This window comes from Crinia signifera, chromosome 2 (genome assembly GCF_055691185.1).
Source record: "Crinia signifera chromosome 2, ASM5569118v1, whole genome shotgun sequence".
In the NCBI taxonomy this organism is placed as follows: domain Eukaryota; kingdom Metazoa; phylum Chordata; class Amphibia; order Anura; family Myobatrachidae; genus Crinia; species Crinia signifera.
The window spans coordinates 24,733,913-24,878,091 of NC_139218.1; the positions used below are offsets into that span (position 1 = coordinate 24,733,913).

At 45.3% G+C, this 144,179-nt stretch overlaps 2 protein-coding genes across 12 annotated transcripts; one reads left to right on the forward strand and one right to left on the reverse strand.

Annotated features, from left to right (window-relative positions):
* Positions 1-569: 569 nt before the first annotated feature.
* SON (SON DNA and RNA binding protein) lies at positions 570-83,844 on the reverse strand. 8 transcript variants are annotated; one of them, XM_083171786.1, is made up of 12 exons: positions 83,656-83,844; positions 68,415-68,581; positions 52,151-66,055; positions 49,718-49,884; positions 46,959-47,102; positions 41,448-41,624; positions 24,999-25,109; positions 16,378-16,494; positions 14,077-14,224; positions 12,659-12,724; positions 11,348-11,463; positions 570-1,638 (listed from the first exon to the last, which is right to left on the reverse strand). In XM_083171786.1, exons 1-12 carry the CDS (start codon positions 83,736-83,738, stop codon positions 1,474-1,476), a joined length of 15,366 nt encoding a protein of 5,121 aa, XP_083027912.1. In that variant the 5' UTR covers positions 83,739-83,844; the 3' UTR covers positions 570-1,473. The 8 variants fall into 8 exon arrangements, 4 of the variants coding, with proteins under 4 accessions (XP_083027912.1, XP_083027914.1, XP_083027913.1 ...); XR_014470261.1 differs by lacking the exons at positions 570-1,638; positions 11,348-11,463; positions 12,659-12,724 and adding an exon at positions 15,175-15,286 and having other exon boundaries at positions 14,085-14,224; XR_014470260.1 differs by lacking the exons at positions 570-1,638; positions 11,348-11,463; positions 12,659-12,724 and adding an exon at positions 15,171-15,286 and having other exon boundaries at positions 14,085-14,224.
* A 27,891-nt stretch (positions 83,845-111,735) lies between these two features.
* On the forward strand, positions 111,736-138,710 carry PATL2 (PAT1 homolog 2). Of its 4 annotated transcripts, none has more exons than XM_083171791.1 (20): positions 111,736-111,754; positions 116,376-116,441; positions 119,065-119,167; positions 124,383-124,681; positions 124,794-124,865; positions 125,131-125,202; positions 127,381-127,548; positions 128,263-128,349; positions 128,450-128,613; positions 130,003-130,074; positions 130,478-130,616; positions 131,054-131,174; positions 132,796-132,893; positions 133,828-133,881; positions 134,406-134,554; positions 135,581-135,740; positions 136,080-136,220; positions 136,618-136,715; positions 138,079-138,228; positions 138,316-138,710. In XM_083171791.1, exons 2-20 carry the CDS (start codon positions 116,418-116,420, stop codon positions 138,353-138,355), a joined length of 2,211 nt encoding a protein of 736 aa, XP_083027917.1. In that variant the 5' UTR covers positions 111,736-111,754; positions 116,376-116,417; the 3' UTR covers positions 138,356-138,710. The 4 variants fall into 4 exon arrangements, with proteins under 4 accessions (XP_083027917.1, XP_083027916.1, XP_083027919.1 ...); XM_083171790.1 differs by having other exon boundaries at positions 111,750-111,801; XM_083171794.1 differs by lacking the exon at positions 111,736-111,754 and adding an exon at positions 111,817-111,906.
* Positions 138,711-144,179: the final 5,469 nt, after the last annotated feature.

A 144,179-nucleotide genomic window follows, 5' to 3' on the forward strand; every position in this document is an offset into this window, starting at 1 on the left:
GGGCATTGGGTGCGGCCGGGACTACCGGGGGCATTGGGTGCGACTGGGACTACTGCACACCCCAAAATATTCCTCTATCTACAGAGACTGGCTACTCAACTCCGCCATAACTACTACATATCCGCAACGCCAGATAGATGTATAGGTGAGCACACCAGTACTTCCAGTATGAGTCCCATACCATTTCAGTTGCCTCCACACGAAAGCTCTGAATAGCATTACAGATCCCCCCCTATATCCCTATAGATCGTAAGCTTGCAGCAGGGCCCTCCTACCTCCAAGTCTGTCTGTTGTTTCCCAGGTTGTTTTATCACTGTCTACTATTGTAAAGCGCAACGGAATCTGCTGCGCTATATAACACTGCAACGGAATCTGCTGCGCTATATAGTAAACTGTAAATAAATAAAATTTAGCATTGCTAACCCACAGCACTGAGGTCATGGGGCCGAGTCCTTGCCTAACCTACAAATTGTAACTGTAAGGAATACTGCAAAAGTAGAATTGCAGAACACCTGAATATGGCGTTCCACATTATATCGCCAGGATTAATCACACAGAAGACATTATTATAGGTTCCAGCTCTTTATTAAGATTTATTTACACGTAAGCGACATCAGGCCTGTTACAGACCACAGTTCTGGCCAAGATAGTTGAGCTCCATTGTTGAAGCTACAAAACACTTAGATTTAAAAAAAACAATCACAAATAAAAACAGCGGCACAAACATATTTGGAAAAAGGAAGGACTCGGTCATGTTTCGGATTCAGTGATATTTGATGGCGTCTTGTTCTCTGGGCTGAGATGGGAGAAATCAAGGGGAACCACCTAAACATGTACGGCAACAAAGGACATATTGATCCTCAAATTCTGCTCTCTATAGGAGACAACTTTGTGACAATGGGGTAAGCCGGCATCTCCATCATTTATCAGCCTTGGGTTTAAGGCTTACAATCAATGTTTTAAAGATATGCCTGTTTTTGGCACATGGCATAGTGGTTTAGACCTTTAACCCAAGCTACTAACCTATCTAGGCTGAAGTAGGATAGTCCACATTGCTAAGTGGAAAAGGTCCTATCGCAGAGAGAGGGAGAGGAACCCATGTGTGTCCCCCCTCCCAAAGACTGCTCCTCGGAAATGGCATACCGTGACACCAAAAACAGTGCTTTGTGGCTGGACTTTGTCTTGGTACAACATGGCTTACAAACGACTGTACAAAAGTATGAGAACCGTCACACCTTCTATAAACCACAACATTAATTTTCTAAACAAGCTTTCATCCACAAAAAGCAGCAGACTCCTTCAGCCCCGAATTACTGAGCACATTAGTCATGCAGTTTAATAAAAAAAAAGTCTTAGGGATTTGCTTAGATTTACAGGTAGACACATTTGGGCTCTTGCTTATGACCACAGTAATGTTCATATTCTTTTGTATTTCTGGAATATCTGGATAATGACAACAAGCTGTATGGGCGCCTACAATGTAGTAGAGGAGGCGCTGCAGAAGTTGGATGTTGAGGTCATGTTCTCCTTCGGTAACGCGCCCAAGGCCTGGAGGGCTGCAGCAGCCGCTGTAGCTTTTGCCAGTTTCTTGGAAACGCTCGGCTGGTTTGGCTGGCACAAAACTCCATTGACTGTTACCTGCCAGGGTAAAAGGAAATAAACAGACTTAATGTGCAGCAATTTAAGTTAATTTAAGAGTAGGCAAATAATACAGATAGGCTTAATAAGCTTATTATAGGGGCTTCTCAAGTTGCCGGAGGTTCGGGATTTTGTCAGATTGGTTTGGTCACCTGCTTTACACAAAATAGGAAGACTCAAAATTCCAAACCTCAAGAAACTCTGATGCTGTTTCATTTATCCAAAAAAGGGATTTTTGTAAGAACTTACCGTTCGAATCCCTTTCTCTGATATGGTCCTGGTGACACAGCTCAACACTGGGATGTAGGAGGGTCCGAAGGAGCCAGGCACCTATCCTAAAGTTTTAGAGGGTAGGCTCCTCCCCTACTGCATCCCTGGACTCTTCAGTTCATCTTTCAAAGCCACTGGAATACATTAACTCAGTACAAACGCCTGCACATATTATATGCACATTTTATAACAGAAAACTGTTAACTTTTAACCATTTTAACATGAACATCATGAAACTTCTGGCATACTTACTGAGCGTAAGGGAGGGATCGCTGTGTCACCAGGACCATATCAGAGAAAGGGATTCGAACGGTAAGTTCTTACAAAAATCCCTTTTTCTCTTTCAATGGTCCTGGTGACACAGCTCAACACTGGGACGTTCCAGAGCCGGTCCTTTGGGAGGGTACGCTCAGGTCTGCAGCTCTCAGCACTGCTCGCCCGAATGATGCGTCCTCCGACGCGAACTCATGGAATCTATAGAATTTGGCAAATGTGTGAACAGATGACCAAGTGGCAGCTCTGCAAACCTGCTCAGCTGTGGCCCCATGTCGAACCGCCCAAGAGGTGGCAACTGACCTGGTGGTATGCGCATTTATTTTGGCCGGTACTGGTCCACCCACTTTGGTGTATGCAAAGGCTATCACAGACCGCAACCACCTAGCAATAGTCTGCTTAGATGCAGGCCAACCAATCTTGTGTACGTCATACAATACCAACAATGTGTCAGTCTTCCTGACACTCTTCACTCTGTCCACATATATGCGTAAGGCACGCACAACATCCAAAGTTCTCAACTTGTCCCTTTTCTTAGAACCCTCTGGGGGTTGAAACACAGGTAGAACTATCTCCTGATTTAAATGGAAGGTAGACACCACCTTCGGTAAAAACTGAGGCACTGTTCTTAAAACAGCCCTGTCATCATGAAAAATTAAGAAAGGAGATTTACATGACAAAGCTCCCAATTCTGAAACTCTTTTAGCAGATGCTACTGCTAACAAAAACACTAGCTTCCACGTAAGAAACTTAAAGTCAGCCGACCTTAAGGGTTCAAAAGGTGCCTTTTGAAGGCATTCCAAAACCAGTGATAGATCCCAAGGTGCTACTGGTTGCTTGTATGGAGGTTTCAACCTGGATACTCCTTGTAAAAAGGTTTGAATTTCCGGCAAAATGGCTATCTTTTTCTGGAAATAGATGGACAAGGCCGAAACCTGCACCTTCAATGACTGAAGGCTTAGGCCCGATGAAAAACCATCTTGTAAGAATTCCATCATTCTTGATAGCTTAAAATGAGATGTATGAGCCTTTCTTCTCTCACACCATCGAATGTAAGTCTTCCAGACTCTATAATAATTTGCCGAAGACACAGCTTTTCTGGCTTTTATCATAGTCTGTACTACTGCCTCAGAAAACCCTTTTCTTTTCAAAATGGTGGTTTCAATAGCCAGGCCGTCAAAATCAATCGATCTGAATCCAGGTGATTGAAAGGGCCTTGTCTTAGAAGGTCTGGTCTCAGAGGTAGACGCCATGAGTCCACAGACAACCTCTGAAGCCTCGAGTACCAGGATCTCCTTGGCCAATCTGGAGCCACTAAGATCACTGGAACCTTCTGCCCCTGTATTTTCTTCAGAAGTCTCGGTAACATTGGTACTGGTGGGAATGCATAAAGGAGATCTCCCTGCCAGTGAATAGTCATGGCATCCACTGCCTCCGCTAGTGGATCCCTTGTTCTGGCATAGAACCTGGGCACTTGACGGTTGATCCTGGATGCCATCAGGTCCACATCCGGAGTTCCCCACATCGAAGTGATTTGATGAAACACCTGAGGATGTAAGCTCCATTCCCCTTCCTTGAGCTCCTCCCTGCTCAGGAAGTCGGCTTCTATATTCTCTATTCCTGGGATGAATATAGCCGATACAGCTGGAACATTCTGTTCCGCCCATAGGAAGATTCTGGATACCTCCCACATGGCCAATCTGCTGCGTGTACCTCCCTGGTGATTCAGATACGCCACAGCTGTGGCATTGTCGGTCTGAATCCTCAAAGGGAGGTTCTGTAACCTGTCTCCCGCCAAGGAAATGACTTTCCAGACAGCTCTCAGCTCCAAGATGTTGATTGGTAACGCTGATTCCTCTGCCGTCCACAGGCCCTGAAGCCTGAGATCCAGGACTATTGCCCCCCAGCCCCTGAGACTGGCGTCGGTAGTTACTATCAACCAGTCCCAGGTCTGTAATGACCGACCCCACTGAAGGGAATCTACTTCTGTCCACCATTTCAAAGATTCTCGGGTGTCCGAAGACAGCACTATCATCTCGGATTTCATGGTCAAAGTGTTTCCTGACCAAGCTGACAAGATGTTCCATTGGAACCTCCGAGAGTGGAACCTGGCAAATTGAAGCGTCTCGAATGACGCCACCATCTTCCCCAGGAGCTTGAGGCACCTCCATACTGAAATGCTCTGAGCCCTGAGAATCTCCTGGACTAGGGTGACCAGATCCCTGGCCTTTACCTCCAGGAGGAATACCCGATGAAGATGGGTGTCCAGTATGACTCCCAAGAATTGGAGCCTTTGTGACGGTACCAACTGAGATTTTTGCAAATTTAAAATCCAGCCGTGAGCCTGCAAAAAACTGATGGCCTCTGCCAAGTGACTCTGCAGCATGGCTGCTGACTCTGCTTTGAACAGGAGATCGTCCAAATAGGGTATTACTGTGATTCCCCTGAGCCTCAGCACCGCCGCCATTACTGACATTATCTTTGTGAATACCCTTGGCGCGGTTGCTAGCCCAAAGGGTAACGCCCGGAATTGTAAATGCAGGTCTCCTATGGCAAACCTCAACAAGGTCTGATGTTCCGGGTGTATAGGAACGTGCAAATATGCGTCCTGGACATCCATGGACGCCAAAAATTCTCCCTGGTCCAGACTCAGGAGTACTGACCGTAGAGACTCCATTTTGAAATGGTCTACCCATAAATGAACATTTAGAGACTTCAAATTTAGTATTGGTCTGAAAGACCCGTCTGGTTTGGGCACCAGGAACAGCGTGGAGTAAAAGCCTTTCTTCCACTCTGTCTTGGGGACTAGTGTCACCACCCCTTTTTTCAAAAGGGAGTGCGCTGCTCTCACAAGAGCTGTACGCAGCCGTGCCTCCTTTGGTAAGGATGTGGGAATGAACCTCTTCGGAGGTGGCCCTCTGAAAGGGATTTTGTAACCCTGTGTTATGATGTCTAGCACCCAGGCATCCTGGTCTAGAGAAGCCCAAGCGTCCCTGAAGAGCGTGAGATGTCCGACCACTTTTGTCACTGTCGGGCAAAGCCCCTGACAGTCATGCAGAGGGTTTATCCTCTCCTTTATTGGCAGGCTTCTTGTGAAAAGAGCCAAATTTTGACTTTTGTGTCTTGCCTCTAGAGGGCTGAAACCTTCCCCTGAAAGACTGTCCTCGAAAGGACGCATCACCTCTAGGGGAGGGCCGAAAGGACGGCTTAAAAGCAGAAAATCTGGACGTCTGCTTTGCTGAGGAGGCCGGCAGGAATGTACTTTTGCCGCCTGTGGCCTGTTTTATAATCTCCTCTAATTCGGTACCAAAGAGTACCTTTCCTTTGAAGGCTAATGTTTCCAGAGCCTTCTTGGACTCATTGTCTGCTTCCCAGGCTTTTAGCCAAAGCACTCTCCTGGCATTAATGGAGACTGTGGACACTCTGGTTGCCATTTTAATAGCTTCCTCCTCTGCTTCAACTGCATATTCTGCTGCTGCCTTAATCTTTTCTGCCAGCAGTAATGCACCCGGGTCAGCCTGCAGCATGGTGCATAATTCACCAGCCCACTCTATCATGGCCTTAGAAACCCAGGCTGAAGCAATAAGGGGTCGTAAGGTAAACCCCACCCCTTCAAAGATAGCCTTGAGGTTTCCCTCCAGCTTCTTATCCACAGAATCTTTAAAAGCTGCACCGCCCTGTACTGGTAATACAGTAGCCTTGGACAAACGTGCCACTGAAGCGTCCACAACTGGGACCTTTTCCCAGAGCTCCGCATGAGACTCTGGCATGGGGTACAGACTAAGGAATCGCTTAGGCATCTGAAGCCTCTTATCAGGAGTTTTCCAAGCCCCTTCTAACAATTCCTGTAACCCCTCATCTGAAGGAAAAGTAACAGCCTCCTTCCGCTGTCGCTTAAAAACACCTTTAACAGGAGTCTTATCCTCCACAGTCAGCTTTAAAGCCTGCTTCACAGCTATAATGAGATCCTCTATACCAGCAGCAGAGTTCTCTTCCAAATCATCACCCTGATCCCAGGGGATGTCAGTATACTCTCCTTCCTCTTCATCTACCACAGTAGTTAAGGCATAAGACCTTCTAGGGGTCCCTGCCACATCATCCATTTTGTCCAGCATTTCACTGAACCTGTTAATCCCTTTTGCAGTATCCTGCATCACCTGGATAAGTGCAGGATCTGCCTGGGTAAGAGGCAAGGAGCCAGACGACTGCTGAGATGATGGCATAGGTCTCTGTGATTCTACCAGCCCATCACTCTGCCTGTCCAAAAGCTGCACCAAAGCGTTTACTGACCTGCCTAGGGCCCTGGCCCACGCAGGTTCCATATGCTCTGCCCTATGGGGATCACTCCCCATGGGTCTCACATCAGCGCAAGTAATACATAAGCCCCCCTTGGCCATCTGCTCAGGGACAAATTTTTGTGTGCAAACATTGCACGCGCTCAGTGCATTAAGGGCTCCCTCCCCCAAAACCACAGCCTGATGCTCAGACATGACACAAGTGATAAATGTATATCTATCAGTATACACAGTGCAAACAATGTACAAGCGTTTATACAGAGGCAATGCACCCAATCACTTATCTGTCTGTTGGTTTCAACTGCGGGGAAGCGATGCCCAGGAAATCCAAGTCACTCTGCCAGGATCAGTAAGCCAGCTCAGCTCCGCTGCAAGCGTTCTGAAAGGCGCCAAAGTCAGAGTGAAGGAAGAGACCACAGGTCCCTGCTGCTGCGGGGTCCGTGACCTTTTGGCGCCAACCACCCCCAGCAAGCCGCTCCTTAGGTAGGATTTCCTAGTTCCAGTGTCTCCCCCTCAAATGGGGATCACTTGGAACATGCCTGTCACAACGCTGCTGTCCTCTCATCTAGGAGCTCAGCGTGTAAGCTCCGCATAAAATGGCCGCCGCCATCACGGAGCGCCTGTCCCCCATGATCCCCACCTAAGCGTGGAGCCGGTTTCAGGGTACTCCGGAGCCCAGGCAGCCTTTTAGAAAAGGCTATAAGCGCTGCACAGGGGGACCAGACAGTGTCTCCCCTGTGCACAGTGAGCTGACAGGACGCGCTTCTGTCAGCTCCTGCTGCGCAAGCAGTGTGAGGATTCACTATGAGAATCCTCACACTGTGCCTACCTAGCTAGGGTAAAAGTTAATAAAATAATAAAAATCCCCTAACTACTCTAATTCTTCGGCTGCTCCTGCAGCCCTTTAGAATAGCACCCACTCCAGTGGGCACCTAACACGAACTGAAGAGTCCAGGGATGCAGTAGGGGAGGAGCCTACCCTCTAAAACTTTAGGATAGGTGCCTGGCTCCTTCGGACCCTCCTACATCCCAGTGTTGAGCTGTGTCACCAGGACCATTGAAAGAGAAAATGTCTTTATAGGTTTACAATACACACTGTACAATATATCGTTAAAATGTAGTATATTTTTCTTTCAGCCAATAGTGTTACACTGGGACATTGGGTATGCTCAGGTCCGCAGACAAGGCAACAAAAAGTTAAACTTCTTGAGTGCAGATCAGTTATTTCCATGGTGCCTAGGAAAGGGCTGCGGCGTACAGTATATCCAAGGCTGTCAACATAACAGCCATCTGCCGGAGACTGAGGACCAGCTAAAAGATGACTTCTCCTGCCTCACATACCAACACTGTCCTAGTGTCCAGTAACATACTCCCCCCCCCCCACCTCACGGTGTTTGGTGGCTGGGAATAGGAGTGCCGGCATAAGGTTGATACACTGTTGCTAAGGGATACTGCTCTCTAGCTTGTTTCAATTTAGCGTTAACAGTATACTGCTTTATTTTTTTCCATTACTAGTTAGTACCTCTGTTTACCTTAACAGTAGTTCTTTCTGTGGTAGGCCCACAGAAGCAGAACCTGGACCATCTATTTATCTGTAGGTGGTCTTTAGTTTCAGTTTTTTGCCTTTACTTTTCTTGCTTATCCTTTCCTGTTCCAGAATAGGCTTGTTGAGTAAATAACTAATCTGGCCTGGAGTTGGCTGGGTATGGGAGAGAAGAAGCATCTCCTGCTGCACTCAAGAACTTAAGGGCCCCCACACACAGCACAATTTTCAGGCATTTTCTGAGCGATTTTACTAAATCACTCAGAAAATGCCTGAAAATGCATGTAAATCGCTGTGTGTATAGCCCACACAGCGATTTGCATGCGCGCCCCCGCCGTTCTGAATCTGCACAAGATTCAGAACGGACCTGCCCGTCAATCAAGAGCAGTCGCTCAGAAGCTCCTGCTCATATGTGGCCTCGGATGTGAGCAGGGCCTTCTGAGCGACGCTGAACGCCGCCCTGATGTCCCCTGCTCACCGCCCCCTTGACACGCCGGACGCCGCCTCCCCCTGCTCGCCGCAGGAAGATGCTGCAAAGACCCGCCGCCCCCTGCTCCCTTCCCCCTCCCCACGGAGACGGAGCAGGGGGAAAAAGCCACTCACCCACTTGCCGGCAAATCTGCTGCCTACCCGCAGCAGCTCCCGGTCCACCTGTCCTCTGGCGGCGAAGTGATTCAAGCCGCCCGCCCGCTCACACATCCCCCTGCTGCACGTCCAGCTCCACTGCCACCAATGATAAGTTTCTTTATAGAATATAATATATATATATATAAACCACTGCCACCAATGACAAGGCATATATATATATATATATATATATATATATATATATATATATATATATATATATATATATATATATATATATATATATATATATATATATATATATATATTGGCCGCAGGAGACATACAATCTAACGGGCTGGCACTCTGGGGTCTTAACAAAACCTGCTGTATTTCAAAGCAAACGACCATAAATAAAATAAAAATACAGCAAGTTTTGTTAAGACCCCAGAGTGCCAGCCTTTCTTTTGCTATTTACACCATATTTTGGAGGGGCACCAGGGCGCTGGAGGGGGGGGGGGGCGCGCCAGTGTGCGGTCCTGGGTCTCCTGGCAGCGGGTCTGGGGACGGGCAGCGGGGGTCCGGGGAGTGGTGTGTTAACTCCGGCTCCTAGCGCTGCCGGGCAGCAGATTTTGAAAAGACTCGCCGGACGCTGATTGGCTGAATTCAGCCAATCAGCGTCCGGCAAGTCTTTTCAAAGTCATCAGCGCTTCCCGTCGCCAGGCACAGACAGATAGCGCTAGGAGACAGAGTGAGTGAAGGCTGCCGCTCCACCAGTCCCTGGACGCTGCCTTCCCCCGCTGGCTGCACACAGGTATGTTGGCAGCAGGGGTCCAGGGACTGGTGTAGCGGCAGCTTTCACTCACTCGTCACTCCGTCTCCTAGCGCTATTTGCCTGGAGGCGGGAAGCGCTGATGATTTTGAAAACACTTGCCGGACGCTGATTGGCAACCAAATCAGCGTCCGGCAAGTCGACCAAATGACTGCCGCCCCGGGCGCCGAAACACCTAGTTTCGGCCCTGTATATAGTGACACTCCCCCAGGCTTTAGTTCAACCCCTTATTTACATTTTGAATTCTTTTTTTATTCCCCTGAAGTTTCTGTGAGAGATTTGAAATCTCTCATGCTGAATCTGCCATTATGAATCTCTGGCACAAATCTGTGTGTGTGTGGCTCATTATCTGAAAAATTCCGTTTTAGGGAAATCTCTCCTGCTGAATCTCCCGTTATGAATCTCTGGCACAAATCTCTGCGTATGTAGGCCCCTTTAGACTCCAGTGTTGCACTATGGCTTCAGATAAATAGATTTCACAGGTTAAGGTGGCCATACATCAGAAAGATATTGTACCCAATCATACAATCTCAACTGATTGTAAGATGGATTGTATGCAGATTGTGTGCACATCTTATGTACATAATCATACAATCAATCAGCAGATGGATTGTATGACTGATTGTAAGATGTATTGTATGCAGATTGTGTGCACATCTTGTGTACACAATCATGCAGTAGATGGATTGTATGATTGATTGTATGATCGATTGTGTGTAGATTGTGTGTCCAAAAACCACCAAGGACTGCCGGGGATTTCAAGGGAAATTGTACACAATCATGAGCGCAATCGATCTTAAGATCGATCTTTCTGATGTATGGTCAGCTTAAGACAAAAATCCCGTTGTCTTGCGTATTGTCTAGTGAATACACACTATAACGTTAACGATACAAGCTCCCGGGGGGTCGTTAACAATATAGTCATTGTCTAAACATGGAGCTCAATGTTGACCAGGTCATCAGGTCATGTTCACTGAGGGGCTGGGTGAAGTCACTGAACGATATCTTTAACACTATCATTCATTGTGAATGTGCTATATCGCCCGGGAGCTCCACCAATATTGTTAACGATATTGTGCTGGAGCAAATCGTATAGTGTGTACCCAGCTTATTTGTCACCACATTTCTCAGTGGTTCAATCTAAGGAAGGGATTAGTCTAAAAGATGCCAACCAAACTCAACCTCCTCACACATTCTTCAAAAAAATAGTGCACAGACCATAACTACGGGGTTAATCCTATTAGCGAGATCATCACAGCACTTTAGGGGGGCCTGAATGTGCACAAAAGTGCTTGCACTCGGGTGCCGTTGCCAGTGTCTAAATTCCGAGCAGCACATTACACCCTTCACACCAAATAGTATTTATCCCTAATTATTCTGGCCACCCTAAACAAATGTATTCATAGCGTTCCCCAAGTACAAATGTGTAGGGAAGGGTTCCCATGTAGTGCAAGAGGTGTGGCTGTCATTTTATACATTGTTCACATCTTCGTGCCTGCTATACAATACAGACACCACCAATGTGATTGCCTTACAATACACACAGCATCTCTCTGTTATAGAATACACACAGCAGGTGAGTGACCACCTTAGAATGTAGAAAACAGAGTAAGCTCAAATTGAAGAGGAGCAGTGCACGTAGTTTGTGACTGCGCCAGAGGCACCTACCGTCCGCCCAGGATACCCTATGGTGGAGGTACAAGTCCGGTTATTGAGTGGGCAACAGCTCTAGCTGACCCTGAGTTGGATGGGGGGTGGGAACAAAAGATGCACAGGAGTGTGGCCAGAGGCGAGGGGGCACCTTACAAGTTCAAGTTCTGGCACCTTATACTGCAGCCTAATGGATGATCTGCAATGGTTAGTACAAAATGTTGGAGTGTGGAGTGAACGAGGCCCCTGAATGTATAACCGGTCACTGCTAGTACTTACCCGGAAAAGAAACCGTTTGCGATGCTCTGGGCCGGTGTCATCCACCAGCACAAAATCAGGCGGAGACCACTTCTTCTTATTGCAGAGCTCCATCAGAACAGAGATGGGATTTTTTCCTGAAAATACATTAAGACCTTATGACATCTGCCAGGCATTGTATTCCCCCCCCCAAACCAAGCTTACGTATCTTTCATTAATATATATATTAAATCAAACTAAGTAATTATTGCTCACGGACACTAACACACTGTATACAGAATCACTCAATGCTTGTGTAGTAATAGCCATTACATAATGATTGACAGGTGAATACCCTAATCTAACCCATGACCAGAACAACTAAACCTTAATAGGACTGGTCACTAGATGGACCAAATGGATCTCGCTTGCCGTCCAATCTAGGTTTCTATTGTGGTGTATACACGGTTCGGTTTGGTCTATTTTCCGATTTAATTTTGCCTATATAAGAAATATCGAATCGAAATCAAACTGTTTTCAGCCACAACCAATCCCGATGCCCAGCCACAAAATCGAATACTATCGAGTACAGATATGTACTTAATAGTCTAAATCGAACGTGTACATGGCGCCATGCGATTCCGATCGTATTGAATAGAAAAAGAACCGCGTGTACACTTTAGACTGACAGATAAAGTGATGTCTAACTGCGCCGTCAAATAGAAAAGCATCCGATAGGCAAGCAGGGGAAATCACCGCCAACCGGTGACCCATATAAGTGAAGCCATTTGCACAATGCTCAAGAATATAAGGAATTAATATTGAAAGTTGAGCACATCTACTAACAGACATCTGCTATCAGAATAAGCGTGCTATAAAAGATCCACACAAATGAGAGGTCCATAAATCGACCACAAATGGTCTAAATGCATTCGGTCAACAGGGTCAAAAGGTCGAAGTGGAAAAAGTAAACATAAAAATGGCGACTTTTTTTTTTTTTTTTTCTGACCTCCTCTTTCTAGGTTTCATCACGTGACCATAGTTGGTATACACACACACCACATCTCAGACAAGATGTCTCTCGCTTTGCTACTCTTGCCAGTCGGAATCCACGTGGATGGCGAATCAAGAAAAAGTTGAAAAATATGTGAAAAAGCCCAAAAAGTTCCTACGACCATATGTGTGTCTGCAGTTTCAACCTGTCGACCCTAAGCACTTTCTACCTATTACCTGTCAACCTAATGACTGTCTGTTTAGACAACAACCGTCTTTAGGAGACCAGCAGAATACAGCCTCAATGTATAAACAGGGATTCCAGGAGAGTGCAGGATAAATAACTGCGGAACAGCTCACCAGAAAGATCCTTCATCGCAGGTAATGCCAGCTTGTTGGAGGCTTTTTCCCCATCTGCTACCAAACCTAGGAGAAACGCAGACAATAACATAATGCTGTAAGATACTACTCTTCTAATGCTAAAACCGTAACAAAACAAAAGTCCAATCGGCAAATAAGTGTAGAATGATCACTCCGCCATTTAATGGAATGGAGTGGGAACCGATATTCTGTTTGTTCAGCTAAGTTACAGGTCATAATAATTTGTCACTGGTTTCTAGGTATTTGATGGGCAACATTCTCAGTGATGTCAATGGTTATTAGTAAATTTATTGGACACGTTCTCAGTGATGTCACTGGCTTCTTATACATTTACAGGACACATTCTCAGTGATGTCACTGTTTCCTAGTAAATGTATAGGCCTTATTCTCATGTCTTAACAAGTGTCATAATTCACTTTGATGTCACCGGTTCCTAGGAATTTGAATGGCTGCAATTTCAGTGATGTCACTGGTTCCAATCAATTTATTTGGCCACATGCTCAGTGATGTCATTGGTGTTTAATGAATGTATAGGTCTCATTCATGTCACTGCTTTCTAGAAAGTTTAAAGCCCTCGTTCTCGTTGATGTCACTGGTTCCTAAGAATTTGATTGGCTGCATTCTCAGTGATGCTACTAGTAATTTGATGGGTCACATTCTCAGTGATGTCACTGGTTCCTAATAATTTGATGGGCTACATGCTCATTGACGTCACTGGCACCTAGGAATATGATAGGCTTTATTCTCAGAGATATCACTGGTTAGTAGGAATTTGATGGGCCAAATTCTCAGTGATGCGACTGGTTCCTAAGAATTTGATGGGTCACATCCTCAGGGATGTCACTGGTTCCTAGAAATTGTAAAGATCTCATTCTAAGTGATGTCACTGGTTTCTAGAAAGTTTGTAGGCCTCATTCTCTTTCATGTCACTGGTTCCTAGGAATTTGTTTGGCTGCATTCTCCGTTATGTCACTGGTTACTAGTAACTTGATGATCCACATTCTTAGTGATGTCACTGGTTCCTAGTAATTTGATTTAAAGCATTCTCAGTGAGGTCATTGGACTCAGTGAACACCTAGTGGTTATACTTTTATATATCTGGTTTGTTAATTTATACGCTGTAATCTCTGCTGTTTTTCCCCATAGTCCCATGTTTGTTCTAAAATCTGTGTTCCTAGAGGCTGAAGACCAGCTTCTTATTGGCCCTCCCACTCACGCCCCACCATTTATGCAACTGTGAAGTAGTGTTCTAAAACGATAGCTGGTTCAGTATTTTGCTTCCTGCTGGTATATTCCCCCGACAGAATCTCAGCAGGGCAATAAAACATAGGTGGCAGTGACTAAACTGTACAACTGTTATACCGAACCATGTCAAAGCACCCGAGCACATTACACACCTTTGCGATCAGTCTTAAAATCAAGAAGAATGGGATTAACGTTGCCTTTGTTATTTCGTCCAAGCCCTTCTCCCTCTCTCCATCCCATCTTTCTCATCAGCAAAGCTCCTCTCCCTCCAGTTACGGGTGCAGCCCTTAGGAACTGATCCTATGAGAGAGACAAAAGAAAAATAGCCGGACAAGATGTTAACGTAAGATTTAAAATGACCCAAATCTACAATGTACGTTACTGCGATGCAGATTTTTGGACCCCCTGACTTGTATCTCTACAGAAATGTGCAAGTTACCAACAATGTAAGACTGTCAGCTCATGCAGAGAGGCCAAGGCTAAACCAAGGTACTGAGGGACTGCAATACAGACATCCTATCTTAAACAATCCTGACAATGGTAATGGGTCAGTCCTCTAAAACTTAGGCTTCCGCAGAAGAGGGAAAAGAAATGACAGAGCTTTACATACTTCTCATTATTACTGTAATCGGGATTGCTTTTGAACGGAAACCATCACACTTATTTTTACAACTCAAAGTAAATCACAGTTGTAAAAACTCTTGAAATGCTTACCTACCCCTTGCCTCTGTGGCTGCAGTGTGGCGATAGTGGAGCAGGCAGTGACCGTAGACACAAGGCGGCTACAAGGATTTGACCCTGCAACAAGTTTCCACACAGAGCGGTGAAAGTTCACGAGTGGCTCTGTGAACTATCCCCTCTCTCTTGTAACCAAGTGCTTACCCAACCAGAAAGCTGTCCTACCTCCATCCTGACACCTGAGTACTGGGTAATGGGCTAGTCTGTCATCAGCTCATCCTGGACTGCAGCAAGATACATACGTCTAAGACGGTAACGTGTGTCCCCCAAGTTAGTGAGTTATCTAGCAGCAACTATGTCACAGTAACAATGCACAATGAGGTTAATCTGCAACGGTGAAAATTAAAAGCGGTTTGTTTTTTTCCAGACATCAAAACGTGTACATGGCTGGTAAGGCAACCGGCCTCTGACCTGTCACGTCCAAACATGTTGGACCTAACAGATCATGCAGAAGAAACTGTGTCCATGCTGGATCTCCTTGCTTCGTACACCCGTTGGGTTTACTTACTTACTTATGAGTTCCATTCGCCCTTTCGCATTGCCAGGACATTTTCATAAAAGTAGGGCTGAGAGTGACATTCACCCCAGCCAAAGTCACACCAGGGTCCGATCCGGCGTTAGAACCTGCTTTGTAATGATAGAATTTTCAACATCAAGGTCTGTTTCACTGTGCCTGGCAGAGCTCAGAACATAACGCAAAACAACAACTGCAGCGCTCTGTCCTTGAGCTCGGTGTGTATATAGGGGTTACGTGATAAGAGGCAGAAATGTTTTGGTCTTAAGATCATCGCACTAAAAAAAAATCAGACGGATCTCGTGTAATAGTTACCGGCAGAAGCCAGACTGGGGGATAAATAACAGCAACGTCTGGTATGCAGAGGGGAGAGCCGAAGCGGCTGTAGCACAGGAACGATCCGCTGGTTATGCCAACAGATGACCCGATCGGTCTCGCCGAGCGGACAGGCTCTGGATGGTCCAATGACACGTGGCTTCTCCCGCAACCGGCTCCACCTAGCATGTCTTCTGCCAATCCACTAACTCCCTGGGCAGCGACTTCTCCACTTCTCTACATGCCATCAGTTGCTGTTCTGCACCCCAAGTCTAGCACAAGGCCAAGGACGAAGGATCTGCTATAAAAAGGTGGAAAGCAGGGGCCAGACACTGGTGATATCTTTGGGGGCCTGGATTTGTACAGGTAGATCTGACCAGAAATGGTCTGCCTAGCTGTGACGGCTACCACAAAGATGACTGGAGAGCAAGCTCTTAGGCCAACTTTCCTCCTGCATCTTTGGCCCGAATGGCAATCAGCTTTATTCTGAAAGCTATACTCCTAATAAGGAATTGCCTATATCGGGTGCCTAGATAAAGGCATACCATTGGGCGTTTACATACTGTGTATAGACATTTATGTCTCTTACCATGTGCGCCACATACACCACTAAAGGAACAGTGAAACAGACATGGTTTGGGAAAGGCAAGAGTTCATCAATTAACCAAAGGGAAAAAGTTAGACGTAAGGATGGATAATCTCATGTAACAAAGTACAAATACTGCTGTGGAACCTAGTGCAAGAATACTCCAATACTACATTTAGCTGTGCTGTAACTAAACATACACATGTGCTCTATACACAAGACAATGGCCGTTCCCTAAGCACTAGGGCAGTATGTACTGTATAACGCTATGATAAACACTACTGCTTGCCGCACAAGTACCTTTTTCAACCAGGCTTGGGGGCCGCTGTTGCTGATTTCATCCGCCGTCAGAACTTGCGCTCCAGTGCTCCCCGTGAACTGTCCGGGAATTGAAGTAGACCGAGCCCAGGCATCAATCTATGACAGACAAGTAGAATGGCGCTAAGTTACGAATATCCGCATCATGGTATAACAAAGATGGCCTCTCCCATCCCAAATAAGGCTAAGGTTATTACGTCATCTATAGATGCCGCAAATGAAAATAACGGTGGGAATGTTTATTACCTATATAATAGCAGATGTTTAATAGTTTACAGACAGCTGATGAACGATCTATAACAATATTTGCAAATAGCTGCGCGCTGCAACCTCATACATAGAACCTGGCTGTGAGCCCTGCAATGCATCTAGGAATATCGCGTCCAACGCAAATACAGCTCAGTGGAGAAGCTCAGGCTCCACCAGGAATCACACAACATTCCTCCGGTCTCTCATCGATGGCACACAGTTCTTCAGTAGCCCATCAGGGCATGGTTTTGGGATTTCTTTAACCATGCACAAAAGATTGTGTTTAACAAGCAGCATATAGGTGCCTGCAAAATATTATAATACGCAGCACCGGGCTCCTCTCCATGTGTCCCGTATAACACTCAGCACTAAGCTTCTCTCTCCAACACTTTGTATACAATATCACATCTCATCGCATATCAGTTTTGCAATGAGATCAGATGAGATGAGATCTAGTACAAAAAGTATTGCTTGCTATACACGCTGCGATACGTGCGTGCGTTCCGTGCTTAACAAGCACGGATCACATTGCATTGCCTGTGCATGCAATGCGATGCAATGTGATGAAAACAAAGTACAAAAAGTATGTGCAAGCACAGAACGCACAGCCCGCATCGCAGTGTGTATGGGCTGCTTATGTGCTGCACATACTTTTTGTACTAGATCCGAGATGCGATATTGTATACAATAGTGTATAAAATAATTGTACGTGTATGGGAACCTTAAGCTTCTCTCTCCGTGTCCCGTATACACTCAGTACCGGACTCCTCTCCCCGTGTCCTGTATAACACTCAGCACCAGCTCCTCGCCTCCTGTGTCCCGTATAACACTCAGCACTGGGCTTCCCTCTCCCTGTGTCCCGTATAAAACTCCACACAGGGCTCCTCTCCCCTGCATCCTGTATAACACTCAGCACTGGGCTTCTCTCTCCCCGTGTCCTGTATAACAATCAGCACTGGGCTTTTCTCTCCCCGTGTCCTGTATAACAATCAGCACTGGGCTTTTCTCTCCCCGTGTCCTGTATAACAATCAGCACCAGGCTTCTCTCTCCGTGTCCCGTATAACACTCAGCACTGGGCTTTTCTCTCCCCGTGTCCTGTATAACAATCAGCACTGGGCTTTTCTCTCCCCGTGTCCTGTATAACACTCAGCACCAGGCTTCTCTCTCCTGCATCCCGTATAACACTCAGCACTGGGCTTCTCTCTCAACGTGTCCCGTATAACACTCAGCACTGGGCTTCTCTCTCCTGCATCCCGTATAACACTCAGCACTGGGCTTCTCTCTCCTGCATCCCGTATAACACTCAGCACTGGGCTTCTCTCTCCCAGTGTCCTGTATAACCCTCAGCACCGGGCTTCTCTCTCAACGTGTCCTGTATAAAACACTCAGCACTGGGCTTCTCTCTCCCCGTGTCCTGTATTGATTGATCCTGAGGGGCAGGTTCTGGTTGATGGATCTATATTGTCTAGATCAGGGGTGGCCAAACCTGTCCTCAAGATCAACCAACGGTGCATGTTTTCCAGGCAACCTGTGGATCTATAATTGGAATGAATGCAGCATGTTTTAAAATGTGACAGTTAGTAATGACTACAGTTGTGCACCAGCTAGGTAACCTGGAAAACGTGGACGTTGGTAGATCGAGGACTGGTTTGGCCAACCCTGGTCTAGATAGTCAATAGGTCTACAACAGGCATGGCAAAACTATGACCGTCCAGCTGTTGTGAAATCCCATCATGCCTTGCCACAGTTTTGCTATTAGGGATTGCTAAAACAATGGCAAGGCATTCTGGGTTGTGTAGTTTCACAACAGCTGGAAGGTCATAGTTTTGCCATGTGTATGACATACGATCCGATGCGTGGACCCATGCGCATCGGATCGGAGGGTGGACTGCTACATATAGGATAAACCGTATGTGCCGCCGTCAGCTGTACTTCGCTAGTGCTTTTTAGCACCCACGATATATCACAGAGCAGGGAAGCACCAGGCATCTTCTGCCCCCCACCTGTAGCTCCCCAGGAGTTACATGCGATTAATCTCTCAAATTGGCAGTTTAGTATGAGTCTCTCTATGTATACCACACAGTGCACATCAGCGAATACCGCGCATGCACCAGGGGAATACACAAAATAATAGTTTCATACTACAGACAGCAAATCAACGGACTTGGTCATTTACTCCATGATGCACATTGTACATGTTGGCAGAGGGCTCACCCAGTACTCTCCTGGCAGCCAGCTAGCGCTACATACAGTACATGGTGCTTGAAATGCCCAACTGGAATGACAAACAGGAGCATTGAATCTATAGATGTGCAATGCTCAACCGGTCTACATCTCACCATCAACTTCCACTGCATGGTTTTATTCTGGTATGTGATAGAATATTAAATGCATTACCACAGAAAAAGAAACAAAATATGCAACGCTCAAATATATAAAAAAAAAAAAGAACTGTTGGATTGACTTTAAAGATTTTTATAGCATTAAAATGAAATCACAATTTAATAAGCCATGTGGCTACACATACTAATACAGTGAAGAATAAGATTAAAAAATACATGCAGGGTGTGTTCTAGCTCTGTCCTTACTGTTCGTTCCTATGCATGCCTGGAAAAATATGGACCAACTCTGAATTCAGAGTGGATATAGTTACTGTCCACCTTGTTGGATTTGTAGGGAAATGGATCCTGATGGAATAAGAAGTTTCCCTTTATGGTCCACAGTCCCTTATATGTACAACCAATATCAATGTGGAAAGCACCACTGGTGTCGGCAGGTGTAAATTGCATTTCCGGTCTGTCCAGGCTGGTTCGGGCAGGTTTAAGGAATCTGAGTATTGCTGGAGCGGTTAGTCCGCTTCTACTGGAAAGTAGGTTTCACCTAACACGTTTCGCTGTAAAGCTTTTTTAAAAGGTAGCGTACCTTTGAAAAAGCTTTACAGCGAAACGTGTTAGGTGGAACCTACTTTCCAGTAGAAGCGGACTTTCCACATTGATATTGGATGTACTAATAAGGGACTCTGGACCATAAAGGGAATTCTATAAAAATCTGTAACGTCAATCCAACAGTTCAAGGTTTTTTTATTCAGCGCTGCATATTGTTTCTTTTTCTTTTTCACACACCTGATATTTTGCAGCGGCTACTGAGCAAAGCATTTCAGCTCACTGCGCCCCTAAGGGTTCCCTTTCCTATTGTATATATAGGTAGAAGGGATACCCCAAATTTCCATCCAATATTAAATGAAACCTCAAACACAAAACTCAGGACAATGATCAAATGGTTGATATGGGACAAAAAGCTGAAATGGGAAAGCAAGCCATGTCAGTTATGCCTTATCAATGGTGAACAAAAAACTTATCAGCCCTGACAAACAGATCAGCTCTATACACTTTAAGATGAACAAAAGTCAACTGCTGTGAAATAATCTGAACGATGGTTGGGAATACCGTTCAGGTTTGCTTTTCCTGCCAACGATAAATCATTTTAGTAACAAATCTAAATGATTATACTTCAGTGTATGGACAGCTTTATCTTCAGCGGTGATTCCCAACCATGGCATCACAAAACCAGGGTTGCTCTGGCAGCACATATAAACATACATGTTATCAAGTATGTTATCAAGTATGTAATACTAGGTGATTCATCGCGCCCTACGGGCGCTCTTCACACCGTCGTAAGGGGCTGCGCCCCCTTAATTTGTGAACGTTTGTATATGAGAAATATGGTTAGAATTGTATGAAAGATGCCCTGTATTGCAACTTAGGTGTCCGCGAATCGTGGGAGGGGGGGGTCGCGGAGGGTGCCGCGAATTGCAGGAGGGGGGGGGTCGCGGGGGGTGCCGCGAATTGCAGGAGGGGGGGTTGTGGGGGGGTGGATGCTGCGAATCGCGGGAGGGGAGGGATTGCAGAGAATCGCGGGAGGGGGGTTGCGGCGAATCATGGTAGGGGGGGTCGCGGGGGGTGTGCCGTGAATCACGGGAGGGGGGGGTCACGGGGTGGGGTGCCGAGAATCGCGGGGGGTTGTGTGTGTGCCGTGAATCGCGGGAGTGTGGGTTCCGGGGGGGGTGTGACGCGAATCGCCACAAGAAAAAATCAACACAGAAAGGTCAACACATGTAAATGTTGACATAAGTGTGGCACTTCATTGGTGTCCATGTCGACACATGAGAATGAATATGAAAACATTCAAAAAATGAAAAAAAAACTTCAAAAACTCATGTCAACCTTTTTCATTGTCGACCATAGCCATGTCAGTGTTTTCCATGTGCAATTTAATTCTGGAGCTGCCACGAATCGCGCGGGGGGGGGGGGTGCCGCGAATTGCGGGAGGGGGGGGGTCGCGGGGGTGGGTGCCGCGAATCGCGGGAGGGGGGGGGTTACGGGGCGGGGGTTGCGGCGAATCATGGGAGGGGGGGTCGCGGGGGTGTGCCGTGAATCACGGGAGGGGGGGTCACGGGGTGGGGTGCCGAGAATCGCGGGGGAGGTGTGTGTGTGTGTGCCGTGAATCGTGGGAGTGGGGGTTGTGGGGGGTGTGACGCAAATCGCCACAAGAAAAAATCAACACAGAAAGGTCAACACATGTAAATGTTTACATAAGTGTGGCACTTCATTGGTGTCCATGTCGACACATGAGAATGAATATGAAAATATTCAAAAAATGAAAAAAAAAAAAACTTCAAAAACTCATGTCAACCTTTTTCATTGTCGACCATAGCCATGTCAGTGTTTTTCATGTGCAATTTAATTCTGGAGCTGCCGCGAATCACGGGGGGGGGGGGGGGTGCCGCGAATTGCGGGAGGGGGGGTCGCGGGGGTGGGTGCTGCGAATCGCGGGAGGGCGGGGTTCACAGGGGTTCTGGTGGGGGGTTGCCGCGAATTGCGGGAGGTGGGGGGTCACGGGGGGTGCCGCCAATCGCGGGAGGGGGGGTTGCGGGGGGGTGTGACGCGAATCGCCACAAGAAAAAATCAACACAGAAAGGTCAACACATGTAAATGTTGACATAAGTGTGCCACTTCATTGGTGTCCATGTCGACACATGACAATGAATATGAAAAAAAAAATTAAAAATAAATCTTCAAAAACTCATGTCAACCTTTTTCATTGTCGACCATAGCCATGTCAGTGTTTTGCATGTGCCATTTAATCCTGGGGCTGCTGCGAATTGCGGGGGGGGTTGCCGTGAATCGCGGGAGGGGGGTGGCAGGGGGGGTGCCGCCAATCGTGCAAGGGGGGTCGCGGGGGGGGGGGTCTTTTTGCCGCGAATCGCGGGAGGGAGGTCGCGGGGGGGGTGTTTTTTCCGCAAATCGGGGGGGGGGGGGGGGTGTGTGTCACAGGGGAGGGTTTGCCGCGATTCGTGGGAGGGGGGGTCGCGGGGTGGTGGTTATGCCGCGAATTGCGGGAGGGGTCGTGGGGGGGTTCTTTTTGCAGCGAATCGCGGGAGGGGGGGTCGGGGGGGGGGTGTTTTTGCTGTGAATCGCGGTAGGAGGGGGGTCACGGGGGAGCGGGTGTTTTTGCTGCGAATCGCGGGGGGGGCGCGGGGGGGGGAGGTTTTGCCGCAAATCGCGGGAGGGGGGCGTTCACCTGGTGGCTGTGGAGTAGCAGTGCTGGGCAACATGGGAAGGCAGTGGGTGTCTGGCACTGTCTGTGGGCTCACTGGGCTGGTTCTCTGTCACATACCTCCCAACATGACCCTCTCCAGGAGGGACACAATGCTCTGTTTCTAGACTTCCCCTTAATGTATGATTGCCATCACCTGTTTTAAACAGGTTAATTTCTCAGAAAGGTGTTCAGTACAGATGAAGGCAATCACACATTAAGAGGAAAGTCCAGGAACAGAGCGTTATAGACACAGACACCCACTTTGAGTGACAGATGTAGCCAAATATATAGTAGATGTGCTGGCTTGTTAATTTAGGGATTCTGTGTCGAACAGCCACCGTGCAGCACCTGGTACTCAGCATAAGGCTTCGCTTTTTCTTCTAAGCCCACCCCCAGACTCCCATTGGTGAGTCTCTCTGGAGTCTGGGGGCAGGCTTAGCAGGAGAAGTGAAGTCTATTGCTGAGTCCCAGGTGCTGCAGAGCAGCCAATACAAACAGCACTGCCAGGGGGAAGCAGCCAGCACATATAATAGTGTTCCCTCTAGGAATTTTTTGGGGCAGGGCGCCGCTGCACGGGGGCAGCGCAATGGAGGCAGACCAGGCCCGCCGACGTCATCGTTGTAAGCGGCCCCGGGCTGCCGCGTCACTAAAGGAGATGCAGGGCGCATTTTGCCCTTTAAAAATAATGCAGGACGCAGCGCCCCCTAAAACAGCCTAGTGGGAACACTATATAGTAACATAGTATTTAAGGCTGAAAAAAAGACGTTAGTCCATTGAGTTCAACCGATTTAACTTGTAACTACTGACCAAAAAAAACAACAGTATAAACAAAACAAAAGATTTTATGTAACCTGTAAATCAGACACTAGCTATGATATTGTAAGATGTACTAGGAAAGCTAAAATCGACTAAATTTTACTGGTTTTAGTAAATCTACCTCTCGGTAATATTGGGCATGCACCAATTAAAATAAAATATACTTATTACTAAGGTGATCCAATGTATAGCTATGTGTTTAGAGACAGTGAAAAGGTTGACCCATACGGCAGATGTGAATTGAAAGGTAAAGCAGTCCTTAACCCATTAAGTGCCAATGTTGCGGTGAGAGATCCTTAAAATATCTGCTAAAAATGGTAGCACCGCTCACAGTGACTGCTCTTTTAGTAGAAATAAATACAAATACAGCCGAGTCAATTCATTGAAGATTAGTTAATATTGTACCCAAAAACGGTGAGCGAGGCTGGCATTTTTAGCAGATATTTTCAGGATGGGTTACGTTAACAAGTTCAAAAGGTGGACATGCTTTTTATTCTCTCTAAACTTTGGCGTGATTTACCATCCATACGGGCTATGATCGGGAATAGTAACGTTTATGGAGCACGGTGAGCCTGCGAGGGTCTACGTTTGTCACGTGACGAAACATCTAGGAAAACTTACAGGGTGTTGCTTTTTTGTGTCCAATTTTCTACTGTATAGGTGCCCAGACACTAGTAAGATTTATCTTCAGATCTGGCTGGTTGGAACAAATACATGGTTATGGATGAGTGACAGTTTGTCAGTTTTCCAGCATTTCCAAGCAAATGGTCAGCTGTCATTTGCTCTCATCCATAACCATGTTTTTGTTCCAACCAGACAGATCTGCAGATAAATCTGCCTGTGTATGGCCACCTTATAACTTTTCACTGTGAACCATATGGGGTCAACCGAATAACATCCTATTTAATTATTGTTGTTCTTCTGTACCACACCCATAACAAGGTGGGCTGTATGTTCAGGAGAGTGACCTGGGTCTCTGAGCCACCAATGAGCAAGATATGCCTTGAGTCAGTGCATTTGCTCCTTACAAGCAGGTAGCGCTGTAAGTGAACGTGAAGGGGTACTGAGAGAACTGCGTCTGTTTCGGTGGCAGAACCCGCTGGAAGCTACAGGGGCTACGAAGGTCACTTACATGATCTTAATATGTAAACTTTGGAGCGAAAGGAGAAGGGGGAACATGAAACTTTCAACTATACCAAGGATTTTAGCAAGGTACCGGAGAGAGACATTCTTCAAGAGGAAAATAATCAGAACATGAAGGCATATGCCCTGACGCTGGAGGGAGGTTCAGGGGAAAGACCAGGAAAAAGGACTTCTCGGAAAGGGTAGTGGATAAGTGTAATAGCCTCCCATCAGAGGTGGTAGAGGCTAAAGAGGCCGACACACGGGGAGATGCTGAAGCGTATGATACTAGACTGCTCAGCACACAGCGATGTGTCAGCTCTGTGTGCTGAGTTATCTGTCAGGGACAGTGTTCTCCGGTAAGAACACTGGCCCGGTCACCGGTGATTGTAGATGATTTACCCAGCATGTTCGATAATAATTGCTGGTCTTACAAGTGAGATTGCTTACAAAATGACCTCAAATCTCCCCGTGTGTAGGCCTCATAAAACAGTAGAGCAATTTAAATAAGAATGGGATAGACAGAGAAATTCTGGAGAAAGAACAAAGGGGCACATGCATTAAGCCTGGCAAAGTGATGTAAGAGGTGATAAATTGGAAGGTGATCACACACCAGCCAATCAGCTGTGTTTGAAAAGTGACAGTTCGGAGTTGATTGGCTGGTGCATTATCACATTACACTATCACCGTCTTATCAATTAATATCATCTGCCCCTAAGGATCACATAGGACAGGGAACCTTTAGCCCTCCAGCTGTTGTTGAACTACACATCCCAGCATGCCCAGCAAAACTGTAGCAAGACATGAAGTGACTGACCTGCTCCTGTGCGCGGTTTAGCATCGACAAAGCCTCCAGATCAAATGGATTCCCTGTTAGCCTGGTCTGGGCCAGGGCGCGTTCATTCATCGCAGAAGTGATGTCCACCGGCTACAATAAAAAAAACACACAAAAGTGATTTAAAGGCAGAAAGCAGCTTTAGTGTAAGAGTAATACAGTGCACAGCAGTTCCAACATCCCCACAATTACTAGTGCATAGAAGAGTGAGGTATCTCACTGCATATGTAGGTTACAGGAAAACATACATCAAAAGTACTGAGTGGAACAGATGCCATATATGCAGCAGAAATTACATATTAGTTCTGCGCGTGTCCATACTGCCGGCTGCACGCACACGCACACACACACGCACACACACACACGCATGAGATTGGGGCAAATGTATGAAGCTTGGATAAGTGGTATCTATCCCCATAGAGAAGTTTATGTGCAAGGTGATAATGCTCCAGCCAATCAGCTCCAATATGTAAATTAGGTTAGGAGCTGATTGGCTGGAGCATTATCACCTTACACATAATGGGGCATATGTATTAAGTGGGTGATAAAGAGAGATAAACGTCCAGCCAATCACCTGCTAACTGCCATGTTACAGGCTGTGTTTGAAAAAAGTCAGAAAGGATCTGATTGGCTGGATGTTTATCTCTCTTTATCACCCTTGCATTTATCTCTTGTTGAGGCTTAATACATCTGCCCCAATATTCTTTATGGGGATAGATACCACTGCTCCAAGCTTCATACAATTACCCCTCTGATACGACTGGAGAGGCAGTATAGAGGGGAAAGGGGCAGAAAACAATAGGCAGGATACAGCGATTGCAGACCAAAAATCAGAGGCATTTACACCTCTGCAAGCAGTATCACGTGCGGGTGGACTGTCGAAAGCCCTAGCCAATACCCCTTTCACTCCGGCCACCCGGCATTTTTGAGTGTAGGGTCATTTTGACATTTGCAGCCAGACCCCATTCACACCACCCGCAAATCACTGGGTTACAGCTTTTCAACCGGGTAATTTGCTGAAAAACCCATGTTCTTCAGTGGTGTGAAAAGGTTAACACGGGTCTTAAAACCCCACACTTACCCTGGTCAAGAGCAGGGTCGGAGTGTCAGGATTTAAGACCTGTGTTGACCCTTTCCCACCACCGAAAAACCCGGGTTTTTCAGCAAATTTCCGGGTTGAAAAGCTTTAACTCAGTAATTTGCTTCTTGGTGTGAAAGGGGTATAACTGCGATTGCATTACCAATGCCAATCATCGCTCATTCCTATACTTGTCTGCCTGTTTTAGTCATTTGCATTGTACATGCTTTTATTTTTTTTTGCTGCATTATTTTTTTCCAAAGCCTAATAGCCAGTGTGTATTTCTCAATGAAGAAAAAGGTAAACACACGAGTGGAACGTGTACAGGACATATGTTAGCTGCTCACAAACACACTACCGGCACCAACGTGCATGTATCATGTCATAGTAGCTTATTTTGTATATATGTAACTATTTCTACAACGCAGAACGTGGGTAAGGGCGCGATTACGTCCAACTGCGCATCAGGCCAGATAAATACAAAACTGTGTTGACGGAAAATAATTTTAAGTCCGAGAAATATGCAATTTAAAAATCAACCCCCCACCCCCACCACCCAGGCATCTGTTAGCGGTGGATTCATAAACCAGATATTTCACCTGTACACGAGGCCACATCTACACAAAACACACACATGACAAGCTTGTACAACAGCCATACAGTGTAATAGAATAACCCACAAGCCGCAGGAGGTACGAAAAAGATTCTACTTTTTTCATATTGGTTTAAGCCAAATAGCTAAATCATTAGATATCGCGTCATTTCCCGGTGCTAAATAAAGTTTAAAATTAATAAGAAGATTTCACTACTAAATTTACTAAATGGCGGGTTTACAGAATTGGAGACATTCTCCACAGCAACTATTTAGATTGTGGCTCCTCGTACACTGTGGCTTTAGTCACACGAAGTAGCCCCTCTTGATTAGAAATGTGCGGGTTCAATTCGCAAATCCGGATCTTATCGGCTGTCAAGTTTCGAATAGCCATTTGAGAACGGAGTAAATTCGAGTAAAACCGAACCCGCACATCTCTACTCTCTGTACACTAGACAAGGGCAGATTGGCTTGCCATGTTCAGGGACACTTGGCCATGCCAATAAATTTTCCCGCTCAATGCGAGTCTTCTTCACAAAAAAAAAAAAAAAAAAAAACTTGAAGCGATAAAACAACCTTGTTAGATTACATGGATTTATTTGATTTACGATACTTGTACGTAGGTGAGTAAATGAGGCTAAGGGGAGGTATTCAATTTCAGAAGCTATTTCCAACAAGGGAAATGGCAGCCGCCACCTATTCAATGCTGCCGTTTCCGACAGCATTGAAGGTGTATTCCGACAAAACAGATCCGACAATAAAACCAGTCAGATCTGTTATGTCGGAAAAGGCCACAGAAAGTAAAAAAAAAAAAGAAGGAAGAAAATTTGACTGCCATTGTCGCCAACATGCCCACTTTCCGACACTCGGAACATTGAATTCCAACTTTCAAGGTCCGGTCGAGCGAGACAAAAGCGTCCTGGGACTCAGACTGCCAGGACTTTCCAACATTTGGAATCCTGAATTGAACCTCTCTACTTTCCAACCATCTCCTTCGAAGATATGACAATGTAAGCAGTGCTGAAGAATCTGAGTAGGAGGAGGAACAGCATTAACCCCAGTGTGTTATTTAAGGAACTGGGGAGGAGATTCCTCCATACACTTCAACAGACAGCATTAGCGTGCTTGCAGTCAAGAAGATTCCCGATTCAGAGCACACCTTAACATCACGTCATCTATACAAATGTCAACTCATGGCATCCATACACTATATAAAAGCACATAACAAGTGAAAATATTTTATTAATGTGGAAAGACGTTTATACAACATATATCCAATACTTTTAAAATATACAATATCATCAAAACAATACTGGATAAAAACATCTAAAAACATTTATGAATCTTCCAGGACAGGAGTTGGTCAACTTCAAATACGGATTGTTCAAAATGAGCAAGTTATTTCCGATTCCTTGAGCGGATTGACGTATGGGGATGCTGAAATACAAATCAGTGCTGGAATAGAAGATGCAGGATGCACTTGGCCACCCAGGGACACAAGCCGCGACCCATCCGTCAGTAACGCATCAACTGGGTTATAGGTCACATTCGTGCTCAAATGCCATCTTCAGGTTCCAGTCTTCTGGCAGAGATTCACCAAATAATCTCATGAATCCGTTCTGTTGCCACAGTATTAGGAAGGACGGATGATGCACTCTGATGTCCATCCATGCCAATGCCATAGCGCCACAGACAGCAGGAAGACATATCATCCAACCAAGGCAAGCGGCTTTTGTTGGCGCTTTGAGACCTTCGACCTTTTCTGAGATCTTCTTCAGTGGTGACCTATATGCAACGTATATATATTCTCTGCATATTATTGTTCGGATATTTGTCCCGATTCAGATCTGTGCACACACCCATGAAACGCTGGGGGTCCACCCAGCTGAGATGGGCCCCGCTCATGAGCAGACCCAAACCATCGTCAGAGGAGCAGAATTCGGACCTTTGAGAACAGGTCTTAATAGGCCCCATTGTGTATTGTGTTCTTTTCTATATATATTTTTTTTTTTTACGGATTCCCCAGCTGTATACAGTGCAGATAGCAATTGCCTGGTGTCTTGTTTAAATGCTAACTGGCAAAACAGGTATATATTCATTGAAAGATGATCTATTGCTTTGAATAAGGCATAATATGTTAAGATATTTATGCATAAAACAAAGCCACAAAAAACATTCAGAGATGGCGTATAGACTTTCTAACCACAAAGCATGGTATTTTCTGTCTTATCTGGCAACGTGATGTTATAGTAAAGTGATATTTAAAGTGTTTCTAAAGGCCTGCATGACGTACAAGGAGAGACAACTGAATATGTAAGACTAGGCTCACCTCACATGGGCAGAGAAACTGGATCGGTGCCCAATTGGTGAAGACTGAACAAGATCCAGCTGGATCAATGAGTCTGTTACTACTGTTCACAAGAGAACAGCGCACACTCACACACACACACACACACACACACACACACACCAACCAGTCCATTCCATACCGATCATAATATTTAGGTTTAGTGGCTAGGAATATATTGGAGGCAACCATTGGTTCTCTGACAGCGCTTCTAAAATTGGTTGAACATGTGCCTAATGTACAAAGTTGCATTTTGAGATTTGATGCCGTCATCAATATAATTTAATAACCTTTATCGCAACGTTTTGTCTCGTGTTCTGTGAAAGACTTTAAAGTCTTGTATTATATCTTCCGCTATATGAATTACCCATGCCAACAGAATTGCCCCTTAGGGGCATTGAAAAAAAATAAATGTAAAAATACCACCAGATAAAATTCTTTGTTGTTCAATGCCATGAAAATGTTTTTTTTTTTTTTTAAATGAGACAGTATAAAAAAAAATGACCGCTCTAACGTGTCAAATGGATGATACAACCCTGCTGCTCCACCCCAGTAAAAGCGGCAGAGGAATGAAGTGAGCTATACACATCAGTGCAGTGATAACCCGATGCCAACCCAATTCCTCAATAATCAACAATCCAAGTCTAGGGAGGTGGGGAAAACCAGCATGTTAAGATCCCAAATACACTGATCCAAATAGTTTTTTGGTCAGAATTTGCGAATCAGGGATTTTCAACATGTTAAGCCCCGCACACACGGGGGGGGAGATATATTGCTCATTTTCTCCTTTTCATCAGCGACGAGAGATGGTCGCTGATGAAAGGGAACCTCTGCCGGGGGGTGCCGCAGAGGTAATCAGCTGGTCGCAGGAGCAAGCTCCTGCGACCAGTGATCATAAGGGGGCTAAAAACGGGAGCGCGCACTCCAATTGCTGGCAATATGGTCGCCAGCGACCATATTTCCAGCTATTTCAGCCCCTATCGCCCCCATGTGTACACAGCTTAAGATCTCTTGGATTCCCAGATGCCAGCAGAATGAGGAATTGGGGCAATCCATCCTAGATGTATGGGCCCCGTTATTTGTAGATTTTATTCTTCTGACCGATTACATAGATGTGTAATTTGAATATATTTATCACATGAAGGACACAAGGTGAAGACTATAAAACTGCATTCTCATGCATTTTAGATATATGTGGAGGTGCGCTGGTCACCCAGAATATTGTGGCAATAAGTCCCTTGCTTACCTTTTGCACATAAAGTCCAATATCTTGTTATGAGCAGCATTAGTTCCTTCCCCTTCCCTGCTTCCCCTCACTCCCGATACGGACAGGGCTAAAGATAAACAGTCTGATCAGAATCCTCCAGTCTAGAACTCATATCACGGTGTTGCAAACTAATGAAAAACACATTTGCACAAGCTACACTAACAGACATGCAGAACAAGCTAGTCAGCACTCTGGTTTGCCCTAATTTCCCACTTCAAGAGATGCCTTAAATACATTGTTATAAATTGCAGGTAAGCGATGTCATCTCATAGCCAGTGGCCAAACATAAATTATCAAGCTGGATTTTGCTCTCTGGGTTTAAGACTTAAGTGATGCAGAGAGATGGGAGAATGCAATATATGCAGATATAGTTAAGGCAAACAAATAATAACAAATACCCCAGTTAGCTACGCCCTTGGTGCACCACAGAAAAGGTTTGGGTTTGCTCAGTAAAAGCTAGTGTTGTGCAAGAATAATTGTAATTAGCCACTTAAGGTATATTCCATCACAATAGCCTAAAAAAAATTTTTTTTTTAAAAGAGCAACCCCAAGCCTAAAAAATAAATAAAAAAAGAGCAGCGCCTAGCCTACAAAAAAAAGAGCCTACAAAAAAAGAGCAGCGCCAAGCCTACAAAAAAAGCGCAGCGCCAAGCCTACAAAAATAGAGCAGCGCCAAGCCTACAAAAATAGAGCAGCGCCAAGCCTACAAAAATAGAGCAGCGCCAAGCCTGCATACAATTTGATCACCTCTACTCTCTCCACTTACAACCTATCCTGTAGAAACTGATAGATTGATCACTTATCCTATACAAATGCACTTTTTATACTGTACAATTTGTAAAAATAAAAAAAATTATAAAGAAAACCATTACTGAAACAATACATGTGTATTCAATGTGCCCAAATTTAAGATTAAACCAAAAAAGTCAGCATTGAATCTCCGTTCACCAACTATAATAGTAACAAAGATAGCAAATAGGAGATTAATTAATATATGCTCCAAGCAAGATGAGCCATTTAACTGGCCATTGCAGCAAAACATGGGAGCTTTCATCTAGCTATGTTCCATATGTGCGCAAAACACACATATGTAGTCTTAAAAGGCGTGGTTTTGATTTCAAAATGGTTTAAATTACCCTGTGTTTGTGGTTACTGTAAACCATAATTCGTATATAGTGTTAGTGCACAGAAAATATTACAATATCTAGAGGCTGCATGAACAGCCTACATAAATGGGTGCAAACTACACCAATGCTCTACTAGCAAACAAATAAAAATACTCAAATACGCAATAGAACATATTATAAAACATGCAGAGAAGGTAAACTATATAAATATATATGTAAATAAAACGCTTACTTATCTTTATATTAGGATTTTATTTGTTCCCCTCCTGCCCCAGAGTGACAGCGGCATTGGATCAGCACCATTCCTCTGTTTCTACGGATCACATCTGGTCAGAACTTCTGAGAGCAACCGCGGCCTAAACTACACTAAGGAATCAAGCTCTGAAGTTTTGACCTGATTGGAGGAAAAAAATAAAATCCTGAAATAAAATAGAGCTTTGAAAAAAATATATATATATTTAACAAAGGAACATATAAATTGTGTGCAAATCAAATTATGCACTAAGCAGCACAATCGCCTAAACTGACTACTGCAAATGTGGGCCTATTCAGGAAATAAATTGTGTTTAAATCTATTTCTAGGGGGTCAATCCAATTAGGCGTGAGTTGTGTCATGCAAACCCTACTCCTGGTGAACTTACACTGCAAATTACATTTGGAAATTAACCCATTGAGTGGTGAGTTTTGCTGGGGCAGGACAAACCTACCAGGGCAGGTTTGTCCTGCCCCAGCAAAACTTGCTACAGAGCTGTGGGCCACCCCACAGTCACTCCCCCTCCCCAGCTCCCGGGCCTGCCACCGCCATAGCCTTCATTCATAATAGGTGGCAGGCTCTTGGAAGTTCGGGGCTAGCTCGGTAGGACTCGGGCACCCGAACTCAGGATTCCCGCCAAATATCCCCAGGCCTGCCGCCTGCTTATACAACTAATGGCGGTGGGGACAGGGGAGCTCCGGCCGGAGAGGTGAGGCTTAGCGATGGGAGGGGAGGTGGGGGGTACCCAGACAGGTGATGCGCCAGTGGCGCACACCTTCTTAGTGGTATGCCTGGAAATTTTTTCCGGGACAGCCACTGCGGTAGCGCACATCTCAAGGGGTTAATTGAAAAATTACCCTGATTTTTTTTTTTGGGGGGGGGGGCTATTTGCTCATTTGCAAGAGGAACAAAAAGGTGTTGAGAATCTTTCAATACAAATGTGAGGACAAAGCACAGATCCTGTGGTGCACCCATCCCAATGAACCATCATGCATTTGGATTGTATTAATTAGCATAATCACCAAGACCTTTTTCACATCTCAGTTACAACACGGTTTGCTGCCTGGTTGACTCAGGTCGACGTGTGTTCTGATAGCACCAAACCTAATAACCCAGGATGACACACCCAGCAATTCAACCCGAGTCGCCCTTTGTTAAAGGAGCGAAATGGAGTCGGTAACAACATCCTGGGTCCAACCTGGCATTGCGATGTGATAGCAGTATAAAAATCTCATCGTGGTTTAAGTGATGTGGGGCAGGTATGTGGAGGGGTAAATGATGCTGGGGCAGGTACGTGGAGGCGTGTAAATGATATGGGAGCGGTACATGTAGGGGTAAATGATATTGGAACAGTAAGTGTAGGGGTAAATGCTATGGGAGCGGTACATGTAGGGGTAAATGATATGGGAGCGGTACGTGTAGAGGGTAAATGATGTGGGAGCGGTATGTGTAGAGGGTAAATGATGTGGGAGCGGTATGTGTAAGGGGTAAATGATGTGGGAGCGGTATGTGTAGGGGTAAATGATGTGGGAGCGGTATGTGTAGGGGTAAATGATGTGGGAGCGGTATGTGTAGGGGTAAATGATATGGGAGCGGGACATGTAGGGGTAAATTATATGGGAGCGGGACATGTAGGGGTAAATTATATGGGAGCGGGACATGTAGGGGGTAAATGATGTGGGAGAGGTAGGTGGAGGTGTTGATTGGAGAGGGGGGTTTTGTACTTGTAGATGAGATGAAAGTTTATTCAAAATTTTAGAAACTGGGTTTACAGACACTGAAAAAATTACTTTACATATCTCTCTGTAAAGCAAAATGCTAAAAAGCCTTTCATTTAGATTAGAAAAATCCGCTTGCTATCATTTTTGAACTATTATTTAGAAAAAAAAAAGGCCAAAAAGCAAAAAACCTCCACTTGACATTGTTAAAAAAAAAAAAAAAAAAAACTCCAGCAATTTCCTTATGGTAACTAAAGTTTTATTGTTCCTCAGTGAGAAAAACAAAATAGCAATCTAGCAAATACAGGACTTATGGTAACTTACATTTATTTCACACACCCAAAAATGGTGAGTTTCAATATAGTGGCCGCAGCTTCGATAAGTTTTTTTTTTTTTTATTACATATTTACAATAAAGTTCCATTTTTTCAAAGTGATTTCTGTATGGTCCTCATATCTATGTCGCCAATAATTTGGGGTACAGGATGGTTCCCCAGTTTATTGTGCACTTCTTTCAGGTAGAAACCCTGACGTAACCCTGCCCCAAATTGGCATTTCTCACCGAAACGCCATGTGCATGCATTTGTGCAATATATGCAACTCATGACACAAACTTACTCCTAATTGGATTGACCCCCTAGACTGAATAACAGCTGCAGAGAGTGAGCGAGACTTGGAGCCATAACGCACACAAGCCAACTTCCATTCACCAAATCATTATCAAAAGCACAATATAAATGCTTTCCTGGTAACTCCATTAAGCCCTGCTTATCCACAAGCCGGCCCTTAAGGTCTTCAGTAAAAAACTGGATAACGACTCTTTTTACTATTAACCAACTTCGTTACAGAAAGGGATATACAGTAGAGGTGTTTCCCATAGTAACCGGATGCCAGCTATAATATCTGATACTCCCCCATAGTGTTTTATTGATCTGATAACTCTAATGGAGTTTTTTGTGATTATGATTTTTCCAGATGGCTTTATAGGTTTTAGGCATTTGTGGATGAGGAACAGCAATGATAATAAATAATAGGAGACTGAAGGTTCACTTAAACCCAATACAGGTATCCTCAGATTAACCTGACTTTCCACTACAATGGCATAATTCAGTAAAAGCACTTATTTAGGATTACCTCCCCAGTCCAGTACAGAGAGCTGAAGCCACCTCCCACATCTTAATGGGATCTGCTGAAGGTCAAACATTTGAGGCTGCAGTCTGTTGAGCTGCTCTGACATCAACGGCCCCGCCCCTCTGTATAACGCCTCCAATCCACAGGATGTATTTGCGCACAGCACATATTCAGGTATGTAGGTCACTATCATTCTGTCCAGTTAGAGGAGCACATACCTGCTAATAGGGCAAACTACTTCACAGGGGTGAGAGAGCATGATGGATTTGCTTAGTACAAACAGGTCATTTTACTTGAGGTATAGCAGTAAAGCTCAGTCACACATATTCAACCAAATGTAAAATCCTCAGAGACTGAGCAATCCCGAATGGCGCTTTCGGGTGCTCATCCCACGACCACTCCATGATACAGCTTCAATATTCTCATTAACCTGCTGTCTATACTTCAATATATATGTACCTTGCCATTCTTGTCTCAGTTCTGGTGATACCTGATGAATGTGTCTGATATACCCTATGCTTGTTTTGGGAGTTCATATTTTCAGAAATTTCAATAAAAATTACTTAAAAAAATAAATTAAAAAAAAGTACTTGTTTCCTAGCACGGCGCCCATCGCATCATATACCATACAATGGTGTGCGATGTGATGTTACGCGATGGCAGCCGATGTTATACAATTTTAAATCGTATACCATAGCATTGTATGCCATATACCAGTGGTAGCCAACCCTAGCCTACGAGAGCTACCAACAGTTCACATTTTCCAGACAACCTAGCTGCTGCACAGCTGCACTCATTAATCACTGACACATTTGAATAGATACACAGATGAAGCTAATTAGCTCACTTGTGATTCTGTGAGGAGACCTGCAAAACATGCACTGTTGGTAGCTCTCGAGGACTATGGTTGGCTACCCCAGCTATATACAATGGTATACGATTTAAAATTGTATAAGCACCCTAATGGGTGTTTTCAATGTTAAATGGGCTCCCTATAAGATTATTAATTGTATAAGCGCCATAAGGGGTGCTTACAATGTTAAAAGCACCTCCACTATCAACGCCAACCCGAAGCGTGGCGAGCGCAGTGAGCCCGCGAGGGGCAGCGGTACGAGTCCTCTCATACCCCCACCATCCACGTCGGCGTGGAGTTGACTTTAGAGCCCGAAGCGTGGCGAGCCCCGTGGAATACATGTAAAGTAAAACACGTCCGCTCGCCACGCTTCGGGCTCCGTGGCTTGCTGCACTCGCCACACTATTTAAATTCAACTCCACGCCGACGTGGATAGTGGGTGTATGAAAAGGTCGGAGGACGCGTACCGCCACCCCTTGCGGGCTCGCTACGCTTCGGGTTGGCGTTGATAGTGGTGGTGTCGGTGTGGGGGTGCATTTAACATTATAAGCACCCATTAGGGTGCTTATACAATTAAAAATCGTATATGGTGCTTAAATCTCATCGCATGCGGCTAAATGGCATGCGATGCGATACAATGCATAAGATGCCATACGACTGAAAATCGTGGGCGCCGTGCTAGGAAACAAGTACCAAAAAAAAAATTCTCAGAGACTGGCGACTGTGTTCTTAAAATGAACAAACAATAAAGTTAGGATTTTTTAAAGGGGCAGTCATTTACAAGGCAAAACTATGACTTTATAAAATGATTGCCCCTTTTAAAAAAACCATTTTGTCCGGCATCCCAAACGGCCACTGATCTCAGAGGCTATTATATTTGGCTGATTATCTTGACATTGTCAACGTTAACTTTAATTTGCTCTTGAAGAAAGATGGCCAAGAGAATTTCAGATGTGAAGAGTTAAAGGGAAGTTGATAGGACAAAGGGAAGAAGCACTACAACGGTGAGCGGTTAAGACATGGGAGGAAGCCCTATAAACTATTATCAAATTATTTTCCTAAGCATAGGTTAAACGCAAATGTCAAAAATAAAAGCTGAGCCTAACTAGTGAGTTTGACCCGTTATTGACCACATACCACACAGGACAGATGAGGAGTTTTACGTGGCATTTATCTAGTGTTCATTCTCGCGCCGTACACCTGAAAACACCTGTTCAGATCCTCTCTCTTGCTAGGGGTATCGCTTTCTGATCTGATTGTTCTAGCACACTCTGGCCTGTATCTCAGTGCTGAGATACAGACTAGAGTGTGCTAGAAGAATCAGATTAGAGAGCGAAACCCGAGGCAGGGGTTTTGCAGAGTGCTAGACTGAACACTACTTATTCCTGTATAGGTCATAAAACCAGGAGCTAAAAATAATTAGCCTGGGCCTATTATTCCGATGTTCCCTTTACCATAAACAAACCTAACGTGTGTGCAGGATACCGGCATGCATTCATCAGTCATTAGAAAAGGGAGGACACTGACCAAAACGTTTGGACCATCTCTTTATTCATATTCAAAATTACATTTCCAGGAAAAAAATTAAACATTTACAAGAACTTGTTATTTGGTATCTGACATGAAATCAGAAAAAGTCCTCATGATGGTTAAAGCGGATGTCGGCTTAGGTTGACTCTATCTCCAATATAAATGTTACACGTTGAAGGACTGTTCTGGTGAGTAGGAAAGTGGTGCTATAGAGTACAGCCAATCAAATGACTGATTACATTTTCAAAACTGCCTACAAAAATGAAAGCTAAAAGCCAATTGGTTTCTACAGGACGTATCCCACTGTGTCCTATCCCAAGAATAGCTGTTGGCGGCAAAATATTGACGCTTAAAAATCCATACAAAAAAAACCCAATTAGCCCAATTTAGATGAATAATCAACAGCTATAATGGTGACAGGCCCGTGGAGAAAGGGGAGGGGCTTATCAAACAGTTGTCCGTTATTCAAACAACTGAGTGCCGCCAAGTCAACCGAAGCGGTTTTATCCATTGCATGAGTTACATCTCCCCAACATAAGAGACAAAGTGATAGACTGAAAAGAGAATGCAAATAGCCACACAAACCTGTCATCGCAAATTAGTGCTTTTAAAAAGGTTGTATGCAGACAGAAACGACAAATTTAGGGTGATATTCACACAGTTCTTCACAAACGAAAAAAAAAAAAAATATATCATACCCCAAATAAAAATAAAACAATTTTTTTGTGGTTTAAAATAAAAAGCACACTAACAAATCAGCCCATTATTCAACTATTTTCATACATTTTAAACATAACAATAGGTATGTACAGCTGTATCTGACTTTAGATTAAGTCAATTTACAATAGAAACATATTTACAAGCAGCTTTGGCTGCGCCCCTACCAGAAGTGTCCATAGAATGCAAGGCACTGCTTACTCTGGCAGTTAGTGGATACCCAGAAACCAATGTCGTAATATCACCTTGAGTACGGCTTTTGCGTTCTTGGATGTTTAGAAACGTCACCCGCCATTTACACACTGCACAGAAATTGTGTACGTTACCGTCCCCCACCATTCTGACTTAAAAGCAAAAAAAGCCACCACAAATCTAGCTATGAGAGTCTCTTGAAAACAGGACATGAAGTCTTTAATATCACACAACGGTGCAATCAGCACATCCATGAAGCAATTGGACAAGCCACGAGAGGATCAACAATTCAACAGAGACGGGTGAGTGCGTATAATCCAAAACAGTGCCGCTTTAAAAAAAAAAAAAAATCATTGTGGAAAGTGTTCGGATGTCTGATGATTCTCAGTACCGGTGTAGGAAGTGCTATTGTGCTCAAAATGTCGCTTTTATACATTGAAAGAGCATTATCGCAAGTCTTTCCTTTTAATGGTGATCACATCTTTGCTGCGGATGTGAAAGCCTTCATAATGAGGTCATTCAGTTTCGTTCTAAAAGCTATGTGGTTGTGTTCTTAAAATGAAAGAACAATAAAGTTAGGATTGACGTGGCCTCGCCTAATTTTTGGACAGCATGCGGAGGCCTACAGTTATATGGCGCGTCCGCTATAGCTCAGGGGAGCTTCATATATTTTAAGTGCAATGTAAGTAAGCATAATCCATTGTCTTTTGGCTAGCAGGTAGGCCAAGAGTACGTGATTACTTGACACCGGCAGGTTCTTCAGCTTTTTTTCGGTGCAGGAAACAACTTTTTGACTATAAAATGCGAAACTAGGTTTGTATTGTATTTATTTTTCACTAATGAAAGGGAACCAAACAACACAGTCAAAAATGTAAAAACAAAAAGCATGTAACCTTGTTCCACATTGGTGTAACTAGTGATCACTGAGTATCACTGTACCCCTTCCAAAAAGTAGAGGGGATCAGGGTGCTTCAGCTCTCCATTTGCAAAAAAAAATAAAAAATTCCTTCATATGTTGCCAAGAATGAGCAGAGAGAATAGTCCAAACCTCATCAGCTTCCATGCCCAGTTTGCAAATATTTCCACGTTTATAATCAACTTGAAGTCAAGCCTTCGGTAAAAATCATAATATCAGATTTTTTTTTTAGAAGCATTCTATAAGGACATTCAGCACAAAAAGGATTTGTGAAGCATAAAAATGTCATCTCCAAATGTCACATGACAACTAGGCACGTTCCATTTCTTTTTAAAGGGAGTGACGATTATACATGACCATACCTTTAACCCTGTTGCAATGCCCTCCCCAAAAAAGTGCTCCAGCTCAGTTTCAACTGAGCTGTCAGCAATGAAGACTACAAACGGGTTTGTGTTGAAAGTGACGATCCATGCAAAAAGTGGACTTAAATTGTTACATAGGTGCAGAACGGAACCAAGTTAATCTTGCATACGGGTATTACATGGGTGGCCGGTACATGTAGACAAGCATTGTGTAATTTCAGTAGCCAAAACAGGTGAAGCAGAAACTTTATTCAGGTTAAAAAAAAAAAAAAGTTTGAATTATTACACTCCCACTTCTAGTGATAAACGGGTTACTGACTGTTTCATGTCTGTGGATGTTCGATAACATTACAAGATTATGTGGAGAGATGCTGAGTGGGCTCACAACTTTGCACAGAAAAGAAGAAAATATATATAGTTTTATACGTCCATTTGATGAATTGTACACTGTTTCTGCGCATCTGGGAGCTGGCCGTCTCTGCGTTTTCCTGTAGTAGTTAGGAATCAGTCTTTAGGGTTCTTTAATGACCAGTTTGCAACCAATGAGAACTCAGGATCTGGAAGCATTAGTTCCATATGAGGCCATTAAGGAAGGGCGGGTCTCAACCCATCAGTACGGTGGTTTGGCAACCGGTATCTAACTGTGGTTAATCCACCTTCCTCAAACAATTCTAGAACTGGAAAAAAAGAAAACGCCACATTGCAAGATGTATTTATAAAATGAATGAATGACACAAATCTAGAAACACAATACAACACCTGGGTATTATCTAGATATACTGTAATTAAAGGTGCAAGTTGGGCTGAATAAAGCATAATTTATACAACAACCGAAATGCCAACAGTATCAGGAGCATTCATTTGCACAGAGCGCCAGTATAAGCGAGTGGTCTTGTTTACATAACACATTATAATCACGTATTCTGCTGCAATAAAACACATTTACTCCTTCATTCACCCGGCATATCAAATACTGCTAAAGAAGGAATTATACTTTGTAGTGATTATTTTATTTAGACACATTTTGAATCAAATCTGACATTTCTCTGCTTCACGAGGCACAACCACCACCAGGTAGCTGTCACAGGGAAATACAATACGTGTACGATTATGTGTGGAGAGAAAAGGCTGGGTGTCACTCTAAAGCTAGGATGATATTCAGAATAGTATGAAATAAGACTACTAAGCAAGAGTTGCTTTCCTCTTGCCTTAAGATACACACCTGAACGGTTGCACTGACAATCCTACGCTGTATGATTTTTAGATGATTTAACGATCTTGATCAAATCTGCTTTGCGATGTTCACACTACTGAATTATGTGAGCGACTGAATGCCTTAAAGATTGTCAAAATGTAATACCGCTGACAGATCACGTGCACAACACAAAATGTGCATGACGATGGCATTTTGGATAAATATGCAGCCATCCAACTCAGATGAGCAGATTCAAATGGGTTTTAAATCGATAACTGGCCCTGGGGGCTGCGCACACAGTATGCTGTTGTCGGACCAAGCAGCAGGGAAACAGACACTGCAATAGTCCAGGCCAGCAGACTGACTAGCTTCACTGTTCTTCACAACTTGTGGTTCCGATGATGGGTTATGGGTTGTTGGGTCTATCACTGAAAACTGACTGGCCTTAGGTCGAGATGGGTTTTTCACATTTTGTTTTTTTAACCCTAATGTTGACACAGTCGGCATGGACACTGAAAAAGTGCCCTCGCCATGCTTGGAACTCGGTACACTATTATATTCTTCCTCCACGCCCTAGTGGATGGTAGGGCATGAAATACCGGCTGTCGGCTCAAAAAAACAAACAAACCAGGTTGACCTTCCCAATGCCGACATAATGCTTGTGTCGACCTTAGGCATGTCAATGTTTTTCATGTGTCAACCTAAGGCCTGTTGAATTTCAGTGACCGACTCAATATAGGTCTACCTTAATAGTGTCGACCTAAGGACCGCATACCCCAATGATTTACAAGTATTTAAAAACTAGCAGAGAACGATTTTAGTGCAATGAATTGAAGCCCCTGAGTTTGCATTAATGTCCACTTTGTGTTGTATAGGGAAACGGATCATAGACCGTGTGGCGTTCTGAATCCAATTCACACAAATTCACAAACACGACCAATTCCAGACACTGATTAACATCATTTTGCCCAACATGTAACCACACTTAGCTAGGAAGTAATGTTTCCCATAGCCTGCTGGACAGACAGCAGCACACAGAGAATGACTCATTTATTCTAGATTCACAGAGATTTTATGTAGTGAATAAACGGCACACGGGAAATAACCAAGTTCTAGTCGCCTGATCACGGAATGAAATGTGGGTCAGCTCTTACCTGTGAGGGACCTGTGTTTGGGAACACGTCGTCTTTGCTTTCCTCTGTCTTTTTATCCACGGGAACCCATTCACCGTAGACTTTATCTTCCTTTTTTCTGTGCTGAGATCCGGAGGAAACTGGGAACTCTTTAGTCAGAGTCACCTGAGTTTTCGGAGCCGGTTTTAGGCTGGGGTTCTAAAGCGAAAAAGGAGATTCAGTTTTGATACAAATCAAAGATAAAGTGGTTGCATCAAATATAAGAGTCAACGGTTTAAGACCACATGGCATTGCAGGAAGACACCCCAAAGCAATCACGGGTTCCATTTTTTTTTTTTAAAGATGGCCTTAGGGGAATCCTAATTGTTAGTAAACTGAGAAGAACTGAGTGAGTCCAAATTGTACCCCACTGCCAAATGTTTTTAGCTAATATCAGATTTTAACAAATCAGATCAAAAACCTGTTTGTAATGCTCAGGGCAAACCATAGGTTATGAAGGTAAAAATTCAATTAGCCACGGAAAATTAGCCCCAAGAGAAAATTCAATTATCCCTGATCACCGGTACTACTGAATTCAATTATCCCTGATCACCGGTACTACTGAATTCAATTATCCCTGATCACCGGTACTATTGGGACTTGTTTTTTATTTTGCGATAAGATAGACGTTCCAGGATCCCTGTGGTTTCCACAATAGCTTGTGAAAAAAAGGGGATTCAGCTGAACTGCCCAGAAAAATACTCATTCAACAAAATCTGCAAAATGATTGGATATCCCCCGGGAGGATAATTACCTGCGGAAAAATACTGCAGGTAATTGGATATCCCTTAATATCTCTCCCAAGCATCATCAAAAAACACACAGCAAATAAACCTATGTACAGACATTCCTCCTTTAACGACTGGGTTCCGTTCCTACGACTTGGTTGTTAAACGAACGTGTATAAAAAAATACATAATACAAGTACAGTATACTTCTAAATAAAGAAAAGTCATCCTCCTCCTATTCTCAGACATGTCGCGGAGACGCTGCAAAACGTGTGCAGCACGGGGGACTAAACAGTCTGGGCAGGTCGTAAGTACAAATGGGTAGGCAGGATGCAAGGGCGAGGTCATACAAGCATGCTACAAAAAGGAAAAAGGTTTCTTGGTTCTTTCTCATATACTCCTTAAGAGAAAACCTGAGGAATATATTGGGAAACATACTATGAACGCCATACAGCTCTCCTTATTTTCTACGCGTAAGTGTGAATCAAGAACTAGTTTGTAAGCGTAAAGAACCAATTTTACTTTGGGGAGAAAAAAAAAATATAAGCAGTGCTTAATAACGAGCATAGTAATTGCCTGTTGGTTTATCTGGACAAAACACAAGATCAACGTACAATTCATAGACAGAGAATTATTACAAATAGACCAGGAACCCTAACAGTAGTGGAACATTAGAGGAATCCAAATAATTTGTCAGATAATCTGATAAACATTTCAATATTATCTGTGCTTATATAATATATAGGTTTTGTTGACATAACTTGTGAGGATTGACTTCTAACATTTAAAGGACATGTATAATGTTGCTATATGCACTGCATATTAATATTGGACTTCGAACCACGTATGCTTAAGTGTATTGGACATTAAATATTTATAATACTTTTTTGCCGGAAAACCAATTAAAAACTGTTGCACACATATACAACAATGTGGACTAATAACAGTACTAATCATTCAAAATCAATTATATTTTATTGTTCTGAAAATTAGCTTTAAAGATCCCTTAATTACACAGCCTTCAGCCAAATACAGCCTTAATACAAACTGCACATGATTTAGGTTTCTTGTTACAATTACGTGGTGCGGAGAAGTCACGGTGCTATAGCTGCACGGTGTTGCTTTTATAAATTGCATTTCACTGCTAATAACCTGATTTCTTCACAGACATTTTTAATTTTATAGATATACAATTTGGAGATTTTTTAACATTTTCTTTAAAAAGCATTTCAAGTTGAGATTAATTAAATCTTCAGAATTTGAATATTGAATTATTATATTCAGTCACTGGAGCCTCAGACCCTACAGACGGGTGCCGGACGGCTCCCCGACAGTCGGGATTCCGACAGTCATTACTCCGACGTCGGAATCCAGACTGCTCCCTCGTGGGGGTCCACGACCCCCTTAGAGGGAGAATAAAAGCTCGCCACTGTGCCAGCAGTGTGGCGAGCGCAGCGAGCCTGCAAGGGGCTTCATTGCGGGCTCGCTGCGCTGTGCAGTCGGGATTCCAACGTCGGAGAAATGACTGTCGGAATCCCGACTGTCGGGCAAATATACCACACCCCTACAGACATGGTCATACACTGAGAACTCGCCCCGTGTATTGGCCATGGTATCTCATGGTATTCCATGTGCCCCAGCAGCGCACACCTAGCACGATGCGGCCAACTTCAACTTCGATCCAACATTGCCGATTGAACAATATTCTTGGATCGGTCAATCATATACACGCTACATTATCTGGGCAATCCAGCAATATAATGCAGATCAGTCAGATAATTGTAGCGGGTATGCCCATACTACTGGGGACAGTTTGCAATAATTCCGGCTTCTACAGGATGATTATACTGTTAACACAATGCATTAAAACACACAACAACGATTAAAAAGTGAAAAACACAAGTATGACCACACAGAGCATACACAAAACTTAACAAAAAAGTAATTTTGATTTGGACGCTGCACAAATGTTTCCCCAACCACATTCCTCAAGCAACACTAATGCTGCCCATACATATGTGCGATCAGATGCGATGCGACATCGCATCAAGTGGTGCCCAGTGCAGCACCCGATGTCGCATGCCATCCTGCAATAGACATCGGGTGCTGGAGGGGTGGTGTGTCTCACATTCAGGTGGCTGCTGATTGGCTAAGATAACTCTCTCATCTGCTGCAGCATCCCACCGCCTGAAAGCTCCACGCTACACAACCGCCATGCCTCCCCTGCTGCTGCAGAGTCCCTCCGGTCCCCAGCATTAAGGTATCGGCTCCCCGCCAGCGCTCCAGTACCCATCCCGGCCCCGCCGCTGATTGCATTCGAGCAATCGCATGTGGTTAAAAACCACATGCGATTGCCCATGCAATTCGATAAATATTATGTGCAGCTCATAATATCTATCAATGCGACATTCGACGGCGTGCCTGCGCATCGCGTCGAATGTCAGCTTAAAAATGCATGTAATCACTCCGATTTATTGGCTAGATGTGGCCGAAATTGAATGATTGCATTCAATATCTCATATGTATGGGCAGCATAACAGTCCAGGAGAAATATCCCTACTTGAGTACAGATGGTTAAACAAATATAACGGTTACTACTTTAATCACCTATTCTTAACTATGGCTCTTCCCAGTTTGCCTTGATGGTCGGTGCTGGGAACCCCCGAGTTATAGTTATATATTGATTTAAAGCCTTAAACCAATGGTTCCTAAACGCTTTCCTTCATCAAACCAACAGTCCCGGTTAAGTATTCCCATACTTAGGAAAAGGTGATAAAAAGGGTCATAATATTACCATTTATTTGTAGTAACTAAAACAATGCAAACAATTTAAGCTACGGGGAGAGATTAAGCAATTTGGGACTATTTACATTGGAAAAGAGACGTTTAAGGGGGGACATGCTCAACATGTACAAGTATATCAAGGGCCAATATAAGGAACTGTCACACACCCTCTTTTCTACTAGAAAGGAATCTAGGACACGAGGGCATGAGTATAGATTAGAAGAAAAAAGATTTCATTCAGCTAGTAGAAAGAATTTCTTTACGGTCAGAACAGTCAAACTCTGGAACTCTCTTCCCAGAGAGGTGGTAACGGCTGGCTCATTAAATGCATTCAAGGCAAAGTTGGACAAACATTTACTGGATAAAAACATCCATGGGTACAAATAAGAAATATAATCTGTCTGTAAAATATCAGAACCTACCGAATCAGCAATGGATATCTATACCAGGTTGAACTAGATGGACGCAAGTCTTTTTTCAGCCTTACCTACTAGGTAACTATGTAATATACACACAAAGGTGGAACAAGAGAAAGGTCAAGAGCATTGCAGGCCAAATAGTGCTGATATTTTGGCGATTTAGAGTAAGGATTTAAAGCCAAGTTAATGGGGTCATTGTAAAAAAACACTGCATGCTATAAATATTGTACTGAACCACTGCAATCTCTGCATTTACTGGAATTCGGGACTGTGTGCTGTAATCAGAAAACGAGCAAAACTTGAACGATATGACATTAGAATGCAGAAAACGGCACATGACAGGTCAGTATATCTTGCATACAGATGCAGGACAATAAAAGAAGGTAACGAGAACACGGAGGAAGACTCCAACGTATAGACCTCTTTTGGCGGTGAAGTGTAAAGCAGGGGTTTATACCAGGGAGAGTAGATCGGGTGGTACTGTACTTGTGTGTCTGCTTTCTCATAAGCTTTCATGACTAGTGTTAAGTAGATCAGGCACAACCTACTAATGCAGTGTTTTTAGGAGCCGCTCTCACCGTAAATCTGCACTGCAAATTTAACTTTCAATTCAATTCCAAACGCGCATTGCATTATCTAATAAAATCAAATTTTTTCGTGCGGCCCCCCCCAGAGCAAAAAACTCTTATTCTAAGGTAAACATGTCAGGACAATACAGACCTCTGGAGCTCCCACACAGAGATTAATCATTCACTTGAGTGAGGGGGAGGTATTCAATAGTATAAATTGTGGACAGTTAGGATGTGTCAGTTTTCAGATGAATCTCTCTAAAAAGCTCTGGGTTAAATGATATGTAAAGGTACCTGGAGAAGTTCTATTGATGGGAAAGGGATTTGAGACTTTGGTAGGAAGGTAAAGTTTTTGTTTTTCCAAACTATTTAAAATTTGCTAAAAAAAATAATAAAATGTGCTGCCTTTTGATCTTATAGCATTAAAAAAACGATGCAAAGATCAGTCATCAGATATCTTTATAAAAAGTTTCATATGGCCACTGACATTTTTCAAACCCAATCTGACTCTTGACAGTTAGGAGCATATTGACTGCTTATGCAGGTATACTGGGCCCGAAAAAAAGGTTTTATTTTAGTTTATAAAATGTAAAAATAAGCAACATATATTCTTTCTTAAACACATAAGCAAATATAATATTCATGATACATTAGACCAGTGCTTCTCAAACTCCGCCCTGGAGGCACACTCAAAACTATCTGAGCGTAAACCCTGGGTTATCGCAAAAAGAATGAGGAATAATCAAGGCACCTGAGCTCAAGCACGGTTACCCATAAAACCCGGTATGTTGGCTTTGTGAATCTGTATCACTGAAGTGTCATTGGAGTGATGTAATCAGGGGAGTGTGGCACAAGACCACGCCCCTTTGGCGGATGCTGGGGCTCTATTTGGTGCAAAGGATGTCACCAGCCCTAGTGACGTCACTGTTAGTGTCCTGGGAACCAAGTTTGAGAAGCACTGAATCGGGTAACGGATGAGTTTGATCTACTTACCATTAAGCTAAAGGAAATCGGTTTATGTTCACTGACTTTAAATGGATGATTATAAAAAGGTTGGTCTCCCTCCTCCTCATCGGAATCATGAGGCTTATTCACAATCACATCGTCTTCTTTGCTTTGAGCAATTTGCTTACATTTCTTGGGAAAAAAAAAAAAAGATGTAATGAAAATATAAATGATAATATACATGTCAACTTTGTTTTTTCTTATTTATATTTAGACGTTACTAGATCATGGTAATTACTCATTGATTGGTGTGAAAAACACAACCGCACAGAGTGTACAGCTACAAAAAATATTGCTATTAATTCTTTGCGCCGACCAAATTTCAGGATGAGCTATAGAACATAGGGTACTATATAAGGGTTGGGATCTTTGGTCTACATCAAGTTAGTCGACATGGGTTTAGGTCGACAGGCCAGTAGGTCCACAAAAGTGTTAGGTCGACAGTCAAAAGGTAGACATGGGGTTTTTCACTGTTTTTTTTACCTGAATGTCAACACACCTTCCAGTGCTTGCTTTGCTCTGGGCACACTATTTTATTCTCCCACCACACCCTAGTGGATGGCAGGGCATAAAATACCGCCTGTTGGAACACGTCGGCTCAAAAAAACCGTGAAAAACCCCATGTCGACCTTTTGACTGTCGGCCTAATGCTTGTGTCGACCGAATGACCTTTCGACCTAGACCCATGTTGACCAACTTGCTGTAGACCCAATGACCGTATCCCCTATATAAATAGTGCAGGACAAAATTAAACAATACTGGAAAATCTGCAAAAAAAAACCCCACACCAACCAATCTTTTAATTGGTGTAACACAGACCTGGAAGAGCACTTATGTTGATAGATACAATTTCTAGCCTTTATGTCGGCAAGTACGGTGAAATAACCTAACAGGGAGATACAGATTTTAATATATAGGTCCCTTCTATACACTTACCTGAGAACAATGGGGCAGATGTATCAAGACTGTTAAAGTGATAAAGTGGAAGGTAATAACACAGCAGCCAATCAACTCCTAACTGTCATTTTTCAAACATAAATTACCACCTTTAATGCATCTGCCCCATTGTCAAAAAGTTAAAACCTTACAACTCTGACACCGTTAGAACAATGAACATTCTCCGGAACAGGAAGAATTTTAACCCATGTGTTGCTTATATAGGTAACATTGAATCAAACAGAAATCGAATGCATTCGATTTCAATCTCGTATAGATCGTGCCTAGATGGACAGTCAATAGGTCAACCCAATATGGTCAATACTGCTAAAAGGTAGTCAGGTAAAGGGTGCAAGTTTACACGGATTGTGGGGACAGAAGATGAAACAAACAAAATCACACACACAAGTGCCAACCACTTCCTGCTTTTTCACCCTGTTGACCTGACTCGTCAACCTAATACATATTGACCATACGAAATTGGCCAAATTGTCTTAGTAATTACTACATAGTGACGTACCTCTGACACACATCTAATAAATAATGCTCATCGTCATGTTTAAATAGTCAAATATGGACAATAAAGAGGTGTCAACAGCCAAAAAATGGATGTTATTATGTGGGACATGTAAAGTTGGGGTGTTGTACTGATGGAAGGGATGTAGTCGCCAGGTCAATTATAAATAGGTTGACAGTCAATAGGTCGACACATACAATAGGTTGACATGGGAAAGGTGGACATGAGTTTTTCACATTTTATTCCCCAAAACAGATTTTTTTTTTTAATTTCTTTACTATAAAAGTGGATATAGAGGGAGAATATGTTAGTGTGCCGAGCGAAGGGAACCATGCGAGGGGACGCGGTGCACATATAAAGGTATCCATGTCGACAGACACTGAAGACCTGTGTAAAAGCCATGTTGACCTTTTTAATGTATCGACCTGTGGCTTACCAATATTAGCCCCCCCCCCCCACACACAAATATAATTCTAATTTGTATATACGTCCTCATAAAAACACAACATATACATTTAAATGTACCCCAAAATACACTTAAGCTGGCCATACATTAGAACGACATGCAATGGATGGAAATCGTATGTGCTTAAAACACATACGACAAACACATTACGACCGCAAGCCATCCCGACTGATCACAGGACAGCACATATAAACCCTATAGATTGTAAGCTTGCAGCAGGGCCCTCTAACCTCCAAGTCTGTCTGTCGTTACCCAGTTTGTTCTATCACGGTCTACTATTGTAAAGCGCAACGGAAAGAAAGAAACTGTAAATAAATCATACTCTAGTCCCACGCATCGAATGCTCATCGTACTCAAATACCTGACGGTGTGCACACACATCAATCGCACTATCGGTTAAAATGATGCACTTAGGTCTAGAATCGTTCTGATGTATGGCCAGCTTTACTTGCTGAAAACACACACACTGCCTTTCCTTTTCATTCATTAACACTGAGTACCAACTGTGTGATATAAGCAAAATATTCTTAAAAATGGCCAGCATCGCTCACATTTGTTTTATAAATGCAAATAAATATGTTGGTTTGATTGACCATTTTCTATTTTGACAAATTCACTTAGCACTGAAAGGGTTATTACAAGCTGTTGGGTAGGGGGGAGGGGTAAACCAGAAGTCATCGCTAGTGATGTCATGCTGCATTTCAATGCACTTGCCAAAGCAGGGTCCCCGCTGTCTGCCGGATCAGCAGGCTATGCATCTAATGTGTAGCCGGCCCTTTAAATGAGCCGTCAGTGTTAAACGATATTTGATGTTGTATGATCTCTTACCTCAGTAAGTTCTTGTATTGTAACGCCATACGTCCGGTGTGTCATTTTTTCATCGGTTGGCGCAGCTGGCGTAGTTGCAGGCTTCAAGCTAAGTGGTAACGGCACCCCAGCCTTAACACACATGGCAGCTGCGTTCGCCTTGGCTATTTCCAGAAGCTGCGCTTTGTCTGAAAAGAAAACACACAATCCCTGTTATACATCTGTCCGCTTGTGCAAGGGTACGGGTCACTGGGTCGACTTTTATTTCGGTCGACGTGCATTGGGTTGACCACTGAAGGTCGACAGAGCTTAGGTCAACACGGCTTAAGTCGACTGTCAAAAGGTTAACATGAGTTTTTGTCCCGAATGTCGACAGCCACCATCAAAGTTTACCGAATCCCCTTGGCACACTTTTTTTTCTCACACTACGCCATAGTGAATGGCAGGCTATAAAATACCACCTGCCTGCAAAAAAAAAAAAAAAAAAAAAATTGCGAAAAACTCATGTCAATCTTTTTACTGTCAACCGTCCCATTGTCGGCCGATTGCTTGTGTCGACCCAATCCATGTCAAGCTAAATAGGGTCGATCTTATAACCTAACAACTACTGTAAGATCCCTGGTAGAACAACTTCATCCAAAGATGGCATTGCCAAGTCTACACTGAGGTTTCCCAAACAACTACCAGCAGGCATAATTCATTTTCAGAAAGAGAAAAGCAAACCAACTCCAATAAGGAAAGAATAGCTGATGCATCCTGTTTCAACTGGGCAAAGGGTTGCTGGGTGCGACGTTTTACCCCTGTTCACCCCTTAGGAGGAGTCGTTACCCGGCACAGTTTCCAGACCGTCTAGCAGAGCTGACTAACTGCTGCAGAGAACTCCATGGTGATGCATTGCCATTGGCTGGCGTTTTGCCACAACTCCAACTCAAATCAATTACACCACCAGTTTAATGCTGCACATTTAAAAAAAAGACAAAAAGCTTTACTTTAATATATGATGTGCCCTGCTCTGGCAACAGCTTCATTGAATAGGTCATTCCTAAAAACTGAATCCAATCAGTTTTTTCGGCCAGCTTAAAAAAAAAAAAAAAAAAAAGACAGACTTTCCTATTCAATTGCGGACGGGTTAGACCACTTTTAAGTCATGTTATGTTTGGACGAATGCAATTTTACTTTTTTAAAAAGACGAAACTGCATCAGCAAAACAGGTCAAAAAAATTAAAAGTCAAAACCCCCTGGCAAAAAAACAGGTGCATCGGAGAGTAATTCGCTGATACAGATGTTTTTTGACCATGGTGGAATTATTTGGGACAGACAAATAAACCGCCATATTTCTAAAATAGGTTGAATGTGAATTGGACCTAAAAAATATATATATATATTTTGACTGTCGAAGAATTTGTCACCCAATTGAAAACCCCCCAAAGATGGGTAATGAACAACAAATAATTTACATTACACAACCTCTTAATGGGAGATAAACGTGTCAGTGAAGCAATATCAAAGACCGAGATACGCCACATACACCTACAACAGAATGTCCCCATCACAATTACGGACAAGGTTTTAAGGTTATCCGTGCATTAGCACAGGTGAATTAATCAGTACCTCAGTGAATTTGATTTAAAAATAAGGACTGAATTCTGGATATCCTTAAAACCTGGTTCAGTATCAAGGGGGAGCCTGGAAAACTGAGCTACTTTGAATAGACAAGGACACCATGCGCTCCTCCAGAAAGCAGGCCAGACCCTTAACTACCTTAATGGTGAGTTCTTATTATAGAGAATGAAAGCAATACACAGAGGTAAAAGGTCTATAAATTACTTTAAGATCAGACATGTTCGATTTCTGCGAATTTTCTGTGAATTTTATAAATGCAATAGCGAATCAGCCTTAAAAAAAAAAAAAAACACAAAAATCTCACCAAGCTTCCCTTCCTTTAAAAATGTACACTCACAAGCAGGGCCCTTTCTCCTCGTGCTCTTCTTAGAATATACAGTCCCAATATTTATGGACCTGGCTGTATATCTGCCACCCTGATAACTGCGCCAGCACCCTGTCCCCTGATGGAACTTCTTTTTTACCATGTACTTGTCCTAAAATGCATTGTACTGTACTGAATTGTAATTAATTATATTCTTGTTTTTCCACTAATCTATGTATTGACATGCTCTGCTAAACCCTTGTGGCCCCATATCAACGATAATAAAAGCTATACCCCTTGGTCCCTGTGCCTCCTAGTGGATGAAGAGAGAAATCTGAATTTGAAGAATTTTTGTATTCATACGATCTCATCCTTAAATATTTTTCATCTGCAAATCAAAAATGAGCCACAACACAACATTTTTCTAAGTAATAAAGGACATTGTGTAGAAAGTGGATTCATTTTTTGCCTAAAAGAGGTTTCCACTCACTGAACAAAAACACACAACCAAACATTGTTACACTCACCAAGATCCGTAAGACGTTTTGGCGACCTGCTGGAGTCCATCAATTGATCTCTAGACCTCGATCTCTTTCGACGAACAGGGGACCTGCTGAAACTCTTCCTCCTTACTGGTGACCGCGATCGGCGTCTTCTCACTGGAGATTTGCACACACTCGAATTTTTTGCAGGTGATCTCGACTTTTTCCGCCTGGGAGGTGTTCGACTTTTTCGTCTCTGCTTAACACTGTAGTGATCTTTAGAGCTCGATCTTTTACGCCTCTTTTCGATGGTTTTGTTTTTGTCTCTTGATGAAGATCGTGACTGTGTTTTCCTTTTACGTGTAACAGTGCTTGGGGAGCGACTCAGAGACCGATCAGATTTTGACTGAGCGCGTTGCTTGCTTATTGGCGATTTTGGTGTCGGCGATTTAGAGCCAGATTTCCTTTTTCTGGGAGCTGATGAAGAACGAGAGCGCTTTTTGCGAGAGGTTGACTGAGAGCCAGAACGCTTCCTGCGAGAGGCAGATGTGGAGCGAGAACGCTTTCTGCGAGGCGCTGATGGGGAGCGGGAACGCCTTCTTCGGGCAATAGTCTGTGAGGGTGAGCGTTTCCTGCGGGCCACAGGTGAAGGAGAGCGCCTCCTGCGAGCCACAGTTGGTGAAGGGGATCGCCTTCTGCGGGACACATGCGGTGAAGGAGAGCGCCTCTTGCGGGACACAGGCGGTGTAGGGGAACGCCTTCTGCGGGATACAGATGGCGAGCGAGAGCGCTTTCTGCGGGTCATAGATGGAGAGCGCCTCCTACGAGTGACAGAAGGAGAGCGAGAGCGTCTTCTGCGATAAGTTGAGGGGGAGCGAGAGTGCCTCCTTCGAGGGAGTGAACTGGACCGAGAGCGCCTCCTGTGAGCCACAGAAGGTGAGCGTGAGTGCTTACGGCCAACAGATGATGAACGAGAGCGTGAACGCCTCCTACGAGCTGCAGAGGGTGAGGGCGAGCTTCTCTTCCGGGCTACAGATCGAGATCGTGAGTCTTTCCCCTTGGCTACCGACACTGAACGAGAATGTCTCCCCCGAACCAAGGAAACGGAGCGGGAACGCCTTTTCCTGACAGCAGAATGAGACCTTTTTCTTGTGGCCGAATCAGAGCGTGACTTCTTCCTTTCAGTTGCAGAGGTAGAACGAGACCGTCTCAGTCTCACTGGTGACTTAGAACGGGACCGTCTCAGTCTCACTGGTGACTTAGAACGGGACTTAGGTCTACGAGTTCGAGACTTTGAGCGAGACCGTTTTTTTCTTGTAGCAGATTTTGATCTAGATTTTTTCCTGTCCATTGACCTTGAATGCGATCGTGCCTTTCTGCTTACAGATTCTGAATCCTTCTTTGCAGCTGTAGGCTGGGGTTGAGGAGAGTCTGTTTTTGACAAAGACTTGGAGCGTGAACGTTTGGTAGAAGGTTCTAAGGTCATTGCTCCTTGCGTCACAGGTATCTCTGTTAAATCATCCAATTCCGAAGAATTCACTAACCCCTTATTTGCAGAAGAGAGTAGTTCAGAAGTGGGAGAAGTATTTGTTCTTAGAGATGTTTGCTCTGTTTGATCCTCCATTGTAGAAACAGGGCAATCTGATTTAATGGGTAGTTCTGGAACTAGAGAGGTTTGCTCTGTTTGATCCTCCATTGTAGAAACAGGGCAATCAGATTTAATGGGTAGTTCTGGAACTAAAACGGACTCTTCAAGAGACTGTTCATTGTCTGTAAAAGGCTGATCAGATGGTAATTCAGACAAACATGGCTGCTCAGCTGCACAGACTGACTCATCAACCGCAGATACAGGACGAGGCAATTCCTGGGAACTATGAGCAACTGAAGGTATTGATGCTGTATGATCAGCTAACTTTTCTGAAGCGGTTGTGCCTTCCTCCTCTGATGGATCCTTTAGTGTAGTGCCCTCAAAAGCAAACTTTTTGCAAACCGATACTTCATTTTCAGAAGTCAAACAAAGAGGCATTGTTTCAGTTTCAGGTTTGCAACTTTCGTCTGATTGATCATTTGATTTTAAACTCAAACTAGGAAACTGTTCATTGTCAGACTGCTCTTTATTACAGTTAGATACATGATCTGTATAACTGTCCACAGAGTGTGCATTCAATGCTGGAGATTCCGTTACTGAAATCACTGTGACAGGAGGATCATTTTGATCAAGGTCATTGGTTGCTTTGTAAAGTGGCAGTTCTTCTCCTTGAGGATCTGAGCTTTGTTTCGGACTTAAGGCAGTAGGCTGGTCTGAATCGTAGGGCAAAAGCTCAGGTGGTGTATGAAAAACAGAAGAACCCTGGTCAGAAGAGTAATCAGCAATACTGAGAAAAGGGTTTGCAGGTTGCTCAGAGTCATATGGCAGGAGCTCTGGGGGAGGCTGGGAGTTGAACAGAACAGGTTCATACGAAGGTTCAGTTGTAGAAGACATTCCTGTTGGTTGCTCAGAATCATACGGCAACAAGTCTGGAGGTGTAATTTTATAATGATGGTCGATTTTAAGATGGGTATCAGGATCTTCAGACACAGATTCAACAGACATCACTGAAACCTGAGTAGAAGTGAAACACTGTGATTGATCTTGGTTAGAAAAGGGTAAATCAGTTCCATATGATGTATTTTTTACAGGAGAGAGAATACCAGTATATTTGTTAGAAATCAGTACTGGTGATAAGGAAAGATTACTGGTAACGGGGTCATCAGTTGAAAGCATGTTTTGGACATCTGGTTGGCTGGCATTGGAACATGCTATATCAGGAAGGTTTTGATTAGATTTGACAGAAGACACCAAGGGCTCACTGCGATCAGCTTGAGTGATTAGATTATCTTTAGGAGAATGTTTAGGGCTACCAAGGGATTCTTCAGAAAAATTATTTTTGCTTATTTCTAGTGGGTCATGCCGAAGTGGCTGGTCTGAGCTGTGGAAAGGTTTGTTCAACAGAAGAGGATCTTCAGCTGTGGTTATTGGTTTATCCAACAAACTATAGTCACAATTAACTATGGTTTCATCCGGCAAGGGTTGGTCAGTGATAACTGGGGATTTAACTGATTGCAACCTGTATGACTTTCTTTTAGGGAGAATCTGTTCAACACAGGACACTTGTGTCTCTTGCCCCGGGGAGACAGGATAGCCTACCGGTCTCTCAGGCACAGGTGAATTGGAACCTGGCGTAATGCTGCCCAGCAATGGTGATTTGGATCCAGGTGTTATATCACACACCAATGGTGAGTCTACAAAAGCTGCTGGTTCCTCTGGGACTGCTTCACCAGCCAAGGTGCCATCAGCTGCAATACTGATCAGCATCACTTCATGACCAGATGAGGAGTCCAGCAGTACATCGGGAGCAGATTCTGCTTCATCCTTCACCAATGGTACGTTGAGATCAGATGCTGCCATGGAGAGCATCACCAGTGGCTCATGAATGCCATCCGAGTCACCTGCCAGCAGCGGTGCATGAGGACTAGAGGGCACTTGGTAGGGACTACACAAGGGCCTGTCAGGGATCTTTATGGAGCCATGCTGTACAAATGGATGATCAAGGCAATGTTCATCAGAAGCAGACTTGTGAGAGCTAGAATACAGATCATGGCCCAAAGATTCATCGGATATAGGAGTGGATTCAATAAGTGTCGCTTGGGCACCACTAAAGCAGTGTTCATCTATATTTGGTCTGAGTGCACTGGGAAGGTATTCCTCCTGATGGGGATCGTCTAAGTCAATATGCAGTGTAATTGGCTGTGGATGGTCAGTTTTGACACAATCTTCCTTTGAGTGGGCAGGTTCAAACGTAATACAAAGTTGTTTCTGCTTGGACTGATCATGGCTGCCACACTGTTCCTTTGGCATGAGTTGGTCAGGGCTGGCACACAATTTACGAAGCGGCAGTTGATCAAGAGAGTCAGAATGCAAAAGCTTGGAATCATCAGTGGTGGAACATGATTCACCCAGCTGAGCCGTGGCAGGCCTGGGAACATCTTCAGTCAATTGTTGAGATGAATTTGCATAGTGTTCATTTGAAGGCAAATGATCATTGCTTTCAGTGCAGTCCTCCCTGCGTGAATGTTGAGGACTACCATAAGAATCCTTTGAAATGGTTGTTATTGGGCTACCACTGCATTCTTCCAAAATTGCCGGGCTGTGGATAGAACCACTTTCACAGGAAAATGTTTGAACAAGGAGCGGGAAAGATTCTTCTTGCACTGGATCAGCAGTGTTAACAGATTTATCTAAATGGGGGCAATCAGAAATCACAAGTTGTTCTGGTTTTACAGCTGGCTGTATAGAGCATTCATCTAGTTGACCAAAACTAAGTTTTAAACTGGGTTGAGCATTTTGTATCAGTTTGGATCTGACATTTGGATCAACTGAAGAGGAGTCATCAAGTCTGTCATCAGTTTTGTCTGACATATCATTACTGCAAGGTTGATTATATGACAATGGATGTTGGACAAGGTCAGCAGTTTTAAATGCCCAAGAGTGGCTGGGGCTAGAACACACTTCATCTTCAGCCTTTACAGGGGATTTAGGAATTACTTCATCATCATCACAATAGGTTTCAGTCAAGACAAGACTGAAGTAAGGCTTACATGTCTGGACGTGATCTGGACTAGCATATGGCTCAACCAGCAGGGGGTGGTCAGGGCTGGCATATGGTTCTACCAGCTGTGGGCCAACAGGACTGCAATAAGGTTCAACCAGCTGTGGGTGGTCAGGACTGTTATAAGGTTCAACCAGCTGTAGGCGGTCAGGACTGCTATATGGTTCAATCAGATGGGGGTTAACCGGGCTGGCATATGGTTCAACCAGCTGGGGTCGTTCTGGACTGGGATATGATTCAACCAATTGAGGCCGTTCTGGGCTGACATAGGGTTCAACTAGCTGAGGCTGTTCTGGGCTGGCATATGGTTCAACCAGCTGGGGTTGTTCTGGAATGACATACGATTCAACTAGTGGGGAGCGGTCAGGACTAGTGGAAGATTCAACTAGTGGGGAGCGGTCAGGACTAGTGGAAGTTTCAACTAAGTAGGTGTTGTCAGAAACGCCACACAAATCCGTTACCAACTGGCCGTCAGAATTGGAGCATTGCTCATTCAATAACAAGGGGTCAGGACTGGTATAAGGTGCAACTACTATAGGCTGGTCTGATTTAGAATCTGATTCAACTAGTAAGTTATGATCGGGACTACGGTATGGTTCAACAAGTAAGGTGCAATCAGGACTTGTGTATGGATCAACTAGTGGATGGCTGTGAAGACAATCAGGGCTGTCAGTTGCTTCAACCAGAAGAGGATGGTCAGTATTGGAAAGAGAGTCAACAAGTAGAGCACCAGCAGAGCTAACACTGGGTTCAATCAATAAACCATGTTCTTGACAAACACTGGATTCATTGGGATGGACAGAAAGTGTGTCCCCTACAGTCAATAATGGATGCTCAGAATCAAGACAGGGTTCAAATAATGCAATCTCAGATGTATTACAGGTTTCACTATCTGCAACAGGTGAAGGATCCTCGCAGGGCATTACTTGTGGGCGATTTTCAGACACTGTCGCATGGACTACTTGAACAGCCTGTTTGTCTAGCGGTGACATGCTCCCATTAAGTTCATTTGATTTGCTAAGTGCTGGAAACTGTATGGAGGATAAAGAAAGTTCGTTCGTCAGAGTGCGGTAACTACTAGGCATGGGCTCATGGGTTGATGGCTGTATATTGGTGTCAAGCAGTTCAGCCTCAATTTGATGTTCAGGAGGTTGATGTTCAGGAGAAACGATGGGCATTGACAAAGCATGCTCTTCAGGTGACAAAGACTGAACAAAGTAAATGGATGGTTTGGATGCATTATCATCAAACAATGGTTCATCAGAAGACATATAAGCTGGTGCAGGAACAAAGTCAGACATCTGGTTTTGGGCTGTAGTAGCCACATCTGGCATTGGCATGTGTGTTGTAGCAGCAACATCAGGTACCGGCATCCGTGCTGCAGCAGCCACATCAGGCAACGAAATTCCAGCAGCTACATCTGGCACAAGAGTCCCACTAGCCACTGGCACTAAAGCTTCAGCAGCTACATCAGGCATCAGATTAAGTGTTTCAGGAGCTAGCTCATGCTCGGGAGGTACCTGGGCTTCACTGGCCATGTCTGAGCCAGGAACCTGGGCTTCAGTTGCCAAGTCCGATCCTGGCACCTGCGCTTCAGTAACTAGATCAGATCCTGGTACTTGGGCTTCAAGGGCAAGGTCAGAACCTGGAACTTGGGCTTCAGATGCCAAGTCTGCCCCTTGTAACTGTGCTCCAGAAGTGAGATCAGGTACAGTCCACTGTGTTGTAGCGGCCAGGTCAGGCACAGCCCACTGTGTTCCTGGAGCTAGATTTGTCATAGCCCATTGAGGTCCAGCTGTAAGGTCAGGCACAGTCCATTGTGCTCCAGCAGTCAAGTCAGGTACAGCCCATTGTGCTCCTGTGGCAACATCAGGCATAGACCACTGTGTCCCAGCAGCAAGATCAGGTACAGACCATTGTGTTCCAACAGTCATGTCATGCATGGGCCAATGTGAGCCAGCTGCTAGATCAGACATAGGCCACTGTGTACCATTTCCCATGTCTGTTACAGACCACGGAGTTCCTGTGGCAATATCAGGCACAGGCCATTGAGATCCGCTGGTCATATCGGGAACATGCCATTGAGTTGCACTGGTTAAGTCAGGTACAGATAACTGTGTTTCAGCAACTAAATTGGACACAGACATCTGTTCTGCAGGAACAACACTGGGCAAAGAAATCGGTCCTCCAGTAGTCACAGCGGGCAAAGGTACATCTGCCAAATTGGGCACTGGAATCTGTCCTATAGTTGTCAGGGTCGTCGTAGGCACATTTGTTCTAGTAGAAAAATTGGGCAATTGTGCTCTGGGTGTGACTGTAGGCAATGGTACTTGTTCCTTAACTGACAATTTTCCACCAATCCCTTTGGACTTTGCTTGGGAAAGCTGCTTCTGGATAAGAGACTTTAATCCAATACTGTGCTTAAATGCAGATTTTGATAAGGCTAGTTTCTTTTGAGCTAGTGGAGAAGTGGCCTTTGGTTTACTGACAGGAGATTTGTCTTTCTGCTTGCCTTGTGATCGTGAGCGACGTCTGCGGACTGGTGACTTTGACAAGGATTTTCTTTTCTTTGTTGACAAAGAGCGAGAAAGCCTAGATGATGACCGAGAACGTCTAGAATTGGACAAAGAACGAGATCTGCGCCACCTTCCTCGAGATCTTGAGCGATTCCAACGAGTATGTGATCTTGAACGACTACGATTTCGTGGTGCTGGGGATCTGGAGAGAGAATGGGCCTTATTTCTTGTACGGGAACATCTTCTTGGAGATGCAGACAATGAGCGGGACCGGCTCCTTGATGAGAAAGACTTAGAGCGTGACTGCTTTCTCCATGTTGGCGAATTAGAGCGAGAAGACTTTCTATTTCTGGATGTCTTAGAATGTGAACTCTTCCTGGCTCCCGATTTAGAGCGTGACCTTCCTTTTCTGCCTGGGGATTTAGACTGCAACCGGTTTTTTCGAGTTTTAGATTTCGAGCGTGAAGACCTCTGCTTCCCAGCAGGTTTAGCGGATCGGGTGCGTTCTGATGATTTTGAGCTTGATCGCTTTCTTTTTGATGATTTGGAAGGGGAGTGTTTTTTCTTGCTTTTAGACTTGGACTGTGAGCGTTGCTTCCTTCCTCGTGACCTGGAACGAGAATGTCTCTTTTTAACAGATTTTGAATGAGAGCTTTTCTTTCTTGTCGAGGACTGTGATCGCTTTTTCCGAGGCACAGATTTAGAATGAGAGCGTCTTCTGCGGGCTGTTGACTTTGACCTTGAGCGAGATTTCCGGCCTCTGTCTCCAGATGGTGAGCGACTTTCCCGGGCCACGGACCTTGAGCGATACTGACGTTGCTTAACTCCTGATTTAGACAAAGCATTAGACAGATGGGGAAATGCAAGTTTGGTAGCAGAGCAGGACTGTGAGTCATCTGATCCCTGAATGTAATCAGTCAACAAGTTTTTCTCAGTTGGCTGTCCCATTTCACTCTCTAATTGTGAGGGCTCAGAATGTTCATCAGATGAGGGTTTTTCAAGAGAGCTGGATTCTGCTGATTTTTCATAATCATGAACAACTGGATGAGCAGAAGGTAACTCTACAGAACAACCTAAGCTAGACACTGAAGCCTCGGAAGAAGATAGAATGGTGGGACAAGTTGGCTCTGAAGAGGTGGTGCTGGTTTTAGAGGTTTCTATACCAGAGGAGATTTTACACAAATCAGGAATAGTGACACTCTTAAATGTATTGGTGAATTTGAAGGGCAATGTGGTTTCAAAAGACTTCTTCATCTCATGCAGAGTGGGCTTAAAAGACAAAACTTGATCTGTTAACGGCTTATTTGGTTTTGATCCATCTTGTGCTCCTTTAGAATGTAAAACCTGATCTTTTTCACTCTGCTCAATTGCACTGGCTTCAAAGGGTTTAACAGCACTTAGCGTGTGAGTTTTTACTTGTTTTTGCTCACGAGTCAGTATTGTTTCATTCTTAGGCAGAAGGGTCACTAAATTAAACCCAATTTCAGAAGACCTTTTCTGCTTCAACAAGTGGCTACTCACTGAAGGTTTAATTATCTTTTCATGGGCACTTTTATTAGTCTCTAAAACATCCAACTGTAAACGTTCTTGGTCAGGAATTTTATTACAGAATTTAGATTCAGAAGTTCTGGAGATTGAAGTAGGTTCAAAATCCTGGCTTACACTTGAGTCTTTCTGCTTCATAAAGTCATGAATACGACTTCCTAACTTGGCCATTCTTGTTGTGTTGGACAGCATAGGACTCAACAGTCTTAAGTTGCTACTTTGAGTTTTGCAAGGTAGTGCATCATTTGAAGCATCAACACCTTTAGGTTCCATTTCAGTCTGTTTACTGGAATGACTATGTTGAACAACCATGTCCTTGTTGACCACACTGGAATCGAGGTTATCATTTTTATGTAGAGCGCAATCCTTTATGCGTTCTGAAACAGTTTGTTCAGCAATCGTCTCGGATTCAGATATTTTCTCCATTCTCAAATGGATCTTTTCTACATTCACATCACCACGTTTAGAAATCATAGGTGAAATCATACGTGAATCTGAACATTTTTTTGTGCTCGGCAGAACTAAAGATTCTTCATCTGTTGCAATGCTGATGTTTTTGATTTCATGCCCACCAATAATGGCAGCGCTTGCACTTGGGGAACTGTCAACAGTACTATGTCCTGATCTGGTATTGCTATAAGATGCTTTGTTGCTTTTATTTCTTATGTGTTTATCATAAGTATTGTCAGACCTCTGAAGTTTACTGAGACTTTTGCCATCACTCTTTGCAGAGGATTCATTATATGTTTGTTTTTTAATGTCCGTTCCTTTATTTGAAGATAAAGCATGAGCTGCTGGGATGTCAAATATGTGTTCAGGTACCTTATCCGAAGAACCAGATTCATCGAGTTTGATAGATGAAGGAAAAGACTCGACTTCAGACTCCAGTAAATCAACATTCTGTTTGTTGGAACCAGAGTTCTCCTCATAAGAAATATATGGTGGAGTTGTATTATGAAGGGACGAAGGCTTTTCTACCACATTGCAAACTTCGTTGTGGACTCTATTGGTGGCTAGATAAATGGGACGCTTATCTTGTTCAACTGGCTGAGAGATTTTTTGCTCTGCAGCATTGAAAGGTGTGAGATTTAGCAAACCACCAGATTCTTTAGGCTGTGGACTAGAATTACTAATAAAACATTCACTGCTTTGCATGCTGTAGACCGTTTTCTGTTCCGTTTGCATTTGTTGACCAATTAAATTTTTTTCTGTTGAATTTAGAACTGAAGACTTTTTATGAGTAGAGTATAATCTCCCAGGCAGGTCAGTCCTCTTCTGTTTGCCTAGAACTTGAAGGTTAGCACTGTCTTCAGCAAGTTCCAGTTCTGGGGAAACTTCTGGAATTGTTCCCGAATTCACTGTGGAACTGGATACTTCACGTAAATCAGTATTACCAACAAGGAGATCTATAGGTTCACGTTGCAAAATCCTCTTTTGCACAGGTTTGTCTACTTCATAACTTTCGACAAGGTCATCAGATTTCATACTCTCTTGATTTATCTTATTGGACACACTTGAATTCTGTTTGCTTGGGATGAACATGCTTCGTTCAGTATTTCGGACATTCTCTATCTCTGTTCTTCTTTGAAAATCTTTTTGCAAACTACTGGATTTAGTCAATTCTCTTTCTGACCCACTGGAAGGGTCAGAAATACAGTCTTTTGAATTAGAATCCTTATTCAAGTATTGTCTCTCATGAATTGCTTGAGAGCCACCAGCACAATCCTCTTGCATTGCACCTTCAGTTATGACTGGTGACTTGAAACCAGAAACTGCAGCATCTATCTGGTTCGAAAAACAGTTCTCTGAAGGAACATCACTGTTTAACAAGATTCCTTGTTCTGTAAGCAAAGTAGTGGCAGAATGGACAGTTCTTGGACTACCAAGCAGAGACAAATTCAAGGCTTCATTTGAAAGTGCCGTGGCTATTGGAGACTTAGCTTGCCTAATACATGGTGAATCCAAACCTTTATGGGATACTACTGGAGAGAAAGATGGCTTTGTCTTTGCCTCAGAAGAGATGATAGTGGAGGAAGCATATTGCAAGGGTTCCATTTGATTGTTTGATTCAAAACTGTGGATGTCTTTCTCAGACGAAGTACTGCATTGCTCTGTGGGTACAATGGACCCTGGTCTAAATAGTCTCTGAGGTGAACTTAATAAATCATGTACCTCATCAGGTTTATGGAAATCCTGGTTTGAACATTTTTTAGACTCAAGTGCATCCTTCACAATGCAGGTTGCCTTGACACGATGACTCGCCAGTTCTATGCGTGATGAAATTAAGGGATTAGCTGGAGATATGGTTTTACTCGCTGATCTGAGGTTAAATGTGTTGTCTTCAGATGTTAAAATTGCATTACTTAAAGTAACTAAATTTTGGTTAGCTAATTCTAGCGTATCATCAATAATGTGCTTATAGTCAGTCGGATCAGTATCTTGAGCGGAAACACCATAAACTTCAGACTTCTGCGGTTTTGATCTTTTGGTATATGTGGTGCAAGAACTTTCCACATGCACTGGTTCAGTCGCTGGAACAGGAACTTTTTCTGCAAAGGGGTCACTGATGGTCTTTGACACTGGCTTTTGTACAACTTCAATTTCCCAATTTGGAATAAGATTAGACAACCTGCCTGCAGATTCGTCTTCAGATTTCATGTCACTGTAGCCAGAATCAGCAGTATTTACTACAGTATTACGTTCTATGTCAGCTACTGGATAATTAAGACTTCCTTCAGCAATGTCTGGACTGATAGCTTTCAGAGGCTTTAAAGGGGGATCCGTCAACATTTCTGACCTTGAAGCGTCTTTTTGTGTACTGAATATATTTAAGGATACTGTTGGCAGGTCTGAGCAATCAGTCTGCGTTGAAAGATGCACTGGCTCAGCGTCCAAGCTACATTGTATAGAAGGCTTTGGAAAAGTTTGCAACTCTTTAGGAGATGAAAGACTTTGCTGCTGGACTGGCGACTTGGAATCTGAGAATTTTGCCTGCTTCCCATCGTCAGGTGTCTTCAATGAAAAATCATTGACATTTGTAATCTGCATTTCTGAAGCATTTTCATTGCATGACGCCAATGGTTTTACTGGTGATATAATCGGTCCTTGATTTGTTGAGGATTTAGACTGTGATCCTGACGTTTTATTAACTATTTCCTGTTCATCCGTATTGCATTTTGAAGATGACACAGAATTAGTCTCCTTCTCAGCGGATATAGATGTGGGGAGCGGCTTTTTATTTAACGACATGGACCTTGATCTCCTGAGTTCAGTGGATGCTCTAGACCCAGATCTAGGTTTCCTTTCAACTGATCTTGATCCGGACCTTGACTGTCGTCCTTTAGAAGATCTTGAGATGTTCTTTGTGGTAGACTGTGTTTGTCCTTTTCTGGCAGTTGAGGATGACCTGGCCCGTACTCTCTTGGTTGCTGAAATGGATCTGGACTTCGGTCTCTTTGTATCAAAACCAGTCCTCAACCTGCGTCTTCTTACAGAGCCAGACCGGGACCTACGTCTGCTGCCTGCAGAGCTGGACCTGGACCTACGTCTCCTGGCCACAGACACAGACCTACGTCTTCTAGCTGCTGAACCAGATCTAGACCGACGCCTCTTGATTGCAGAGCCAGACCTGGACTTACGCCTCCTTGATGAGCCAGACCTTTGCTTTCTGACAACAGATGAGGACCTGGACCTTCGCCTCCTGACAGCTGAGGGGGACCTGGACCTTCGCCTCCTAGTAGCAGAGAGAGACCTAGACCTTCGCCTTCTGGCAGCTGAGGTGGACCTAGATCTTCGCCTTCTAGCAGTCGAACCTGACATCCGCCTTCTGGCAGTGGATCCAGACCTCCGCCTTCTGGCCACTGAGACAGATCTGGACCTCCGTTTTCTGGTTGCTGAGCAAGACCTGGACCTACGCCGTTTGGCAGCAGAGTCAGACCTTGATCTCCGCTTCCTCACAGCTGAGCCAGATCTTGAGTTTCTCCGTTTTGCAGATTTTGATCTTCTCCTCCAACTTGTTGAGTCTGACCGCAACCTAGCTTTTCTGCTGCTTGACCTTGATTTTCGTCTCCAATTTGTTGATTTGGACCTTGATCTATTCTTTTTTGCAGAGGACCTTGTCCTTGAACGGTGCCTCATTCCAACAGATCTGGATCTCGACCTATGTCTCCTTGCTGGTGATTTAGTTCTTGACCGGTGTCTTCTATCAACTGACACAGACCTTTGCCTGTTTTTTATGGACTTTGACCACCAACTCTTTATTGGGGATTTAGAATAGCGACCTGAAGTGCTGGAACGAGATCGCCTCCTCCTAACCGGAGATTTGGAGGATGACCTCTGTCTCCGAGCTAGTGAGCTGGATTGGGACCGGCGTCTTCGACCATAGGAGCTAGACCGTGACTTTTGTCTGGTAGTAGACTTGGAACTGATTTGTTGGGTCTTTGGGACTTTCACCAATGACTTCGATCTTGATCGTTGCTGCCTTGCTAAAGATTTAGATCTTGACCGTGACTTTGCTGCAGATTCTGGAAGTTTATCACTCTCCAATTTAGACCGTGAACTTGAAATTAATGAATTATCTAAAAGAGAGGGCAAATCTTCTTTTCTCTCGCTTAATGTACTACTGCTTAAATCAACCACTTTGTCTTGTAAAGTTAAACATGGCTGGGACAGAGGTATCTCAATTAGCTGAGATTTTGCAATGTCACAGTTTGTAATTTCTTTTATGCTACCTTGTTCCTTACACATTGTGGTTTCACTGTTTTGCTGATCATTGACAGCCAACTCGTCAAGTGGTTCAGTCATTTCAGCTTCACAAATGGCAGGAGAATTCATTTCGTTTGGACATTTAGGACCAAAAAATCCAGACTCTACATCAAACTGTGGCCTAGCAGGCATTTCTTCTTTTGTAGAACCAATATTTACATCTTGTACATTCACAGAAGGCTGCACATCTATATTCACAATGTCTGTCTTTGATGGCAAATCTTCTAATCTTGGAGGAGATGTAAAAGCTGGTTTCCATACAGATTTTGATTCTGAAGTCAAATTCTCTTGGTCCTCAATGCTTGAAACAGATTTTGATCTTTTTTCATTTTTCTCTTTTTTCTTTTTCTTTTTCTTCTTTTTACTTTTGTGTTTTTTGTGCTTTTTGGATTTTTTCTTTGATGTATCCTTTTTTACTTCATCAGAACTACTGACTTCTACTGCGTGTAATTCTTGTGAAGCATGTTCTTCCACAACTGTAAATAAGAAAATAAACATTTTAATAACCAATACTTAATACACTGAAACTGACAGAGCAAGTTACACACACACAAAAATTAAACCAGCATCAATAACTATTCCTCATATACTACATTATTAATACACCCTATGCAATAACCCTTTCACTTCACAGTTAAAACCCGGGTTATTGCTGTGCCAACCCGGGTTGAGATACATTGTGAAAGCACCAAACCTAATCACCCAGGTTGACCAACCCAGCAATTTGTCCTGGGTTATAAGAAGGGTTAAACCTGGGTTGCAACTCGGGTTTAGTGTGAAAGTGGCGGAGCTGGCATTGCGATGTGAAAGTAGTATAACTTACTGCCCTAGCTTCCTCTACAACCATCTTATATAGCAATAGGGAGACCTCATTGGTTTGTTTGATATGAAACATCTCTATTCACGGTCCAATAGCTCTCTCCCCTACAGGATGATACTATGTGAGTGATGAAGTGACTACCTACTGATAAACTTATCCAACCAGGCCACACTTCCAAGCGATGCTACCATTTCTATGTGCTATGTGTTATCAGAATCCTCTAGCATTCGAGAGTCATGAAAACTTAAACAATTCTAAGAAAAATAATTGTCATTTAAGGAGGGGCATTCAATTAGATCAATTTTTTGCACAGGGGAACAAAAACTATCACGGTCTACCATTGTAAAGCGCAACGGAACCTGCTGCGCTATATAAGAAACTTTAAATAAATAATAAAATAAAAACGGTACTTTTTACCTAGCACGGCGCCCGCGATGTCCATCGCGGTCATCGGGTGTAAAAAATCGCGGGCATCGCATGCACTACAGTAACGGGTGCGACGCGACCGACGCGATGCCCACGATTTCCCATAGGGATCAATGTTAAATTTTTCAATGGCCGCGATTTTTCAGTTCAATGCCTTAATGCCCGCGATTTTGCCATAGGAAACAATGTTAAATGGGCCACAGAGCCCAAATAGGCACCCTGAGCAGTGAAATGTCCCCCACAATTGTTAACGACACCCCACGATCAACGCGAACCCGAAGAGTGGCGAGCGCAGCGAGCCCGCGAGGGGCGGCGGTACGCGTCCTCCGACCTTTTCATACCCCCACTATCCACGTCGGCGTGGAGTTGAGAATAGAATAGTGTGGCGAGCGCAGCGAGTCATCGAGCCCCGCAAGGGGACGCGGATACCTTCACAGGTAAACGCGTCCCTTCGCGGGCTTCACAGGTATCCGCGTCCCCACGGGGGGCTCGCTGCGCTCGCCACGCTTTGGGCTCGCCACACTATTCTATTCTCAACTCCACGCTGACGTGGATAGTGGGGGTATGAAAAGGTCGGAGGACGCGTACCGCCGCCGCTCGCCACGCTTCGGGTTCGCGTTGATCGTGGGGTGTCGTTAACAATTGTGGGGGACATTTCACTGCTAAGGGTGCCTATTTGGGCTCTGTGGCCCATTTAACATTGTTTCCTATGGCAAAATCGCGGGCATTGAGGCATTGAACTGAAACATCGCGTCCATTGAAAAATTTAACATTGATCCCTATGGGAAATCTCGGGCATCGCGTCGGTCGCGTCGCACCCGTTACTGTAGTGCATGCGATGGCCGCGATGCCCGCGATGGGCGCAGTGCTAGGTAAAGAGTACCATAAAAACAAAATTAGACAATCAACTTTTTAGTGACTGCCAAGCCGCTACTGAAGACAATGCCTTTTCACTTTTTTGTGCGAAAAGGCATTGGCGAATATGCTTCAAATAGCTGCGAATATGGCCACAATGTCACCACCAATGTGACAAAAATATGTGGAACTATGGCTAATTCGACGATCCAGGTGCTTTTTGCCAGAGCAAAAATATTACCCTGCAATTGGAATAGGGTGAATCCCCATTTAAACTGGAAAAAAAAAAAAAAAAAGGAGAAAAGTATAGATTTTTCTCCTAGGTAACACCGGAACAACAGCGCTCGGCAACTGACAAGTGAATTTACAATTCATGCACATTTCTTTTTAGTCTTTAATATGTTGAGGTGCATACACACTGGGCATTTTGCCCAGCGTGTATGCATAGCGATGAAGTGAAAAATCGCTGGGCTGAAAAACAAAAACAAGTCACTGAGTGTATACACACACTCTGCGATTTTCTCCCAGCACAAAAATTTTCGTGGGGATGGATGGTTTTCCCCAGTAGCAGACTGTGGATAGTTCCAAAGGAGTTAACCCAAGTGAGTGAGGAAAATATTCCTCTCCAACCCCCTTTCTTTAATCATATCTGGACAAAAACAGAAAAAGTAATAAAAAAAAGGCACGTTCACACTTCAAGAAAAGCTCCTGGGAAGCTGAGTTATTGGCTTTACCTAAAGTCTGTGGTGTCACAAGTTCCAGGGTCTCAGGCTGCATTTCTTCAGCTTTCGGTGCGGTTTGGTTGCTCCCTTCACTTTGCACACAGACAGCCGATCCCTCGGGAGTATTCTCGGCCCCTTGCGCTGTTAGTTCACCGTTAGGAGAGCTTTCCGAGTTCTCACTGCACAGGAAAGGACACACAAAATAGAAAGTTACAAATGAGGGGTTAGTGCGGCATTATGGTAAGTATGAACACAACTCGGTTCCTTACAAAGACCTAATTCTTGGTAAGAGCCGACCCAAGTATTCAAACTTGTTTAAGCCGCACACCTCTAAGATGAAGAGCAGAACTGTTTAACCCTTTGAGTGACAACATTGCTGTGAGCTCCTCCAAATATATGTGGGGGGGGGAAAAAGAACAGTCGCTGTGAGTGATGCTGGCATTTTAAGCGGATATTTTTGACACCCTGAGGGTTAAGAACAGGCAACAAAAAAATGTCATAAGATCATAACACACCAATAGGGTAACCAGAATTATTAAGCTGGCCATACACTACCGCGATGTCTCGCAGCAGTGTATGGCCATCTGATCCCCCTTGAGTGGTCGGACGTTCCCAGGCGGCAGGATTGCATGCAATGTGGTCATTTAACATGTGATGTATTGCATGCGACCCCGCTCCACGCCGCCGGATCCCATACGATGTGCACGGGACCGTGCATCGGTTGGGACATCAAATACATGCGATTTGGCCTGATTTCACCCGATCCGTTGATAGCGCCTCCTAGGCATCTCTACCCCAGCCTCTGTCTTTCCTTCCCCATCTCCCACTTACACCTATTTAAAAAAAAAAAAAAAAAAAAAAAAAAAAAAAGAAGTTGCTTCTATTCTATTTGTTGGCGCTTTATGGCTAACAAGTTACCAGCCCATCAAGATGATGGATCAGACTCGTAATGTTAGCACAAGCGGCCGAACAGAGCAACCCATAAACTGATAGGCCAGGTGCCATTTAGTGACCTCCGACACACATTACACTTGAATTTCCCCCACAGAGGAGAGGAGCAGCATTGGCCTTCTATTATATTGGAATTTTTGGTTTTATATTGCCTGGGACACACCAAAACATTTCATACTACAGCTTCGATCACTATAGCTCCATAATTGACTAGGTTATTGTGTATTGTAGCTTATTTTGGGGTCCTCGATATCCTCTTAACACTCTTTTACACTTTGGGTGCAATTTTTTTTTAAAACCTCCTTCAAACAATAATGAACAAGCAAGAGTGAATAATTACATGTCTTGTACAAATATTCAGAGATAAAACAATGTCGCAAAAAAAAAAAATTATTTTGCGCCAGAAGCCACTAGGAGCCATTCAAACGTAGCATAATTCTAGTAATTATCCAGAACTATTTATTCAATATAAATAGTTTCAACACACACAAAAAACTTACTTAAAATGGAGAAAAAGTGGAAGGAGATAACGCACCAGCCAATCGGCTGTGTTTGAAATATGACAGTTGGGAGTTGATTAGCTGGTGCGTTATCTCCTTCCACTTTTTCTCCAGTTTATCTCTTCGCCAGGCTTAATACATCTGCCCCACAGTCTGTAATTGTCTGCATCAGGGACTACTCCAACTCCTAAACATGTAGTCCTTTTAAAACGCGGTCATCGTCACCTGATAAAGGCTGGACATGAATGTGTGCAGAAGAACTTGCATGTTGCTGCAGATACAAAACATTGGTTGAATTTGAACGGCCCCTTATTGCAAGAGATGGAAACTTAAGGTGCCCACACACTAGATAGATCTGCGATCTTAAGATGTGCGCATAAATTAGCCTTGAAATCTTTTCTCCATCCTAAGGCCCCCATACACTATGCGATTTTGGGACGATTTCATCCGATTTCGGCACTTTGTGCCGATAATCGGATGAAATCGGCCCAAAATCGTAGGTATGTGACATTTGATCCGATCCGATGCGCGGTCCCGTGCGCATCGGACCGGATCAGGGAGGTCGGACGGTCTGTACATACGATCACGTCCGACCTCCCTGTATGCATATGCCTGCCACCTGACAGGCATATGCATACAGACACCGGGGGAGTAGTGGGGGCGGCCAGCGGCAGCGGTGGTGGGGGCGGCCAGCGGCAGCAGTGGTGGGGGCGGGCAGCGGCGGTGGGGACGGGCGGCGTGTGCGGTGAGCGCAGTGTACTTACACATAGCAGCAGCGGCGGGGACGGGACGCGCAGTGGCGGCTATTATATTTTTAAAATACTTGTCAAATGACCGTCCGCTCTCTGATTGGCCGGAGAGCTCTCAGCCAATCAGAGAGCGGCCGGTCATTTGACAAGTATTTTAAAAATATAATAGCCGCCACTGCGCGTCCCGTCCCCGCCGCTGCTGCTATGTGTAAGTACACTGCGCTCACCGCAAACGCCGCCCGTCCCCGCCGCCGCTGCCCGCCCCCACTACCGCCTCTGGCCGCTGCCCGTCCCCACTACTGCCGCTGCCCGCCCCCACTACTGCTCACCGCCCTGCAGCTCCCCGGGTTTTTTTTTACATGGGATAAATCGCATGCGATGTATCCCATGTAAAAATGGCACATCAAGTGCCAAATTGTATGTGAGCCTCCCGGGGAGCTGCCGGGCGGCTCGCAGGTAAATTGGGTCCGACTTGTCCCTAGGACAAGTCGGCCTAATGTATGGGGGCCTTTAGACAAAAAGATTTCAGGCAAGTGCACATCTTCACCAAAGATTTCTCTTAAGATCCCATGTGCATTCCCATGGATCATTTGCTAAATCTTCCCATCTTTCGTGCAGATCAGAAAATTTAGCAAAAGATCCGCGGGAGCGATTATCGATTAAAAAAACAGCCGTTTAGGGGAAGGAAACAGTGTTAAGTAACCCAGCTGAAATGTAGGACAGGCCTGAAGGGGGTATTATATCACAACAGGGCATATTCTGACCAATTGGCGGTCTATCACTATTAATCATTTACCCCTCCATTATTACTTTTATTATTAATAAACACAACCCCCCCCCCCACCTGTCGCCCAGATTTTCAGTGAGGAAAAGCCATCCTTGCCGTCCAACCCCCTCGCTGTATTCAATGTTTTGCCGTCAGAGGGCGGCAAAGATCCCCTTACACGGCGAGGTTGGCCGCAATTGCAGTGAGTCCGCTGCATTTTATGGCGAGCCCCGCTGTTTTGATGGCCACACTTGCCGTTTCCACTTTGCTAAAAGGAACCAGCGAGGTTGGAACGGCGAGTAAAGGGGAGGGTGTTGAATACTGTGGGTGAGCTGTCGGCACTGCTCGCCGTCAGGGCATTGCATACACCGCGATAATGGTAAACAATAGGCACAACGATATTGTGCGAACCCACAACATCGTTAACTATGTACGTTCCCGCGGCTCGTTTACAATTACCTATATCAACTGAACTGCATGTTTGGCGGGGGTCCCGGTGATGTCACTGAACTCTATTGTTCAGTGTTTTAGGCGCAATTAGTTTATTTCGCAACTCGTTAGCTATATAGGCAGTAATGCATTGTGTGTACAGGGCTTGACATATGGCTCGGGAATGATACACAAATACGTACACAAGTTATAATCCAAATCTCATACAATCTGGACACATTTGCCACCAACATGCTCTTCTGCAACATCAAGCGTCATTTATGGGAGGCTGAAATCAATGGACCGGTGTGTATCCGTCTTTCACAATAATGAAGGAAGGAGGGAGTACAAATCCTCTGATAGAAAGGGGTCACTCCATACCATATGACACTCAAAATTTAGATGGAATTTTAGCATCGATCACACTAGTTAGAAAGCCTAGAAAACGGTATCTCTATCTAGATCTAGTCCTTGTGAAGTCCTGTCGGTCCGTCCCTTTGAGCGAACCTCGTGAACCATTGGATGGATTTTGATGCAGATTTTTTAGGAAAGTTTATGAAACATCAGGACAAAAGGGAGCTGAGCAGTGATAACTTTATCAAGAGTGACAATTTGTTAGTTAAGAACAATAGTGCTCTACACTGCACACAATGGCCAAGAGTGGTACTGCAGTAGCTGTGCTCTCATAGAAGGCATTAGCGGAAATTATCACCTGCACATATGTCCCCACCCCCATTATTGTACCGTGTATGAGCACCTTAAGCTTTTGCTTCGAGTAGGCTTACTAGTATTTCATATAGCTACTAGTAGAAATCTTACCACTTAGAGAATTTGACGGGCCCATAAAAACAACTTCACCACAGCGGCAGGTGGCTTTTTTTTTTTTTTATGCATGGCTTGGATCTGTAGATTACCCTGGCTGCACCAAGAATACATTGTATGCAAAATGACCATATACAATGTATTACATGAGATCTAGCCACCGGGCTCCCCGACGGAGATTTGCCAAAGTATCGAATGCGAGGCTGCATATGAGACATTAGAAAGTTACAGTCTGCAAGAGACCAAGGATTTGGGAGTTTATAGTCCAGCAGAATAATGACCCCAAGCACATGGGAAAAACCGTACTGGAGAGGCTCAGAACACAAAAACTGTCCTGATTTCTGGTCAAAACCTAGAACTAAGCAGCAGGTAACAGAACAACCATGGGTACGAGGATCGGAGAAGAGACCATGCTACACAAGGGCCAAAGCCTTCTTAGGCACCAGCAAAGAAAGATTTAGCTGAAATAAATGTCCAGCAAATGTGACTGATCCATCTCACTGGTCACCAACTTCCCCGCCCTCTCCCAATTCCTACCATAACACATGGCCAGTGACTGAGAACGTGGCACCTGTAGTCCCCTCTCTATCCTCACCACAAGCAGCAGCAGCTGTCCTTCTACCAACGTGTGTGTGTGTGTACCGTTCCCCACCCCGAATGTAAGAGCATTGATGCTGGGCCCTCATTACAGCCTGCATAGTGTTGTTTATTCCATAATAATCCCCTCAATTAGACATTGCTGCATAATATGTTTGTACGGTATAAATAATAGATTGCAATAACAATACTAACGAGAATTTGCAGAATTATTTGAAAATTGCTGTTCACCAAAAGGTCACTGTGACTCCATCAGTATTACAGAGATTGAGCTGCAGGGGACGTGTACAGAAATATCCAGCAGTGGCACCGCAATCACTATTGGGGGCTAGCCTCCCTTACGTCACTACCGAGGCATTCCCCGGCCATCAGTGTCACGGATGTGGGCATTCCCAGCGCCAGAGATGGCTCTCCATTTAATATGAATAGATGTTCTATATCAGGCATGTCCAACGTTGGCACTCCAGATGTTTTGAAACTACATATCCCAGCATTCTTTGCAATAGTTTTAGCATTCTCTAATAGCAAAACGGTGGCAAAGCATGCTGGGATGTGTAGTTTCACAACATCTGGAGGGCCAACGTTGGACATGCCTGTTCTATATGATACTAGGCACTTTTTCCATGACTTCGGTTGTATATAATCACAATTCTCTACACACACTTATGGTGTGTACACACGGTGCGAGTACCATGCGTTGCGATGTGCATACAACTTTGACTATACAGTGCAGATATGCACTATATAGTCAATGCAGCCAAGACTTAGTGCTTGCGATACGGGAGCACACATCGAGATCATAAGGGTTAAAAACCCATGCGATCCCGATGAGATTTTGACTATCTAGTCAAAATCTCATGCACATTGTACCCGTGTGTACACACCATTACAGCTGTTCTCCACTATTTATTGTTTCAAAAATGTAATTCTTCTGTCCATGACATTTAACTCCTAATCTGTGCTGACAAGGATGCCACTAATTCTGGAAGCACGCGTGTACATGCAAATAAGTCTGCTGCAGGAAGCACCGCTTCTGTTTATACAAAACATATCACTAACCCTTTATCGTTGCAGTAATTTACAGGGAACACTCATCCATACACATCAGTCTCTTTCCCAGTGGAGCTTAGTCTATGGGGGGGTATGCAATGTGCCACCGCTATTTCCGACATGGGAAATAGCGGCGGCTCCCTATTCAATGCGGTCATTAACGACAGCATTGATGCGGGATCGCGGCAGAACGGGCCCGACTTCAGAAGCCGTCGGGCCCGATCCGCCGATAACGGCCGTGGGTTGTCGTTATCTGGGAAGCAGATCGACAATCCATGGCCGTTTTCGCGGCCACGTCCCCGTTGCGCCCATTGGCAGGCGGAACATTGAATCCAGTCTGTCGTTATGTGGTCGATCTGACCGCACACGGGCCAAGATCAAGGCTGTCGGCGGGGATCCACAGCAGTGATCTCTGATTGACAATAAGAGGTTTTAGGTCCTGAGTTGGATAAACCTCTTCCAAAACAGGCTCCACCTCCTTGCCTTCCTTCTGCTCCTCCTCCTCTTTGGATTCAGAGCCCCCTGTAATGGCACCGGAGCTACTGAAAATAATTATACTGGTAAATATATATAACATGTAAAACCATGCCGGAAAATCATTGTTTACTAATTTGTTTTAGATTTGTATAAATTAACATTTGTTTGTATATATATGGTATAGGGAATGATAGAATTAGCACTTTGTGGATGTAGTTCCCAATTTACGTGACTGAAGCTATTAAACTGACTGCACCTTACCTGGCCCTTAACCCGGGAGATGCATTATAACGGAACTAATGCCCGGGACTATGTTGCAGTAAACTGCATCTTCTGGGTTACGTGCTGGGTGCAAAGCTGTCACCACAGGTGGTAAGCCTGTAATTAGCCCTGTGCTGGCAGTGAACACAGATCTGTGCTTGCTCGGTCTTGTCACAGGAGGAACTGGGCTGCTCTGAGCACTTAACCTGGGAGCTACACCAATAGGTGTGAAGGCCCCCATACACTTGTCCGAGCAAATTTTCCCATAGCTCCTCAGGAGGCTCTCATACCATATGGAACTTGATGGCAGAAGAGATCCAAAATTCTACCGGCATTAATGTAGGCACAAAAACGGTGCGACGGAAGCTTAAAAGAATGGGTTTCCATGTCTGAGCCGCTGCATTCAAGCCTCACATCACCAATTCTGTCTGGGTTTGGTGGATACCAAAAGAACATAACCTGCATGACTGCATTATTCCAACTGTGAAGTTTGGGGGTGGAGGAGGGATAATGGAATGGGGCTGTATTTCAGGGTTTGGGCTTGGCCCCTTATCTCCACTGAAGGGTAATCTTAATACTTCAGCATATCAAGACATTTTGAACAATGCTTCACTTCGAACTTTGTTCAAGGACTATAAAGACATGGTTTTAGGAGTTTGATGTGGAAGAACTTGACTGATCCCCACAGAACCCTGACCTCAACCCTACTGAGCACCGTTGGGATGAACTGGAACCATAGGCCATCTCATTCAACATCAGAACCCAACCTCATAAATCAGGGTTCGACAAATCCCGTTCCCCAGGTCGCTATGGTGACCAGATTCTGCTGCCTGGGGACCAGATTTTGTTTTGCCACAAGGGAGGAAGCAGAGATGACACCTCCTAACAGAGCAGCAGCGCTGCCCAACCCCCTTCTCCTATCACCACAGCCGCGGGCAACGCTGCCCAAACCCCCCTCTCCTAACAGCACAGCCATGGTAGCAGCGCGCACCCCCCCCTCCCAACAGGCAAGACGCGGGCAGCGCTGGGCGACCTCCCTCTCCTAAAAGCACAGTTGTGGCAGCAGTGCATCCCCCCCATCTCACCTACCTTAATCTAGTTTCTCTCGCCTAACAGTCTCTCCCTGCCTCCCCTACTAGCAGGAGATTAGGCTAGGGCAAGAGACTAGCCTTAAAAGTATCTGTGATGGGACCCAGAAAAAGCAGATAAGGACCCCAAATTTATAAAATCATGGGCCCCCGGGACACACAGTTTTTCACTGACCGCGATCACTGGACCCTCTCTCACCTCACTCCCTCTCAAACCCCATCACCTCACACCCTGCCCTCTCACCTTTCGCCCAGGCACATCGCACCGTGTATGGGCAGCCTTAAGCTTGTCTGGCTCCTACACTTTCGTCCTGGCTCATAGATTTTTAAAACATTTGTCAAGCCCTGTCATAAATGCCTCAGAATGAATGAGCACAAATGCCCACAGAAACATCTTGTGGAAAGCCTTCCAAGAAGAGTGGAAGATGTTTTAGCTGCAAACGGGGGACAAACTCCATTTGTATACAATGTAATTACAGTCCCTGTGGGCGTAATAGTCAGGTGGTCAAATACTTTTTGTCCATATCCTGAACAAGTCATAGAGAATTACAGTACCCCTACATCACACAATGTCCTGGGCGATGGAAATGTGCGATTTGCTGGTTTCCCCGACACCCTTCATCACAAACTTAAACTTTATTCTTATGTAAATTCCCCCCAAAAAATATTTACAAGTCATTATTGTTGCTTCCTCCAGAGATAGAACAATGATCCACATCATCACCTCATAAACATTATTTGGGTTCAGTACAATTTACCGACCAATTGAAATACCAACATATCACTTGGCAGATAAGGTTTTACTGACAGGGTGTAAGCACAGATTGTCAATATTCCAACAGCTACGGTAACACCGTTGTTTGAAATGCCGACATGATCATAATCACAAACATGTTAAAAATGCCGACAGTTGTAATGTTAACACGGACACCGTATTAATGTACTACACGTTATGCTTCGGGCACAGTGCCAGCTGCGCTTAGCCATGTGTGTTAATATTTTGGCTGACCGCATTGTGGTGCATCGGTGCTATGTACCTGTCGGTACTTTGTCAGTCAGAATTTGGTTGTGGGGATTCTCACAATCGGTATTTTGTCCGTCGGCGAGTTAACTACATACCCATTATTTATCTAATTGTGTACTAATTGCATGATTGCAGTCTGGTTATAAAGTTGCAATGTGTTATAACCTCATGCTGCATCAACAGGTGGCTTACAGAAAACGTGCCTTATGATCAGTTATTTATATAGCGCCCAAATAGTCCACATTGCTATACAAAGAACAGAGCGTACACTCGGTGTAATCTATCATATGCACGTGCACACTTTCGCACTAGAGTTGTTGTCGGGAGTCAATTAGCCTAAAAGTATATTTTTGGATTGCGGAAAAACTGGTATACCCCAAGAAAACCTATGCAAGAAAGGGGATATTATAAAAAAAAAAAAAAAAATGCCAGAGTGATGTTGGGTTAGGTACACACCAGGACGATCCTGCTTGTGAGCGGGTCAACACAGGAACATATATGACCCGCTCACAAGCTGACGGAGCCGCCGACCCGCACAGAAAAAGTCCCTGATGTGATCGCCACCCGCACCCACTTCAATGGTAATTTCTGAGATCGTACCTGCAGCAGGTAGAATCTCAGAAAAGACCCAACGACCAGCAGGGGCGTGCATCGGATCGGGATCGCATCAAAAAGGGCAGCAAAATGGCACAAAACACAGCCGATTTACACACAATAGATCAAGATTGTATCTAAATTGGCTCGGGCCATATCGTCCTGGTGTGTAACCCACATTAGGGCCGTGGTGGGAACTGAACTACAGGCCTCAGTGCTGTAAGTCAGTATCGCTAACCTCGTATTACTGAAATCTAATGACAACTGCCTTTGGGCAAGATGTATCCAGCCTCAAAAAGTGGTAAAGTGGAGAGTGATAACAACCAGCTCCCACCGGTCAGGTTTCAAACCCAGCCTGTAACATAGCAGGTAGGAGCCGATTGGCTGGCTGTTTATCGCTCACCGTTTTATCACTTTTTGAAGCTTGATACATCTGGCCCTTTGCGAGAAAAAGAAGGGGGCAATTTTATGTTACAACATAACAGCAACCCACATTGCAAGTTGTGCCTGATACCCCACAGAGGTGTGTGATACCATAACTAGCTAATACAGATGTAGCCATTCATCACAGTAGCTTATTGTCAGCAACTGCATTTCCTAATACCCCTTTCACACCGCACAAATAACCCGGGTCAGAACGGGGTCCAGCAGCCCTGCAATCCGACCCGGATTGCCAGGCTGCGGGGCAGTGTGAATGGATAACCCGGGTCCCATTCACACTATAGGAAAAAGGTAGCGTCCGCTCCAAGCGATGGTCCCTTCTCCACCACCGCAAACCTCCACCCCCAGGAGGGTAGAACGTGGACTAAACAATACTAAGAACACTACAGCAAGGTATTGGAAAGGGAATAAAAAAAATCCCAAAATTAGTTGTGTTTTAACGTATACAAACATTTTCTAAATACAACTTTGTGGTACACACCGTGAAGTTGTTATTTACAATTTGAAAACTTGTTGCATTTCTTTAACAAATGCACATAAAGCCCTCCCATGTAACCCAGACCCTGAGTAGACATACAAGTGGTTAGCCTTTCCCTCAGAGCTGGACGATGGGGTACTTAACCAGCAACAAGTCACATAATCCTAGTGGTAATTTTATCACCCTGCACCTTCCAAAACCCATGCAGTTCCTCTTTCCTGCCTGGGGTGTCGCTGTTTGCTGTGGTGCTACTAGTATAGTCTGGTTTGTATCTCAATATTAGTAGCACCACAGCAGACAGAGACACCACAGGCAGGAAAGAGGAATTGCACTGATTTTGAAAGGTCTAGGGTGCTAGAATGAACACTAATATATCCCACTAGTTAATCAAATATCAGACAATACTCTAATAATATCAGATGCAAAGCAAGGCAGCATCAAAGTAACGCCTAACCATGCAGTATCATTGAAATATAAAAATAAATACGGCCGAGCATTTCTGAACATCGGATAACAGGAAACTCACAAATGCAATTTACTACCATTATAATAATGAAGGCAAAGCCTCAGATTCCCGTAGGTTACAGGAGACGTGTACATGGTTATCTACTGTAGCCATCAGTTTCCATAAACCCAAACCTGTAGAAGTATAATCTAAAGCGGTCTTGGCAGACTTCTCCCCTTGGCGAAGTCCCCCACGATCCCCCCTTGAGCTGCCTGGGCCCTTCCCTGGTAGCATGAATGTGGTCCTTTTGCATGTCGATAAAGCCTTGAGATTGCTTCTGCAGCCATTGCGACTCGCAGGCCCCAGTGCGATACACACGAGACAATGCTCATTGGACCTGCTGTCAACTACATGCAACGTAAACACTTTTCATACAAGTGAATCACCCATGCATATAGACAAAACGGAATCAGTAATCACACAAAAGGGGTGTGCCCACGCTTCGATCCAGCGGCCGGCGATACCAATTCGATATTGACGGCCACCAGTTTGCCGCAATCAAACAGGAGGAAGGGGGGGGGGGGGCGGCAGGCGGGAGCTGCATTGAGCAGCATTATACTGCCTTTGATCTTCTAGATCAGTGGTTCTCAACCCCGGTCCTCAGACAGTTCATGTTTTTCAGGTCACCTGTTCATTTTTTAAATGTGACAGTTGGTGATACAGATGGCAGCTGCTGGTGACCTGGAAAACGTGCACTGTGTGAGGGTCCTGAGGACCGGGGGTTGAGAACCACTGTTCTAGATCGAAGCAGAAATTGACTTGGACGATACACAGTAGTGCATACACATTTTCCCTGGAAGTCCTGGACAATGATATACATCAAACAGTAATGTTTAGTGGCCACATCCAGCAGTACAGCCATCGTGGACAATATAGGCCAAGATTTTACTTCATGTACAGATGACAGAGGGGTTGATAAGGATTGATGAGAGCGTGAGAGCGAGAATCGTTAATGATATAGTGCTTACACACTAGCTGACCTTTAGGTGACCGTCGCAATTTATTTAGTATTTCTTTCAAAATTTATCAATAACAAAAACAAAATAATTACGGTGATTCGCTCAATAAAACGTATTCTACGAGTGCCGGAAACAAAAAATGCGTTACTTTAAGAAAGTTGGGAGCCGCTGATAAACTGCTTTATAAGTCTACATCTATTCCTCTTTACTATTTTTTAAAGAGACCGTAACTTTCTACCCTACAACAGAAATGTAAACTATGCAGAAAAGTCAGGAACCAAAAATGGGATTCGGGATAAAACTTTTCCCCTTCCTTCAAAAAGTAAAGGGTAGATGCAGGGGATTTAAACTATGAAGCACTATATGGTGTCATCTATTTACTCGCGTTGTTCCAATTATTGGGACTTATGCCGCCCATACACAATCCGATATATGGGTGCAATGAGATGGGCACTGCCCCACACCACACAAAGTATGTGCTGCCTTCACTTTTTGAACTAGATTGCATTGAATAGAGTTTAGCCATTCACATGAGTTTTGAACGCAATGCAATGTAGTTTAAAACGCACGGTGCGCATCGCTCCGTGTTTGGGCGGCGATAGAGCAGAATTATTGTGTATGTTCCTAAACTAAAGTCCGACTTCCTGGGGCATGCAGAGATCTTCCGTGACATCCCATGAATCTCCTTTGCCACCAGCACCACTCCTCATACCCATAGCCTGGGTACACAACAGAAGATATGTTGTCCAATCCCTAGGACATCTTATACCCGGGATTGCAGGCTCCTGATATCGTGGTAGTCAGATCTCATGTTCCACACATCAGATGCTATGAAATGCAGCATGCTCCTGGATGCGGCCACTAAATAAGATATTGTTACATTGGTCATTCTGTCGCCCATGATCCCGGATCATCTGATGGGTAGCCAGCCACAGACCGATGCTTTCAGGACTATAGACATATATGGTAGTCACTACAATATGTATACAACAGTAGCACCTGATGGCTGCAGGTCTGGACCAAGCACTACAAAGTTCCACAGTACAACAGATCGTATCATCCACCTTCTGCGCATACTCACCTAACAGGTGGCAGGGGAATAAAGCAAGGGATTACCCCCAAAATTACCACCCGCTATGGCTACAACTGGGGGGGGGGGTTCCATCAATTTCTTCTTAAGAAAAACAAATAAAAAGTGTGTAACAAGGTATGTGAGCACTTTCTGCATTTCCTCACAGCTGAAAATGTACTACACTACAGCCAGTACAATCGGAACTGATATTGTGACTTGGAACAATGTACGCAGAAACCCAGAAACCAGCATTGGAGTACACAAGGATAATATTAGCCAGCCAATAGCACATTTTAGGAGCAGATCATTGCAGCTAATTGGAAACCCCTCCAAAGTCCAACATAAACATCCAGTTCTACTTTACATTATTTTGGAGGGAAAAATAACTTTTCTTAGCTGCAAGGGCCCAGCAGGCAAGATACACTGCTAATGTAGACCCAGATCCAATGTACCAAATGCAGCAAAGCATCTTCCATCATCATCATCATTATTATTATAGCAGGGCTTAACAAATTTCTATAAAATCTAGGTGCCAGGATGAAAATGTAGGAGCCATATAAACCAATAATAGGGACAGAGCACCCCCTCCCTCCCCCCATTACATTTACCACTGGCCGTAATGACCATTACACCAAACATCGTTGCCATGCCATAGTCTGACAGCAGCTGGGGGTTAGTGGCAGCGGTGGTGGCCAGTTACACCCGAAGCTGCTGCTGTGTCCGGGGGAGACCGGGCTCTGACAGCGCCGGCAGCCAGGTACATGGGTGAACCAGCCAGAGCTGCTGCATGCTGGGGAGGCCGGGCTGCAGTACCGCAATGCCGGCTCTAGCTGACATATAGCTGCGGCGGACCTGCTCTGCCATGCACCCGGCCATGACCAGATTCTGCTTCCTCCCCACAAAAATCTGGTCGCAAGGAAGCAGAATCTGGTCGCCGTGGCGACGGGAGTTTGTCGAGCCCTGTATTATAGGTTGAGTACCCATTATCCAAATATCCATTATCCAAATTATTGCCTGGGGTCCGATGGTGGGCGCATGCGCAGGGTCATTTCTGCATATGCTGGGTGCATGTGGCCACAGCGAACAGGGTATTAACTGGGTGCAGGCAGCCAAGGGGGGGGGGGGGGGGGGCAGGCCATTTTCATATAGGAACGCCCAGCGGTTCATGGGGGTTCTCATGCAAATGCACGGATGGTGCAGGGGGCGGACAGCTGACATAACGGATGTCAGCTGCCCGCCCACTTCCTCCAGAGGGTCCACGCATATGTAAGGGACTTCAAAGTCACTTTTATACGCGTGCACCTTCGCCATCCCACTAGGCTGCGAAGGGCTGCTGCTGTGTAACAGCCAATCACAGGCCCTGCAAGGGAATCTCCCTTGCGAATAGGTGATGACCAGACCACCATTCGAAAGTGAACCCCCAGTGTTTCAGGTTTTAAAACCTTTTTTTTTTATGCACAAAGAAGATATATTTGTGTGCGTTTGATGTGTTTATACAACATAAATGCAAGATACCTCATTGACTTATAAAAAATATTCCAAAAATACGGAATAATCCGTTATCCAAAACGCTTCTGGTCCCGAGCATTTTGGATAAGGGATACTCAACCTGTATTATTATAGAAACGACATAGGGGTGAAGCGGAGTACACACTGGATGATGTATCGTTAATGATATGCATGATATCATTAACGATAAGTCACGAACATCGGTCAGGACGTACACAAATTATTAAGAACCCCCACCATCTGTACATGCAGCTCAATCTGACAATATTGTTCGAGCCTGCATGTACAGAGCAGGGGGTGACATCACTAAATTATATCGGCCAGTGTGTATACACTGTACGGTTGTCCCGCAGCACCGCCAATATAGTTAACTATATCAGTGGCCATGGGAATCACTAAGTGTGTACCCGGCTTAAGGGGAGGAGGGTTCGAATTTAGCATGGTGTGAAGCCCACGTTTCGGCCATCCGCCGCAGCCCTGGCATTGCATGTTCTCACCTCTATGGGTGGTGAAGGAAAACCTGCTAACAGGATGTGATGTTGTCCCCCTCTGGGCCCAGACTTACCATGGAAATGGTGGAATACAAGAACAAGGTGGCTTTAAAAAAAAAACAAATAAGAAAAACTCAGGCCAAGCTACATGTGGATTAATACTGACAGCAAAACAACCCAATTTGGGTTGGTTATTTTTCCATTATGAACACAAATAATACAGATCTCCCAGACATCACTTCTTCTCCTCCTCCTCGCACAGCATGCTGGGACTTGTAGTACCACAGGTGGTCTCCCCCCCTCTCCTAGGCCTGTGCATGTGGCCGGCAGGGAGAGATGATCTGCGGGACCGGATGACGATCCAAGAGCCAGGATCCCCCCTACCCTGGGGTCATCCATGAGCCAGCGGCCACCATAACTCCAGGCCGCAAGGTGTAGGCCTCAGCGGGCCCAGCGCAGCCCTCTGCCCCCCGCCGCCGCCGAGTATTACCTGATCATCTTCTCCTCCTCCTGGATCTCCTTGAATTTATTAACCACGAAGGAGCGGAATATCTCCTCTATGTTAGTCGCCATGGCGCCGCCGCAGGCCTGCCCCTCCTCCTTCTCCCGCTGTTGCTGCTGGAGCCTCTCTCGCCCCGGCCGCCGCTGTCCGACACACTGACGTATGGGCGTGCGCGCCGCCGCAACTCTGCGCGGCCGCGAGAGAGGGGAGAGTAGAAGACGTCGCAGCGGCCGCTGTGCGCGCGCGCGCCTTGCCCCTACTCCCTCCACCTCTCCTTCCTCCTAGTGTCACCGGCGGGGGTGGCGGCTAGTGTGTTGGGGCAAATGTGAGGTGACCCTATGCCGGTGTAGGGGGACAGCTGGAGGTTTTTCGGGGGAAACGTGAAAATGTTTTACCTCAGAGACTGGGGGACGAGGCGGCGCGGAATGCGCGCTCACGTAGCCTAGAAACGGAAGGCGAGGGCGCGCTCACTGCGGTGTTGTTGTGTGTATAGTCTCTGGAAGCTGCCTCTCACTGGGGGAACAGAGCTGTGACCCCCTTCAGTGCCCACAGGGTGTAATTGTAATGTCCTTGCCTGGGGTAAAGAGGACGGAGTAAAACTTAAGACCACCATCCACTAGTGACCTGTGGGCCTTTTTCATCCTATTCCTAGGCATCGGGCTGATAAATCAGATAAAAATGTCCCAAATGGAATGTGTTTAATGTGCCTTACACACCAGGACGACCCGCTCACGGTGCACATTGTGAGCGGGTCGTCAGTGTCTCGATCATACGGAGCGCACGACCGGCTCACGATGTGCACACTGTCAGCGGTTCCGATCCAAACGCGACCCGCACCCGTCTGTATGGTCGTTTCCAGATACTACCTGCTGCAGGTAGGATCTGAACGACCGACCCGCGGGGACGCGGATCCGATTAGAATTAGATCACAACAGGACAGAAAAGATCCCAATCACCACACAATCTTCATCCAGTCGGTCGGAATTGGATCTAGATTGATGTGATCGGGCCCTTGTCGTCCTGGTGTGTACCGAGCATAACCTCGGATTCCAATCCGATGTGCGGTCCCATGCACATTGTATTGGAGCCGGAGATTGTCACTGCTGCACCATGGATCCATCGCATCCTGGGATCGCATGCAAAAGTACCGCATGTGATTGATGATGGAACATTTTTCAACAAACAAGGTACAATAGACATATAGATTATAAATTTTGAGGCAATGTATAGGTCATAAGATTGTATAAACAGATATATAACCCTCCAACTAATCCAATATATTGTAAACATACAGTCAGATATAAACACGTTTGCCGTCCTAACCTTTGGTATGGTAAAAGAACAGATCATTCTCTAGTACAGGGCTGGGCAATTGCGGCCCTCCAGATGTTGATGAACTACACATGCCAGCATGCCTTGCATCAGTTTCAGCATGGCCACATAGCAAAACGAATGCAAAGCATCCTGGGATGTGTAGTTCATCAACATCTGGAGGGCCGCAATTGCCCAGCCCTGCTCTAGTAGCATATTTATTAGGGGGCCCTGCTGCAAGCTTACAATCTATAGGGATATAGGAGGGAAACACAAGGACAGGCACCAGTAATAGCATAGCAGACCCACCAAGTTACAAGTCCAGATGAGAAGCTATATAATACATAAGTGCCTCAGAGGGTTATGCGCATAGGCGAATCTAGAATTATGGTAATGGGTGGTCCCAAATCTAGACACAAAAGTAGGGGACCTTTGCGCGGCGCAGCCGCGCTGCAAAAAGGGGCGTGGCCCCATGGGAAGGAGGCGTGGCATCACAAAAAGGGGTGTGGTGTTACACTTTAGACCATACACAGTAATGCCCATAACACATTTTAGCAAACTCCGTAATACCCATTACACATAAAGCTACACGCCGTAATGCCACTTACACATAAGGCCACACACCATAATGCCCATTACACATTGTGCCACACATCATGATGCCCATTACATACTATATAACAAACCATTATGCCCATTACATATTTGCACATAAGTGCTGCTTACCTACGTGCTCATTGCTAGAGGGTTCTTGCTTGATGGCACCATAGTACCCATTACACATGATGCCGCACACCGTAGTACCCATTACACATGATGCCGCGCACCATAGTACCCATTACACATGATGCTGCACACATAATGTCCCTTACACATGATGCTGCACACCGTAATGCCCGTTACACATTAAGCCACACATTATGCATAATGCCCCCACATACCGCCACTTGTAGCGCCCCTTAAGCAATGCCCCCAAAAGTGCCACTTACTTTAAATTTTTATATGAGCCTTCGCTGCTGCTGCAGGGAGAGATGGAGAGCGGTGCAGCTGCTTCTATGGGGAGAGGAGCAGAGCGCAGCGCACAGCATGCTCCCACTCCCCTCCTGGGTCCCCTCTGGTGTCCGAGTGGACATTTGAAATATTGTGCGCGCTGTTGTTGTGTGTGACGTCGGGGGAGCACGCCGGGCGCCGGCACCACATGATTAAGGGGGGAGGGAGGCTGAGGTGAAAGCGGGAAGAAGAATTGGAGTGGAAGCTGCAGGGGTGACACTCATTGACAGCTGGGCAGAGAGCAGGGGGCTGCCCGGCTGTATTCAGAGTACTGCAGGTCACGGCTGTTTGAAAAAATACCCCTTTCACAACAGAAAATTCAGGGATTTACCCGGGAATATGGTCCCAGGATCATGCAGGGACATTCCCAGGCTGACACCTCATACACCAGCCTAGTCCCTGCATTTTCTGGTGTGAGGGGGAGAGACAACCACTCCCCTCTCCCTAACCCCCTTTAACCAACCAGCTATATCTTCGGAACCAACTGACCCATTTACATGAGACCAGTATCATATTGAAGAACTTTTGAGTTGGCTTCGAATAATTTTGGTCCCATGAAACTGGGCTGTTTGGTTCCAGAGAAATCTGCCCTCAAAGAACATAAACAGTCATGAAATTACATTTAAGAAATGAAAAAAAAAAAAACGGTTTAACCTCAATATCCCTGGAACCAATTAACCCATATGGATCCAGCCTGGTATCAGATTGAAGGCCCAGCGATTTGGGTTTGACTGAGATCAATCTCGAGCTTCAGTGATGCCGAAGGGGGAACTGGCAGCCGTTGAACTGGGTGGGGGTCGGAATTAGCGGGTCCCATTTTATCCTATAGGGAAACCGTTCCAGCTTTGCCTGGTCGTATCTCCGGTTCCCAGGGGGCTAGAGACATGGGGCTGGGCTCATTGGAAAGCCCCATCCCTCAGCTACAAAATGGGCTAATGGGTGGTCCTGTGCACCCCCGGACCACCCCCTAGATTCGCCTATGGTTATGCGTGTAGAATTTAAATATAATAGGCTTGCCTGAAGAGGTGAGTTTTCAGGGAACACTTGAAAGTTTGGAGGCTAGTGGAGAGTCTTATTGTGCGTGGAACGGCATTCCATAGGATGGGAGCAGCCCTATCCAACAACGAGTTAGATCCAGGCAGAAATCAACGGCAAATTATTCATTAAGGAGCCCATACACGCTCCGTTTTCGCCGGCTCCGTTCTGTACTATGCGATGCGCGCTCCCGCGCATCACATAGAACGGTACAAAAAGTATGTGCTGCACATACTTTTTGTACTAGGTACACATCGTATCGGATCCCAGTGCATGCACAATGCATGCGATCCGATACGATGTGTACTTAAAAAGTACAGAACGGAGCTTTAAAACGGAGCGTGTATGGGCTCCTTTAGCTAGAACAGGAGCGCACGCAGGGGGGGGGGGGTTCTGAGTACCCAGAAACCCCTCCAGGAGTCGAAGGGTCCTAAGCTGAAAGCTGAGGGTTCCCTCTTTCCATGGGTACAAGAATTTTAAAAATCGGCCCTTGGGAACCGGAGATATCTGACTTCAAAGCAGTGGTCCCCATCCAAGCCTGTTAAATGCTCTTCCCAGTCAGATATTTCAAGTTCTGTCTGACTTAGTTTTTCTGAGGGTATATTCCAAAAGCTGGGACTCTCCCCCTTTGATAGACACTAGCAGCTTGTCTCTACTGTTACCAGAACCAGAGATATAGGCCTTCCAGCAGCTAGTTACTGCTCCAGCTCCACAAACCTGGTTTAGATACTCGTTGGCAGATTGCTCTGCCTCCTGAACTCTGATCCCCTAGTCCCCAATAACATTTGGTAGGTGGGATTCTCTAGTTTTTAATTCCATTAAAATCTTAGAAATCTATTTCAGGGAACTGGAGATCTCTGCAGTCAAGCAAGCTGTCTTCCCACCAGAAAACTATGAATAATAAGCCCACTCCACTATACACCCCTCCTCTGCATATTAAACATCCTCTACCACCCTGGAAGTTATGTATCAGGGCCCCTTCATTCAACCCAATGCCCCTTTCTCCCAGTCCATCTCCCACCATCTGTGCAGTAAAGGGTAATTAGTGGAAATTACTGATCCAGGCCCTACATGCTGAGCGGTTGATATAATACCCCCTACCACCCGCGGGAAATCAAAGCTTCCCCCACCCGTACTGCTGGAGGATCGGTAGGGGCCCCAATATATTGCTATGCCCAGGGGTCTACACTGCTGTTGATGCCCCTGTATGTATTTATGTATGTATATATATATATATGTGCATATATGTATACATATGTATGTATATATATATATATATATATATATATATATATATAGGAGAGAAACGAGGCGGCACTCAGCAGACTTGAAATGATAAGGTCCTTTAATCCAACAGTTTCGGGGTTACCCCCCGTCGTCAGGGACAGACAGCATACAGTTCACAACATAATACAAACACTGAAACATATTTATACAAGCACAGTGCCCGCCCCTCACCCAATTACTCACCAATTGCGCCCACCTGTCGGGCTCATGGGATCAGCTGCACAAGCCGTCTGGGCCCGGAAGCCCTCCAGCTGCACGTGTCCCCCACGCCCAACAGCCAGAGAAGCAAGGTTCCGTTGCCGCTAACCAAGCGGTCAGCCGCCAGCCGGAAGTGTCAAGATAAGCGGAGGACAGCAAATGCATGCTGTCACACTTCCGCCAACCACACAATCCGCGGCCGGCCAACCACACCCGGAAGTGCGGCCAGATACCTACTTCCCCGGACGGAGCACAATACGTGACCCAATAACTGTTGGACAAAAACAGAATTACAATACATAAACAGACAATGCAATAAAATCCTCATGATAAAGGCAAAAAATGCCCAATAGAACTGGTTTGTATGTAACAATAAGTAGCTCACCAATACATGAGATTCTGGAGCGGGTGTTCCCCTCGCTGCCACGAATCACCTGCATAGCAACCACCATGGCAACAGACGCACCATAGCAAAGAACCTGTAAAATATCAGGTATAGACATAAAAATTATGCAAATGTTACAACAAACATGAGAATCATACAAAATACATAGAAAAAAAGGAAAATAACATAGAACATAGATGGACAAAGGTAAAGTTACCAAAAGGGAAAATTTAATAGAAAACTGCGAGATTGAAATTTTTCAATCAAGCAGTGCAGGATGGTGATAAAATTAATGTAACCTCCATAACTTTTTAAGTACTTTGAAGCAACCGTAGTCATATACAAAGGCCCTAACCTGGTTGGAATACAGTAAAGGAGGGCTAGACTAACGGAAAAAGTAATAAATGTGTAAATGGATGAGATAGATGCAAGTCAGAAAAATGGGATGCAGAACAGAACATAGGGAAAAATAGAGGATCCCCAGCTCATAGGTAACACTGAAGCCCCAAAGTCTCATTAAGACCGTTCGGGGCCAGGGTCCCCAGCTGATAGATCCATCTACTCTCTCTCTGTAGCAATAACTTGTTGCGGTTGCCCCCCCTAAGGGATTTGGGTACTTGGTCTATGATGATGGAGCGTATGTGACTCACAGAATGTTGAAAAGACAGGCAATGCCTAGCAAAAGGTTGGTCCGAATGACCCGACTGTATGGCTTGGTTAATTGCTGTCCTATGTAGGGCCATGCGTTCTTTAAACTGCCGTTGAGTTTTCCCCACATAGGACAGCCCACACGGGCATGTTAAAAGGTAAACCACATATGTGAACTTCATGCATCCTCACACTAAAAAGTTGGTTCCCATTAGGTATCCTCTGACCTGTAGTTCCACATATGTGGTTTACCTTTTAACATGCCCGTGTGGGCTGTCCTATGTGGGGAAAACTCAACGGCAGTTTAAAGAACGCATGGCCCTACATAGGACAGCAATTAACCAAGCCATACAGTCGGGTCATTCGGACCAACCTTTTGCTAGGCATTGCCTGTCTTTTCAACATTCTGTGAGTCACATACGCTCCATCATCATAGACCAAGTACCCAAATCCCTTAGGGGGGGCAACCGCAACAAGTTATTGCTACAGAGAGAGAGTAGATGGATCTATCAGCTGGGGACCCTGGCCCCGAACGGTCTTAATGAGACTTTGGGGCTTCAGTGTTACCTATGAGCTGGGGATCCTCTATTTTTCCCTATGTTCTGTTCTGCATCCCATTTTTCTGACTTGCATCTATCTCATCCATTTACACATTTATTACTTTTTCCGTTAGTCTAGCCCACCTTTACTGTATTCCAACCAGGTTAGGGCCTTTGTATATGACTACGGTTGCTTCAAAGTACTTAAAAAGTTATGGAGGTTACATTAATTTTATCACCATCCTGCACTGCTTGATTGAAAAATTTCAATCTCGCAGTTTTCTATTAAATTTTCCCTTTTGGTAACTTTACCTTTGTCCATCTATGTTCTATGTTATTTTCCTTTTTTTCTATGTATTTTGTATGATTCTCATGTTTGTTGTAACATTTGCATAATTTTTATGTCTATACCTGACATTTTACAGGTTCTTTGCTATGGTGCGTCTGTTGCCATGGTGGTTGCTATGCAGGTGATTCGTGGCAGCGAAGGGAACACCCGCTCCAGAATCTCATGTATTGGTGAGCTACTTATTACTACATACAAACCAGTTCTATTGGGCATTTTTTGCCTTTATCATGAGGATTTTATTGCATTGTCTGTTTATGTATTGTAATTCTGTTTTTGTCCAACAGTTATTGGGTCACGTATTGTGCTCCGTCCGGGGAAGCAGGTATCTGGCCGCACTTCCGGGTGTGGTTGGCCGGCCGCGGATTGTGTGGTTGGCGGAAGTGTGACAGCATGCATTTGCTGTCCTCCGCTTATCTTGACACTTCCGGCTGGCGGCTGACCGCTTGGTTAGCGGCAACGGAACCTTGCTTCTCTGGCTGTTGGGCGTGGGGGACACGTGCAGCTGGAGGGCTTCCGGGCCCAGACGGCTTGTGCAGCTGATCCCATGAGCCCGACAGGTGGGCGCAATTGGTGAGTAATCGGGTGAGGGGCGGGCACTGTGCTTGTATAAATATGTTTCAGTGTTTGTATTATGTTGTGAACTGTATGCTGTCTGTCCCTGACGACGGGGGGTAACCCCGAAACTGTTGGATTAAAGGACCTTATCATTTCAAGTCTGCTGAGTGCCGCCTCGTTTCTCTCCTACATCATTGGGTGGATCCTTTGGACCTCCTTAGGAAGGCACCACAGCCATTGTACCTTAATCACCATTTCCATTGGGATATATTTGAGTGCCGGGCCTCTGCAAGCTATATATATATATATATATATATATATATATATATATATATATATATATATATATTATTTTATTTATTATTATTATTTATATACATTTGTTCTATCTATAATACTTTAACTGACCCAGCATATACTGGGTCACCCAAGTGTCTATCTCCGTGCTTTGCTCTGCCCCTCTGGAAACCCCCTTCTGAAAATCCTGCGTTTGCCCCTGGAACTGGGCTATTCAACTATGCCCACTCACAGAAAGACAGTACATGTCTATTTTATAATATTCTATCAATCATTAAAAAGAAAAATAAGTAACATTTAGACAAAGGGAAGACACATGAGGGTAGGTGACAAAGGGAGAGGGGTAAAGATTAATGTAAATCTTAGTGTATCTACTTCTTGCACATTAAACCTCATAAAATAGCGATTTATATCTACTCCATGCAGGGCCGGATTATAATGGGGGCACAAGGGGTCAATGCCCCTGGTCCCCCCTCTAGCAAGGGGCCCCCTGTAGTTGGTATTTATTTATTTTTTTAGCTAAAGGTTTTGTGCATGGGAGTGGGGTAGTGCTGCAGCTTCACCTATCTGCCAATGTGACAATGATTAATGGTGCTGAGCATCGGCATCGGGAGCCAAGTGTGCAGTGCATTACTGGGAGTTGACTAAGTCCCATGACACTTGAGAGAGGCAGATTGATGGTTATTCTATGTAGCTCCATATACGCCATTTTGTATGCATCATATATGTAATGTAAGGTGTTCTCATATAACTGTGTTAATTAGTTTAGTTTAAAAAATTTTGTTTCCTTGAAGGAGACTCGTAAATCTTTTATAAGGGGTACAAAGCTTATCTGTATTTCTAGCTGTGTGGGGGAACCAAATATCAGTAGTGATGTGAACAAGCTAGTGTGTCAATTAGTAGTGATTTGTGTATAGTTATGGAATGCAATTATATGTGTGAAACCCATTCTGTAATAGATAAGAAAACGAATAAATGTAAGCATAAACTAATAAACTTCAGAACATCTCATCGATACTCCAGTGTGTGTGTGTCAATTTGATTATTCTCCTGCATGCAGTAAAGGAACACAGGTTATTGATCAAATCTCGGAGATAAAGGACAGGCAGTTGTTAGAATCCCCTCACAGAAGGTTCAGGATGGGGGAGCACCTCTAACACACTTTGCACCAGAGGGCAGAGGCTGAGACTTTGTGCTGAGCTCTGATTGGTGGAGCTCATTACATGCTTCTCAGGCCCATGGATAACTGCAGCAGCAGCCTAGTCATGGGAGGGTTTTTAATCAGAGGCAGCACTGGGACTGTGAGGTCTCCTACAGAGTAAGGTGCAGAGGGACAAACACCGGCTTTTCATGTGGTATGTATGTATGTATGTGTGTGTGTGTGTGTGTGTGTGTGTGTGTGTGTGTATATATATATATATATCCCCTGAAGTTACCCATCGGCCAAGTTTATACTGCCTTTACTCTGTGTTTTGACAGTGTAATATTCCCCCATGCAGTTTGTGGCCAGTAATGACAAGTGCAAGGCGGCCCCCTGTCTAAAGTGCATCGGGCCCCCCGAAGGCTTAATCTGGCACTGACTCCATACAATGATTATGTCATTTTGGTTACCGCATGTGATTTTTATCGCATGCGATTCTGCCACCCAGGAGCTTACCAAACTGCTCAAGCCGGATCGGCTGCTACTTTTCTCCTCAGAGAAGTCGCAACACTCACCTGTAACAAGATTCATTTTACACATACCTCCCAACTTCTGCAGATTTGAAATAGGGGCCGAAAGGGGGCATGGTATATGCAAATAAGATACCATTAGGCCATGCCCCCAATTACCCCCCTCTGCGATGCTATGCGCACGGCGTCTGTTCACTTTAGGCCCGGGGGGACTCCCAACTGCCCACCACCACCGTCGCGGAACACAGATGGTCCCACACACAAAAAAAATGGGACAGTTGGGAGGTATGTATACCTCTTCATATTTTCCCCCTCCAAAATAAATATATATAACACTAGTGTGTGTATGTGTACATACCAAAAGACTTTTGAAAATATATAGCTAATTTTGGCCCTTCTGAGCGATATCTTTTAAAATATCGCTTAGTGTGTTTGCTCAATATCGTTACCGATGCCTGCTCCCACATGTTATCATTTACACAAACACCCCCCCCCCCCCATTGCCTGAACATGGAGGTCAATTTTGGATATGTAACCAATGACATGCTTGTTCTTCAGGGTCCCGGCGACAATACTGACGATTAGGGATGGACATCGGAAGCCCACCATCAAATGATCTTTTGATGTGATAGCAACTGACCATTGGATCAAAAGAATTAGAAATTAAATGCGGTACTTGTGTATTTTCACGGATCCGAACCGATTTTTGACCTGTTCATACCCCCACTATCCACTACGCATGGAGTGGATTTTATATAGTGTGGCGAGCGCAGCGAGCCACCAAGCCCGAAGCGTGGCGAGCAGACGCGGATTACTGCGCTCTCCACACTATATAAAATGATTATGAACAGGTCAAAAATCGGTTTGGATCACATCGATATATCGGGCGCCGTGAAAATACACAAGTACCAAAATAATAACTAGATAATACTAGATTGCTATGGGTACACCCTGCACCATTTTTTTTTCAATATTTGCCTGACCATCGATGATTTTAATTCATCAATGGGTTATGACAATGTCGAATATGTTTGCCATCGATGAGTGAGAACCAGATGGTTTCCCTGCATCGATGGCACAGCAAAACCGATGTCTAGGGCAAACGATATTGAGTATACACACTGAATGTTTTTGTACTGTAGTAGTGTTTTTACCATAGCATTTCGATATTTGGCACCACTGAATGGTACACATTTGATGGTGTTGCGATGGACCCTTCCCCGGCCAGCCACCCTGCAGAATGATGTTTGAGCATGCGCATGCAAAAAATCATATGAATTTAAGGTACTTGTGTATTTTCACGGCGCCCGATATATCGGATGCAATATCGGCCGATATGTTGTCTTTAGAAGGTTTGATTAAGCTGTGTACACACGGGGGCAATATATTAGTCAGTGTCAGAGGGAATCTGCTGATCGCAGGCGATCATAAGAAGGCTAAAAACTAGAGCCGCGCCACACTCCAATCGCTGGTGGCTTAGCGAGCATATTGCCAGCGATAAATGCCCGTGTGTACGCACCTTAAGTCTCCCGCCCCAAAGTCCTGGGTTAGACTAAACTGCTAAGCAATATACATAGGTGAATGTGATGTGCAGTCAGGGGCGTAACCCCCAGAGGCAACAGAGTCGCCTGCCTCCGAGTTCCAAGCCCTGGTGCCCCACTGCGCTGCAAAATTAGACAATATCTTGCGCCTTAACCTAAGATTGTTCTAACGCCCCTTCATTATAAGAACCAGAGGCGGATCGGGACTGAAATCCAGCCCGGGAAAAATGTTGCTGGGGTTCGGCGGTGGTGTATGTAATGGGGGGGGGGGGGGGTGGCGTCAGTGTATGTAATGGGGGTGCTCGCGGTGTATGTAATGCGGGGGGGGGGGGGTGTATGTATTGAGTGCTCTCCCCTCACCTGCTGCTTTCTGACCGTGGCTCCAGATGCCGAGCGGATAGGGACGGAGCTTTTCCAGCCGGGCGGAGGGGGAACGGGAGTTGGGAGCCCGCTGCCGCAACACTTGAAGGCACGTGGGTGGTGCTGTGCACTGTCGCGCATGCACAGCAGCCCTCCCACGGCCATTTTAGATTTGGGCAGCCAGCCCAGGGGGGAGCGCGGCCGTCCCGTTTTTAATGAGTTTTGGGCCGGCCCATCTGGAAATGGCCCGGTTTCCCGGCGGGCCAATCCGCCCCTGGTAAGAACGCGCCTCTTTTTGCAATGATCTCTTTATTATGAATCTAATATATAATATATGAATCTTTATAAGGGATTGCACAAATGTATAGTTTGTAGGGGGTACTGAACACGCTAGCACCAGCCCGGTGTATGTCACAAGGAAGGAGATTAATGTGAGATTTAATAGGAATGGAGGTGAAATGATTACAGTGTGTTTGGAGATTATTTTGAGGAAATGTAATGAGAATATGGAAGGCAGGGCCAGATTAACAATTGGGTGTATGGGACTACAACCCCAGGCTTTCACATAAAAAAACAGGCCCATCATCATGACAGTGTCGTGATAATAAGGCACCTAACTGGCAACATGGTCTGCCATAACGCATAAGTATTTCAACTGTATTTCTAGTTTTCTTATGGAATTTGGCAAGTTTTATATTTTTTCTGTATTTTGTGAAACGGGTCTGACAGCGTAGGGGATGTACTACACACCTACATGGCACTGACTACAATCACATGCCACCGACCACACCCACACAGCACTGACCACACCCACACAGCACTGGTCATAGTTCCTCCCCCTTCTCAGTACAAGTGTTGATGGAGCGTATAAAAAAACTGAGCATATACAGAGAATTGAATTAATACTGTATGTCTACTTTAGGCCCTTATTCTGATCGGTGCGGTAATATCCGCGTGCGTTCGTACCGCCGATGTTTTGTGTCTGCGCATGTGCGAGCGTGGCGTACGGCCAAATCCCGCATGAAATGTGAACACTCCGAACAGGGGGTGGAGAGGGGCGTGAAGGGCTATTTGGGCTCATTACCATATGCATACGCCCCGCGTTTCATGGGCGTTCCCATGCAAACGCTGGGCGTACGTATGGTAATGCGGCCGTGACGCACGTGTAGGGGGCGGACATATGACATCGCCGGATGTCAGCTGCCCGCCCAGATCCCTGCTTTTGCACGGAAAAATGTCCGTGTGGTCTGAGGTTGCGAGAGCTGGTGGACCACTCGGTCCTGCATTCGATGGTCTGCGACCATCGAATGATGGGGGAGGTTCCCTGAGATGGAGAAGGCGTATTCCGTGAAAAATACACGTGCGGTCCGTTCGGCCAGCTTCTTACCGCGTACGGACGGAGTTGGCGATCCGTATGGAAGGCGGGGTTTCACACGCACGGTCCTGGCCGCATATTCGGATCCGCCCGCACCGATCAGACTAAGGGCCTTAATCATCTCCTAACTCTGCCCATATAAAACAAAAAGACATGTCAATAACACTTAGGTACCCACAGTAAAGCAGTGATGTTGGAGAGCTCTTGAATTGTATTCTACTAACAATAAATGTTAATTACTTATGGTACCTTGTATGTGTAAACAGAAACGGGGAATAATTAGGTGTGCAGATGGTTACACCCGGTATAAGGAAGTTGAGATAAACTGTAAACATCCTTAATACCTACACAAATATCCTTTTTTATTTATTTTTGAATCCATCTGCCACTGGTTTGAATAGTTAACCCTGAGCCGCAATGGACTACTGTTTGTGGTCGCCAACAGCATACTTCCCAAGTATGGGGGGCGCAGCATATGGGAGGCAAGCTAGTGGGTACGACAATAATGCAAAGGGGCACAGTTGGGTCATTTCTGTTAAGTCACATCATTGTAGCCCCTCAAACTCTACACAATGCCAAGATCACTGGCATTGCAAGAGGCAGAGGGCGGAGCCATATTGATGTGATACAGTGCAATACACGTCATTGGGCCCTTCCAGTGGCAGGGGTTATGTGTGTGTGTGTGTGTATGGGGTGTATATCATTATTTTCCTGTTTTTTTCTCATCTGTGTATTGTCAGGCACTGCGGAACCGTTGTGTCGCCGTAGAAATAAACGATAATAATAACTTACCTAAAGCCTTCTCTCCAGAAGCAGGCTGGTGGTAAAATATTGGTTGTAGATTTAATATTATCCCCCGCCTTTCAACACTTCAAAAAACACTTCTAAAAACCCACACTTTAGTAAATATACTCCCTACATTACTGGCTGTCACAGGGTTGTTAGACTTTACGGCATTCAGAACAAGAACTACAAGGCTGTGGTGCTACTAGCCTTTATCTCCACCAACAGGTTTTTTTGAAGAGAAAAGGTTGTGCTAAATTGGCATACAGTGGGCAAGATGTATTAGGGTGCGATGTATGTCGATTTTTAACAACTGAAAAGTGTGGGTTTTTTAGACGTGCAGATTTTTAGTAACGGGAGTGTGCGATTTTTAGTAACGGGAGTGTGTGCGGATTAATGCTGGCTGTTGGCTCCCAGTGCTGGTTAAAAAATATGGGGGACCCCAGTCTTTTTGTCCCCCGGATTTTTGGAACAAGGACCAGTCCAAGAGCCGGATGCCACAAGGGATCCCCAGGATTGTTTTGCCCCTTATTTGGGGATGTATGTAGTGGCCGCCGGACAGGCTGTGAGGATGGTGGGCTTCTGAGCAACTTGGAGATCCTCCTACATTTTCCTATGGATATTGGTGGCGTACTCACCAATAAGGCTACAGTACTTTGTCAGATTACTCCACTGGAACTCTGGACAAGACCACTAGACACTGCCGTCATGTTTCATTGGTATGGACGTGCACAATATGTGAATATTGACATTATCACCATGTCGACATTCTCAGGGCGACATTAGGAACGATGGCAAAGCAGACTAAGGGACCGATTCTGGTTCACACGTAGTGAAATGGATTTGGCCCTTGCCCCGATGGTTAGGGATGGCTCATTTCTACGCACTCGCTGGGCCGTTCGCAGCGGGGAGGTAGGGACAGGGGTGGTGGCGGCGCTTGGCCATGGGAACACCCAGTGTTTTATTAGTCTTATGACGTCAGCCGCCTACCTTGTCTTCATCCCGGCGGCCGCAAATATAAGTCAGTCTCCACTGACTTATATTTATGAATGCAAGGGAAATCGTTCGGTGGTCTCCTGCTGTGGGTAAATATGAAAGGATGTGTCTTCCTAACACATACAGCGGCGGGTATTCACCGGGACGGTCGGCAACACAGGGACTCGTAAACTGCAAGCTTAGGCAGCTTACCAGACCAATCAGAATGACCCCCTAAATCCAATAAAAGAGCATAACTAGCTATTATTTATTTCTACATTAATATTTTTCAGAAGTGAGATTAAACAGACAGTAAATGCCGGAACAATGTGTCAACTGATGTAACCGTGTAGTGATAAAACAGCAACAGATGCTGAAATCAGGTGTTATCATACATACTGTACAGAAACCACCAGTAATAATGTTTTCATTACACAATTACTGATACTAATAAACAGTTTCATTCCAATGTCAACTGTCAGTTCTGTTGGGAAAAGTCATTAATTCCAGAATACAAAAATAAATCCAATCTGGGCTCTGACAAGCTGATAAATAAACAGCCTTTAGTCCTCCATCAGGTTACATCAGGTTTTTTATCATACATTTGTATAACTTCCATCTTCCGCTGATCAGAATCTGAGAATATTATGTATGACCATGTTTTCGGCATGTTGCTGCAGCCCCTGGCACACCTTCCGGTGGGACAGGGGACAGTGGCCCTTATTCTGATCGGTGCGGCCCGATCAGAATATGCGGCCAGGACCGTGCAGGCGAATCCCCGCCTTCCATACGGATCGCCACCTCCGTCCGTACGCGGATATGTGGCGGTCCGCATGAAAGTGGACGGGGATACGCCTCCTCCATCTTGGGAACAACCCCTGCATTCGATGGTCGCCGAACATCGAATGCAGGGCCGCACGCTCCACCAGCTCCCGCCACCCTAGACCACACGGACACTTGTCCGTATGAAATCATGTATGGGGGCGGGCAGCTGACATCCGGCGATTTCAGATGCCCGCCCCCTACACATGCGTCACGGCTTCATTACCATGCATACGCCCCGCGTTTGCATGGGAACGCCCATGAAACGCGGGGCGTATGCATAGGGTAATGAGGCTAAGTAGCCCTACACGCCCCTCTCCGCCCCCTGTGCGGCGTATAAAGAATACGTGCGGCGAAACCGCTTGCACATGCGCAGACGACAAACATCGGCGGTACGACCGCATGCGGAGAAATCCGCACCGATCAGAATAAGGGCCAGTGTCCGAATAGCGGGATTGTCCTGTAGGGTTCAGAAGAGTTGGGAGGTAAGCATATCAGAAATACAGCATTGGGTAATAATAAAACACCAGCTGTTGGGGGAAGATGTATCAGTCTTTCTAAAATTAAAAAGTGTAGAGGTTGTCCATAGCAACCTCACAACTTCTAGCCATAGTTGCCTCCCCTCCTGCATTCTGCAGGAGACTCACTGACATAGCAGCAATCTCCCTTTCTCCCTCATTAGTCTAGCAATCTCCCTCATGTCACCTAGCCCACATTACACTGTTACATCACAGTTACCTCCCCTCCTGCATTCTGCAGGAGACTCCCTGACATAGCAGCAATCTCCCTCTCTCCCTCATTAGTCTAGCAATCTCCGTCATGTCACCTAGCCCACATTACACTGTTACATCATAGTTACCTCCCCTCCTGCATTCTGCAGGAGACTCCCTGACATAGCAGCAATCAGTACTTGTTTCCTAGCACGGCCACAACGATCATGATCGTGGGCATCGTGAGGAAAAATCGGGGGCATCGCGGCCATCGCATGCACTTAAAAATCGGGTGCGATGGTACCGACGCGATGCCCGCGATTTCCCCATAGGAAACAATGTTAAATGGCTCAATTTACCCAAATCATCATAGGGAACAATGGTAAATGGGCCAGAAAACCCAAAAAACACCCCTGAACAGTGAAATGTCCCCCCAAAAGTAGTTTACGCCACCCCACGATCAACGCGAACCCGAAGCGTGGCGAGCGCTGCGAGCCCGCGAGGGGCGGCGGTACGCGTCCTCCGACCTTTTCATATCCCCACTATCCACGTCGGCGTGGAGTTGAGAATAGAATAGTGTGGCGAGCACAGCGAGCCACCGAGCCCGAAGCGCGGCGAGCGCAGCGAGCCCCGCGAGGGGACGCGGATACCTGTGAAGCCCGCGAAGGGACGCGTTTACCTGTGAAGGTATCCGCGTCCCCTCGCGGGGCACGCTGCGCTCGCCACGCTTCGGGCTCGGTGGCTCGCTGCGCTCGCCACACTATTCTATTCTCAACTCCACGCCGACGTGGATAGTGGGGGTATGTAAAGGTCGGAGGACGCGTACCGCCGCCCCTCGCGGGCTCGCTACGCTCGCCACGCTTCGGGTTCGCGATGATCGTGGGGTGGCGTAAACTACTTTTGGGGGGACATTTCACTGTTCAGGGGTGTTTTTTGGGTTTTCTGGCCCATTTACCATTGTTCCCTATGATGATTTGGGTAAATTGAGCCATTTAACATTGATTCCTATGGTAAATCGGGGGCATCGCGTTTAAATTGAGGCATTTAACATTGTTCCCTATGGGGAAATCGGGGGCATCGCGTCTGGACCATTTAAGCCTTTTTTAGCCGCATACGCGATTTTGACATTTTTCAATGCATTTCAATGGGAAAATCGGGGGCATCGCGTCGGTCGCGTCGCAGACGACTAAAAATGACACTCCCTGCAGGAGACTCCCTGACATAGCAGCAATCTCCCTCTCTCCCTCATTAGTCTAGCAATCTCCCTCATGTCACCTAGCCCACATTACACTGTTACATCATAGTTACCTCTCCTCCTGCATTCTGCAGGAGACTCCCTGACCTAGCAGCAATCTCCCTTTCTCCCTCATTAGTCTAGCAATCTCCCTCATGTCACCTAGCCCACATTACACTGTTACATCATAGTTACCTCTCCTCCTGCATTCTGCAGGAGACTCCCTGACATAGCAGAAATCTCTCTCTCTCCCTCATTAGTCTAGCAATATCCCTCATGTCACCTAGCCCACATTACACTGTTACATTTTTTGGGGAAAAAGGAATGAGAGACAGGTACGTTTATATTGAATCATCAGCACCATTTACCAGCACTTTACCAAGTATAGTAGCCCTTACTAACTAACTAACTAACTAACTAACTAACTAACTTTTTTGGGGCTCATCTATATTTGGATATAAGTAATTTTAAAAGATTCCTCTCAGATGTAGCAGTACACACCCATGCTTCTAGGTGCCATGTTCACAATCTCTTTTCACAATATCTCCATATATGGAACTAGACACGCCCATTGGGTGGAGCATGACACGCCTCCTCAATGGGGCGCTTTGCAAAATTCTATTACCAACTATAATCTCCCTGAAACTACTTTTCAAAAGTAGGCAAGTATGCTGGGTGTGTTTGTAACCATCAGATCAGGGGCGGGGACGTCCATTGGTTCAGCAGTCAGGGCCCCTGAGGACTAACTCTCCACCTCCCATGGGCTGTAATCCTTTGTCTCTCCCTGTCACCCACTGCTGTATGGAATATTGAGAACTTGGGTTGGGGTGGAGAAGGGGGCCCAAACTCTATATTTGCACATCTGCCCGTCACTTACAAAAACTGCGTCATAAGCAGCACTGGGATACTCTCCAATGCTAACAGGAAGTGTCCATTTCTTACAGACGCCTCCTGCCACATTTGCATTTTAATTAGATGGAATTACACAGCTGCTTCCTTTTGGCTGTGCAATACTATACACATATGAATCGGGCCTGGAGTGCAGCACCCCTGATAGACCCATCTCAATTGCAATTTGTGCTTAAAAAGTAATTGATAATTGATGCGTCTGTGGGCACCTTTAATTAAGGCATACAATCTTATGCGATCACATACAATTGAAAAGATTTTTAATTGTATGTACAATATCGCATCTTATGGATCTCATCTTATGGATCTCATGGATCTTATGCATCCATAAGAGGCATAAGATCCATAAGATGCCATAAGATAAAAGACCTATCAACACCAACCCGAAGCGTGGCGAGCCCGCGAGGGGTGGCAGCACGCGTCCTCCGACTTTTTCATACCCCCACTATCCACGTCGGTGTGGAGTTGATCTTATATAGTGTGGCGAGCGCAGCGAGCCCCGCGAGGGGACGCGGACTACTTCACAGGTATTCCGCGTTATCTCGTGGGGCTCGCTGCACTCGCCACACTACATAAATTCAACGTGGATAGTGGGGGGATGAAAAGGTCGGAGGACGCGTACCGCTGCGCTCGCCACGCTTCGGGTTGGCGTCAATAGTGGGGTGGCGTTAACAATGGGGGGGCATTTCACCCATGATGGGGGTTAGCAATTAAAATTGGAGTTTTGGGGGCTTTTTACATTGGAATCAATTGGGTCTCAGGGACCATTTCACATTGTAAAGGTTCACATCAGCAAATACACAATAGCTCATCATCAGGTACAGCAGCTATCTAAAGAGTGCCCCCAGAAAAAGAGAGTGCTTTTCTTTCCCTCTTTCTACATATATACTAGACTCTCAGGGGAGCACCGCCACCTGAGTCAGTGTCCACTAATACTCTTAAGCTTGGACGATTATTATTGTGGTATCTATTTATGCATTATACCTAGCAGCTAGTGCACAGCTTTTCCCATTCTCCCCCCTTCCCTGTTACACAGCAGCTATCTAGTAAACCCTACAATATTTCTGTATTTCATTCACTGAAAAATAAAATGATATTGGCACTTGATATTTATTTGAATAACAAAAAAGTTCCTCAATTCACACAGCCAGAGCATGATACAAGCACGGTTCATCGCCACCTCAAGGTCACTTCTCAGGCCCACGCATTCCTTATCTACATTTCAAAATAACTTAGTTCTGCTGAAAAAAAAAATCTGTCTCCTTTCCTCATATTGCCAGTACAATGGTATGGATGGAGCTACCGCTCCAGTCCTCCACATACAAATAAGCCCATCGTCATGACAGTATTGCAATAAGAAAACGCCTAACCGATCACTTGGCTGACCATAAATAATAAGAATGCAAATTGTATTTCTACAATATATATAATGTTTAATACATTTTGGGTGAAATTTAATAGAATGAGAGATTTATTAAGAAATCTCCATATATATATTTTTTTAAAGCGGCAATCATTTACACTTCAAAATCAAACTGGTGTAGCAGTGTAAATGATTGCCGCTTTAAAAAAAAAAGTAACTGGAGATTTCTTACCAAATCTCTCACTTTCTATGTGTTTTGTAAGACAGTTAGGAAAAGATGCAAAAAAAAATTGTGGGTGCATTCAGACACCCTTTGCGGGATATCGCATTGTTAATAATAGCATATGCCCTAAGATATAATGCAAAGGACAGGTCTTCTGATAAGAGCTGTGATGTGCAGGGCTGGACTGGCCATCTGGCCACCCCCCCCCCCCCCCCAGCATGAGGCTTAATGTGGCATAATGTTTAATGGGCATTATGGTGTGCGGCAATGTGTAATGGGCATAACGGTGTGTTCCATAATGTGTAATGCCTCCTTTTTGTTATGCCACGCCTTATTTCCATGAGGCCACGCCCCCTTTTTGCTGCGAAAGGGTCCCGTCTGCTGTGGGCGGGCCTGTGTGCTCAAAATGTCAGGGCCGATTTCTGGTCCCAGTCCAGCCAGTCCAGCCCTGGTGATGTGGCTTCAGAGCTGAACTTCTGGGTCTGTGACCCATGAGTCCCTCTGTGCATGCGTGCAGTGATGGTGCTGGCTGCGGGGCATGCTGGGAGGGATCCATGACATATCTCTCAAACACTTTGGCTAAGTGAAGCCCATAGGATTCTATAGGCATGTCCAAACTGTGTCCCTCCAGCTGCTGTGAAACTACACATCCCAGCATGCCTTGCCATAGTGTTAGCATTCCCTAAGAGCAAAATTGTGGCAGGGCATGATGGGCCAACCTGTGGCTCTTGAGCCGCATGTGGCTCTTTTCTTAATGAGACATGACTCCTGCACCCGCGGCACTGCTACGTGTCTCTTCTGACTGTGCACTACTTTGCTGTGTGCACGATGTGATATCATGATGTCCCGTCGTGGGAAAAGCACACTCAGGAAGCGGGAACAGAGACCGAAGCGGGGTAAAAGGCTTGGTGTGGCTGCTGGACAGCAGAGCGGGTGCAGCCGCCGGACGGCAGAGCAGATATGCGGCTGCATAGCAGGGCGGGTGTGGGGGCTCTCTACTTACCTTTGTGAGTCTTTTTTTTTTTTCAACACTGAAATAAGTGAAAAGAAAACATCGATCTGTTCTTACAGAAACACATGTGATATAATTACTGCGGGCAGCTTCAACCACATACAAGCCAGAATTGAAAAAAAAAAAAAAAAATTGAAAACAAAGATTAATAAATGTCCCACTAATAAAACAAAATACAGCAAAGTGAAAAAGTAATAAAGATTTTTATATTGGGAAAATTACGAAAATTTAGCATTTTCAATGTGCTTGTCTCACCCCCAGCCTAACTAAAGGCCCGCATACATTATGTCACCTCCAATACCCCTAAAAGCCACCCGGCAGTTTCCCGAGAAGCTCACATGCGATTTGATAACATTTTTTACATGCAATAAATTGCATGTAAAGACTCCCAAGGACCTGCGGCAGGGGCAGGAGAACTAAATAAAAAACATTCAAAAAAAAAAAAAACATTTTAAGCTCCAGCCTGCCACTCGCTGCTCGGAGGTTGGACCTGCAGATAGGTCATAGTTGCCTCCCCTCCTGTATTCTGCAGGAGACTCCCTGACATAGCAGCAATCTCCCTCTCTCCCTCATTAGTCTAACAATCTCCCTCATGTCACCTAGCCCACATTACACTGTTACATCATAGTTACCTCCCCGCCTGCATTCTGCAGGAGACTCCCTGACATAGCAGAAATCTCCCTCTCTCCCTCATTAGTCTAGCAATCTCCCTCATGTCACCTAGCCCACATTACACTGTTACATCATAGTTACCTCCCCTCCTGCATTCTGCAGGAGACTCCCTGACATAGCAGCAATCTCCCTCTCACCCTCATTAGTCTACCAATCTCCCTCATGTCACCTAGCCCACATTACACTGTTACATCATAGTTACCTCCTCTCCTGCATTCTGCAGGAGACTCCCTGACATAGCAGCAATCTCCCTCTCTCCCTCATTAGTCTAGCAACCTCCCATACGTCACCTAGCCCACATTACACTGTTACATCATAGTTACCTCCCTTCCTGCATTCTGCAGGAGACTCCCTGAAATAACAGCAATCTCCCTCTCTCCCTCATTAGTCTAGCAACCTCCCTCATGTCACCTAGCCCACATTACACTGTTACATCATAGTTACCTCCCCTCCTGCATTCTGCAGGAGACTCCCTGAAATAGCAGCAATCTCCCTCTCTCCCTCATTAGTCTAGCAACCTCCCTCATGTCACCTAGCCCACATTACACTGTTACATCATAGTTACCTCCCCTCCTGCATTCTGCAGGAAACTCCCTGACATAGCAGCAATCTCCCTCTCTCCCTCATTAGTCCAGCAATCTCCCTCATGTCACCTAGCCCACATTACACTGTTACATCATAGTTACCTCCCCTCCTGCATTCTGCAGGAGACTCCCTGAAATAGCAGCAATCTCCCTCTCTCCCTCATTAGTCTAGCAACCTCCCTCATGTCACCTAGCCCACATTACACTGTTACATCATAGTTTCCTCCCCTCCTGCATTCTGCAAGAGACTCCCCGACACAGCAGCAATCTCCCTCTCTCCCTCATTAGTCTAGCAACCTCCCTCATGTCACCTAGCCCACATTACACTGTTACATCATAGTTACCTCCCCTCCTGCATTCTGCAGGAGACTCCCTGAAATAACAGCAATCTTTCGCTCTCCCTCATTAGTCTAGCAATCTCCCTCATGTCACCTAGCCCACATTACACTGTTACATCATAGTTACCTCCCCTCCTGCATTCTGCAGGAGACTCCCTGAAATAGCAGCAATCTCCCTCTCTCCCTCATTAGTCTAGCAACCTCCCTCATGTCACCTAGCCCACATTACACTGTTACATCATAGTTTCCTCCCCTCCTGCATTCTGCAAGAGACTCCCCGACACAGCAGCAATCTCCCTCTCTCCCTCATTAGTCTAGCAATCTCCCTCATGTCACCTAGCCCACATTACACTGTTACATCATAGTTACCTCCCCTCCTGCATTCTGCAAGAGACTCCCTGACATAGCAGCAATCTCCCTCTCTCCCTCATTAGTCTCCCCAGTATCTTCCACCAGGCAGCGCAGCACATGGAGCCGGATGTCCGCTGACTTCCACACTTGGTGCAGCGCCCAGGGGAAGGCTCCTGAACTCAGGCAGGTAACCGGGAGGGGTGGAGTTGGGGCAAGTTGCTGCTACTTGAACCCCACCCCCCTTCCTGCAGCAAATCACTTGTTTGGCCCTCATCCTCACCACTCCCAGGCTGCTTGTCACCCCTAAACTGTCAGCCTGCCCCATTCTTCTCTCCGGTGTGTGCCTGTGACCCCATGCTCCCACCTGTATGTTCCTATGTTCCAGCTAGGCCACAACCTGTTTAAAATGGGGTGTGGCCCTGTGGGAGCTAGGTCACGCCCCTTATCTGCATGTTATCGGCTCTTTGTCTTACCATAACATTATTTGTCTCATTGCTTCTGATTGGTTGGCCAACCCTGGTGTACGGACTATACACACCCTCAGGGCGCTGGCCACACCTACACAGCACTGACCAGACCTACATAGCACTGGTCACAGCCCCTAACCTTCTCAGTATAGGCCCATGAAACATTTTCAGACCCAGGAAAACAAAGGTTTGGTTCTGTATATAGTGAACACTGGCATCAGCTCCAGGTGCCGAAATCTGTACAGAGCACCCTGCTGGTCCTCTCCCCCTGCCTGGCCAGAGTGGCAGCCTCTCCTCTCCCCCAACCATCAGAGTTTCAAACTCTTATCCCCCCTGCCGCCCAGCCAGAGCAGCAGCCGCAGCAGACTCTTCTCTTCCCTGCCCGGTCAAAGTGGCAGCTTGTCCTCTCCCCTGTCGCCGAGCCAGTACAGCAGCATCAACTCTCCTCCCACCTAGCCATACCGTAGTTGCGGCTGCTTCCAAGCTGGGCTGGCTCCAGAGCAGCACATTTCAAACATGGTGCTTGCTGGCTGCCAGACAATCAGAGCTCCTGGTGCCATAATGTAAATGGCTTAGTGATGGATAGGGGTAGCATGCTATCCACTCTCATCACTTCAGACTAAAGGCATAGGGGTCTATGGAGGTCAGAGTGGTTGGGCCAGCGAGTGGTGAGGTCTACCTGGGGCATTATGTGCAAGGCACTACTGGGGGCATTATGTGCAAGGCACTACTAGGGGTATTATGAGTGAGGCACTACTGGGGGCATTATGTGGAATTGGCATGGGGTAAGGCGTCAGGGGGGGTATTATGTGCGATTGGGACTACTGAGGGCATTATGTGCAAGTGGCACTACTGGTGGCATTATGTGCGAGTGGCACTGCTGGGGGCATTATGAGCGAGTGGCACTACTAGGGGGATTATGAGCAAGTGGCTCCATGTTAGACCTCTGTGTGTATGCTATGTGTTAGTGTGTATAAATTGGTCCCCTAACCCCTTAAAAAAAAAAAATATATATATAAATATATATATATTTGAGAGGTGCCGAGGCATCACATGAGATAACTCAGTCTAGTATATGGGGGTCTTAAAGGGACATTCGTGAATTCTGTGAGTTATCAAGTAAATCTTGAGTCTATTTTTTGAAGGATTCTAGAGCCAAGGCCTGTGTGGGGCAGTTCCAAGGCCTGTGTCCTGGACACTTGCCAATGGCTAAGAGCCACCGGTGGTGGCTCATAGCCATTGGCAAGTGTCCAGGACGCCGCTTTATGCTGGCCTCTAGCAATTCTATTCCCAGTGGTTGCTAAGCAACCGGGACTATGGGTGGTCGCAGAGCTATAATTACTGTGCGCGCTGCTTACAACTATCAGTGGACGTAGATTCTTTTATACAGCACCCACAGGCCCCATGCCTCCAGAATTGATCAAAAAAATTCAGATGCATCGATCATGAAAATCGACCTTTAAAATAAAGATCAGAAATAACTGCCCTTCCCAAGTTTGGTTTCACTTCATTTTCTAAATTGTTCTGAACAAAAGCATTAATATATCTTTGTACATTTGGGATGGTGAATAGGACCTGACATTTTTTTTAGCAGCTGCAATAAAAATAAATATGCAGACATTTAATTGATCATGAAACGCATGTAATTCTGACATGCTAATACCCAATTACTGAGACAGAGCCATGCACATCAGGGCAGATATTAATCACACAGGTGGGCTGCTGGCAGTCCCCATGCACATTATGGCATTTACTATATGTAACCTACAAACAGTGCAGTCTGTGTAATCCGCATGAGTCCATATTTAGCGTTCCTCCAGGACCATACGATATAATCACACAGTCTACGTTATACTAAGGTCGTCCCTGGGAGTTAAAGTCTCTAATCATCCTGTTTACTTGTTCACTTCTATGAGCTTTCATGAGAATGTCAAGGAATAAAAGTGTCATAGAGATGAACTAAAGAGAGAGAGAGAGACAGACAGGGGCAAGAAAGAGAGATAGGGTGTCAGGGAGAGGGAGAGAGAAGTGCACCAGGGAGAGAGGGAGAGATAGGGGGGTGGGGGCGAGAAAGGTAGTGCGGGGGGGAAAAGAGAGGGAGTTAAAAATAAAGTCAGAGAGAGAGGGCCGGGCAGAGAGAGAGAGAGATTGAGAGCTCCCCTCCACATTGCCACTACAATGCCCCTTAGGGGAGCAAGAAAGAGAGAGAGAGTGAGGGTAGAGAGGTTGTCGGGGGGAGAGAGATAGGTGGATTTCATGGAAAAAAATAAGAGAAAGTGGGTGTCAGGGAGAAAGAAAAAAGATGAGGGAGAGAGAGACAGTGTCTGGAGGAGAGAGATAGTGTCGGGGAGGGAGAGAGAGGTGAGACAGTGTCAAGGGGAAACGGAGAGAGAGAGAAAGAGTGAGAAAGAGAAGAGCAGTCTCAAGCAGAGAGGAGAGAATGTCAGAGAGAGAAACAGTGTCAGTAACAGAGAGAAAGACAGTATCAGAAAGAGAGTGAGGGAGAGAGAGACTATGGTACACATTTATCACTGATCGCATTTACAATGCGATCTGGGCATAATATTACCACCCAGGATTGCATTGTAAAATGCGATCACATCACAGGGATGTATTATCCCTGACAGTGCAGGGACAGGGCTCCGAAAGGATCCCGTCCCTGCGAAGCGCTGACCCGGAAGCTGGAGGGTCTGCACATGCGCGATTATGCCCCGATCGGCAGTGCGATCCGGTAGCCATAGGCTAGAATGGGCTATAGCCATCCCAGAATGGCGATAGCCCAGGGATGCGAAGCCGGGCTGCCCAATGTTGATACATCAGGCAGCTTCGAAGCAGCATAGAAACCTAAGGGGGATGCGGCCGGCGGCGCTGCAGGGGGGATCGCAGCAGGGATCAGAGATTCCTGCTACGGTCCCCCTTTGATACATTGGAACGATTCGGGGATTTAGCCGCAAATATTACTTGATAAATGGGGCCCACAGTGTCAGGGAGAGAGTGAGTGAGATAGAGAGGAACAACAGAGAGACAGAGAGAAGGGAGGGAGGGGGAGTGAACAAGTCTCTGATGGGGGCGGGCACTTCACGGCATTAGGTCCTCACCCATGAATCACAGAAATGCACTGGTGCGCTGCCAGTAGCTGCGCAGGTAGGAGCACAATGGGCTGGTCAGGATGGCTGACATATACTATTCTTACCCCCATATCCGCCACTTAAACCTAACACCCCTGACCCACAACCTAACCCTAACCCCTTCTAAGAGCCTTAGGGCCGCATTTATCAACTAATATTTGCGGCTAAATCCCCGAAAACACGGGTTAGCCACAAATATTAAGTAACCCCGTAATGTATCAAAGGAGGACCGCAGCAGGAATCTCCGATCCCTGCTGCGATCCCCCCTGCAGCGCCGCCGGCTGCATCCCCCCATAGGGCAGCCCGGCTTCGCGTCCCAGGGCTATCGCCATTCTGAGATGGTGATAGCCCATTGTAGCCTATGGCTATGGGATCGCACTGCCGGCAGGGCTGCGGGGTCAGAGAATAACCGTGCATGCGCAGACCCCCTGGCTTCCGGGTCAGCTCTTCGCAGGGACGGGATCCTTTCGGAGCCCTGTCCCTGCAGTGTCAGGGATGATACATCCCGCCGGTGTGATCGCATTTTACAATGCAATCCTGGGCGGTAATATTCCGCCCAGATCGCATTGTAAATGCGATCATGGAAAATGGGCCCCTTAACCTAACGCTCCCTCCCTGCAGCCTAACCCTATACTCACCACTACAGCTTAATCTTAACCTCCCCCTGCAGCCTAACCCTATACTAACCCCGCCCCACTGCAGCCTAACCCTATCCCCCCTCCCCCTGCAGCCTAACCCTTTTCTCCCACCCCCCTGCAGCCTAACCCTATACTAACCCCTCCCCCCTGCAGCCTAACCTTATCATCACCCCTGCAGCCTAACCCTATCCCCCCTCCACCCTGCAGCCTAACCCTAACCTAGCATGGAGACTGTTTATGTTTATAATTTTGTTTCTTTGAGTTGATTCGTGTTTTCTATTGTTTGGAAACAATGTAAGAAAGCTTGGTTATAATTTTCTTTCAAAATTAAGTCAATACTATATCTATTGTTGTGGGGCTCCTAAAAGGTGCAGGGCCCCTCAGCCAGTGCCTACTCTGCTTATTTGGTAATCCTTGCATCTATCAATCGATCTACAGTAACTAGCTACTACAATGTGGCCGTTTCCAACCTGATCGCGCCAACTGATCACGGGGTTGCAAAAAAAAGTTTCAGCCCTTCGGTCAGTTAGTCACCACTCCGCCACAGTGCCCATGTGCATGGGGGGAAATTCCCAATCCCCCACCACCACACGTGTGCAGCGGCTGCGCAATCCAAGGCAAACTCGGCGCTGCGATGGCTGTGGGGAGATCAGGGCCACTGCTGACATCAATGACCCTCCCACCCAACGACCGGGGTGCCACCCACAAATGCCCACCTCATCTTTTTGAACTTCTATCGATGGAAAGCCATTCGCAGGGTGACCTCGGCAGGGCTGCGAATTTTCAGCCCTGTTAGAATCTGAATCAGCCCCAGCTTCCCTATAATCAGGGGCACTCATGATTTGCACAGGTTCTAACTAAAATAAGACTTGAGGTCCTAGGGGCCCATTTATCATTCTATATTTGCGGCTAAATCCCCGAAAACACATGTGTCCCCCGAATGTATCAGGAGGGACCGCAGCTGGAATCTCCCATCCCTGCTGCGATCCCCCTGCACCGCCAGCGGGGGAGGATACATTTTACAATGTGATCCTGGGCGGTAATATTCCGCCCAGATCGCATCATTGATAAATGGGCGAAAGAGAGACATATACAATAAATAGATAGATAGATAGATAGATAGATAGATAGATAGATATGAAACAGTCTCCTTCTGTGTGTGGATACACTGAGCTGCAGCGTCCTCTCGCTGTCCCTTTAAGGCTGCTGCATAAATGACCTGCCGCAGGTGAGCACAGGTGACACTGTTTAAGTGCAATACTTAGTGGGCAGGTTTGGTAAGTTTGGGTTTCTTGGCTGACTTGTTTGGGAACACTCTGGAGTGGTAGGTGATAAACAGGACAATAAGTGGACTTGTGGTGTAGCAGTGTATTTTATATATGTGGAAAAGCAGAAAGAAAATAAGGCTTCCTATAGGCTGACAGGCCAGGTTATAAGGATAACCCTACTCGTATTATTGGAGGGTTATGTGTGTTTCTATTCCTATCTGTTTCGTTTGGAGATACATTTTGTCTGTAGTGCTGCTATGCAAGGCAACCACAGTCTATCATGTTGGGGTGGTTGTCTGTCTCATACAAACACATTTGTTTTGCTTAAAGTGTAGTGTGTGGTGTGTGTGTGTGTCTCATGTGATCTGCATGAAGTCATTTGGTGGCTTGTAGTTGTGTAAGCTATTAATGCTATGTTGGGTTCAAGCTGGTACTGATCATTTGGTTGGTAGAAATTTAAGTTTGGCAGAATTAAGTGTTGCTGCCCATACACTAGGGCCCTTATTCAGATCTGATTGCAGTACAAGTTTGTTCTCAAAATGGGCAAAACCATACTGCACTGCAGGTGGGGCAGATGTAACACGTGTAGAGTTAGATATGGGAGGGGTATGTTGAAACTGAAATCTAAATTGCAGTGTAAAAATAATGCAGCCATTTACCCTGCACAGAAACTAAATGACTTGCACAAATCTAACTCTCTGCACATGTTACATAGGCCCCACCTGCAGTGCACATGGTTTTGCCCCATTTGACAACAAATTTGTACTGCGATGAGCTCTCAATAAGGGCCTAGGAGAATTTCTCCAAAGGGAGAGGTCACCTGCAATTTTCTCTTGAACCGCCCTGCAGCTTCCTGTGACTTCATACCATACCCTATTGCACACTAAATAACATTCTGAAACTACCAGGTGTAATACTGTGATGGCACATGGGGTATTTCGGGGGTGCATTTATACTTGCTCTGCTGGTGATATTTCTTATAATGGTGGTGTTAATAGACTGACATTATGGATGCAATTCTTCTCACTATTTCTATATAGGTGTCTTTCCCTACTCCTGGGGCAGCCAACTCCAGTCCTCGAGAGCTACCAACAGTTAATGTTTTCCAGATCTCCACACAGAATCCCAAGTGAAGTAATTATCTCCACCTGTGGCTCTTTTAAAATGTGATAGTGAGTAATGAGTGCACCTGTGCAGCAGCTTGGTTGTCTGGAAAATGTGAACGGTTGGTAGCTCGCGAGGACTGGAGTTGGCTACCACTGCCCTGCTCCCAGGGCACATGGAAGGCCTATAAAGATGTAGATTGTTTTGATATATTTTTGCGATTATTTGCCAAACACCTACCTCCCAGCTGTCCCACCCTCCGGCAGCAGTTTCCTGCGGTGTTTGGGGGGGGGGGTGGTTTGGAGTTGGGAGATGCCTTGTCATCTGCTTCTCTGCTCTATTCATGAGAGGGGCTTAGGTGGACACAAGAAATGGGTCGTCAGAGTCGTTAAGTTGACCCAAGCATTGGGTCAACAATGGGGAGGTTGATAGTCAATTTTTTTATTTTTTTTGTATATTGTTAAGCTGTGTACATACAGAGCAATATATTGCTAGCAATATATTGGAAGTGTGTGGTGAAGGAAAGAGGACTTTTTTTTTGTGGGGCACTCTTGAAATGTAAAGTTCTATAGATTTAAAAAAGAATAAATAAAAAGTTACGTTTTAATCTATAGAACTTTTTTTATTTATTCTTTTTTAAATCTATAGAACTTTACATTTCAAGAGTGCCCCACAAGAGTCCTCTTTCCACCTCCACACACTTTCAGTTATAATTGGACTCGAAATTGTTGCCAGAAATCGCTCCTCCGACCAGCGACCATTAGGGGACTGAAAACGGGAGCGCTCACACGGTGATTTATCACCGGTGCACACTTCAATTGCTGCCAATATGGTCGCTCAGTGACCATTATTGCCAGCGATTTATGCCCGAGTGTACACAGCTCTTATAGTATACAGGCGGTATCTCATATCCTACCATCCACTAGGGAGTGGAGGGAGAATACATACCTCTCAACATGACCCTCTCCAGGAGGGGCACAATGCTCTGCTCCTGCACTTTCCTCTTAATGTAGGATTGCCATCACCTGTGGTGAAACACCTTTCCTATCAATAACCTAGCACCCTACAGGTGATGGTAATCATACATTACCAGGGAATTCTGGGAACAGAGCATTGTCCCTCCTGGAGAGTCATGTTGGGAGGTGTGAGAAGTGTGCCGAACACAGCATGGCAAATGCAACAAGCCACATGACTTGAGTCAAAATTTGGGACAAAAAATCTCATGTCAATCTTTTGACCATAGCTATCTCTACCTATTTCATGTGTCAACCTTATGACCAGGGTTGCCGACCCTCCCGGAATTTGCGGGAGTCTCCCGAAAATCGGGTCCCTCCCGGAATCAGGGGGACCCCCACTGAGCCCCCCGATCGCGGCATTTATATGCCGCAATCCGCGGGTCTCAGGGGAGGAGGCGGAGCTAAAACGGCACAATCGTGACGTTTTAGCCCCGCCCCCTCCATGGATAACAGTTATTTCGGCTATTTGTCGTAATGAGGGCGGGGCTTAATGACGTCACAGTTGAGCCCCGCCCCCAAAACGCGTAATGCAAGATTTTTTTAAAGTCGGCAACCCTGCTTATGACCAATATTTTAAATAAATAAATTTCAATTAATTGATTCAATTGAATACAATTAGGTGATTCAATTGTTTGTGGAAGTTTACCTCCCATCTAAAGCTATTAAATTGTTTGCGGTGAGGCCGTATTCGTATTTATTCTTTTTTATTGTGTTGAACATTCATGCTGGTTGTATTTCCTGTTTATATCTATAGCAGTGGTTCCCAAACTTTTTTGCATCCCGGCACCCTAGATTATCAGAATATTTGTCACGGCACCCCTAGGTGCAAAGTTGGCTACCGAGAATTTCAGAAAACAATATTAAATTAAATATGTTGTGCTTATATGTCATCCTTAGGTCCAGTTATGTAGATTCACTTCTATTTTATCCACATTTTAAAACTGGAAGCCACAAGCACTCATTTTGTCTAATACATTGACCATAAATATTTTGAATCGGTTTTGGACCACCAAACCGAGGCACCCCTGCAAGTGCTCCGAGGCACCCCAGGGAGCCTAGGTGCACAGTTTGGGAACCCCTGATCTATAGTATTGAACTGAGAGCAGAGACAGTGGTACTCCAGGGTTGTAGAGATAATACATGTCGCCACCACCAAGATACCCCATGTCACCAGCAAAACACTACGTGACTTGGTGTCATGTACATTATATTTTGTCACTGTTCTTTGTAGAGCTATTAATAAAGTTGGCTCTCTTGTGTATATACTGTACATCGCAATGTCCTATAGACCAAGGGTCAAATCTGTTTTAGAGAAGTCTCAAATTCATATGATCACTGAACACCAGATTTCCTTTAGTCACTTCAATAAGTAGGGTCGTTTTTCATATCACACTGATCATTAAAGTGAGGGAGGCATTGAAGGAAGACCCGTTCTACACCTTCACACCACTGATCATGTCCCTTCCACATTAATAGTCACACCTAGGTCAATACAATAGGTCAATGACAATAGTGCAACTGGCCATCGATACTGTTAAAATAATCAATGATTTTTAACAATAGTCATCCATTTTGTTTGATTGGTTGGCCTGTGGGACAATGAAAACATGGGGCAGGGCTTTGTGGGTGTTGGGTGGAGCTATGCTCAGAGTCCCGGCACTTTGGGGAAAAAACACAGGAAACCATCGGTTTTGTTATGCTATCGATGGAGGGAAACCATCTGGTTCACCCCCATCGATAGCAAAGGTTTTTGACATTGGCCATAAACCATTGATTATTTAGGATAATTGATGGTCATCCCTAGTCACACACTCTGCAGCTACGCTCAATAGGACCTCTATACTTTTGTGCTCCAAGCCCTGTGGACCACAATCTGTCACTGGCCCTAATCTGGCCTCACATCACTATTTGTACAATTTTTTTTTTCTCTCTCCTGCTGTTTAACTACACATCCCAGCATTCCTTGCAACAGTTTCAGCATGGCCAAATAGCAAAACTGTAGCAGGGCATGCTGGGATATGTAGTGCAACAGCTGGTGAACCAAAGGTTCCCCATGCCTTAAATCATACTTGCCTACTTTTTAAAGTCTCCTCCGGGAGAAGCCCAGAAAAAAACTGTCAGCAGCACTTTGGGGGGCGGGGTCTGATGTAGCAAGCACCGCCCACAGTACTGCAAATCCTGCTATTTGTGGGGATAAAACTACATGATTTGCATCTTTAGCTCCGTCCGCCCCCGGAAAGTCGCAAATTGCTGTATTTTAGCGATGTGGCCGGGATGGGGGTCTGGTGGTATCCGGGAGGCTTGTCCCCTTTCCGGAGCGCCAGGAGGGGGACCTGATTTTTGGGAGCCTCCTGGCCATTCCGGGAAAGTAGGCAACCCTGCCTTAAATGGACAAAATAAGTTTGTATTATATACTTGCATGTAGTTTTACAGATATATTTTTATTAAAGATGTAATGTGCTGTGAGAATATATGAAGTTTTTGACTTCAGTATGTTTTGGTTTTCCCAGGTAAACTCCCTTACCAACTTCACTTTCTGTCACCAGCAAATCATGAATCTGAACTCGGAACAAATTGTAAGTATTGTGTAGGGTTCAAAATGCGGAAAAAAGTGGATTTTCTAAGCTACTATATGTGTGTGTGTGTGTGTGTGTGATGTATTCTCCCATGCAGGAGTGGCCCATTGGGGGGATGCAGTGTTAGGGGCCTATGCTTTAGAGTCTTGGCTTACCAATTAGTGAGTGCGTGATCTGGGCCCCTTGATAGACAGTAAATGCGTCAAGTGCACACATGATTTTGTACCATATTAATAACCAGAATGCACTGTACAAAATACACCCTAGTCCTGTGCAGTATAATGTAACATACTGTATGTATGATTTAAGTGCACAGCCTAGAACAGGCATGTCCAAACTATGGCCCTCCAGCTGTTGTGAAACTACAAGTCCCATCATGCCTTGCCACAGTTTTGCTATTAGGGAATGCTAAAACTCTGGCAAGGCATGCTGGGATATGTAGTCTCAACAGCTGAAGGGCCACAGTTTGGACATGCCTGGCCTACAACCTTCTCTTAAGGAGGGGTGAAGGCCCCATTTTTCCTGTACCCCTGTTTTGGGTCTTGCCATCTCTATGTCAAAATGATAACCAGGGGGGTAGATCACAAGCACTCACATCTATGGCCAGATATCATGTGGCTCACAGAATTGCCCCATAGTGTAAGACGTGGCTGTACATTGCTAATATGTAATTCCCTGAAGATGTCCTGATGTAGACATGCAAACCAGAATTTCTACACTTAATTTACTATATATTCTCTATCCAGCTTCAGATAAATAGTCATGTAGCAGTGGTTCCCAAATGGTGTTGTGGCACCCTGGGGTTCCTTGGGGGAGTTGCAGGGGTGCCCTGGACTGGTGGTCCATGACCAATTGAAATTATTTATGACCAAAGTAATAGGCTAATAGTGGAAAAACAGAAGTGATCCCTGTCCATTACCACATAGCCGCCCCAAGGATCAGGGCTACCAATATGTGGGTACAGCTGGCCTCTGGAAGGGCCCAGGCAGCTCATTTTGACCACCGCAACACCCTCCTCCCTCAGCTGCGCTGTACAAAGCAGGCCCCGTAGTGCAGGCTTATTCAACCCACAATGCAGGCGGCCAATTTAAATTCTGCACCGGCTTTTGAGACAATCAGTGCTCCCATACCAACGGTTAATCAGAGTGGCTGCCGGTACGTGAGCTCTGATTGGCTCACCAGCCGATGCTGCATTTTAACTGGCCACAGGAATCCTGAGTTGAAGACGCCTGCGCTCCGGGACCTCCGGGCTGAAACTCAGTGGAAGAGGAGATGGGGGAGCAGGAGCCGGGTTATGGTAAGTCAAGTGAGGAGGGGGGGCCGTACTGGAAATGAGTCCTGGGCCCCAAAATTCCTGATGGCAACCCTGCCAAGGATGACATATAATCAGAATTTACTTAATATGTGTTCTGACTTTGTAAATAAGAAACGTTTGGCCTAGGGGTGCCGTGAAAGAAATTATGATAATCTGGGGCATCCTGATTTAAAAAAAGTTTGGGAACCATCACTGATGTAGCCATTAAAGTAAGATTTCAGGGGTTGATACCTTGCTGGACTTGGTTTTGTGTTCCCAAGCTTTCTGCTTGATGGTCAATTGTCAAAGTACAGTTATGCCCTTAAAGTCTTGGAAGACCATTAAAAGCATAACAAATACTGAGATCAATGTGGTAGATATAGAGGCGAAGCAGGTAGGGAAATCGACAAGATGTATGAACATCTTATTCGCTGAGCGCAAACTCTCCCCTCCAGCATTGTCCCTGGGAGCAGACCGCACATATTTGGCTCATGCAGACATGCTGTCTCCTCCCCTCTCCCCGCTGTATTGGGCATGCACGTGATCTCGAGACACAGTTCTGGGGCATTAAAGCCATCCTGCAGCTGTTGAAGTAAAGTAGATGGTGGCAGGGGACGGAACGGTCAGCGTGGCTGACATTCATACTTTTGCCCTGCATATCTGCCTGCTATCTTTTTAGATAGCAGCGCCAATATGGACAGTGGCGCATAGCACCCCTGTCGTTTAATGAACATCAGCTCTTACATGGGGGGAGAAGCGTTATCAGTGCACATAATGTAAGTTCTGACATCTGCCCCATTATACCAATACAATTTATTTATGTGCGAAGACACATCTCCTTATGTGATGACCATGAATACTACCATTCTTCGTAAAACCACTTATGTGCTATAAGACATAATTACTCCATTACACAAACCATGGCATTGCAGGCAATTTTCAGAGTGTTGAGGCGCATACACACTGGGCGTTTTTTTTTTTTCCTAGCCCAGCAACTTTCACGGGTGGTGAACCACAAAGCGGTTCACTCAGCTGGTAAAACAGGCTGATGGATAGACACCTGACCATACAAGATTTTGAGCTTGAAGTAGCACAAAACTGGGAAACTGAGCTACTCTGCACTCCAAATCGCCCAGCATGTTTGGGCCCCAAGTCGTTTTTTTTTTTTTTTTTTTGCTCTTTTGATACATTAAGATGGTTTGCTATAATATAATTAACTTTTTTCCACTTCTTTTGATTTCTCTCTTCTATGTGAAACCTAAGTCCCCCATCTAATATTCTTTACCGATAGTATAAGATTGTAACTTAAATCTATTTCTGTCTCGACAGCTGCCAGAGGATTTTTATCTGGCAGAAGAAGGTTCCGTGTTGGACGAAATGGCAGAAGAAGATGAAGACATTGATCTATATAATGAAGTGACGTTTGGATTGGGTAGGACTCGAATGCGACCCTCGAATGATTGTGCCACCCATTTGCAAATAAGATTTAGCATAGACTGGCACAGACAGGGCGGGCGGCTCCTGTGTTGTCAGCCGTCCGCCAAGAGAGGAAATGCTGGGCTTCCCCACGCTTCTATCCGCAACCTCTCTGCGGTCTGTCTGATTTCGTAACAAATCTATACAATTATCCGTACTATGATCTGATAATCTGTATTTATATTTGGCCCAATAACTGTACTGGGTACGGTGGCAGAGCCACAATAAGTGGGGACAGTCGGGACCTCAGGCCTGGACCAAGACATGGCCTAGGTGGAATTGGGCAGTAGGTACGATTTGGGGTGGTCAGACGCACAGGACATACGTTTATACTTATATAAACAGGTTATATCGTCAATAATTATAATGGACTACCAGGGGGTGTGCTACCACAGGACAAAGATATATGGGTTCAAGCAGAAAAAGAAAAAGGTTTGTCACGATAGTGGTGCACCTCGGATAAATTGTGAGGCTTAAAACATAATTTTTATTAGATCAATTAAAAAAGAAATAGGCTGCGAAATATGACAGACAACATGTAACATATAACATGGACAGTGCTAGTGTGAATTTAAAAACTTGGGCTCATGCGGCGTCCCTTAGTACTTATAGTTGGTATAGCTTATATTAGTAAGTCTCACCCTTGGTGCTGGCTATGTCGCCTATGGTGCACCCAGGGGGACGTAATATTGCTAATTTAAGACAATTGGTCGTCTGCCTGTGTCTTATTTATATGCACATCATTTACATATATATACATAGAAGAGAATTTCCATTGTATGCGTGGTAAGGTGCTGACAGCTGGACAGTCGCTATTGATTTAACTGGAATGCACTGTTGTATACTCAAATATTAGTGATTTCCTCGATATATGAACACTGTGTAACGTAAAGATCCTACAGGTGGATCAACACAGTGACGAGGTGGGGTTATGGACAGTTTGGCGCAATCGCCTAGTGTGTACTGCCCAAATTACCCTCTAGGTCACTTCTCCTACAAGTGCATAAAGGTAACCAGTATCTTTTACCAAATATGTATTTGGACAAAGTTTCCAGCGTGCAGCGGGTATCTGTGATATTGCAGACAGTATCACATAGGGTCTGGCAGCTGTGTCCCGTCCCTGTCAGATCGTGGGGTCACAGGTAAGTATCACCCAGGACTGGCAGACGGAATGACTAACAGCTAGCTCACGGTCTCCTTGTGCTGCTGCAAGAGGCGATGTGCATAATATAAAGACAGTTTCTAAATAAGCATTAGAGTCCTTAAAAGGACTAGAAATGATGACAATCAGGCAGGAAAATAATAAAGCTAAGAGAGCGACCGCACGGCTTGTGGAGGCCGGCGTACGCTTCGCAGTTCTTCCTCAGGGCCTATCATATCACTAATATTTGAGTATACAACAGTGCATTCCAGTTAAATCAATAGCGACTGTCCAGCTGTCAGCACCTTACCACGCATACAATGGAAATTCTCTTCTATGTATATATATATATGTAAATGATGTGCATATAAATAAGACACAGGCAGACGACCAATTGTCTTAAATTAGCAATATTACGTCCCCCTGGGTGCACCATAGGCGACATAGCCAGCACCAAGGGTGAGACTTACTAATATAAGCTATACCAACTATAAGTACTAAGGGACGCCGCATGAGCCCAAGTTTTTAAATTCACACTAGCACTGTCCATGTTATATGTTACATGTTGTCTGTCATATTTCGCAGCCTATTTCTTTTTTAATTGATCTAATAAAAATTATGTTTTAAGCCTCACAATTTATCCGAGGTGCACCACTATCGTGACAAACCTTTTTCTTTTTCTCTTTCTGCTTGAACCTAGGTGGAATTGGGACAGCTGCACAACAGCAGGTAGCCATGGAGGCAAAAGGTCCCGATCCACGCTGCCACCACCCAGGTTCCCTCCTAATGCGCCAATGGTCAGCCTCCTGTGCTGCGACCTCCTCTCTAGCACAGCACTAGTATTTTTGCTAGCGCTGGTCTGTGCTGTTACTGAATAAATCACTCGAAAGATGGTACCACCGGCACTGGAGGCTCCAGACGTGTGGCTGCAGCACAGTTCAAACTTTAAATAGGGGAGTAGCCACTGACCACTAGGCAAGCATATGGAGACAGCGAACCCCATGTGCGGCCATGGAAACTGGTTCTATGGTGTGATTTGGGGAGGGGAGTGTCTATGACTAGTTACATAGAAGGGCTGTAGGTGGTTTTGATATGCAGGCTTCAGTCTCCTTTTCTCCAGGGTGGCTTCATACCCTATCCCAAGATGGCTGTAGACAGAGGAGGAGAGATAGATGCAGGGGGAGAGATGACAGGCTGCTGCCACAGCACAGCCTGTCTCCCCAGCTCAGCACATGCTGCTTAGTGCCGTGTGCTGAGCTGGGGGAGAGACTGCTGCAGTGGCAGCCTGTCCTCTCCCATTCTCCCTCATTTATTTATTTTTTGTTCTTTTTTTTCATGGGGGTGTGTCCACACACCCCTTCTGGAGGCCCTGCCCCCCACCTAGTGGCCACGGACTCTCCATTTTAACAGGGCCTGGTTGACCAGTCGGTGCCCCTGCCTATATAACTTCACGAAGATGGGAGTACTATTGGAGATGGGATGTTGCTATTGGCAACCAATCAGAATCTTCTAATCTTTAATGGAAATCCGATCTCGGTAACTAAACCCCAATATTTCCAACAGCTTAGTTTAGTGCACTAACTACTAAGGGGGTGATTCTGGTTGACTCTCAATATAGCGAGTTCTGCCCTGATGTTTTGTGGGACTGCACAAACTTTGGGGGCAGCTGGAATGGGGCTCGCCCATGGTAACACCAAGCATTTTATGGGCGTTCACATGGGTACACAGGAGTGCCGGGGCCTGCTGGGGTCAGCCGCTTGCCCCCTCTTCCTCCTGGCGCACGATAGTCAGTTTTCACTGACTTTTATTTGCGATGGCAGGATAAATCGTTCGATGGTCGGTAAACATCGAATGATTTCTCCTGCAGCGGAGGCGTGTGAGGGGATGTTTTCGCTACACATCCCCTCTCATATTAGAGGGGAATCTGCGACAGTCATTCGTACAGGCGGCGTCTCGGGTGCTCGGTAAGCTGCGATGTTTGCAGCTTACAGAGCCGTGGCCGTGAAATCAGCCCTAATCGGCTGTTTGATGTCCCTTCAGGTCTGATGCGTGGTCTCATGCACATCGGACCTGCTGCCGTCCGACCACTCTACCAGTGGCAGGGCGGGGAGAAGGGATGCATGCGATCAATCACAACGGACCTTTAGGACCAGCTGTATCAAGCTTCAAAAAGTGATTAACTGGAGAGTGATATACAAGCAGCCAATCGGCTCCTACCTGTTATTTTTCAAACCCAGTCTGTGACATGGCAGGTAGGAGCTGATTGGCTGGTTGTTTATCACTCTCTATTTTATCACTTTTGAAACTTGATACATCTGGCCCTTAGACTTTACACAGCATTATGTAAATTTGCCAAGAGAGGTAGAGAGGAAAAGAAAACTCTGGGTGGGGGCACTCTTCTATCACTGTTGCGGGTTTTGTGTTTGATGCACTTAAAATTTAAAGTTTAATAGATATGCTCTAAAATAAAGTTCCTCCAAAAGTATCCCCTAGGTATGTGGGGCGCCGCAAAATTATATGTTAATATGGGTAGGGGCAATTTTTGTGCCACCTAGGGAAAAGGAGACGGCCGGTTTTTGTTTAAGTTTCTGTAATTGATCCTCATTTATCCTATAGTTTCACCATGGTGCTGGTATAGGTTTAAAGGATTATAATCATTGGACCATTTTTATATAAAAACCGGTAGTCACCTATCGGGCAGGCTGAGCTGTAATCTGGTAAATATTCACAGGGGGCGATATAGTGCTGTAGTTGGAGTTTGCAGATTAGAGATATAAGTAGCATACATTCAAAGTAGGCAGTGTGTAGGTAAAACACTTAGGTCACAAATTGAATCAATAGGGTAATCTAGGTAGGAGCCACTGGACTAAGCCAGCGGTTACCTGATGACCTGACCCGCCTGCGATGAGGTAATGGCGTCAGGTCTGCTGCTTTCTCTTTGTAGCGATATCCCCGTCTGAGCTCCTGCCCGGCCGGTCACGTGAGTGCACCACGTGATCGGAGTCCCGTCTTGACGTACGTTTCGCGATGCGCTTGTTCACAAAAGGGGGTGAACAAGCGCATCGCGAAACGTACGTCAAGACGGGACTCCGATCACGTGGTGCACTCACGTGACCGGCCGGGCAGGAGCTCAGACGGGGATATCGCTACAAAGAGAAAGCAGCAGACCTGACGCCATTACCTCATCGCAGGCGGGTCAGGTCATCAGGTAACCGCTGGCTTAGTCCAGTGGCTCCTACCTAGATTACCCTATTGATTCAATTTGTGACCTAAGTGTTTTACCTACACACTGCCTACTTTGAATGTATGCTACTTATATCTCTAATCTGCAAACTCCAACTACAGCACTATATCGCCCCCTGTGAATATTTACCAGATTACAGCTCAGCCTGCCCGATAGGTGACTACCGGTTTTTATATAAAAATGGTCCAATGATTATAATCCTTTAAACCTATACCAGCACCATGGTGAAACTATAGGATAAATGAGGATCAATTACAGAAACTTAAACAAAAACCGGCCGTCTCCTTTTCCCTAGGTGGCACAAAAATTGCCCCTACCCATATTAACATATAATTTTGCGGCGCCCCACATACCTAGGGGATACTTTTGGAGGAACTTTATTTTAGAGCATATCTATTAAACTTTAAATTTTAAGTGTATCAAACACAAAACCCGCAACAGTGATAGAAGAGTGCCCCCACCCAGAGTTTTCTTTTCCTCTCTACCTCTCTTGGCAAATTTACATATTGCTTTCTTAACTCCGGGGTGCACCACTGACCGTCCCATAAACAGGCACCCACTGGCGCTCAGCCACTAGGCGCTCTGGGACACATCTATTCTATTATATAGGCATAAAAAGGTCAGTTCCTATCACTACTGCCTTATTCCTTTTGAAATCAATACCAATACCGGTGCGGTCATACTCCCCCTATCCCAATCCCCGTTTCCCATCTACATATGACTTTACACAGCATGTAGAAATCTAGGCTTATGAAAACTCAATTTTTATTTTTTCCCTTTTGTAAGATAATGAAGACTCTGGGGATGAAACTCCTACAGAAGAGACCACTGTGGAGATAGCCGACCAAAAGCCTAAATTGGTGAGAGCGGCAGAATCCCCAGGAAAACAGTCGAGGGTGATGGAACCTACAAAGAAGAGAACTCTGATGCAGGAAGTGACCGTTGTGGTGGAACCCCCGAGAGACCTGAGTGTCTCCATGGATCTGAAGCATCTAGAAAGAAACCTAGAAAGTACAAGAATAGATGATTCTGGATTGGGAGATCCAGCGGTGATGAAGGCGTTCCATGGGCAGCCGACCTTGGAGGTAATTTCGCAAAGGACGCAGCGCTGTCATAAGCCCGTAGTAAATTTATATAACGTGCACAGTATTAAGAGTGAAGTTACGCTTCAGTCTAAAACCTATTTCCATTTTTCAGAGTGTGGACAGTGCGGTTGTGGACAGTGGGATTGGATCGAACTGGGCGCAGTATGATGCAGACTATGATATGGTAATTGATTTTCTAACTTATTTTTAACCTCTTCATTTTTAAAAAAAAAATGGGTTTATTTAACTGAAATCTTTGATCTTAAAATGTCCCACACTTCAATGGAGGCAGACTGGAGCAATTTGCACAAGAATACAGCCTATCATCAACATTAGTTTCAGATTCCTAATGTTCAGGAACAAATTTAATGTTCAGCCCAATAAAACGGCTTCCATTGTATGCAGACCAATATTCATCATTTTTTTTTTTTTTTTTTCTCTCTTTACAGACTGGTATGGATTCAGGACTATGGGAAGGATCTCCGAAGGGAAGAGCCTCAGTTGCTGGACAGATTTTGGAGGTAAAAGTAGATGGGGAATCCCTTTAAAATAATTACTAATAGGGTGCTAAAGTGTTAAGGCCCCCCCCCCCCCCCCCCCCATACACTAGGGTGATTCACATGCAGTTTGGGCTCTCTTCATGCAATTGCTACGATCAATCGCATGACAAATCTCATGTGACAGACAGCAGGTCTGATGTGATGCGCGGTCCCCTGCACATTGCACTGGAGCATGTTAGTCTCACCGGCTGCAGAAGCAATCTGTTGTATGGCGTCCGTGCCGGTCAGGCTTGGCTGGGATCATGTGCGATGTAGATTATGCGGCAGAATCGCATGTGATCCTGTCGCCCTAGAATATTCTGGGGGGGGGGGGGGGGGGGGAAGGAGGGAGGAATCGGGTGTAACATCTCCAAGCAGAGAAGCCGCCCTAGTGTACAGTATAACCAGCTTTAGTCATCTAGGCGGAGTTGCTTGTTGGGCATATTCAGATGGCACAGCTAGCCAGACTCCTGATGGGGGATTGGTAACTGCATATGCATAAGATTTGTGCATGGACATTACCAGTGATTGGATGCTTTGTTGTGATGGCTAATCTGCTACCCAAGTGTGTACCTAGTCTCCTAAATAGGCCACCTCAAAGGCAGGTTCCACTGTTTTATCCTGAACAGGACCAATGCCAAATAGTAGACTGGATGAGTTGGTGCCTGACCTCCTGTAGTAACTAGAAGGTCACCACACACTGGCCAATGGCAAACTGTTTTACTTCTGACCAGGGAGGCACAGCAACTGCCACTAACTACCATCCAAACTTACTCACTGGTAGTTGGTGTGGCTCCCCTATTTGAATTTTGTACTGTGCTGCAGCATACCCTCCAACATGACCCATTGCATTCGGTACACTATGCTCTGCTCCTGGACTTCCCTGGTAATGTAGGATTGCCAGCACCTGTGTGGAACTAGGTAATTGACGAGAAGGATGTTTCAACACAGGTGATGGCAATCATACATTACATACCTCCCAACATGACCCTCTCCAGGAGGGACAGAATGCTGTTTCTGGACTTCCCTCTTAATGTATGATTGCTATCACCTGTGTGGAAACACCTTTCTTACCCATTTACCGGCTTGGAACAGGTGACGGCAATCATACATTAAGAGGGAAGTCCAGAAACAGCGCAAAGTGTCCCTCCTGGAGTGGGTCATGTTGGGAGGTATGCATTACCAGGTACGTCCAGGAAGAGAGCATTGTGTACCGAATGCAATGGGTCATGTTGGGAAGGTATGCTGCAGTGCAACCTCTGAAACTGCCACTGACTGTTGGCTGGTACTTTGGGCCAGGTGTATCAAGCTTCAAAAAGTTATAAACAGCCAATCAGCTCCTTCCTACCATGTTACAGGCTGGGTTTGAAAAAGACAGGTAGGAGCTGATTGGCTGCTTGTCTATCACTCTCCAATTTATCTGATACATCTGGCCCTTTGCCTCCATCCAAGACTTGGTAAATAGACCCATTAGACCAGTGGTGGCCAAACCTGTCCTCAGGATATACCAGTTCATGTGTATCAGGCAATCCTGTGGATCTATAGTAGGAATGAATGCAGCAATTTTACAATGTGACAGTTGGTAATGACTACAGCTGTGCACCTGCTAGGTGGTCTGGAAAACATGGACTGTTGGAAGATCTAAAGGACCGGCTTGGCCACCCCTGCCTTAACTGTAAGCTCCAGTAAGGCAGGGACAAACTACACATTTATGGGACCGCCCTGTGCAAACTATTGGTTCTCTATAGTCGATGATGAACATTAATTTGTCACCAGTATTTGTTTAAGTAAAACTTGTTTCATTGGGGCAGATGTATTAAGCTTGAACAAGAGATAAATCCAAGGGTGATAAGGAGAGAGAAACGTCCAGCCAATCACCTGCTAACTGCCATGTTACAGGCTGTGTTTGAAAAAAGTCAGTAAGGAGCTGATTAGTTCTCCTTATCACACTTGAATTTATCTCTTGTTAAGGCTTAATACATCTGCCCCAATATTACAACTGTCTGAGTAAGTCCACATCCTGTAATGTAGTATAACTATAGTAATGATGGAAAGATTTATATCGTGGGTTTTATGGAGATATAAAATTGAAAATTAAGTTTAATAGGCATACACCTGTAATGTCTGACAGAGTTCATGGCTTCCCCTGTTTTTGTGTAGGACAAAGCAATCATAAGAGTAATGGACAAAGCACCATATGTCCCACCCCCCAACCTGGAGTTCCTGGGCTCTCCTATGCAGCGTCCGTACATGTGTGCGCAGCGGTACAAAGGGCCGGAAATGGGTAGATTGTCCCCGAAGTCATTCCGTCCTCGCTTCTTTAGGCAGGTAATGGCGCAATGTATTGTTATAGGGAACCTTACAGCCATAATAAGAGCTGATCGGTAAAATATCTGGAAGTTCTTTTTGGAATGTCATACCCTGAACATCTGAAGGACAGAAATCCCTACAAATTCATAAGGAGGGGGGGGGGTTTGGTGGTCACGAGTAAATTGATGTGACCACACCCCTTTACTTTACTTTTATTGAACAGTTGGAGACCCAGAAACCCGGTACAAAGCCATTCTGTACAGGCCGTAAAAATTGGTACTGTCCCGGCCTTCAAAGGTACAGTTGGTGGGTATCGAATGTTGCTCCAGTTGGGGCTTAAGACTGGGTACAAGCCTGAAGGACTGGACTGGTAAGCTATACACACTTGCCATAAGGATGTTGTCTGACCAGACAATACAACAGGACAGGCATTTAAATTCTTTCGACCAGTTTTGATTTATTTTGGGCTGTTCTGCAGCTGCATAACTGGTTTGGACATATTGGTTGGCCACCTCCACCAGTTCACCAGTGATCTATTCGTCGCATAGTGTATACTCAGGCAAAAATCAGCATATGTTGGTCAATAAGCTTAAAGCTAGGCTTTTGACTAGCACAGTTATAGGTCTAATAAACATTGCTTCGTGTGTATGCAGTCCCTGTCCAGGATTTGTCCCTTAATATGTAATTAATATGAGCAGACTGTCATTGATAATAGTTCTGTCCTTGTTCCAGCAATCTCCCTTGGTAACACGTACCATGCGTCCACCATTTCCATTTACGCCTCCACCAAGAGCGCATCCCCCGTTCAGTCCTAATCAGGTGAGGGCCATTTTGTTTTGTGCGCTGTGAATGTGCCTTCTTCATAAGTCATGTAGGGTATTGGTACAATTGACTGCATATTACTTTACTCTCATTTCAGTCTCCTGGATTTATGTCCCAGACTCCGTTCAGGCCAATGTCTCCCAATATCAGCACTCCCATAAGACCAATGACACCCAAGATGGTCAGGATGCACTTTGGGCCGATGTCTCCCAATATGTCTCCTTTCTTTAGCCCAGCGGGTAACGCTCTGCAGAGGTTCAAGTAAGTTTTAGATCTTCATCACATACCTTGCTTGGTTTGACTCTAGAAAGTGATAAACATCTGCTTGTGGTGCCTTGACTAGGCCCATGTGAAGGCGGTTCCAGAGCAGCCGATGGTACATTCTATAAAAATAGCTATGGGCAACTTCTCAGCCTTTGCTCTTCAGAAGGCTTGGTGTATCTACCACCACTGTAGATCATACGCCATTCCGGTACAAAGAAAAGGCAGAACTTGGGGCAATATATGAATGTACTCGGGTGATTCTGATGCAGAGGTGACTGGGAGTTTGTAAGCATATACTTTAGGCGGGTTGAGCAGTGAGCATAGTACCAAATCCTCTATGCTTGCAGTATAAGCCATGTTGCTTCAGTCAGGAATGCAACTATGTAGTTGATTGGTTCCAGATCACTCACACTTGGGGGTAGATGAAACCATGGTGGTTTATTTAATAGAACTGGTGATAAATGGAACACTTCTGTATTCCAAACAAACACAACCATTCCCATAATGGGTGGTATTCAATGCGAGAGAGAGGAGAGAGTCTGACAGTGAGCAGTGTCGATAGCTGGCTGACCTAGTACTCAATCCCCCCTTATTCGCCGTTTCCACCTTGCATGCTCCCTAATGCGAGGTGGAAACAGGGAGTGCGGCCATCAAAATGGCGAGGCTAGTCACTATATGCAGCGGGCTCCCTGCATTTGCGCCGACCCTCGCCATTCCGGGGAATCTTCGCTGCCCCCTGATTGCGAGGATTTCCCCAGAACGTAGACTAGGGCGAGGGGGCTGGACGTACAAACCCCCCTAGCTGTCCGCTTGCCCCTGCATTGAATACCGCCCAATGAATCCCTGGCAGAATAGCCAGTCATAGCCTAGGGTGAGTGTCCTTCAGTAGTACAGTGTCCAAAATAAAGAGCTTGGCCCCTACACGGCTGCGACTATATGATTTGCGTAATCATCCATTCGCAGCCTTGGGTGCAGGGGAGAAATTATTCAATGGTGGGCAACCATAAAGGGTACTGGTGTAGTTTCATGGCGCCCGATATATCTGATGCGACACCATTGGTGTCTCAGATCTCTGAGCGCCCTATGCGGGAAGCTGATGTCAGCTGCCCCCCCCATGCACCCAGGGCAGGATGGCTAAAATGCAGTTCGACATGCCCGCTCGCGCAAAGCGTCTACACATGCAGATGCTAAAAAACGGTCCCCTATGTGAACGCACGGGGGACTGATTAAATGAGAATAACCCCCAAAGCTCTAAGTCAACAGTTTCTGTTGACATGGCGGGAGGAGCAAGTATATTGTCACATACCGCATTTCCTCACATGTACAAAGAAATCCTGCTAGTTATCTCCTACACATTTGTACCTGGATTTTGTGTTTACCTTACAGGGTCCCAGGTCATGTAACCCAGCTGCATCCGCAGCATCGCCGGATTCTGAGTCAGAGACAACGTGTACAGAAGTGAGTCTGATGGGCTGGGCTACAATGTTATGGGGAGAAAGGGGACCAGTCTTTGACGATAACAAGGGTTCTAACTCCTCGGGGAACCTACAGATGTTGGGAAGGATAAGGCTTTGTTGTATGTTTAGTGTTTTTATTTTCTTGTAACCGAGGAGGAACCAGTAATATACTATATAATGCATGTTCATGGATATAAAATTACATTTTTATGACTGGTCATCCCTAGCAACACGGGGTAATGTCTGCGTCACTAAATGCAGGTTTGGTGTCAACGTAAGATGCAGATAAGAGAACTCAATGCTAATGTACAATTAGACAAGATAGACATTTAATATAAAGACAGATTAAATATTTTGACACATCTGTCTTAAGATTTAAATGGCATCCTTTACTCCTGTGCTAGCACCAGCCGCAAGCATTGGGACAGCAGACCGGATCCGTATGCAAGCTTAATGTCTCAGAAGGAGAAGGAATGGGTGATAAGGCTGCAGATGATTCAGTTACAAAGTGAAAACCCCCATCTAGACGACTATTACTACCAGGTACCGTACAGTGGGCAGAGGCAGAACTCTGGGAGACAATGGAGTCATCTGCCACCGGGCTCCTGCTCCCAAGGGGGCACCTCTCCTCCCCTGCAAGTTTAAATCCATTCATTGAAAGCCATCAATATTGCTTCCGTGGCAGAGTTCTGAAATATGTATGTTTTTCTCTTTCTCTCTCTATATAGATGTATAATTCATAACAGACATATACATATTTTATATATTGTGTGTGTGTGTGGTTGGGGGTGGGGGGCACCAATGTACATCTTGCCTCCGGGCGACTGGGACGAACTTACGACACTGAGTGGATGTATATACTTATGAGATGGAGGACTAAACTGTACAGCGATCGTAAAGGGTTGAAAAAGAATACAAATGAGAGACTTGAGAGGTCATAAATTTTTTTTTTTTTTTTTTTAATGCCATATATTACTTAGAGCTACTATGAGAAGCTGGAAAGTCACATGGCTGAAGAGGAGCTTCTTGGGGACCGCAAGAAGAAAGAACCCACTAAGCTGGTTACCCCTTACATACAGAAGGCGGAGACCTACGAATCTGGTAATTTTTGTACTTTTTTAAATCTACTACTCTTATTGTACTTGTAAATAAGTTTATTTGAGCAAAATACAGTGTGGGTAATGCAGCACTTGTTTGGTGCACAGGTGCAATCATTACAAACGGTCACCTTGTTAAACTTATGTGCTGCATTTATTACTAACCAACACATTCTACAGGTGGTCTGAAAAACATGAACTGTGATAGATCTTGAGGACTGGTTTGGCCTGGCTGGTGGTGATCCTAAAGGTGCCCACACACTAGAAGATTTTTGGCCCGATTGGCCGATTTCTGCTAAATATATCGTCCGATGTTTACCGATAATCGGTCGAAAATCGGCCGATTTTGGTCCGATGCGCGTTCCCGTGGATCATTAACTGAATCTTCTGATCTTCCGTGCTGCACAAAAGATCAGAAGATTTAACAAAAGATCCATAGGAACGCACACAGGATCTTAAGAAAAATCTTTGGTAAAGATGTGCGCTGGCCTGAAATCTTTTGTCCAGGACGGAAAAAAGATTTCAAGGCTAATTTATGCGCACCTCTTATGCTGGGTACACACCAGGACGACTATGGCCCGATCCCCCTCAATCTAGATCCAATTCCGACCAATTGGATGTAGACTGTGTGCTGATTGGGCCCTTTTCTGTCCTGGTGTGGACCGATACCGATCCGATGCGCGGTCCCGCGGGTCGGTTGGTCGTTATTGAGATCCTACCTGCTGCAGGTAGGATCTCAATGACTACCATACAGCCGGGTGCGGGTCGCCATCGAATCGGACCCGCTCACGGTGCACATCGTGAGCGGGTCGTGCCCTCCCGTGTCACCGTGAGCGGGTCGGACGAGACACTGCCGACCCGCTCACGATGTGCATCGTGAGCGGGTCGCCCTGGTGTGTACCCTACATTACGATCGCAGATCTTTCTAGTGTGTGGGCACCTTTATACGGCCTACACACATGCCGATATTAAGGCATTTTCTAAGCGATTTTGCTTAGTTTTGCAAAGTCGCTTAGCAAATGCCCTCACATCGGTGTATGTGTGGGGGCTGTATCGGCATCCGTGCGCGTCCCCGCGCGTCTATCGGTGGCCGAGATTGATGGACAGTGTCCATCAATATCGGCATCGGCAGTGTTCTCCCACCGGAGAACACTGGCGCTGTCCGCTCGCTTAGCACACAGAGCTGACAGCTCGCTCTGTGTGTGGGCTGTCAGCTCTGTGTGCTAGGCGATAGCGGCGCAGAACAGCCCGACCTAGCATAGCTTCTGTGTGCTAGGCGATAGCGGCGCAGAACAGCCCGACCTAGCATAGCTAGGTAGCCCTGCACACATCGGCATGTGTGTAGGGCCCATAACAGAGGCACGCACCACTGCAGCTGAGTTGGGGAAATCCATTTGGGAACCCCTCTGCTAACTTGATTCAGTATCCTTCCAATAATAAACCTGCTTATTTGTTAAGAAAAAATATATACTTAATCAGGCTTAATTGACCGTTGACCTCATTTGATCTGACAAAACAATCAACCACTTAGGGGAGCGGGTTTTCCTTAAAAAAAAAAAAAGCCTGTTAAGGCTCTTTGCCAAATGATTAATCCGTGTAATGTGTATTTGTCCCCATGATGACAGTGGTTCACATTGAAGGTTCTCTTGGGCAAGTTGCCGTTTCCACCTGTTACAGCCCCAGAAGAGCCATTGATGCGATCTCCTATGTCCTGCATGACGAAGTGAGTACATGAAGTAGCAGTCTCCACACACCTGTTCAATTTGGGGGTCTGACTACAAGTATATCACTTTGTATACAGTGCTTGATGAATATTCTATATGAGTACCAGTCTTCCTTATTACTACAGTGCTGCCTTCTCTACCTCCCGACTGGAGCCTGGCATGCAACAAGCGCTGGTATTGCTGTAATTAAACCATTTTGTAACTGTGCCAACATCGTGAGATGTTGAAAATATCCGATAAAAATGCCGATGTCTTTCTCATGTTTGTTAATAAATGCAAATAATGTTGTGTAAAACATGATTATATTTCCTATATAAAATATTTCCTATATAAAATAAACATTGCATTATGATGAATACAAATGTTTGCTTGGCAAATGCACTCAAAGGGATAATTATTGGGACCAGAATGTGAGAACTCTTGGTTTTAACTTCTCGGCATAAAGAAAAGTCCATCTCCTGACACTGCTTCCTGTGGAAGTCATGTGACCGCATCTGTAAATGTGTCTGGTTCATATAAAAGCTAGTGACCAGCTCAGCAGTGGCTGGAGACTAGTGTGTAATCTAGAATTTGCAACTGGGGGTGGACCAGGGTTGCCTAGCCTCCCAAAATGGCTGAAAGGCTCCGAAAAATCGCAACCCCCGAATATCCATGGCCGCAGCAGCAAATTACCGTGGTTTGTGTTTAGCCCCGCCCCCTCAGACCCACAAATTGCGGTGTTTGATGACTTCTACATCAGGCCCTGACCCCTGAAGGGCTTCTCCCAGAGAGGAGGCTTTAAAAGTAGGCAACCGTGGGGTTGACTAGAACTCTGCAAATGTAATTTGTTTTTTGTTTTTTTGGTTCATTTTGAAGTTGCCTTTAAATCTTTATTAAACAGCCTTTAATGTCTGCATGTGCTGCACTATAATAAATCTCACTTATTCATTCCAGGATATAAAGGCTCTTGGCTACCAGAAGTTGAGGGTGCTGAAACACATTGAGAAGGTTGGAGACTGTTCCCATATTCTATGTATAGCCCTGTGTAGAGTAGTCTGATGTTGAAGCCCCTTATACCGAATGTGTGATGTACCATACTAAGGATCCCGGGGTCTCTTCCTATGTCTCGGTTAGGCTTGATTGGGCCTCTTCCACCTGCAAAGTTCCTGCCCGATCACTGTTTGGGTAATACCATTAGTTAACTAGCAAATGGCTTCCTCTCAATGGTTCATGTACTAATGAGCGACAAACCAGGTTCTGAGTGATGTCCAGGCAGGGACTTTTACGTATTTCAGATGGGGCACATAAAATGTATTTACGTGGTCTACACCATTTAATGATGCAGCGGTGTCCCCCTAATACTTGGCACAAGGACTGATACCTTTTTAATTGAAATATGTATTTGTGCAAAGCATTTTATGTTGGTGGCAGCCCTGCCAGTGGCGAGATGAGTTGGCGAAGGCTTAAGCCGTTTTACCAGTGATGAACAATGTCTTGTTGAGGCTGAGCTATGCAGGGTTCCTGTGTTTCAGCTGTTCGTAATGTTGCTGGAGGTTGAAGAGATGGAGAAGAAAATGCATCACATTCCTGAAGAGCAGCACATTCGCTTCCAGCAAAAGCAGAGCTACAAAGTGCAGAGGATCTATGAGGCCCTGAAGATTGGGGCTAGCAGATATGACGAGTAGGTTCTGGGTGGAGTTTTATCTACAGAGGACAGCAACCAATCCAATTCTAGCCATTAAGTATAATAGATAGATATAGAACAGGGGTGGCCAAACCGCTCCTCGAGATTAAACGGTCAATGTTTTCCAGGCCAACTGTGGATCTGTAGAATGTCGGCTAGGAGTGAATGCAGCATGTGTTTGAAAATGTGACCGTTGGTAATGACTGCAAATGGAAAATGTGGACTGTTAATAGAACTTAAGTAATAGTTTGGCCACTCCTGGGTTAGGATAGACTTTGTTGCTACAGGTGACTCTTCCACTGGCCCTCTCTAAAACTGCCAAAACTGACTTTTATTGACTATTTACCCAAGGTGCACACTGTAATCACAACACATGAACAAATGCCTTTATTTTTTCCAATAAAGTCCCACAGAGCGTAAGAATTTTACATAAATGAAAATAGTTCATCTTTTGACTTCCAAAAGGTACTTCCTCTTACTGTATTAAGGCACGATTTCTTATGTGGCCCGTGGGTGGTAAAGCTAGGAGTGGCCATTGATTTTTATTACAGTGGGTGAAATCTATGGTCTTCCTTCGCACAGATAGTGATCCCTTTTTTATTTCACTGATTGGCCCATTTTGGCCAATTACAGCCTGAAGGTGGGATTTCGCTGCTATCGGGAGGGGGGAGGCGCTATGCTTGGTGTCCTGGCACTCAAAGACAAAAATTTTGATGGTCGTCAATGTTTTTTCCTAGTCCTTGGTAGTCCACGTCTGGCTTTCTCCTTAAGTTCTCTCCCGCTGGTCTGTTTTTATACCCCCTCCTGACTCATATATGGACAGATGTATGGGTAAATCAACCTGCTGTGTCCGGGGTTGGTATTTCTTGGCATGGGAAGCAGAGGCTCTTCATCCAATCTGTTTCTTATCTGTTCCTTTCTGTGTTAGAACTACAAGTAATACAAGGAGTAACCCGCACACTGGATAGCGTTATGCAGATTTAGTGACTTCCTGCAATCTGAGCTGCTCCATTTGTGTTTCAGGGAATCAGAGAATGAGTTTTTGCAGCTTCTGCTAGTTGGGAAAGGCAAAAAATTAGCAGCCCGGCTCCTGCCGTTTCTGCACAGCGAGCAAGCGGTGGAAATCCTCCTGACTGTAGTGCAGCATCTGTCCTTCCTTATAAAGAACGACACCACTGAAAAGGTAATCTGGTGTGAGGCAGTATAAAGGTGGCTATACACTAGTGATTTGGGCCCTTTTCATTCGCTTCAGATGAAGTGGTAAATTGCATGTGTTACATCGCAACCTGTGCGGATCTGAGCCAGAGATGAGGGTTGTCCTAAAAATGTATCCGGTCCATCGGCCTTGGCTGGGATCGCGTACAATACGTTTTATGCAAAAGTACTGCATACAGTCTGAATGCGATCCTGCTGCCCAGGAGATCATATGATAATGAGACTGCTCCCCCTCGGAGAAGTAGCATAAATGTTTGGTGGTCTTTAGATTGCTTGACAGGTGGGACTCTCAATGGGTTTCTTGCAGTCTCTTCCAGTTCTCTATGGACCACTGACCTCCATAATTAATGCACTTCCCTTCACGGAGTTGATCAGAGTTATTCAAGAACTCACCAGGCCATTGCCAGAAAGCCCTCACTTGCCTCTGTCGATGGCGTTTCAAAATCAGGTAAGTTTGCACAAATGAGGAACCCGTTGGTCGGAACTTATAACTTTCATGTCCCTTTAGTTCCTCGTGGTGATAAATGTACTAGTCTCTACAAGCTATGGGTGTAATTCACACCCAATAGCAAAGTTGCTGTTTTTTTTTTTTTAGCAAATGGACAAAACCATGTTGCACTGCAGGTGGGCCATACACCACTGCGATTCCTTGCAGTAGTGTATGGTCAGCAGACCCCCCCCCCCCCCCCCCCCCCTGCAGTGCAACATGGTTTTGTCAATTTGCTAAAAATGCAGATTTGTGGTTGTTTAGTGTTGGTTGCAGTGTCTCGCCTATCTAATGGCGTTTGATTTGAAGCATCAGGCAAAAACCGATCCAAATGTGTGTTCTCTCCCCTCTTGTCTAGTTTGGAATCTCCATACTGTATGCTTTGCTGAGTCACGGAGAGAGCCTGCTGTCCTCTGATACTCCGATGGAACCATGCATTGGGGACTTTGAAAAATGGTAATATACTCTAGTACTCAACCAGTTTCTTGTAGGGGATAACATGGGTGTGCACAGTTCCACCTAGGCTTACTGTAAGTGATCATGGAGGTGTATCATTAAAGGAAAACAGACTGAATTGTCTAGTTTGGTGGTTCCCGACCCTGGTCCTCAAGTACTCCCAACAGCGGAGGTTTTCCAGGGCACCCGGAAGGTGCACTGATTATTCACTGACACATTTTAAAAGATCCATAGGTGGAGTTAATTATTTCACTTAATTCTGTGACTGACTAGATCTGGAAATCTGTGCTGTTGGGGGTACTTGAGGACCAGGATACGTAGACCATTGGTCTACGTATGCCATGGTTTGATGCAGTTGGGGTTTTCTATTGGTTGAACAGTCTATGCATGAAGCGAAGGGAGACATTGGCATGGAATTAGTTGGGGAGGGTGGGAGTGTGTAGTGTCTGGAGTACAAAATCAAACTCCTTATTGTGATCTAACATAATGTATGAAACTTACATTCAAAGTGAGTTCGTTTTGAGTAGGTGAAAGCTGAAGCTGGAGTCCCCTCAAATCTCCCTTCAGCTTAGTAATTACATGCATTTGCCACATGCACACTTACACGCAGGGGCGGATTAGCCATAGACCTTACAGGGAAGAGTCCTGGGAGGCAAACACACCTATGAGGCCACCTGTCCAGAGTTTTGGCCATGCCCCTTCCTCAGAGCCGAATTTCCCATAAGGCACGTGAGGCACCGGCCTAGGGGCGGCACATGTTTGGGGGCAGCACTTTGGATGCCTGTGATAGTACTGCAGCCCAAAATGTACCAATAACTGCAAAATATCCACTGTACTGTACTATATTCCATCTTAAATAGAGTGTAAATGGATAGGACATGCAGATACTGCCCCTATAAACTGTCCTAATTAGTAAACATTATTGTTGTGCCTAGGGGCGCCCTCATCCCTAAATCCGCCCCTGCCCTTCCTGTCCCTCACACAAGCAACCCTTGTCTGTACCCAACACTACTCGCCTTCATCTTGTGCTAATCAGTATGCGGGGATGTCACAATTTCAGGGGTGTCTCTGGTCTGAACTGGGGATATTTGGGAGATAATGGTAATGAGCTTTTTTGACTGCTTGATGGAGGTTTGGGTTCTGGTCAGGCTCAGTGGGGGAGGCCGGTATTTGTAATGTGGAGGTTTGTGGCTTGTCACAGTAGCTTAAATGTCTGAGGGGCCACCAGACTGCCAAGTGTATTGAAACCAACTGGTTCTGCACAGGTATAGCGATGTATTAATCCCGCCTATTTTGATGTTGGTCCCGCTTAAATTTTTGGTTTTCCCCCTACTGTAACTTGATATGTGTTCCTTACCTGCAGGACGGACACAGTCTTCCTGGTGGCAAAGGAGCTCTCTCACGTCTCCAAATCCTCCATGGTGGAACCACTTTTCCTGCCAAGCAATTTGCTTTCCTTATTCTGCCGTTACCTGGACAAGCAGACCATTCATAAACTAGAGGACAAAATGGAGTAAGAAGCCTGAAACTTTTTCCCTTTTTTCCTTCTTACTTGGATGTACAAACCAGTGTGTGTCTAACGCCTCCTCTTATCCCTTAGATGTCCCTCGGCACCCCCCTACGCCGCAGTACCTTCATGAATGCTGACTCTGATATGAAGAACAGATCAGCCGTCGCTTCACTCGCCGCCACAGATTGGTGGAGCTTCCGTTTTTGGAAATTTAAATATTTAATCCTGTTTTAAAGGAATTTTTGTTTTTGTTTAGTCAACCTTGGACAAGATTTTTCCAAATTTAAGGAGCAGTGGGTCTGAAAGGCCATGGAGTTCTCCTTTGTGTTTGGAATAATTTGATACGAGATTGCTGCTGTAAAATAAATAAAATTATATATGGGGGGTGTAAATGATGAATGTAATTTATATTTTTGTTTGTGTGAGTTTTGCACAGCATTGACTATGTCCTGTACGCCACTTGCAAAATAAACAAAGAACATATATATTTTGTGTCATGCACGCTTGGTCTTGGAACAGATAGATTGGATTGCCTGATTTAATGCAAATTGGTGCAATCTCCTCGACAACAGGAGTACGTGACGTGTACAACTAGAAATCCCAGCATGCCGTGCTATAGGTTTGCTGTTAGGGCATGCTGGAGTTGATTTTATATAGTGTGGCGAGCCACCGAGCCCGAAGCGTGGTGAGAGGACGCGGAATACATATAAAGTAATCCGCGACGCTCGCCACACTATATAAAATCAACTCCACACAGACGTGGATAGTAGGGGTATGAAGAGGTCGGAGGATGCATTCCGCCGCTCGCCACACTTCGGGGTGGAGTGGATAGTGGGGGGGGGGGGGGGCCCTAAAACATCATTGTATGGCATACAATGATATCATTGTATAGCTAATGTCATGGCATCGTACACCCTATAAAATCGCATGCGACTTTGCGGGAGGTGCGATGCGATCCACTGGGGCTAAGAGAGCAGTGAATAAATTACATAGGAAAACCTCATCGCATCGCACGGTCCTTAAAATGGCCCATGCGATGTGATTTTCCTAAATACGTATGCAAATTGGGCACCCGTCTACTACATAAGTAAAAAAGGAACATTTGGTAAGCATAGCCATGCCAACTAATAAGTAAATTTATATAGCACTCTTTCTCAAATAAGACTTGCGGCGCTTAACAAAATGTTATACAGCACAGGAACAAAATAAATGTTATACAGCACAAGAACAATGAGGAACATAAAAGCTAGGTACTGCAAAAAGTCTCATCTACAGGTGGCAGTAATCTGGGACAGTATTGAATCCTAAACTGCTTTAGGTGCTTTGGTCATGTAGGGCTTTGAAACTCCGTAAAATAAATGACTCTTAATTTTATGGGCAGCCAGTAAAGGGAGTAGAAAATGGGAGTTATGTGGCTAGATCGGGGCTGGTTGGGTATCAGCCTGGTACCTGTATTTCTTCTACGATCCCCATGGCAGCCAAGACCTTGGGATTTTATCCCTCTCCTACTAGTTAGACAGGTGGTTTTTTCCTTAGGACCTCCCTCTTCCAGTATAAATCCCAGCTCCTCCCTATCCACCTTGTCTTTTTTTCCTGTCTCCTTTTGTTTAGTTAGAGAGGCAGAGCAGGTTTGTTTTTTTCTAGGGAGCTTACCTTAAGATATAGGGAGCACTCTGGGGGACAGAGCGGCATGGGAGCGTGGACCTGGGGTCTCCTGCCCATGAGAGAATGACCTGGAAGCGTGGCCAGCATTGAGTCCTGTCCAGGGGTGTTGGAAACTCGGAGCTCCGGTGGGGGTAAGTCTCCTGGAGCTTCATACAAGCTGGCTACAGCAGCTGGCAGCGTGCCCGTGACTTCCGGGTTGCGTGGTCACGGACTACAGTTCCCAGAAGTCAGAGCGTTACAGACGCGACTTCCGGGAACAGCTTATAGAGGCAGACTGAACGGACTACATTGCCCATAAGTCTAGGCGCGTGACGCACTTCCGGTGCGGGCGCCGCGGGAAAAGTTCAGCATACAGGCTATTTAAATCCCTGTACGTCCTAGCAGCAGCATGCAAGTTGGCTGCTGGTGAGAGAGGTTGCTGCATCTAGTGTTTTACACTGCTGGATAAGGTAAAAGCTGTCTGCTTGTGCAGTTAGCGTCTGGTGTGATGTTTGTTGGACATTTTTTAATTCAATATATCCATCATAGGACTGCGTGTTTATTCTGCTAAAATGGATTCGCCTTCCCACCCAAAGTCAGATAGTGCCCCTGTGAGGTAAGCTCTGGTATTACTTGGGATGCTGCGTCAGGGGGAATTCCGGATCCAGATTATGTGTCATCTGAGGAATCTGGAGAAATTAAAGAGGAGGCTAGGAGCTTCAGTTTTGAAAAAGTAGAAAGTGTTCTGAAAGCTATCTACAAAACTATGAACTATAAAGAACCAGTTAGTACGGAAACAGGGGAGAACATTCTGTTTGAAGATAGATCCAAAAAGAACCGACATTTTCCAATTCATAAAGTCATGAAAGATCTGATTACAAAAGAGTGGTCTAACTTGGACAAGAGACAGGGTAAACTGTCTAGAATAGATAGAATGTATCCAGTCAAAGATGATGTGTTCCTAAATTGGTGTTCCCTACCCAAGGTAGACGCGGCAGTAGCAGAACTTACTTCCAGGACCACTCTCCCGCTTGAGGATGGGGCCTCATTCAAGGACCCTATGGATAGGAGAATGGAGGGAGCCTTCAGGAAGCTTCATTTCTCATCTGCGGTGTCTCTTAAAGCAGGAGTTTCAGTGGCGTCAGTCTCTAGGGCATTGAGACTATGGGGAACAAAGCTACATTCAGACATTGAGGAGAGAATCTCCAAGCAATATTTATTAAAGAAATTAGAGACCATGCAGAAGGCGACTGAATTTGTCTGTGAGGCTTCTCTGGACATTGTATCCTTTGCAGCCAGGTCTATGGCAGCAGGCGTAACAGCGAGGAGAGCGCTCTGGTTGAGATCATGGGCCGCCGATGCTAACTCAAAGAACAGATTGGTAGCACTTCCGTTCGAAGGCTCTCACTTGTTCGGAACAAAGTTGGATGCATTAATCCATAGGCTTACGGGAGGAAAATCGCTAAGACTGCCTCAGGATAAAAGGAACAAGTTCCCATATCCAGCCTCTTCTAGACAGCAGTACAGAGAGGCCAAGTCCTACAGACCGGGAAGACCATACGGACAGAGGGGCTCTTTTCCCTTATCAAGACAGTCCTTTCGGCAGTCTACAAGAAGAGGAGGTCGGCAATGACAGTCACAGAATACCAGAGGTGGAAGCACGACTGCTATTTTTTGCCAACCTCTGGAAAGATCTGATACAGGACAAATGGGTGATAAACATTGTAGAAAGAGGATATGCGATAGAGTTTCTGAGACAGCCTACAAGAGATGTCTTTTGGGAATCCAGAAGACCCAAAACAGCGCTGGAAAGGATGGAGCTAAGAAAACTGTTAAAACAGCTGAAGGAGATAAAAGCAGTAGAATCAGTTCCAGTCCGGCAGGAAAAGAAAGGTTTTTATTCAAACATATTTTTGGTGAAGAAGAGTACGGGAAGCTATCGAATTATCTTAGATCTGAAAAGGTTGAACGGCTTTATAGATGTGAGAAGATTCAGGATGGAGACTCTGAAGACTATCCTGGCGGGGATAGAAGAGGGAGACTTTATGGTCTCGCTAGATCTAAAAGACGCGTATTACCATGTACCAGTCAAGATCCAGGACAGAAGGTTTCTGAGATTTTTTGTGATGAAAGAGCATCTCCAGTTCACATGCCTGCCTTTTGGCCTAGCCACGTCTCCCCGAGTCTTTACGAAGGTTCTAGTTACGATAATTGCCGTTCTAAGAAGCAAGAAGATTCGTATTTGGCCTTATCTAGACGACTTGTTGATAGCGGCGTCCTCAAAGAAAAAAGTAATGGAAGACTTGGAGCTGGTGATAAATATGCTTCAAGACCTAGGATGGATAATAAACTTCCAAAAGAGTCAATTAATACCAACAAGATCAATCCAGTTTCTAGGGGTTCTGATAGACTCAGAAAGATTCGAGACTCGTCTGTCAAAAGAAAGATGTCAGAAGATCAGAAATTTGGCAGAAGATATTATGGGGATGGAATCCTCACAGCTGAGGTTATGCCTTCAGCTTCTGGGCATGATGATGTCTACCATCGGCACAATTCCATGGGCTCATTGGAGATTAAGGAAATTTCAGTGGGCGCTTCTTCCCTTCATAAAGCGAAAATGGCCACTCACAAAGGTCATCAGGGTAGAGAAAGCGGTAAGAGACTCTCTGTTATGGTGGACAGATCGCGAGATGGAGTACAGGGCAGTGTCTCTAAATCTTCCTCGATTCTCGGTGTTGACAACAGACGCAAGTGCCTCAGGCTGGGGGGCCCATATGGAAGATCAAACTATCCAAGGGTCATGGTCAGAGGAAGAAAGCAGAAAGTCTTCCAACTGGAGAGAGGCGGAAGCAGTTTGGAGGGCCTTAATAGGCCTAGAACGCAGAGTCAGAAGAAAGCATATCAGAGTTTTTTCAGACAATATGACAGTGGTCTCGCATGTCAATCATCAAGGCGGCACCAGGAGTCGGGCATTGATGTCGGTTATGTCGAATATCCTGATGTGGGCAGAGGAGAATGTTCTTTCCATAACGGCGGTTCACGTGCCAGGGAAAGAGAACGTGTTGGCAGACTTCCTGAGCAGGAGCGAAATCCTCCCCGGCGAATGGGAGCTGAATGGAGAGGTGTTCCAACAGATAGTCAATTCCTTCGGGGTCCCAGATGTAGACCTGATGGCTACAAATACCAACAGGAAGGTGAGGAAATACTTCTCAAGGTACTATCTACCCCAAACATCAGCAGTAGATGCTTTTTCGATTCCATGGAAATGTCGTCTGGGATACATCTTTCCTCCATTCCCGTTGATTCACAGAGTGCTAAAAAAGATAATACAGGAAGAAGTGACAGTCATCATAATACTTCCTTTCTGGCCAAGAAGATCTTGGTTCTCGACGGTTTTGAAGCTAACAATACAGGAACCATTGACTCTCCTGGTCATTCCAAACCTTCTATCTCAGGGGCCTGTAAATCATCCAAATCCAGAGATGTTATCTCTAAAGGCCTGGAAATTGAGAGGAAGCTGCTGAGAGAAGAGGGTCTTTCAGAACAAGTTATCTCCTTGTTACTGAAAGCTAGGAAAGAAGTGTCTTCGCTTGCATACTACAGAGTATGGCAGGCGTTTATTCATTGGAAGGGCTCAGAAGAAAGGGTTGAGCGATCCTCCAATCCCGAAGTACTTCAGTTTCTATTTAATGGCTATGCATCTGGTTTGGCCTTATCGACATTAAAAAAGTACAAATTTCTGCTTTAAGTATCTTACTTGATAGAAAACTGGCAGAGGAAAGTCTCATAAAAAGGTTCTGCAATGCGGTTAAAAGAATTAGACCCACAGTGAGATCGTTGGTTGCTCCATGGGATCTAAACCTGGTTTTAAATGCTCTTATGAGAGAAGCATTTGAGCCATTAACAGAGACTCCTTTGAAACTTCTCACCTGGAAGATAGTGTTTCTAGTCGCAATCACTTCCGCTAGGAGGGTGAGTGAACTCCAGGCTCTGTACATTGAGAAGCCTTACCTGAGAATATTTGCTGATCGGGTAGTGTTGAGGACACATCCAGACTTTCTGCCGAAAGTAATCAGTTCATTCCATCTCAACCAAGAAATTACGCTTCCAGCCTTTCATCCTGAACCAAAGGATATGAAGGAGGAGGAATGGCACACATTGGATTTGGTGAGAGGAATCACCATCTACCTAGACCGACTTAAGGACATAAGGAAGTCGAAGAATTTATTCATTATCCCAGAAGGGGTGAGAAAGGGTCTGTCACCTTCTAAACAAACGATGGCGAGGTGGATCAGAGAACTGATCATATT

Coding starts and splice junctions, on each gene's coding strand:
- PATL2 (XM_083171791.1), top strand. CDS start 116,418: ATGAATCTGAACTCGGAACAAATT. Junction 135,741..136,079: donor AGAACGACACCACTGAAAAG/GTAATCTGGTGT, acceptor GGTTTCTTGCAG/TCTCTTCCAGTTCTCTATGG. Junction 138,229..138,315: donor AAACTAGAGGACAAAATGGA/GTAAGAAGCCTG, acceptor CTTATCCCTTAG/ATGTCCCTCGGCACCCCCCT.
- SON (XM_083171786.1), bottom strand. CDS start 83,738: ATGGCGACTAACATAGAGGAGATATTCCGCTCCTTCGTGGTTAATAAA. Junction 68,582..83,655: donor GAGGAGGAGAAGATGATCAG/GTAATACTCGGC, acceptor TTTCCTGTGCAG/TGAGAACTCGGAAAGCTCTC. Junction 66,056..68,414: donor TGTGACACCACAGACTTTAG/GTAAAGCCAATA, acceptor TCTTATTTACAG/TTGTGGAAGAACATGCTTCA.